The 118,009-nt window shown below is 39.7% G+C and overlaps 2 protein-coding genes across 2 annotated transcripts; one reads left to right on the top strand and one right to left on the bottom strand.

Annotated features, from left to right (window-relative positions):
• Window positions 1-21,211: 21,211 nt before the first annotated feature.
• Window positions 21,212-45,823, bottom strand: AQP9 (aquaporin 9). Its single transcript, XM_009911238.2, has 6 exons — window positions 45,474-45,823; window positions 33,609-33,735; window positions 31,217-31,354; window positions 28,811-28,929; window positions 26,989-27,206; window positions 21,212-22,583 (listed from the first exon to the last, which is right to left on the bottom strand). The coding sequence occupies exons 1-6, from the start codon at window positions 45,573-45,575 to the stop codon at window positions 22,421-22,423; spliced, it is 867 nt and encodes a 288-aa protein (XP_009909540.1). The 5' UTR covers window positions 45,576-45,823; the 3' UTR covers window positions 21,212-22,420.
• A 13,215-nt stretch (window positions 45,824-59,038) lies between these two features.
• Window positions 59,039-113,015, top strand: ALDH1A2 (aldehyde dehydrogenase 1 family member A2). Its single transcript, XM_009911235.2, has 13 exons — window positions 59,039-59,169; window positions 83,082-83,186; window positions 83,380-83,520; window positions 85,106-85,235; window positions 90,151-90,212; window positions 92,922-93,050; window positions 93,184-93,297; window positions 102,146-102,248; window positions 105,014-105,198; window positions 105,909-106,073; window positions 106,453-106,610; window positions 107,394-107,468; window positions 110,753-113,015. The coding sequence occupies exons 1-13, from the start codon at window positions 59,053-59,055 to the stop codon at window positions 110,823-110,825; spliced, it is 1,557 nt and encodes a 518-aa protein (XP_009909537.1). The 5' UTR covers window positions 59,039-59,052; the 3' UTR covers window positions 110,826-113,015.
• Window positions 113,016-118,009: the final 4,994 nt, after the last annotated feature.

The following is a 118,009-nucleotide window of genomic DNA, read 5'->3' as shown; positions in this document are numbered from 1 at the left end:
GAGAGGACACATTTTATGTGGAGGTTAGTGTTTTGTCTACTTCACATGAAATAGAACATTTTCTTAAATGCACAGCATCTAAAACTAAATTTCTAGCTTATGTTGCTGTATTTATATCTATCTTGCATAACCTGCAAGAGGGCTTGATATCCTTCTCTCTTCTGCCAGAGATGCCGCTTGTACAACATACACCCAGCAGGTATACTCTTAATCAGAGTCCCCATCTGCTTCTTGGCTTATGTTCCAGTTATAGTTAGACTTCTTGCACATAGTCACATCTATAATAAAACTGATGGTTACACTATTGGGAAGCAGCATGTGAATGATGGTGCCTTGCACTATTCATGTTTATGCTGAAATGTATCACTCTAATCCAGTTAAATAAAGGAACATAGAGCAGAAAGCTGTTAGACATGCAGTCCTTTTTTTCTTTTTTTTTTCCCCCTAAGCCACACTGTTCATAAAGACAGTTTTCAATCACCTAAAGACCAATAACACTTTAGTACAAGATGTTCTTTCAGGTTTAGAAGGGATTTTATGGGCCAGAACTTCAGCTGACATAAACTGGCATCTGTGCAGCTATAATGTTTTTCACCAGCTGAGGATCCACTCTGTGTTCCTATAATTACCCACTGGCATCTGAAAAAAAAGAAAAAAACCCCAACATTATATGGTTATGCTAATCCATCAGAGGTTACAGAGCAAGAAAATGTTGATGGGGTTGAGGTTTTAATGTGATTTTTAAATCCAGGATTTGTTCTTCATGTTTCCTTTTTTCTGGGAGTTATTTTAGATGAACTTTTGTGTGTGGATTCATGGCCTATGTCAAACATGCAGTGGCTGCACACATATCTGAAACTTCCTTTACAGCAATAGATACCAAGCCATCATACATTTTCTGATATGAAATAAACCCATTAGTTTACATAAGCATAGCCTCATGAAATGAGTATCATCTACAAGGTGCACTTCATAGTCTGTAGCCCCTGATAAGGTAATTGTCTTTCAGGACTCATCACCCGGAGTATTGTTTGACTTTCCATGGACACACAGCTGAGACTAGAAAGAGTATTCTTGAAATCGTAACACATCCTGTATTTCTGTGTCTTTTCATGACTTTTATAATACACTGCATAGTTTGTATTGTAAACAGCTGTAAGAGAAGAGAGGCCAAATACAAATGCCAAACATAAATGTAATTATACAATGCATGGGTCATCTGCTCCTACTTCCACCTTAAAAATAAAAGGTGGGTTTAGCTTGTTTCCATCAGTGTTAACCTAGTGCTTGTATAGCTGCCTTAGAAGAATGCTATTTCTTGATTTGTGTCAGTCTGGTTTCCTCACGGGTACATTGTGTTCATTTTGGGGGTATGTCATTGAAAGCTTAACAAATGAGAATTAAATAGAAGGGAAAAACAAAGCCCAGTAAGTCTGGGCTGCCTATGCTCTTGCATTATGTGTGGAATAGTATGTGCTTGTGGGCTTACTGTAGGCAACATATTTGAAAAGGATACACTTTAAAAGCACTTTAAAGTGTCAGAGTGAAGAAACTTCAGAGACATTAAATGCTGAGCTGGTGACTAACGATGACTCTTAGGAGTTACACCCTCATGAGAGCAGAACCTGTATCTCTTTGGAACTGCTGTCACTGAAATTGAGGCTTTACAAAGGGGGAGGAACACAGATAAAAATACACAGGAGAGATGTAAACAAGTAGATCTGAACAATGAAAAATAAATCTCTTTGACAATTAGGAAATACAATGAGAGATACAAACCTGTTACCTGAGTAAGTAAGAATCTTCACAGCAGAGCCAGACAAATCTGTAGTAGAAAATATTTATAGACACTCATTTCTTCTGTACTTGCTAAATGAATGATTTCAACACCTGTATCTGCAACAAGTGGTTCTGACCAACAGAATGAGGAGGCATTTTCGCAGGTAATAATGAAGTTTAAAATACTGCATTGAAAAATAAAACAAAAAGATAGGATGAGGGAGGACCTTTCCTGGCAACTTCCTGGGTTCCTTCCTCTGTTCCTCTCAACCTAGTTTCACCTTACTCTGTCTTGAGAGCTTGTGTGTTTTGGCTTTCTTTATTGCAACACTCCAGCCATCACTTCTGAGTGTAAAGGACAGGAGGATGAGGAAGTATGAGGGGGAAGCAGATTGTTTGAGATGGTTAATTATCAACCACAAATATTTGGTTTGTTCCAGGGCCTTAAACAGCTCCTGCTACTCTTTGCAGAACTTAGATACTAGATTGCTTCCAATTCCTACATTTCTACAAGATTAGAGAAGATTATAGGTTAGAAAATTGGCTTACTTGGGTGGATAAGGAAGCCTTAAATACTTTGAACATCAGTTAGGATAAACATACATTTTAAATCTTCTCTGAAATTTATGAAAATCCACTCTGAAAAACTGCCTGAAAATATTTTCAGGAGGTCTTGACAAAGAAAAGAACACTAAACCAATATTGCAAGTATTTAACTGGTTTGAACCTTAACATTTCAATTTAGGTTCGTGTTCTGTTTGGCATATACATTTGAACCAACGTGACCAATCTTAATTGATTAGGGACAAGCAATGTGGTCTTTTTAATGGGCATTATATATCAGCAGAGTTTGTAATCAGCTGCCTGCTTGGCAGTTCTGTAGGTGTAATAAGAGCATTTGAAAGCTTTGCCGCCCTCTTACTGCTGTGAGATTACCAGAGTTGTGCTAGTTGCAAGCTTTTCTGGAAAATGCACAAGTTTATGCTTACTTTGTATGCAAGGATCAATGTTTTCTGGTTTATTTCTAAAGGTAGACCTATAAGACTAGCACGGAATTACTTTTTATCCCAAGTTGTGTTCTGCAAATCTGCACCGTTAAGGAAAATGACTGTCACATTGTATCTTCTGATAAGCAGTGTATAATCTGCAGATTATGTTTTAGGCCCCTGAGAGACTGTATAAAAAAAGCTTTTGACAGGTGTAAACTATGAATCATTTGTTTTGTGATTCTACAACACTGAATAATGTCAGACTCGTACTTGAGCATTAGTAAAATCTCACAGGTTAAGCTGGAGGAGGATGGCCTGGCAGTATCTTCCCATATACACCCTGTCAGAATAATCTCAGTCTAATTCAGAAGAAAATAACTAAAAAAAGGCTAAGTCCTTAAACAAAGACTGAAAATGCCCTTCAGATAATGGAAGATGCCTCTAGCTAGTTTCAAGCTAGTCTGTGCAGTCTTGTTGCCTTCCTGTTGCATTCCTGTTTCCTCTCTCCTGGCTACTGGGTTGGGAGATGTTGCTGTCTTCAGTCCCACATTAGAATCAGATTTCTTCTGACAAAAAGAGCTACATACAGAAAATGTATGCCTCATTCTTGGCAGGGAAGAAGGAGGTAGATGTTTTACTGAGTTTGAGAAACAAAGGTTTCCTAGAGACAGCTGTTCTGCTTTGAAGATTTTCCCCTGTAGGTGGTGCTGTGTAAATTTCAGTCCCAAATGATCCATTGCATGTTTCAGTAACAACTGCAGGCTGGAAATTGGCTTGCTCAGGAGATCATTCACGTAATAGGGAAGTTCAGCTGTGGTAGCACAGAATGGTGAAAGACTTTGTTTGCATAAATCATAGCATTTTGTCTGGAAATTAATTAATACTTATTTCACTATTTCTTCTAGTACCGCACATCTTTGATAACAGGATTAACCATAAGATTAAGTACACTGGCATTCTAAATGCCATAGTTGTTGAAATGATTGAGAGCAAGAAATGAGTATTAGATCTGAAGTGACTGTAACCATGTATTAAACCAGCTTCGTAATATTGTCCTGTAAATACTAATGTTCCACAACTGAAATGTGAAATGGGAAATGGGAAGAGCTACTAAAAACTGAATTTAACACAGATGCTTCCTACTATAAAAGGTCAGTAAAACTTCAGTTTTCAGTGGGCCTGCCTTCCCTCTGTGGTTAGGCCAAAAGAGCAGGCATAACACTAAAAATAAACTACAGTTGGGTGTTTGCTCCTGCTCTGTGTGTCTCGTGTTTTTCTAACCACATTCATTCATTTGTATGTGGAAACATTTTAGGTAGAGACAACACAGATAAGACAAAGCTAGTTCTCCATTTGAGATTCTTACTTACTGCAGTCTAGCACCGTGCAAACAAGACCTTGAGCCTATGCTACATACGTAAGTGCTAATTGAGAAAGTATGATCATGTCAGTTTTGTAAGAGCAACATTCTTTGGCAAATGACCAGTTTGCACCACTGGCTTTTAAGTCAATCCAAGAAAGCACTTGAGAAATGCCTTTCCCTTGAAAAGGAAACTGAACAAAGAGTTACGTGCAATTTGGGTGATGGGATAAACTTTGGGTGAGTAACAAGGCCAGTAACCAAGAGAATTGTCACAGACTCACTCAAATAAGATCATGGTTGTAAAGCTCATCTTTCAATAACTTGGTTGGGAGATGAAGTAGGATGATGAAGCAAGCTCAGCACAGGCTGTTCTCATAAAAAGTATTGCAAACAGATACAAAAAATATTATTTAAACAAACTTCTGCAGTTTCTTCCATGCAAATTTATTTAGGTTTGAATGACAGATGTAATTTCTCACACACATACAGATATTGGATAGGTGACATTAAAGACTTGAGTTTTGGGGAATTGCTTAAATTTTTGTTGTTCTAGTTTATTCTATACTTCAGATGAGTCTGCACCAGAAAAGGAAATTCTGTCTACAGGAGTCCATAATGCCTTCTGAGACAGAGTATCTATTACAATATTAAAAGGCAGGGATGTAGTGTTCTATAAAAGTGTCTTCAGAGATCAGAAACTTTCTTTGGCCTACACAGTTATTGAAAAGAATTTTAAAGCCTTGATCAAGAATTACAAGCACCAAGCTAAGAAGTGTATTTCTGATGCTATAATAGTGAGAAGGGAGCAACCTTGCTACCTCTGTTTTGGCTTAAGCACTGAAGAGTCAGACTAGGCTGTTATAATGGCTCAGAATCACAGAATGTTAGGAATGGATCATCTAGAACACAAATCCTCTAGTTTTTCTCATACTGAGCAAGACAACCATTTTTCAGGATGCAGTCACAAAATACATCCCTAAAGAAAGCTGTACATCTCAGCAGTATAACCCTCACAACTTTTAATTTCAGCTGCTAAGTTGAAACCAAAAAAGAATCCTATGGCTGCAGTTCTTGGACTTCATTCAGTCAGCCTTTGAAGAAATAGAATGTGTTTTTGGTATAAATCAAGACCAGACTTAAACACATGGGGAAATTTACATGCTGAGTTTGAATTCGGGATTCAGCATAACAAAGGATATCACAAGGAACTATGGTGGAGTTTAAAAAAAATCAATACAAAGCTAAAGTTTATTGCCACTACTGTTCTTGCAGATCAAAGCTATGCTAATGTGATCTAGAGTTACTTTAATACTTTGCAGCCTCTTATATGTTAAGTATGCATATGACTTGCTCACTTTTATAATAAAATAATATGAAAAAACCTTATGCTTTGTATTGGCCTCCTGAGGTGGTAAGTCCTTACTGAGATGGTAAGTCTCGCATTGCTTGCTGCAGCTTAATTATATATGATGAAAGAAATATCTTGGTCACATCTTGTAATATGCACTACTTTCTAAATAACTGGATTGTTGTAAGGAAGGACGTTTTTTGTTACTTGGATGATGAAATTGTATCCTAATTCATTCCCTTATCTTCCTTCTATAGGAGGCTGGCAACATAATAACAACTGACTGCACAGCATTGAAAAGGAATTTTGTCTTTAGGGATGGGTGAGTGGAATCTTTAGTGTCTTCCTGATGTACTGTGCAGGGATTTTTCCTCTGGGCAGGAAGAGATGTGTGTATTTTCTAAATATAATTATGGACCAGAGTGTAAATGTTAGGCTCCATGACTAAAACCAGACCTATCAATTATATCAGTTGGTGGTTACTGCCAAGATCCAGAGTTGATTGTAGGCCTGTCTAAGTGCACTCATGCAGCCTTGCTACTTGTGTAGCAATACTGATGTGATAGCCTGGCAAAAAAAACCAACCCCCCCCCCCCCAAAAAAAAAAAAAAAAAAAAACCCACCCAAAAAACAACAACCAACCAACCAAAACCACAAAAAACACCAACCCACCAACCACCACCAAACAAAAACGCAAACAAACAAAAACATCTTACTGATTCCAGATTGACTGAAAGATGCTACTTCATACAAAAAATGTTGTCTCTGCTCCATGGCTGTTGGTCTCCTGTCTAAAGTCTTAACTAAATAACCGCTCCACATAACTCTTTATGAAATTACAGTAACAGCTTCATTGGGAACTAATGCATTCATAATTTGCTGACCTAAACTGCTCTTCTATTGCTATGCACTATTAACTGCTGCTGCTTTTCAAACCATGCCTGACTGTATTTCTGTGGCAGAATAAATGGCCTGTGGACAGAGCATGTATATCTCTGGCTTGTTTAAAAGTGTTTGGGACAAATGGTGCTCTATATATAAATGCTGATTTTAGATCCAGACTGTGTAGGCACTAAAGCATGTTCACAACCATTAGCATTTTGTGATGTAGCTGGGTGAAGGCATGAGACTACCTGGGAACAGAGATTGTATACTATGGGTTAGGAAGCTAGTGGCTACTGCTTATCATGAAAAACAAGCATTCACTGACAAACATTGCAGAAGGGGAGGCAAAGGGAGTGGAGATTTACTAGAAACAGGAGGTCCAGTGCTCTGTGGATACCTGTTTCTGTTTCTGTTTAATGAGATTAGCTAGCAGGATGCATTGTTGGTTTGTTTTGTTTTCACCACAGGTAAAATTATTGAGAAGTCTGATAAACTCTTCCAGAAATTGTATGCATGATTTATTAAGGTTCTATATTTTAATTTAATTATTTTGTAGCTTCTTTTTTAAAAAAGTTCATATTCTGCCTGAAAGGTGAGGATGAGTCAACTCTTTTTGACAGGATAAGAGCAGTAGATTCCTAAACCTCTTCTAAGAAACTATGTGTTCTATCCAGCTGTTCATGGTAAACTTGGATATGTTCAGTATCTGTCAGTTGTGTGACTGGTACTACTACATCCTTGTGGGTTCTTTTCTTTCCTAACCTTGAAAAATTTATACCAGTTCATTAGCTGTTTTCTCAAATTTTTATCATGCCTCTATAGTGTTGTTAGAATTTATTCTTACTTCTGTTAGGCTCTATTGGTGCTTTTTTATTTTGTCTCTTATGGAACTGTAGTGAAAGTACAGTTCTATACAAATAGGAAAATGTCAATTTCCATAGTTCATCGCTAAGGGAAAGAACAACAATCAAAATTAAAAAGAAAAGGTTAAAGGGTCTGCTGACCCTAGCATGGTCTCCTAATCCTTGCCAGACTAAACCAAACCAAACCAAAACAGAACAACCCCTCCAGACAAACCAACCAACCAACCATTTATAGAAACTGTAGCATCTTTGAATAGCATGCTATGGATAAAATGGGTTCATTTTAAAACAGACTTTGCTTGCTCTGAGTAAGTGGATGAGCTTTATTGAATTGGCAGACACAACAATAACCAATCATAGCACTTTTCTATGATATGAAGCATGATAGAGCCCTTTTGCACTGTTTAATAGTTACTAGTTTTCTTCTTTCAACATGTTTTAGTTAATCATGCCAAGCACCCATCCATTGATGTTATAACATTATATTAAATATTTTAAATTACATAACAGCTTCAAGATGGTTCCTGAACATTTAGCTCACTCTCATTTTCCATTTTATTACTTCATTTGTCATGTAGAGAACTTTAAAAAAGACCACAGAAATCTGTTAGTTAATTTAAAATATCAAAACAGAGTACATCATGAACAATTCCAGCAGAATAACAGATTCACATCTAGAAAATCAGCATTTCTTTATCCAGATATAAACAGTCCATACCCTTTTCCTTCCTTTCTGCAATAGTCCAATTCATTGATGTTATCATATATTAGAAAACCTATTATAACATAAGTAAAATGTACAGGTCCACAGTTTTCATTCTGATGGGTCCTAGGATGAGTGGATTCTTTGTAACAGGATAAGAACAATAGATTCATAAACCTCTCCTGTGAACAAATTAGTATTTTCACTAATACTCTCATTCAGAAGTGATAAGGGATCTCACACTGATATGAAGCTTTTTTCCTAGCCTCTCTGTAAAAACAGACAAATCATCTTCAACCAGCTTAGTGAAACAGCTTCAGTCTGAACAAAGTTCAGACCACTATGTCCTACTTATTACATACAAAAAAAGTTTGCTTACCCAACTTCGCCTTACTTGATGATATATTCCAAATTGGCATAAACTATTTTATAAACTGGAAATTGAGAAAAGCTGTTCATGAAGATTCCCTCTTTAGAGCTCAGCTCTGTCACATATTTGGACGTCTGGTTTTTCAAAATTTCCATGTTCTTCAAAATATTGCCAAAAAAGATCACTGTGTACCATATTCTTCTGTCAAAATACACAAAATGCCCTTTGTAAGTAAGTCACATATGCATTTAGGCATCCAGGACAGGACCTCAGAATTTTTTTTAACTGTAAAATAACAAGCTTCTTAAGAACTAAATGCTATTCTCCATGTGAGACTACCCAAACTGAGAAGAACTGCTTCTCTCAAATTATTGCAAACTTTCAGAGCCAGAAGAGAAAGACAGAAAGGATTTCTGATGTGGGTTTCAGATCCTGGTAATTTTTAAGTCAAAGTCTGATCTGTCTTTCCCTAAAAAAGACCAGTATTTTGCCTGTGATGAGCAGTTACTTTGAAGCTGGCTTTATGGTTCAGTGAAAGAATAAGGAACTATGTATTAACGAGGTCAGATTTCCTGGTATGACTGAGGATACACAAGCTGGTGTGCACAGTAGTATTCTACATGCTGAATCTTGTGCGGGAAAAGAGGTCATGTAATAAGATACGAATTTTGACAGAAATAGAAATAAAATAAATGGAAGGGACCACAAGGACATCTAGTTCCAACCCCCCTGCCATGGGCAGGGACACCCCACACTAGATCAGCCTGGCCAGAGCCTCATCCAGCCTGGTCTTAAACACCTCCAGGGACGGGGCCCCAACCATCTCCCTGGACAACCCATTCCAGGGCTTCACCACTCTTATAGTGAAGAACTTCCTCCTCACGTCCAGCCTGAATCTCCCCACCTCCAGCTTCATTCGATTCCCCCTAGTCCTATCACTACCTGACATCCTGAGAAGTCCCTCCTCAGCCTTCTTTTAGGCTGGGGATCAGATTCATCTTGATCAGATGGAAGGACAAATACAAAACCACCAGTCAGTGCAAGGTTTATACAATACAGACCAGAAGACTTAGCGCACGAATACCTTGGAAATTGTGATTTTGTGAATGCAAATCAAAGAAGGTTCCAGAAGGAAAGGTTCTACCTATTTTCTTTTTTTTGCTGTCTTCAAGAATACAATGTCACAGCTGTAGTTGGCATAGAATATACAGTGGATGTAATACAGTTCATGTTGAATCAGAAGAATATGGTTCTATGTTTTAATGAGAATTGAACAGATCTATAGACAGATGTATGATATTTTTGCAGCTTAACTATGCAATTACTAAGTTATCATTATAGAAGGTACATTTCATTCCTTACTTCGGGAAATAATCTGTTGGCAGGGAGATGAGGAACCTGCCACACATTTTGGTACTAACTAGAATCTGTAGGTATCTGTGAACTGGTTTTGCTTTGCATTGTAGTTTCTTAGGTGATGTGTGCTTTATTCCTTAGAGATGGCCATTATTCTTTGTTCTCTCCTCACTCCAAGTCACCATCAATGAAAATAATCAATTCCAATGAAATAACTCAACTACTACATATTAATTTTAGATAGCCCCTCAGATACATCATCAAGTTAGGTTTCTATAGATTCACTGTGCACATTAACATTGTTGTAAAGCTCATCTTTATTGTATCTGGACAGTGTGTTTTGTGCAGTAGGAACTCACAGCAATTTTTGACTAAATCTGCAACGAAGATCTGTATAACAATCATTGATCTGATCTCTGGTTGTGACTGGAAATTTTACTCAAAGAAGAATTTAAGAAGAAAGAAAAAGCAAAGAGCAATTGCTACTTTTATTTATAACAGGACATTTTAGTGTGTGCTCAGAAAGGAAAGGGGACAGGCTTTGAAGATGCAGCTTTCCATGTTATTTTAAATTTGAAGCCTTTCTAATGCTCTGTCCCAACCAGGACACAAACTCACTTTTAGCTACAGACTTAGGATCTCACTAACATATTCTCCACCAGTGAGACAATGAATTTGCAGAGCAGAAAATTACTCAAAACATTTAATCTTTTGGTCTGGGGACCAAATTTTGTTTGATTTCCCCAGTACAGGTCAGAAATGGGCCTTACTGGTCTTAGTGGGATGGCTTTAGGTAGTGTTGTAAAATGATAGACTTACTCTTGTTTTGCACTGCAGTGCTGACAACATGTGTGGTAGTATTGGAGCAAAAAGCAACCTTCTCATTATTCTTAGTACGTTCTGCAGCACAGCAGGGCATCCAGGCAAGGAAATCCTTAGAACCATGGCAGGGCTGAAATGAGGTGTGAAGATGAACAAAGACTAATTTCCTTGGTTTAGCTTGAAGAAGATTTTTTTTTGTTCTTTTTAAAGCAGCCAGATAAATTAGAAAGATTTGAGTCTAATGTGAATGATTTCATGTTTCTCCAATTAACAAAACAAACAAACAAACAAGTGTCTGTCTGCTCTGGTACTCATTATACATACATCTGAAGTGGACCCAATGTAAAATATGAATAATTTAATTACTATAGTGGTTAGTATTATTTTTGTAGCATACAAAAATGTGACAATTTAGTAAGGCTGAGACTCGTGAAATGCAATCTTAATTACTAGCAACTAGAATAATCAGCTGAACTGAGGTTTAGAGCTGCTAGATTAGAGCTGCTAGAGTGGAACTAACATCCTAAGAGAGTTAACATAGTCATTACTTCAAAGTGCACAACAACATTTTGGAATAAACCATAAAAGTAATGTAAGATCTCACCATTCTGCATATCTTTGCAATATTCTACAGCCCTTAAAATTTCTCCATTTTATGTTTCTGGCAGCCCCAGAACTTAGTAATAAATCTACACTCCAGCTCTCCTTCATTGTAATGGCTAAGCTGTCATCTTGTGGAAGTGCTGACGAGATGGCCCCCCTGGATAATTGCAAGCATTCTTGTCTCTCCTATGTGTAATTATTAAGGTTGGTTTAAAACTGAGTAAAGTTTCTTGCATCTTGCACTCTCCTTGGAAGAACATTGCCTTGCCTGGTAGAGAAACCTGATATCCCAGGTGTCTCCTACTATTGTTTATGGCTTCTTCTCTGCTCAAGGTTTTAGCCTTCACCCTAAAAGAGCATAACTAAATTTTCCACCCTCACCTTAGAAGAGCATACTCTTTGTACTATCAGAATAAGCAAAGTTCTTGAATATTAATCTCTGACATTTTAATGCTTTCAATACGTAGTTTACAGTATGTTATGTCATATGCTGCTATGATGAATTTATTTAGCTAAATTCACAGGGAAGGCTTTCAGCTTTAATTGCTGCAGTCTTTGAAATCTGAATCTGATTTCTCTTAGCAAAGTGGTCACAGGCCATGAATCATTTAGGACCAGTTTGTTTAGGAAAGCTGATATAGTCTGCTTGAAAAGATCCATCTATTTGTTCATTTTCTTCTTGAATAGGTTTGTCTTCAAAGTAGATTCTGTAGATGCATCATTTACGAATTGATTTATAATCTGTAGGTTGTGTACATTAAAGTCACTTTGTAAAAAAACCTGCACATAAAACTTCTGCTTCACAAGATACACAGTCAGAAATGTTTTTTGGAAGACAATCCTGTGGACAAATCCTCCTCTGATTTCATCTGCCTAAATTCCCCAAAGTCTTCAGTCTACGGTTTCACTAATCTCTGATGTGATGCTGACATCATGAAAGAAAATTTTGGTTATAAGAGGTTTTCTAGTTTGATTTCAGCTTTCTTTAATAATGGTACCAAAATCATGCAAAGCTTTCTGTCTGGCTGTAGGGGAGAATGCTTTTCAATCTGGGTCTGCTGTGCAAGGGTGAACTTTTAGTCCAGGTTCAAAGTCAAAAGCATTAGAAAGCAGAGATATTACACTGAGGATAAAATACATAGAGCTTTTAAACCATAAATGCTGTACTCGACAGCATCTCTGTTACTCACAGCAGGCCAAGTGACACTACTTGGTTTTATTTCTGTGTGCTTCATTCTCTGGTCTCTCATTTCTGACTCATCATATGAACTGAGCAGAAGAATGGGAACTGGTAGCTGAGGCTTTGTGGTTTTTCTTCCAAATTCGCCACATACTTACTCTCATCAGACACGCTGCCGCTGCACACTGTGTTTCCCCGTTCTGTAATTCCATAAGTTGCAACAGAATTGCAAAACAAGCAAACATGTGATTTAGTGGAGCTACAAGTCTGGGCCTAAATTTCAAATATGATAGAAAAATGTAGATGACTTACACTTTCTGAATAAAGGGAGTGACTTAACCTTTGTCACAGTGTTTTAAGAGCTCAGGTTCTGAAACATGAAATAATCATAATCATTAAATTAGGTAAAATATTCATCGGCATCCTCATTTCTTATTGAAAACAATTTAAAACCAAAATAAACGTCTGGAGTTACCGGCCAACGCTGATAAACTCACAGATGGGGAAAAACACCTTAACCAAGTGACATCTAGTGGCTGCACATCGAACTGGCCCAGAGAAGCTGGCCTCATAGCGAAACTCTGCACAGCCTGTGAAGTTTACAGGTGTGGAAATAAACGCAAACATCATGAAATTGTGAAAGGAATGTACACGAAGAAGGCATTTTTGAAACTCCGCTGTTAGCTGGTGCTTGTCTCTTTGACAACAGTGAATCCCTGGAACACAGGGCGAGCCATGTTCCAGCATGAGAAGTTACTGTAATTGCTCTTCAGGAAGAAATTGCCACATGTTAATTCAGGCTGTCACATCAGTCATCTCTTAATAAGCGAGTCACATTTCAATTTATGTTAACTGATACTGAGGCTCAATACTCGAGTTCTCTTAATTTTTGGTGGCATCAGCTCACTTACATGAAAAGCTGAATCCATTGAAGAGATCAATTCAGTAGTTCTCAGGGGTCCTCTGAAACTCTCATTCTACACCATGATGAAGGTAATACGCAGCACAAATGATTGGTATGTTGTTGGTAGGAGCTCTGGCAGCAGCACACACCAGCTTTCTGGTGAGCAACTTGGGTATCAAAAGGCTTTTGCACAGCTTAGCCAGTTGAGTCACTTGACTTCCCAGAAGGCTTACATGATCTGTGCCACCACTGCTATTAAAGTAACCAAAACAGCTGACTGACATAAAAGTTAGATGGCATTTTCCATTGTCGCACCTTTTGTTGTCGCTGTGGAGGAACTCAGAATGAGCAGCTGCTGCTTACCTACTCTTCCTGAGTGCCAGTGCTGCCTCACAGTGTGCTTGTTAGCAGCTGCTGGAATACAGGGAAGGGAGGACCAGCAGATTTACCATGATTTTAAAGTGTGCTGTCATTCCTACACAATGTCTGCCTCGGTTCTTTCTCTTGCCATTGTTAGAGCAGCTTTATGCTAAAATGCTGAATAGTTGATGTGAGGCAAATCCAAACAAACCATCTCATTAGTGATCGCAGTGTTGTAATTGCTGTTGTGGAGAAGTTAATTTTATATTAACTGAGCTGAAGGCTCAGTTTGTGCATTGTGTGTGTGCAGTTTTATTGAAGTGAATGGAGTCATGTGTATGGAACAGATTTTTAGACCACTGTAGCTCTGAATGCCTACAAAAAACCCCTTGATCTCCCACCCTCTGTGTGCATTACAGAACAAACAGGGAGAGCAAAGAAAAGGTACCTTGACTCTTCAAAAAAAAAAAGAAAGTACTTATTTGCAGTAGGAGAAGGTCACCTCCATGTCAGCCATGGGGAAGTAAGTAGCACCTGCCACTGGCTGCACTAACAATCTACAGAAGGCAACACTATATCAGATTTCCTTACTCCATCTCTGTAATTCAAATTGAAACATTTAATTTGAAATGGATAGGAATGTTTCTGTTGATTTCAAGGGTCTTTAAATCAGGAGTTTGTTATGTTATCAAACATGGAAAGAGAATGAACAGATACGGCCATAGCACAAAGACTGAATTGTATTTTAATTTCCTACCAAAAAGTAGTCCTACCACAGTATAATTTTGTCTTTACCTTTATTCTGCAGTAATTTTGTAGTGAGGAATGCTCAACACAGAGCAATGAAAACAATATTTGCAATATTTGAATAGCTTGTGTAGCAGCTGAAAAAGGATGTGTAGGAAAGTTTGTTCTGTTGTCTGTATATGTGCTAAATACTTGCTGGTCCCCACTTTTTCAATATGAAGCATTAAGCATTTAGAAAAATGTGCTTTTTTAATATAGTACATCTCATATTTCATTACACAATGAGGATATACATAAAATGTGAAGATACAACTTAAAATTTATTCTTCACTGGACATTAACTTGGACTTTCTATGAATCCAAGGGCATTGAGAGGTATTTTGACATGCCATGGCTGGCCAGCTGTCTATAATTAGCAAAGAAACTGAGTAACACACCTGGAGTAATGAAAACTATTTCTAGTACTTCTACTAAGCAACTTTAAAGCTGAGCAACTATAAGAATCCTGTAGTTGAAATTTAACTTTCTGCAATGTGGAGTAAACAGGAATGATGAAAACAAGCTGTAGGGTATGATTTAAATGTTGTAGGGTGGGTGAAATGTGTAGCTAATGTACGATCCAAGAAACCAGACCTTTAAATTAAGTTTATGATGAAATTATTTTCTATTAGAATAACTTCTCATGCATTTCCAGAAGGAAGAGGAAACAGTTTGCCTACCTCCCATCATAAAATAAATTCTATAATGGATTATAAATAGAAAATGAACATTTCAGAAATCCTCATGTTAAAAATCTACAGCAATTGTCATTTGATAGGGAACAGAGAGATTCTAATTAGGTTATTTCACAGAGCATTGAAGGTAGACATTATTCAATGGCAGTACTTTTTTCCCTTGAAATGTGCCTATGTGAGCTACATTGAGTAGGTGAGCCTATTTCAAGCCCTGTTCTCTGCTTGTCCTGAATACTCACTGATTTTGATTTCCTGCAGTTGACTTTGTACATGCCTTGCTAGCTCATATTTGTCTGATGATGGCTTTTTGCCTCAAGCAGGTGCCATGGATTGCTGTCCTGTCTGTGCTCTAGTTGCTCACCAAGCAGCCCTTCTCTTACTGCTCTCTGATGATGAATTTAAGAAAGGATATAAAGGTTTCTATAAAAGAACAGGGGATTTTCTAGAAAAGAGAAAAACAAACAAACAAAAACCACAATTGAGTGGAGAAGTATTAGAAAGAATCATGAGCATCTCTGGAAAGCACTCTGTGAGAGCTTGAAGAAAGCATAGGGAAAATTCTTAGAAAAGAGACAGGACATTCCTAGAAAGTACCAGGTGAATTCCTGGGAAGAGTCAGGATTTTAGAGTGTAGATGGGGAAGCTCTAGAAAATGGTTGGGAAATTCTTTGAAGGCAGTGAATGAACTCCTAAAAACCAGGTGATTTCCCATATGAAGGGAAAGATGAATCTCCATAGTGCCCACTTATACCCAACTAGTTGTTCTATCTGCATGAAAATTCATCCCTACCTTTACTGTCCAAAGTCTTTCTGAGAGGAATGGTTCTCACTTTGTTCTTGTGTGATAGCACAACCCCACAGATTGTGTCCCTCTGCCAGGCCATGCTCTTGCTTATGCTCTAACAAGCATGACATTCACCAGCTCAGTTTATTTCTGTGTCTGCTTTCCCTTTTAGTCAGAGCTTCCCAATCACTGGGGATCATTGTAAGATTTGTAAGTGAAAAGCACTGAGCGCTCGATGGCTAAATAAGTAAGGGATACCTTCTTCAGGTATATTCCTCGGGGAACCTAATAACCATATTTTCATAGCAGTGGTTGATGAATGCACCACAGGGATTGATCTGGCTAAAAGTATTTAAAATTTTGGCCATGTTGAATAGTTACAAGCCAACATGAATCTTTTGGGAAGTATTCCTTTTAGATAAGTAACTGGTTTCACTGCTTTAAGCAGAAGACTTTTATTTCAGCCTTTATTGCAAATGCATCTGGTGACTGTTCAATTAAAAAAAAACCAAACCAACCAACAAAAAAAACCCTCAGGAAATCTGTAATTTTCACTATATTTGTTAGTTATGTAAATCTTTGGACTGCATCCATTGCTCCAAAATCAAGTTAATTGGAAACATAAAGCAACAGGCATGAACACAGTCTTAGCAGAGCACTCTGTATCTGCTGCTGAACTGTTAATGTTTATTATTCTTCTAAGGCATTCTCCACATTTCCACCCTGTGAAATCTTCAGATGCCAGATGCAGGTACAGTCTTTATGCTCAATCTCTTTTATTTATTTTTTTCTGAAGACTATTCATCTTGGCTTTCACCAAGCATTTCTCTACTTGACTGAAACGCTTTCAGCTTAATGCAGTCCAACACATTTGTGCAGAAAAACAGCACATCAGCAACAGCAGCTTAACCAGGGGAGAATGTAGGTGCTATCACTTGGCTACTTTTTTTCCCCTGCTATGATAAGTCTGTTTGTGTGGAATAGCTTATAATACTTCAGGTTGCTTTTACCAGCCTAGTTATATTGATTTAAAGTTTAACAAATTGTACAGTACCTGCCAGCATAGTCAGGCAAAGCAAAAGCTGCAATGTACGTGCACCTTAACCACAAATTTAACAACTGTCTGTGTGCTGAGTCTGAGAGTCAATATAATGCATTGCTCAAGTGAAATTTGGACAGAAGAAGAGGCCATTGCAAGTGATGTTTTGGGATTGAGCTCTTCCATGTGTAATGTGCCACTCAACTAGCAGAATTTTCTGACACAACCAAAACTGAAATCTCTTGTGAGGGGCTGCAATAGAGCTGACAGGGCTGGGAATTAATTCAGGAGAGTTACTGCTGTGTTCCCCCCCGCCTTTTTTTTTTTTTTTCTGAGATTTGCCAAGTGTTGCATATGTTCAGCTCTGGTTTTGTTAATTTCTTTCTATTCAGATGCTGACTTTTCAAGTCTTATTGTTTGCTTTGTTCTTTTTCATTCACGGCCTTGTTACTAACTGGAAGGCAGTCAAGGCTTCCTCAGAAGAGCTGTGCAGTGAAACAAAGTACTATTATTCTTCACGGTGTGCCTGATGCTGAGGAAATAATAGTATTAATGTGCCCAAACTGGTTTTAGTGATACAGAAATGCTAGAATTTGGATCAAAGACAGTGTGAATTTTCTGATAGGAGAACCTAAAGACAGTACTCTGATGGTGTTACTTGTACTGTTGTCTCTTTATTTCAGTGTTCCCCAGGAAAATATACACTGTGTTCCAAAGCAAGGAAGCATTTATCAGTCAGGCTTTTTGTTGACCTTTTGCCAAAAGAAATTGCTTTATTTTACCAACTCTTGAAAGGTTCCTTTTTCTTTATTACTGGTTTATTTGTCAGTGCAGCATGTAGCAGGATCCTTATTGTTTGATTTCTGGATGGTTTGAAGTGTGAAAGGAAAGCCTGAGTTCTAATAATTTGAAACAGACTGCTCAGTCCCTGGGCAGGTCTAAGATGGACTGTGTTGCTCTGTCCTTGCATGTCATGGAAAAGGACCTAATTGGGTCATCTGGCCAGAAAGCTTGATCATTGCTGTAATATTCCCCATATTAGTGACACCTTTTCAATGAAGTTATGTTCAGCAGATAGAGAGAAATGCTGCAAATGCATCATGTATAGCTTCATACTATATGCCATTGAAGTGTGCAAATAAGCAGAAAGCCACTAATGCTTACAGTACAATACTGCTAAACAGTTTTTTTAACAAATTGTAAATGCAAAGAAAATCAAATTCTGAACTAAATAATGTGAACAGTGTTTTTAGGTTTTTTTGGTTGGTTTTTTTCCTTTTCTTTTTTGGTGGATCATCTTGTGCTGTTTTGTATTATTGGAAGAGGTAATCTGTTGCACAATAGCAATTACAATAAATAAAAGAAGAGCAGCTGCTACTGGAAGTTACAATTGATTGTTATGTTTTCCACCACAAGGTTATTTTGTGGGAATAGTGTGGGGGGGGGGGAAATGCAAGCAACTGCCAAGAAACAAGCATGTGAGGCGAACATCAATTTGCTCTCATGAGAATATTCTAAGATTGACAAGCAACAGAGAAAAGCATGCTGTATTTAACTCTCTGGAGATGTACTCTATAGAGTACAGCATGTACTATTGTCAGGAAGTTGAAAAGGATATCAGAAAGCCTGATGGGAAGGTAAGAGTCATCAGGATGGATGAAGGAAAATATGCCTGCTGCAACTCAGATGTTGATTTTTTTTTGCCTTTGTGGCTTCTTAAGAAGATTTGAAGATCCTAATATTTTTGTCTCCCCTTCACAACCCCATCCCTCCCCTCCTGATCAGATTTTCAGGTACTTTTAAAATTAAATTAGCAAAGCATGGCCCTGTTACAAATCTGTGGATAACAAGCTTGGGGCATTTTTTTAAGCACTGCAAGCCAAATCTGATGTGAGATATGCATGCCTTAAAAGCAATCTCTGAAGAGGAACTTAAGCAAAGTATCCTACCTAGGTTATTATTAGATCAGTGGGAAAACAGTGGCAGAAAGTGTCCTTAGGCAGACTGCAGACGGGACCAAGAGAAGGGCCAGAAGTGAGGTGTCTGGCCCTCTCATTGTTGCCTTGGTGGCTCCTCACCATCTATTACTGATCTATCAGCATTTCTGTGCTTTGGCACTGCTTCAGACCCACAAAATCTGCCACAGGGTCTATGCTCTGGGAATACAGCTTGTAAGTCAATGTGTTCTTCCAGCACAAGGCTATAAAACATTGTAGGTCATAATAGGCAGCTATTTATTTCTTAATATGTCCTTAGGTGCCAGAGGGGAGATAATTTTTTATAAAAGTAAAAATAGCACTGGAATGCATTTATTATGGATTGACTGCATTTATTTTGAACCACAACACATTCATCCAGATCCACAGTCAAAACTACAAGTACAGTTTCCATTATGTTCCAAGGTCAATTATCTGAGTATTCGTCCTTGCCTGTATTGCCTTCTGCTGTAAATAATTCTACTGGCTTCCATGGAATGACAGCCTTTAACCCAGTACTCTTTGCAGGATCACTCTCCAAATTTCTTCCATACTAAGTTTAGCCCTAAAGAACAAATACATTGCCAAAAAAAAAAACCAAACCCCAAACCAAACACAGACTAAAAGTTGAGCAATGCTCTGAAAATTATTTTTTTTTCAACATCAAAATGATCAAGCCTGATTACTACTAATTCATTAACCAGAAGGTCTTACAGCTGGAAAAACTATTGATTGTTGCCAACCATATTCTATTAATTCACTGAGAATGTGACCACTGAATATCAGCTGATAATAGAAAATTGCATAGTTTATGCAAAGGAAAAATGCTGGTTTTGTTATGCACAAAACAGATCATGATGTCTGTGTAAGACATGTGATTGCTACTGTTGTTCCCACTGTATTATGGAGATACTGGTCATAGTTCTGTAGTTAAGACTCAGCTGAGTTTAGTCCTTAAAGCACATTCATTCTTATAAATCATGTCAAAACTGAGACAGGTGTCTAACTTCTTGTTTGTTTAAAAGTAAGTTATTTAAGCAAGCACAGAACTGTAAACAAGTTGTGAGAATATTTTTTATGTTGCTGTGCTATCGCACTACTACGTCACAGCTTGCAGTGTGCATGCTGAAACTTTGGACAAGTAAATATCATTTGTACAGTAATTCAACACATAGGAATGGCATAAGTAGGAGAATCAAGATTTTGTGTTGATTTACAGGCAGAACCTGTTGTGCACAACTTCATGTATTTTGGCTGATCCACAGATGCACATCAAGTGTCAGCCAATCATTCAGTAGATTCTATAAACAAACCGTCCCTTTTCCATTCCTCACCTGTATTCTACTATTGACTATGCCAAATTCTAGCACAGCAAGTGATAGCCTGCATTTTGGATAAAATTGGTTATTTCTGGTTAATTAGCTGTCTGTTCTTTTATTTTCCACACATGAAATCATGCTAGATATTGGTGTAGGTGGCAAAGTGCCTTTCAGACCTGAGAGCAGACTTCTGACTGTTCCTACTTATGCAATCCCTCTGTAGACACAGATGGTTGGCAACCACCTAGGAGTGCTCCTGCCAAGTGTCACCAAGGGATGGGAGGCAGCACTCATTACAAGGGACAGCAAGACTCAGTCTGTAGTTGCTTTCCCACACCTGTTTGGTTTACATAGTGCAAATTATCACTATATAGGACAGATGAAGTAGTTTGTGCTGCCAATATATGTAAATTCTGCAGCTAGGAATAATTTCTACATTGTACTCTTGATTTTCCTCTGCTCAGATTGTAGACTGATCCTGTAAACCCCACTTTTTGCTATTGCAGTTATCCAGATCATAATATGAGGCAGTCAGATGTGAATGAGCATAGCTACCAAATGAGCATTTTGCAGAGGGTTTATATGGTCTCTGGGCAGCCTGAGTTCATTAGTGCTGTAAGTTTTATTCAAAAACATAATTAAAATTGGAATGTTACTCCCTTGAGTATATAGCATTACCTGCAGCAAGCTAAGCTTTGCTTGACCTGCTTATTCTGTCCCTTTGCTGCCATCAATTCAATATGGCATACCAGGAAGCATAATAAAGACATGCAGTGACATAAGCCTGATCTGCCCAAATGCTGACAGATTCTGACCATGGCATTTTCAAAACTGCTTTTGTGGATGCCTTACCACAGGCAACTACTGGCAACATGAAGGGTTCCCCCCTTCCAGAGTGAAAGCAGAAAAACAGTGTGAAATTCTAGAGTTCAGAGTTTTTAAGAATCCACAGGGAAGGACCTGAGACCCTGAAGTTTTGCCATGAAAATAGCTCAGGAGGATCACTGAGCAGGATGTCTACTTATTCATGATCACCACCAATAACCACATGTGTGTGTGTATACATACATACAAATATATATATGTATGTATATACATGCACATAGTAGAAATTAACTTTGATTTAATCAGATACATTCAATTCACAATGGTTAATCAGAAAAAAACCTTCACTTTTCAAGGATGGACATTTAGGAAGCGATGTATGTCCAACCACTTATATTTTGTGACAGGGAGCCCACACTTCAGCACTGTAAAGTGGAACTGGCCTTCCTTGGGGAATGCAGATCTAGATCTAAGACCAATTTCTAATTTTAATTACTGCTGCCAAAATATGAAATTACTCCCACAAACCAGATTAAAACCCCTCATGTAGATTAGAAGCACAAGGTCACTGTAAACCTTTTACAGACATGGACCTTGTGCTGACTTTGGTACAGCATAAACCTCTGCTGCTGGCCAGTCTTCACAGGAATAAATTTTATCCAGAAAAGTACAAAAACATAGGTTCAGGTTAATATTCTGTGTTAGGCTTTTAATATTGGTTACTATAGAAGTCAGGGAATTAGTTTAAAAGTAATAGGATGCTGTTCTGTGAAGAACCTGTGCAGAAGCAGACCCCTGTCTTTTTTTGGTGTTGATCTTATATGACACAGTTTGTGATCATACCCTTTGTGATCATATCCTCAGTTATTAAACACCATTACTGATGAGTTGATTCCTTGTTGTTCAATTAGTGACTCCAACTTTGTAAGCTTTAAAACTACTTCAATTAACATTTAGACAATTTGGATATTGTTTTTAGTTTTCAAAAATAATTAGTTTTCTTACGTAGTGTTCTTACACATTAATTCAGCATTGAAGCCACTACCTATGCATGAAGTGACAACATCTCATTTATCTTTAGTTAACTAGGCAACACAAATAAGATCATATGCATGGAATTAGCAGGTCAGTGCATCATCTCACTACACTTTTGTCTAGGAGATAACTCAATCTGAAAGCTGCATAAAAAAACCAACTATTTACACTTTCCACCCCCCAAGTTCCCAGTTTTGAATGTGATCAGAATCACAGAATAACAGAATCAACCAGGCTGGAAGAGACCTCCAAGATCATCAAGTCCAACCGATTACCTAACCCTAACTAATCAGCCCAATGGCCAGTTTTGAACTTGTCTTCTATATAGATTTTCTCCTTTGAAATGTGAATTTTAAATTGAGGGTTTATAAAATGGGGCAAATACTCATTTGTGTAAAACCTGCACAATAAAATGAGAGCAAAAAGTCTTCACTTCTTACTCCATATTGGTCAGTTCGTATTTATCATACACATCATTTTCTTCTCCTGGCTCAGTATCTGAGTGATGGATTTCAATAAAAACCATATAGGTCATTGCTCCAAGTACACCTCCCAGCATGGGTGCAACTACAGGGATCCACCACCAACTATTTCCAGCCCTGCAAGACAAAAAAAGAAAAAAAAAAAAAAAAAAGAGAGAGAAAGAACATTAACTATTTTTGTTACTGTAGTGATCACCCTACCTTATCATGGACCGATATGATGGCATGACACTCACAACACTGTAGACCTTTCTATTTTGCCTCATGTTTCTGTGAATGGATGACACTGCCGTCTGTCCTGCCCATATTGCAACTGAAATGCTGAGAGACAACCACCAGACATGTTGGTATATGTGCTGTACTTGCACCTGAGTAAATAAGGCCCCTTTACTGCTTCTGCTTGTCTGTTTTGAGGCAGGGAATAATTTGTGGAAAATGGTCTCAGGCCTGCAATAGCATACAGTGCTCTTCTTGACAGTCCCATAGATTATACTGGATTTTGAGTATATTTGCCTTGAGGAATATCATACAACACAGTGACTGTAAAGTAGATTATACTTGACCAGAGTGGCCAAGTTTCAGAGTTCATGATGTTGTATCCTACCTCTGTTTAAAATATAGGGTCTTTCAGTATGAGGCAAATAGGTGTTTAGACACTTTATACACCTAAAAGTTATTCTTTTATGGAATTATTGTGTTCATTAAGAAAGTCCAGCACATTGTCTCCACTGAAATATTTGTATAATTACTGGGATTTAATTTTTAAATATGTAGATCTATGAATGTTTTTAAAGAAACAAATCCACCATTAGAGAGTATCAAATAACAAATAATGGCCTCTTTATGCAGGAGACTTGGGCTTGTAGAATTGCTCTCCCTTTCCTGGAGATTCACATTCAGACAGTAAAATTTTGAGTATTGTGTTCAGAGCACAAACTTTCTTAACTCTACTGGTGCATGAAGGTGTTTTGTTTTGATAACATGCTGTAATAATTATGTGAGTCTGCAGTAAAAATCCAGCCACTTCAATTTCACGCATACAGAGAAGCAACATTTTTTTTTTCTCTTCCAGAAATACACAGGGATAAATTCATCTGTGAGAGGAACTTTACAGGAAGTTGCCAGGGCAATTTTTAAACTGTAAGGACACCTCTCAGTTTTATAGATTTCTGCATAAATGAACTTGTGGTTAATAGCAACACAAACGTTAATCTTGCAGTGTCCTGTTAATGATAATATTATTTCTTGTTCAGAAATGCCTTGGAAATGCATGTCTTGCCGTCGGAATTATTTATATTTTGCCCTGAGGATATAAAACAACATCTGATAATTTTCTGTTGAGTTCATAGATCTGTTTGTGGCTGAGTCCTTGACTTTCTGGAACAAGCATGGATTAAGGTTTTACTGAATGAATAAGCATGAGAACATTTATATCAAGTACTTGCATGTATTCCTCTGTGTGGGCCCATGTGTGTACGTGAGCATCTAATGAAGGTGTTCCTTGGCAGATTTATCTCAGCTTGCTCCATGAGCTGACATTCACCTCATTGGCTCCTGCGTGATCTTCTCCAAATCATGACCTGTGTTTGCACAGCTGCTGTCAGCTGCAATTTAAACACCCTCTGCTAAGGCAGTTGGTGTAAAGCCTTTGTAGAGGGCAACGCCAAAGCTGAAATAACATCAGGTCACATCAAGTTATGAGTTTCCGTAAGACTCAATCCTCCATCACAGGAGCAAGATACTCTTTGTGACAGCAAAGAGAGCTTCACTGAAGTAACCTTAGTTACACCATAACTTCACCCTAGCTTTCACCTTTGCTGCCAAGTAAGCAGGAAACATCCAGCTCTGCCTTTGTCATCATCAGGTGTTGTGGCTGTTGTGCAGAAGGGAGCTGGCGGTGAAGGAGAGGACTGCTAAATGGCACTTTGGTTAACTGCAAGAATTTCCAAGAAACTACACCATATGAACTACATGGACTAGGACCTTTGGCTCCTGTTAGACTTACAGATATCTTTCTCACCTAGACAGCTGATGTGGGACGATGAGATAACGCTGTTTGCTGTAAGAAATGCCAGGATAATTCCGGCATTCCCCAGTGCGGGAAGTGTCTGCCTGCTGTCTACACTCTGGAGAGAATGCAAAATACTTCAGAGGTCAGGTCGCCGCCCAGATCCATGTGCAGACAAGAGGCAAGTCTCCTGACCCTCACCGAAATGCAGTGTCGTTTATTCCGGACGATGACTCCCCTGCGCGGATCCGACGGCCACGAGGTGTCAGCGTTACCGCGCCGGCGGCGGCCGGGCTGTGCCCACCCCACCTCCCACTCCGCAGCAGCCACCGCTGCACCCCCTGTGCTGCCGCTGCTAGTCAGACCCAGCCTCAGCAAGGCTGCGAGAGAGCCCGCACTAGGCCAGGGGTGGAATAGTCTTCAAATGCTGGCGCGAAACACTGCCCAGTAGGGCCGCTTCTCACTCCTCTATGGGCAGCACTCAAACACTGCTGACCCAGAATGCACATTGTGAGATACTCCATCGTCGCTCCAAAAATCTACTTCCACCCTCACTCCAATGAATCAATTTCCAATTGTTCCGTTTGCACAGCACACACCTCATGTCGCTGTGGAGGTTTCACGCTTAAGTCGCCGTTCCTGGGTGTGCCTTTTACTTAAGCATCTGCCTCGAGGTCGTGAATTCCAGTTAAACTGAGACATCCAAGGTTTAGCTGTCGGGTGTTGATGCATCACTTGTGCATTACATGTGCAAGACAGACTTGGGTCTTGCATGTAGTGCCATCAGAGCATTAGAAGTTTTAGGATCCCACCTACGGTTATTCAGACTTTTCCCATAGTCTGTAACTGATCCAGAGCTTCCACCTACCTAACAAAGCTCAAGTTCTTCCTAAGTCACACAAGGATCTGTGCTGTAAATAAATGAGAACATATTCCTGTTTTATCATTTCCTTCATTTTTGGCTATAGTTGTAGCCTTACAACTGAAGGCAGGGAGAAAGCCTTTCTTTCCTCAATTTATACATACCTGAGACTGCTGTAAATTTATTCTGGCCATGGCCAGCAATGTCACATAGCTCTTTTTTAATTTCTTTCCTTTTTCTTTTCTTTTAATACATTCTCATTTTAAAATTTCTTAGTATGCTCTTTGCATCAAGGATATATTAACCCTCTGTATATAAATCCTAAAACCAGACTGGAGAAGGGCCCATATTAGTACAGTTGTACAGTTTTCCCATAACAGCTTCAATGTAAGTGAGTAAGACCTTACTTTTGGGGAGTAGGGAAGTTCACAGGCATTTTGTGACTAGGCCACAGTACAATCAAGGCTTCCAAACATTTTCAGCAAATATCCAATTTCATAATCTGTTAGAGATTACAGCACAGGACACTGTAATTACCATCATAGTCAACAACTATGTCTAATGGCACAGGGGTAAGAGCTGCTGGAAAGGAAAAGTGTGGAGGTAACTGGGATGGAGAACTAACCTCCCACTAGCAGCTGGCCAGAGCTGTGTTACATCAGAGCTTTGGGCTGGCTTGTGGCACGACTGTGCCTCTTTCTTCCATGGTGTGCCTGGCTTTTTTTTTTTTTCCTGTGAGAAAAGGTTTGCTACTGCTCTTCTCTACTAAGGCACATGATTTATGTAGATGGAAGTCATACTAAATAAATACAGATTATCTGCACATGGTGAAGTAGCGAAAAGGAAGTCTTTGCTAACCAGGGCTCTCTAGTGGTCTGCAATACTTCTGGGGATTCCTACTTGTAAGTAACTGGAAATAACTGGAAAAAACAAACCAAAAAGTCTGTCTCCTGATGACAGATTACTCTTACTTAGATATCCCAGAGTGCCTCTTACACTGGGTATGTGTAAGCTGTGGATCTGATGTGCAAATAATTAGCTGTGCATTCAGCCAGCCAAGAGTGCGTGTGCGTGCATGCGCACACGCATGCACAGGGATTTGAGAGTCTGCTCTGAAATGTGGGAAAATGAAGGGAGCTTTCTTTTATTCACTCCTTTGCTCCCAGGCAGGAAGTCAGGCTTTTAGACTGTTGTGTATTTCTGCAATAACTCAGTGGTAATAATAGGCTAAATCAATCTAATACCTCTCTGTTTTTTACAGCACTCAATAAATACTCCCAACTAACTCTCTCATGATTTGTTGTTTTCCCCCACACTTTTTTGTCTAAAAGCCACAGTACAAGAGAAGAAAGCACTCTTATGTTTTCAGTAACCTCTAAGAATCTCTAATATTTTGGGAAGGGTCTGCCTGAAACAATGATTGATACTAGAGATAATGCATGTTTGATTTGCCCTAGAAGCAGGAAATCCATTTTAAAGCCTAGTTCCTAGAGGATGTCTGGCTTAAAGTGCATGAATAGCTCCTTGTGGTATGCAAGGAATTACCTATATGTATATAAAGTATGATTTGGTACCATGTTGAATCAGGATCTGTCTTTCCAAGAAATCAACTTTAGCCAAGAGCATTTTAGTTCATATCCAGGCATACTTACGTGAATACTTCCATCCCCCATCCTGCAACGGCTGTGAAGAGCCTTGGGCCTAGATCCCTGGCTGGGTTCATGGCACAGCCACTGTTCATTCCCAGGGAGCAAGTAAGAGCAATTATAAGAAGTCCTATTGCAATTGGCTCCAGGCCCTTTGGTACACTGTTATTTCTGTTGTCAAAAACAGCAAATATAACCAGAAGAAGAACAGCTGTTGACATCACCTGGTCAATGCAAAGAAAAGAATATTGAATAAGTATGTGCTGGTTCCTTCCACTAATAAAGAGAGACTATGGCAGCTCTGTGGATTGTGGTGGCTTAGAGCTGGTATTTAGATTTATCTCACTATACAGAACAGCAAAATTGGGAACCAGTGCTTCTACAGAGTAATGAAGAGTTTTGTTGTCTGTGCTGAAACAAAAATACAATAAATGTGCTGAGGACATTTGAAAATTTAAAAACTACAACAACCTGGTGTGGGAAGAATAGAGGATTTAAAGAGCATCTCCTATATGAGGTCTGATGCCTTGTTACTACATCAGTGTAACAGTTCCATTTACTTCATTTGGGGTAATTTTGCTATGCCAACACAATCAGTTACATTGATGTAAGTATTTTATATGACTGTAGCTCAGGCTGATAAATTGGACTATACATGCATCTCTTTATCCAGCTACTGAATAAGGCAAGGAAAAAAAAAAGTGACATCTATAATGTCAAAACTGAGCAGATTAAAAACTAGGAATAACCTAAATTAAGGTTGCAGGTGTAACTTAACAGCTGAGCTGATGAGGGAAATTTTCTTGGAATTACTTTGACAGAAGTACTCATCTGCTTGAATCCAGTGCTTTGTAAATGTCAATTTTATTAATCATTAACTTTGGGGGAACAGCAGGAAAAAGTTTCAGTCATGTCAAAATATTCAATTTCTATACGGATTTAACGACAATTATGTTTGTAGTTTTAAAAAATTATTTTTATTTCTTCTGGTTTTAATTTTGTTTTAAAATATCCATGTGTAAAAAAATGTTATGGAGAAGCTTAAGCCAAAGGATTGTCTTTCTTATAAAATTTCATAACAAGGTTCGGATTGTTTTGAAGTGAGATTGCACAATCTTCAAGCCTTTACATAAGAAATTCCTGTGCTTTAACAGTCTAGTGTTTCATATCTTACAGAGTATTTCTTCCCTGTATGACTGAAGAAGGAGGCAAATTGATTAGAAGTGGGTAGAAGATACAGAACTTCATTTTTTCAGTGTTGGATAAGTGGGATTAGAGGAGAAAGATTGGAAATGGAGATTTTTTTTTTTCCAGATCCATTAATTTGAAAAAGTAACAATGAATACAAATTATTTGTGAAGAGAAGTTGGAGAGGAGATGTACGGTAGCTGAAAACTCAGTAGTTCAAGGTGTGTTAAACTGGCTGCTTAAGCATTACTTAAGGAATAACAGATCCACAAAATGGGATGGATTTTGATGTAAATGGACACAGCTCAAATGAAGTTTATGAAGAAACATTAATTTGTGCTGGGGAAAACCTCTTACATGTATTGCATGAAAGATGTAGGGTGCAATAATTAATATGATGTATGTGAAAATAACAACTTGAAATTGTCTTACTTGTAAAATATGACCAAAGTGTAACCCCCACAAACAGCACCGCATCATCGTTGCTATTGAACACAGTGACATGACCAAAACAGTGAGATGCATCATACCTGCTAGAGATCTGTGTTTTGGTTTGGTTTGTTCTGTTTGGTTTGTTCTGTTTGGTTTTACTGTTTTCAATATGTTTAATTTGTACAACAAAGACAGGGAGTGCACTTACCTGATCTGCAAATCCATTTACGAGGGACAGATAGGGAGCTGGATATGTTGCAAAGATATGTGCTGTTGCATTAGGTCCTGTAACTTCAAATTTTCCATTGCTGTACTCCATAATGGCATCTACAGAAAAAAGTCATTACCTGATTGCACTGCGTTTTCTATGACTAGAATGTAGTAAGTCTGTGCACTTCACATTCCCAAATGGAGCCTATAATTTTTTCTGTGAGCACAGCTAACAGATTGAAGGTGATGTACTTACTAATGAGACCCTTCTGCCTCATCTTTCCTCCTGTGCCTTGTGATGTACTTGTTTGAAGCACTGTATCACCGCATTCAAAATGGGGCCTTTTCCCCCACTATTTATTGCTCCAAAATCAGTGCCAAGGAGCATTTGCTGCTTCTGAGCACAGTTACTTTATTCTCCAAGAGGTGCTGTATTTGGCATAATGCCCCCCCAAATGCATAGTGTCCTGATTGTACTGTTGTGGAATCCCCTATTCCGTTTAGAAGTTGTGCAATGACTTCTGGGAATGAACTCTCCTGAGAGACTTCCTTTTGTGAAGGATTTTGAATTTTGTGCTCTGTGTAGGCTTTAGACCCAACTGCTGTGCTATCCATCCAAGATATGATGGGAGAGCTCAGCCCCAAAACTTCAGTTCTTGCTGTACTTAGTGTATTTCTATGTATATTGTCAATATGTATATTGTAAATACATGTGTATTGATGTTACTATATTTAAATATTTTAAATATGTTTATCACTTCTCTGTCAGAATAATTTGCTGCTTTGATAATATCTGAAATGTTAGAATTAGGAGAACACTGATGAAGACAGACATGAATGAGAAATACTTTGCCTTCATTTCACTAGTGGGTCCAGTGATAAACTCATACTTGTGAGTAAAGAAACAGCTTCCCATCTCCCATTGACATTAGGGTGAGGATTGTTTGTTTCTTCTGAAGACAGATCTTCTCTCTTTGCCTCTGTTTTTTCTAGCTTTGCTTAAGGCCACCACATGGGTGCAGAGAATATTTAGTTATTTACTTTGGTCGGGTGCTCTCATTTGCAGTGTCAGATTATTCCACTACATTTAACTCTTAGGGGGGAAAAATGGATAAGGAAAAGAAAATTTCTCAGCTGTGAGTTACTTTGTGCATCTCTAAAAAGGCCTCACCTTCAGCAGTCTAGCAGATATATTCCCTCACTCTTTCAGGGACATTGCTTAGAAGGAAAGCACCTAGTTCAAATACATGCGTGTGGGGAAGATGGAGACATTGAGCTCCTATATTTGTTTTTCTACTGGTGAATTTTTGCTGGACCTCAATGATTACACAACACACCTGCAAGTTGCAGGAAGGAAAAAGTTCAGGAGAGGTTTGCGAATTGATAGGAACAAGAGGGAGGCAAAAGTACTTTATCAGGGGGAGTGATAGGAAAAAATCCTGCACACATGAATAACAGGAAGACGCCTTCAAATCCAATCCTATGACTAGGTTCCCTATCGTGACTCCCTGTTCTAATGCTGCCCTTTGGCAGAACACATGCATGTTGACATACTGTTGCATCCTAGCTACAGCACTATTCCTTGTTGTCTAGTGTGAGAACTTAGATTCAGGCAGAAATCCTTTTCTGGAATACCAAAGTTTCAAATTCTAAGCTTAAAAAACAACAACAAGCAAACAAAAAAAGCCCAAATGAAACACACACACACACAAAAGCACACTCCCCCGCTCCCCAGCTGGAGTAGGTGAATGAAACAACTGATCAGATTGAGTGGGTTCATCAAATCAGACTCAATTACTGAGGTTTTCCCCCTTTTGTGTCACACCGTGTAAAAGAAACGTGCCTCGAGGGTAGGGGCAATTTTTATTTTCTTTTTTTCCCCTTCTAATATGTGATCCCTTTATCACTCTAGCCAGAGGTCATTCCCTTGGAGAACTACCTCTCTAGGGTGGTCTGAAGTTTAGTCAGGAGGGACTTGATCTCATATCCTGTAACTTCAATGAACGATGTTGATGATACTTGCCTACAGGCACTTGAATCAGGTCTTTCATGTTTCCAATTTGCTTGGAAGATGAATAGCACTATATCCTGGCTATTAAGTAATTTAAAATCCTTACTGAGAAATACATGATCTCAGAGTATCTGATTTCCCATGAATAATTTTTCTAAATTTCAGAACATTTCCTGGAGTATTGGTGTTTCAGAAACATTGTAGGATATCTGGAACGTTTGAGCTTCTTTTTTACTTCAAACTCTTTAAGCTTTTTCCATTCTTCTTTATGGCTTTAGGTTCAGACCTGACATTAGCCCTGTCTGAACACAGTCCTCTGCCTTCCTGGCATTCACTGAAAAATTGGGGCCTGACCTCTAGTTTGTCCTGTGAGCATGGCTAAGGCTTACTCACCATAATAAATCCCAAAGACAGCCGCTGCTCCCATGAATGCTCCCAGGAGTTGTGCTAATATGTAAATTGGTAATTTGGTCCATTTTAATCTTCCAGTCACGCACATGGCTAATGAAACAGCTGGGTTTATGTGACCACCTGAAATATAAATCACAAAATAAGTCTTATGGATGACTCAGATACATGAGAATAGGTGAAGGATTTGTAAAAATGTGGCCACTTTTCAGCATAAGACTAGTACATGCTTTTCTAGATGTTATTTTGCAATTAAATGCTGACTGTAATTAAATTGAAACAAGTTGGATGAAATTAGAAGGGGAGGGGGAAAGCTACCAAGATCTGGCTTCCCTTTTGCTGTTTGCAGACTGCTATTTATGAGACTGTTGTCCTGCAGTATGTATCTATAGATCTATAGAAAGCTTTTCTAGAAAAAGCCTAAATCTGCCCTATTGGTTGTGATGGGAGGGTCCATCATTCCCCTCAAGGTCTTTGGCTTTTTATTTTTAAGGGAGAACTGAGGCAACAGAACATTCGTTCAGTGTAGCAAGCACGTATTAAGATTAAGAAATATTATTGGCTTGATCATGTATCTTGAGGCAGATCTGGAGTACCCTGCATTTAAGTCATGTTTAAATCCCCCTCTTCAACCTGGGATTGCCTAGACACTCCTTTTTCATGAACATAAAATAATATTATATTAGGGCTATCCAACATCATGCTGCCTATTGGTGAGCTATGCCTAGATGGGATCTGTGAACAGCAGTGCTTAGTTTTTCATCACATGTTTTCATCAAGCTCTTACGCCTTCCAGAAAGGTCCGTGATAAGGAAACTGATAAAGCAACTGAGCTGAAACAGAGTTCTATTTCCTGTGGAATTTCCTTCCTTTGTATTTAGCAGTAGCTACACCTAAGCTCACATGGAAAAGATTTCAGGAACACTGAAATTCTCTGTGACAATTTCAATTGTTAAAACATATTTAAGTCACATGCTAGTCACTTCTTTCAACATCTTTTAAAAAGTGCTGAATACTTTTGGAAAACTTCATGTTTTGCAATTATGTAATACTTAAGAACTACAAAATTGCCAAGTAAACAGATTAAAAAGCTTTGCAAGGACATAGCAGATCCATTGCTTACTTTCTAGGTAAAGACTCATTTCAGCTGTATGGTTACCAGGAAAAAAATGGAATTTGTTTTTTAATAAAATAACTTTTTAATAAAATAACTACAAGAGCATGACCTTTGTCTGTCAAAAGCTAGTGATGAAGAAAGGGCCTCTATGTACAGTTTCTGTGTTTGTTTGCACTTAGGTCAGTGAGTCATTACCTCATGAAATCCAGGCACCTTTGATACATAATGAACTGACAAACACAGATAACAACCTGGATAGAAACCTTCTTTGTATCACTTCCAAAATGCTGACCTAGTAGCACCAGTCTTGAATTAATTTTGAATTCCTTGCTGAAGGATTCAAATTCTTTGGTACAGAGCAAATAGATGGATGGCACCTGATTTAACAGCCCTTCATCTGAATTTTGATAAATTGTTATCTTGTCTTTTGTTCTTTACTCTGACTGGAATGAATAATTTTCCTTTCTTTCAACACTTGATACTGTTCTCCACCTGTATGTAATACTGGGCAATTATGATGGCCAGGACAAATCTGAATAATATTAAAGATGTGTGATTAACGTTAAATTCGGAAAGGAAAACTCAGCCCTCATGCTGACAATAGAGGGGTTAAAAGGTTTTTGGTTCTTGTACCACTGGTAGTATAGTGGTTTTTTTAAAAAAAGTCTGTTTTGGACAGTATGTTCCCCACTCTTTTGTGGCTGAATTGATCACACTCATGAGTTTGTGTGAAATTATTTCGACGTTGAGGAAAATTAGGTGGAAAAAAATCAAAATAGGACTTTTTATAAATAAAAACATCTCAAATTCACCAAGTGTGCAGACTATATATTTTATGCTAACATGTATTTAGGATTTCACAAAGAATTGATGCAAAATATTTCAGCATGGCCAAAGAGCCATACAATTTACTAACATTCTACATAGGAACTAATATTCTAAAGTAGTAATCATATGTTGGATTGTCACAGCCTACTGAAATATCTGTTCCTCTTCTTTAACAGAGAAAATGCACTGCATGCAGAATCCTTCATTGAGAGAAAAACACATTGCATCATCTGCAACTGCTCTGCCCTACTGGGATTGAACTGTAATCTTGCATATAATGGAGATGAGTACCCCTTAAAGAAGCAAATGCAGAACAGGTTAGTGGTGCTTGCTATAGCTAGATACATAATTTATACCATGAAATGGAAGTAATTTAATATGATAGCCTGAAAACCATGGCAATAAATGTTATATGTAAAAGAATTCACTTACCAGAAACCCCTCCAGATACATAAACTGCTATGGTGACTGCCATTGCAAATCCAATGCTTATTGTCACGGTCCCACCATGGACTCCTCGGCTGAGGACAGCCTGTCCTACACACCCCAATCCAAGCGCCTGTATTTTGAAAGAGGAAAAGTAAAACTGTGAGTATGTCTATAAAATGTTATTGGTTAGTTTGAAACACCTGCTACTGTCCAGGTATACCTGAAAATGTTGTTAAATACTCTAACAATGATAGAATTTGAGATTAGCAGCATGTGTTGCTGGTGTTGCCTTTGCTGCAACGAACATTTGTGCTTTAGCTCTGTGACCAGAAAGGATGTCTGCTAACAAGGACCTCTCTCTCTCTCTCAAACAGTTTTTGAGTACAATGATGCAATACACATCAGAACTTAAAGCCTAAACAAAATCTCACAGCCTTTACAAAAAATTTCTGTATCTGAAGGTGAAGAGTGAATTAATTCATAGAGTCATCCAGACTGGAAAGGATCTCCGAGATCATCAACGCTAGCCATTAATTCTGTGGTAAGTTTTAAGTTCCAGATTCTTGTTATAAGCCATTAAAAAGTTACTATAAATATTATGAAATATACTTCAACTTCTTTTACTGTATAATGATGGAACTCTGGAATGAGACAACTGTCTGAAGGTTAAAGTGTTTGTTACTGTTACACAGCCTTGATATCACATATTGCTCTATCAAAATATTTCACTGTCTCTGCAGCTAAAACAAGTACTGAAGTGAGGATACCTGAATAATTCACACTGGAGTATTCTCAATGGATTTAAGCTAGCTTCCATTTCATGTTGGCCCCCCTCAGAATGAAGTTCAGCAACATATTTAAGTATATGGTTTAGATCATTCACTTCTAAAGCTTCTCTTTGGATTCAGGCATGTATTTAGGTCCTATTAAACTTGGTAAGAAAGCTGAGTCTTCGAAATCTTATTCAGCAAAACACTTAGGCATGCAGTTAAAAAGAACACAACAGTCTGTGGAAGACATCCGTTTGATAATATCTATGGTCTGGAAAGTTTTGCGTCTCTGCAACTGTAAGCGATCTGAATCATACCATTTCTGGGATGTGACTAGATTTATCTTGAGCCACCTTAATTACTTTGACGTTGAATTGGATATATGTTATATACCCACTCCTCCTTTGATGGTACATGGGAATATGATTTTTTGTCTTCTTCCTATAAAATCATTTACTTTTAGCCAATGCCATTGGTTAATGTCCTTGCTTCACTTTAGTTCTGCCATTACTGTTTGTCACTAATGACTGTATTGCAAATATTTGTCCCAACTATGCATATTTGAATACATGAAATTTAGTTATTTTAGCAATGCTTATGTTCAGTTGCAAGGCAGTTGCATTCAGAAACTGCAAAATAAAGGGAAAATCTCTCCTGCCTTAGAAATAGGCTGTGCCAAAGATTTGGTGACAGAGGTTTAACAAGCAAGTCCTGCTAGAATAGATGCAATTTAAACAGGCAAAATCATACTTTTGTTTCCATTATTTCCCCAAGGGTCTTAACTAGTACCAAAATATGATAGGAAAGCTGTCAATAAAATTATACTTTTAACCTCTTTGCAATGCTGACAGAGTTTGTGTTACGAAAGTGCCCTGAGACTATGTCATATACCAAGGTGCAGTTCTTGCCTTGAGGCTACAATCATGCAAGCAAAGAAAACGCTGACTGGTGCTATGAGGTTACGTAAGGGTAGGGTGGTGTTAGATAGCTGTAGTTTATTGAACTGTGTAATTCAAAGACACAAGACATACTCCAAGCTGCAGAGGATGACGTAAGCTTACGTTAGGCATTCTCTCATTGCACAAGTGCACACAGAGATACAAAACCAAAATATGCTTTAGTCGTTTGCAGATTAAATTACATGGATTTTTTAAAACTTCATATGAGATAATTCTCATCATGTATTTGTATGTTTAATATGGAAGGTATGGGCATGCTGGAATTTCTGCAAGTTTAAGATTTGGGCACAAGTGTAGAAGAGATGGATTTAGCATGCTGTAGCCTTCATGTTCCAGCCTTCTCAAAGGGATTATTCAAGAAATTGCATCTTGCTCAGACAAGGAGCAAGTTCAGAAGGTTGGTGTGGGACCCTGTGTACACTGGTGTGCAGTTTGCATTCAGACAACCAGTTAGAGCTAAAATTATGCACTTGTGTTCTGAAGTGGCACAGGCAGTTTTGCAGATTCACAGAAAAGGCCATTCTTTAGAAAATATTACCCCTTTCTTTAAGAAGGATGAAAAAAAGAGAACAGGAGTTGGAGATGAGTATAGAAAAGGATAAGATACAGTGAGCACATCTGTGTATATCAATGACAAATTCAGAAGAGGAAAGGAAAGAACAACAGGAGGTTGTTCCCTGATTACTAGAACGGAATAGAGTCCTACAAAAATAGCTGGGTGGTAGTCCTCTTTCATAATAGCTTCTGCTCTACATGTCATAGGGAGGTGTGCAACTCCAGACACTCAGATTTTGTTATCTAGTCTCAGAAAACTCTGTCTACAAATAAGAAGACAAACAAGCCAGCCTGAATACAGCTCCACTGGTATCTTGCTTGGTGGACTGGTTAAATGACTACCTGTACTCATGTACACTCAATGAACACCACTGCAGGCACAAGTCAGTGTGTGCCCATTCTGGGATGGGGAAACTGGGAACTGAACCTGCAGTTGTGAACTATGACATGGTAATATTTTCTTCATCTGCTGTCATCTTAAAAAAGAGAGAAAAAAAGATTTCTCATACCTACTAGAGCTGGGGTCACATAACTGGAAACTATCACCTAATCATGTAATTACATGAGCAGCAATTTAATACCCTGTGAATCTTTTTTCGGCTGAGCTAAGACCAACTAGATCATCAGCTTGTAACTAAATATTCTAAGTTTCTAGGCCAAGCTCAACTATCAGCTGCACCCACACAAGCTCATTGATTAAAACAGGAGGAGTTGATAGGAGTTTAATTTGCAGTAGAATACAGCCAGATCTCTTTATCTTGTCTTATCTTATGTTACCAGGTTTTCATCATAGCAGTTGTCTATAGCCTGATCTGCTTAAATTTACTGGAGTGGCTTCAGTACTGACTTTTTTTTTCCACAAAGTAATTAGATTACTGTGTAAATAACACTTTCAGCTGTGGAATAGCTGTCTGTGTGCTCTCTGCCAAAGAACTTCCTTCATAGACATGAGATCCTTCTCTTTGTCTTGGCTAACAAAGTTAAAGTTAGGAAAGGAAAATGACTGGCCTCCAATGAGCATAATGTCTTGTTACTCCTGCAAAACTTTTCATGAGAAAGCCTGGTGACCGCTTTGCCTCTATCTTTTGCAAATGATTGTAATGGAAGTTTTCAGTGTAAATAGGATTTCCTGTAAGATCTGAATGCAGAATTTAGGGAATCTACTTTTTTTTTTTACATGGCCTGTAAAGCTTTAGACATCTTAAAGCAGAAGGGTTATATTAAAAAAGTCCCCTTCCTACTGCATTCACAGACATACACTCTTGCGGCAACACGAAAGGTTCGGCCAAGTGTCCTGCTTTTCGTGAGTGTGGAGACAATGACACCTGGTTTGTTGTATCTTATATATCACCAGCTGCCAAGCTGTGGTGAGTTACATACCTACAGTGAGTATCACAGATGTCCCTGTGGGCACTGAGTATGGCCTCAATGGCCACACAACTGATGATGCTCTACAAAAATCCAAAATTTCAGTGTGCTGCAAGGAATACAGTGACAGCAGTTTTAAAAAAAAACAAAACTAAACTTTCAATCAGCAAACACTAGAAAAACATTTAGAAAGTTCTAGTTTAGTCAGTTTTCAGGACAGAACCATACCTGAACAACCACAGCTAATTATGAATAATCTCCAAGGATCCCTCCGCTGATTCACAATTTTCTGCGTGAATGCCTGTTTAGGTAAGACAGCAACCCTGCCCCTTTCCCACACCATTCACCCACCTATGTTCTTCTGTCATTCTCCTGAGAGGCATTTCCTGCTAGACCAAAGTTTGTCTGCTCCCCTTTTCTACACTGGACTGCTCTGGATTCTGCTGCACACCTGTGCAGTGCTCTGAAGAGGACAGGCTCTTAGGAGCCAGTATGTTATCCTCAAGCTATGTGCTTACCATGAATGTCCTGCTGTCCTAAATTTATCTGTTCTTAGTCTAGAGAAGCAGAGCGATATTGCTGGGACACTCAAGCACATGAGAGCAAGCTCTGGTATTTCACTTCTTAAAACCTCCATGCCTTCTCCAAGCAGTCAGACTTAGCACTGCATATTTGTTAGGCCCTTAAAACCGGGGATACAGGCAGGAAGTACTTTGGGGGTTGGGAGAAGTGACTGCATTTTACCCGTCACTGCAAATAGGAATCTTTTCGACCAAAATTGCTTATGAAAACCTGAGAGGGTTGTTTGTGGTTTACTGTAGTCTTGTGCAGTCCTTCCTGCCCCCTATTAATATTTCTATATATGGTAAGAGTGTTGCTTATAAAAAAAAAGTAAAAAATAATTAAAAAAAACCCTTTTCATATATGAGGCTGATTAGTAAATCGGTGCCCTTCCAAAGGTCTTTAATGTGGACTATATTTTAGAACTCAGTTTCATTTCCAATCTCTATTTACAACACAAGACTTGCTTAAGAATTTGTCTATTGCATTGCATAACAGGGTGTTTTATAATGGATTAGAAACCCCTTCCATGCAGAGTTTATTTTTGCTCTGTTTGTGTCTTATGTAGGACTTTAATTCAGGCAGGGCTCCTGAGCACGCTTTCAACAGGGACAGCAAAGTGAATAGTAACCAAGCCAGATGTGTTAGATCTACTAAAATTCAGGGCATTACCTCTACAAGAATTCAAGTTGCAGGGAAATCCTGTTCTTCCAGGAGAGAGTAATCTTCATCTAATTTAGTTTTTAATATTTGCCATTTTTCTTTTTTTTTTTCTTCTTCTTTTCTTGAATCAGGTACTACTTAAAGTTTTTAATGTGAGATAAAAATATAGCTTACCAGTAAAGTAATTTTTAAATACTTTACAAGCACATGGCTCTTTTTAATTAAATATTCTGGTGGGGAGGATTTCTGTACAATACAATTTAATCAAACTTGGAGTAACAAAGAAATCACTATATCCGTTCTCATGATGATCTCCTGGGACACAACCAATATCCTCTGGGGTTCAAATGGATTTCCCTTTCCCTTTTTTTTTCTCCCCCCAGACTTCCTATCTAATAAAATAAAGCTTTAGGGAGTCAAAAACCACACCCTTCTCATTTAATTAAATAGCAGTGGCATAAGCCTTAAAATGGTTGCCATTTTGAAACCATTGTTGCATTACTACTTGGAGACATGAATGTAAATTTAATAAAGCCTTGGATAAATTGTGTATATTGATCTTTTAAGACATATGAAGAGCTGGTTCAAATTGCTCTGTGGGGAAAAACACTGAAAATATTGAGGGGAAGACTGTGCTGCGTTATATAAACTGATGCTTTACCTTTTTTTATTATTGTTTTTGCACACATAAAATTAAAAGCTTGAACTCACCTAGAGAGAATGCAAAATCTACATTCTCTCATATTTTATTATGATTAATATTGCACTCTTCACCCTAAATGGAAAATGCTTTTCTTTCCTGAACTCTATAGGGTAACTGGCTTAAATCAGTTTCTTCAGTGAAGATTATTTTTATTTTCTTGGAATGAAAGGAAGTGAAACATTTCATATCCAGATACAAACTTTCAGGAGTGAAACATGGCTCCTTGCAAAGGGGCAAGGAAATAAAGCTAGGCAAGGGAAGAAAATTTTATCTAGTAGCTTCTGGAGGAGAAAAAAAGAGCTTGTATAGGTGCTGCTTCCCTCCCAGGTTACTCATTTATTCTTGAGTTGAGATGCACTTCTCTGCTTTGCTTTCTACACCAACTGAAGCAATTGAAATATTTCTAGACTCTTAAAATGTGTTTAGTGGTGCTCAAAGAATCATACAATCCAGAGAGAGCATAGGAGTAGGCACTGCAGTTTCTGAGAAAGGAGGTATTCTGTACTCTTAGGAGTGAGTATAAGGGTGAATGTATCTTTTCCTTTACTCTTTGCTTTTGGGTGCAGGAACACGGTGGCTGGATCTTCGTTGTGCCCTCATAGTTGGAGGTTATATGTTATTACACATGTAATTAAAGTCTGAGTATGTTCTTTTCACGAGCTGTTTTCTGTTGGGGTGGGGGGAGGGGGAAGGACAAAAGGAATGCATTTAGAAGTAAAGCAACTTTTAAGGAATGGGTCAGAGGAACTGAGCTGAGTTTGCCTTTAAACCAGACCATGGCTTGGAGAGCTGACTAGACTTCACTTTTAGCCAGAAGTGAATTTTTGAGTGAAGAAGAGAATTATTGAAGTGTTGAGCTCACAAAGATATAAACTCACTGTATGGCATGAACTACATTCATTATTCTTTTATTCCATTCTTCAACTGTTTGTGACAATCAAAAATAGTTATTACTTTTATTAGCTTTATTTAGTGAAACTTTTGGAAAAACATCCTGTCAATCTCTGTCTTTAAAACACAAACTAAGTAAGTTTTACACTTGCAGTTGAATGTTGGGTGGATGCAACTCTTCTGTGAGGCTCAGGGAGAGTGCCTACATTTCAGTCCTACAGATATAAACTTCCTGGAAACGAGTGTAGCTACAAGTCTTGGAAAATTAAGTTCAGCTTACTGGAACCTTTTGGTTAAATGAGTTATGGGGTGGGGCTGATGTTGCAAGGATGAAGATTAACTCTCTTTTTCATGAAACAGAACATCTGAGTCACCTGAAAGTCTAAAATGTCATATACCGGAAAACTTCATTTTGTATTGAAAACAAAAGATTTCCTGTGACTTTTCAGATTTATGGGGTTTTTTATGTATAAACATTTTGGTGTACAAGAACAATTGGATAACCTTCCTTTCAATTATTTCACAGTGCTAAGTATTCACCCAAATTAAAGAATGACCTCAGGGAAACAGAAGTGTTGTCTAGAAAAATAAGTAAATTGATTTTGATAACAATAAATTTATAGAAATTATACCAGTGTGCAAGAACACCTCCTTAACCTCAGCACAACTAAAGGTCTTTGTTACCATTCTGACTTCCATTTGCAGTGCTGATTTAATACAGTATCAAGAAAGAGGAAGAGTTTGCACATCTTCAGCAAAAATCATTAGCAAAGTTTCAAGCTGTCAAAACATCTGCAACTGCTCCAATTATAGAAACAGAAAGAACTTTGGGTTGGTCATGACAGGGAAAAGAAGCATGTTAGTCCCAGAAAATGAAGAGGTTGGGCCTGGAAGTGTAGGATTAAATTCTATGACAGTAGATTAATGAGTGACTCTTATTTATTGATTGTACTTTAGTATTGCTGTTAAAGGCCTTAATGTATGATCTCTTGTGATAGGAGTGCTTTTCAGAATGCAAGCATTGCATGGAAATTGTATATAATAATTAAAAAGCTGTCAAGTGATAAAAATAATATGTTTTATAACCTTTTTTTATCTAACTTTGAAAAACTTAAGTTCATTGTCTAAGAGCTGATTACTCAAGATACTGTACATGAGCCAGCAGTGTGCCCAGGTGGCCAAGAAGGCCAGTGGCATCCTGGCCTGCATCAAGAATAGTGTGGCCAGCAGGAGCAGGGAAGTCATTCTGCCCTGCACTCAGCACTGGTTAGGCCACACCTTGAGTACTGTGTCCAGTTCTGGGCCCCTCATTTTAAGAAGGACATTGAGACTCTTGAATGTGTCCAGAGAAGGAACAACGAGGCTGGTGAGAGGCCTCGATGATAAGCCCTATGAGGAGAGGCTGAGGGAGCTGGGATTGTTTAGCCTGGAGAAGAGGAGGCTCAGGGGAGACCTTATTGCTGTCTACAACTACCTGAAGGGTGGTTGTAGCTAGGTGGGCGTTGGTCTCTTCTCCCAGGCAACCAGCACCAGAACAAGAGGACATAGTCTCAAACTGTGCCAGGGGAGGTTTAGGCTGGAGGTGAGGAGAAAGTTCTTCCCAGAGAGTTGTTGGCCATTGGAATGTGCTGCTCAGGGAGGTGGTGGACTCACCGTCCCTGGAGGTGTTCAAAAAAGGGATGGGATGTGGCACTTGAAGCCATGGTTTAGTAGTCATGAGGCGTTGGGTGATAGGTTGGACTTGATGATCTTTGAGGTCTTTTCCAACCTTATTGATTCTATGATTCTATGTACCTCAGGAAATACTTGTAAGCAATTTCACCATATCCAGTCTCCCTTTCACAAAAATCTAGAATGTGGAATTTAGTTTTGTTATAAATTTCTAAGTAGCAATTAAACACTTAAGGAGTAAATGATCAAAAGCTGCATTTACTTTTAAGCAATAATATCATGTCACAAAGATTCTAATGCATGCTTAGAACAAGGTATATATATTAGTGTAGTGTACTGTAATTAATATGCACTGGGATGGAAGGCCACAAAGAGAAAGATATGGAAATTTTGTTTAAATTTTAGCTTTCTGACCCGAGCGGATAGATGCAATATCATACTTAAATATTTTTCATGCAGGGCTAAACTTCACAACAAAGCAGGAGTGATAATGTGAATAATGAAGTGGTCAGAATATGAAAGCAATACAAATTTTTTTTTGATGAGCAAAAGAGAACTAGCCTTCCTTGGGATGGGTTGGATGTTTTGCAGTGTGGGCTGTCCTGAATTCAACTCATGCTCACGAGCTGCATCCTCTATGCACAAACAGACATTTGCTTCAGTTTTGCAAGGGGTGCCCCACCTCCAGGTGGAGACCAAGCTTTGGGTACTATGCATCACTCTGTTTTCTAAAAAATCACCGAAGAGTTAAAGTGCAACGTTTTCTCAGCTGGGTGGAACCTTGCAAAGAGAATGCTGTGTAGATCAAGACAGTAACCAAAAGGTCACCATAACCAAAATCACAGGCAATTTGGATTTGGTTATGGACTGTACATTTTGGTTCTTCTGCCCCAATTCTTGTCACACAGCATAATTAGAGAAATTGTGCTATGCTTTGGAGAAGTCAAGGCTTGATACTGAAAGAAATCTGTGTTTCCCTGGCAGAATACATCTGAGTAAAATATTGCCTATTTACCAGAAGGATTACCCAGAGAGGTGATAATGGCAGCTGCTCTGTATACCGTTGGACCCACCTACACAGCAGGGTGCTTTCAGGTTCCTTGAGGATTCAGTGAGAAACGCTGAATACTGAAGTTGAAATTGCTGCTTTGATAAGTGGAGAGAGGGACTCATACAAGTTCTGTCTGCATTACCAAATCATACAGGGCAAGTAGATGGTTTAGAGAGCCAGAATATGGACATATCAGGAAAAGTATCTCCAGTCTGACCATTAATTAGCACATCTGTTGTAGTTCTGGAGCTCACCTTTCACTTCAGTTTCATCTGAAAATAATTGTTTACATGATCTGAGAACATGCATCAAGGCAAATCACAGCATATTAAGTAGGGATGACCAAGAGGTGTTGTCCAAACTGCATGCCTAGTGAATTTCCAAGGCCTATTGTCTCAAATCTATTCAACATCACAGGCAGAACCCTTCTGATCCCAGGTGAAGGCTTAGTTTTCGCCTGATATGCAATTTCACTTTATACATTTTCCAGTTTGGCAAATAATGTTACAAGACGTGAGATGGTAGTTTAAGCTTTTAATAATAGGGAGTTCGTGATGCTGTTCTTGAGAAAAAATAGAAAGAGGTGATTTGGAAGGACACAATTTCACCCAACTAACTGCCAGAGGTGCTAGGCTGGTTGCAGATTAAGGTTCAGTCAGTTAGCTTTGACTTCCAGACTGAGCCTGTGAGCAACAGAAACATTTATCTTTGCCTTGCTCCCTTGTTCAGGTGCTCCTCATAAGCTGTAAAACCCATCATGCTGACATAAAATGTCTTTCAGCAAAGATCTGGATCAACTGTAATGTACGTGGTGAACTCTCATCTCACTTTCACTTCGTAAAAGGATTAAGGCATAGGTATTTTTCAGGTCACTTCCAATCTAAACCATTCTATGAACCTATGAATCTATGACTCTGAATAGGATAGTGGAAGAAAGCTATTGCTGCTTTCACATACATGGTGTCTGTTTTACAAGTGTTCTGCCCTCTGATCTACCAGGGTGCCCCTCTCATTAGCTCACATTTAAGTTAGGGGTGTAATGTTTGTCTGTTCTTAAAGAGAAACTACTTACTAGCTGACATAGCCTAAATGCAATAGCAATAAATAACATCAGAAAAGTCAGTTTCTTCATAGTAAACACTACAGATACACTGAAGTATCCAAACAGTGAGAAAGACACAGTTTAATCCATGTGAAGCTCTTCTCTAAGATTATCAACAAATTTGTAGCTTCATTTTCTACTGCATTCATTATGGTGAGTGTAATAGAAAATGGGCTTTGGGTTTGCATTTCCTTCTGGTCTTGTGCCATAGGACATTAAATAATGGCATTTGTGGTCTAATCTGCCCTTTAATACATTTTCTTCACTTGCTTAATTGTATTAATGGAAAGAGGAGGATGATCGTCTGGTGAGGACAGAGTACTGGAAGTCAGGTGATCTGGGTCATGTTCAGAGTTCTGCTACGGGCTTCCATTGCCATCTACTGTAATCAGGTTTGCTAATATATAAAATGAAGATAATGACATTTCCCCTCTTACCAGGGTGTTGTGACACTTAATTAATGTTTGTAAAGTGCTTTGTGCTTCTTGCTTCTAAATGTGCTCCTTATTGTAATAATGTCTTATGGATGGTATTAAATTTGAGAATAATGTTACTTTAGTGCCTGTGCACTTCAGTTAGCTGAAGTGTGGCAAAGACCATTATTTTCATGTATTTTATGAGCTACTGGAATTTTTAGGTTACTTACTTGAAATTTAGCTAATACAGTTAGGGTTATAAAATATACCATCTCAGTACTAGCCCTGCTTCTTATTTTTTTCTGTTATTTCACAATGATGAATTATCTAGCAATGAGCAAGCCTGTCTTATTCAGACTAAAAGGAGGAAAAAAAGAGTTTGGCATAAATACTGCAGCTGCTTAACTTCCAGCTCTGCTACTGAGCCTGCTCTCTACCCTGGTAAATCACAGGGCAGTGCTCTGTGTCGCAGTGAGTGCAAAATGCACGGAAAAACTGAGCAAGAAATTAAGGGAAAAAAATCTGGGGATATAGGAAAATAGGAAGTTTTGCTATTTATCTAAACTGTAGCAGTACCACAGGACCAAGAGCTATGTAATTCATGCAGTATAGTTAAAAACAAAAACTAGTTAACTTACAAAATCTCGGAAGGCTAGGCAATGCAACTCCCCCAAAATTCAGCACAGATCACAGCTAAATTACTATACTGCACAGAAATAACTCAGCTGAAATTCTCTTAATATGCAGTACAGTATGTTTGTTAAAACAAATGAAAGTTGTTCATAGAAATCAAAGCACAATAAACTGCTGATCTTTAAAAAAAAAAAAGAAAAAGAAAAAGCATTATTAATGTTCATTGTGCATACATGGATTTTTCAGAATGTGGTAGTTCTCTAAAATTCTGCTCCTACATGAAATCATTATCAGAAAATTGTAACACATGAAGCTATCTCTTTTTAATAGCCAGTGATAATTGCATTAAGTGAAGAAAGGAATTGCAAACTTACCCGAAATAGAAGTTTTTCATTCAAGGCTGTGCAGTGTTTGTCAGGCAGTAACCACATTGCTGGTACAGTGCAAGAAAAAGCATATGTGTTGCCTTACAAGCACTGTCCAACATTAGATCAGTAGGAAAAAAGGAAAGTAGCTGACACTTACTATCAATATAAAAGTTCCCAGGAATTCTGAGAGGGCTTCTTTAATCAAGCTGTTCTTCAAGACAAATTTCTCCTTTAAGCTCCTTTTGCTTTTCCGGCTCATTTTGGCTTCCTCTGTTGCTCGGGTGCCGTAGTTAGAAATACACACAAAATTTGTTCTGTATTTGTCCCTGCTCCAGCTGAACTTTGACACTTTTACTCATACATTGAAATATGAGATTTCATCTTGTGCAGCCAGTGAAATCATCTGACTGCAGGCATTGACAGAACTAACTCAACATGCCCTAACAATTCATCCTGAGTTTTCCATCCTGTGTCTTCTCTGAGTTCACTTCTATTTACACTGGTTAGACAATACCAGTAAGTTCACTATCAGAACCCTTCTTTTTTTTCTTTCTTGGAGAATGGATTAATCATTACCTTTCCTGTTGTGTTACCTTTGTTTGTTTGTTTATTTTCCTCTGGTAAAAATAATAAAATGTTGTTCCTGTCACGTTGATTAAAAAGAAAGGAAACAAAAAAAAATAAAAGACACCACAAAGTAAGGAAACAAAATATGGTTGAAAAGTTCTCACTGACCTAGATTGGGATTAAAACGATGCTGCTATTGGCTGGCCAAAAACTTTTCAAGGGGAGATTGTAAAAGAGAGTGAATACTTGGGAGAATGCCGTGCTCTGCCCTGTAAATAAAAGCTCCTGTCAATTCTGAGGGATTTCAGCAAATAATGAGGAATCCTACCTCGGTGTAGCGTGGCGAATTTGCATATTCACCCACAATCCTCTTTTTGGATTAAATTCCTTGCTCTCTAGTGATCCACCCCGTTTACAAAAGAGTGCTGAGGCAGAATAAATTAGGAACATTTAATGAAATCTGCTTTGGTCCAGTGGCTCCCTATATAGAGAGTATATAGGGCACAGGCAAGTGAAGTATTGAGTGGCTGTATGTTTCCAATATGTTTAGCTTAAAAGGGCATAGGTGCTGCACATATGGAGCATTATGCTAGGAGTTGGGTCTCCTATAGAAAAATACTGAACTCTTCATCTCTTGAGTGTCACAGAATCACAGAATTATTGAGGCCGGAATAGACCTCTGAGATCATCAAGTCCACCCTATGACCTAACACCACCACACTGACTAGACCAAGTCACTAAGTGCCACATCGAATCTTTCCTTCCAACCTATTCTATTCTATTCTATTCTATTCTATTCTATTCTATTCTATTCTATTCTAGGACAGCAACTCCACTATCTCCCTGGGCAGTCCATTCCAACCTAAACCCCCTCTGGCACAGCTTCAGGCCATGCCTTCTTGTCTTGTCACAGGTTGCCTGGGAGAAGAGCCCGACCCCCACCTTACTACAACATCCGTTCAGGTAGTTGTAGAGTGTGATAAGGTCCCCCCTGAGTCTCCCCTAGGCTAAACAACCCCAGCTCTCTCAGCCTCTCCCCATAAGTGTTCCCTCCAGTCCCTTCACCATTCTTACTGCTCTCCTCTGGACTCCAGCACCTCAATATCTTCCTTGAAGTAAGGGGCCCAGAACTGTACACAGTGCTCCAGGTGAGGCCTCACCAGTGGCGAATACAGGGGCAGAATTACATCCCTAATCCTGCTGGCCATACTGTTCCTGATACAGGCCAGGATGCCATTGGCCTTCCGTGCCACCTGGGGCACACTGCTGGCTCATGTTCAGTCAGTTGTCACCCAGCACCCAGGTCCCTCTCTTCCAGGCCACTCTACAGCCACTCATCCCCAAGTCTATAGTGCTGCATGGGGTAATTTTGGCCAAAGTGTAGGACCCTGCACTTGCCCTTGTTAAACCTCATACTGTTGGCCTGAGCCCATCACCCCAGCCTGTTCAGGTCTCTCTGAAGTCTCTTCCTAACTTGGTGTCATCTGCAAATTGACTAATGGTAGACTCAATCACCTCATCCAAGTCAGCAATTAAGATGTTGTATGGTTTTATCATACGTGATTCTGTTGTCTAACCATCTAGTTAACTTACCAAAAACTTCTGTCATTGACTTGACACCATAGCCTTAGTTCAATTCTGGTAGATTATTTTGGCATGTGTTGTAGATGCTCAGTGCCTTGGATTGTATATGTACTCAACATTTTTCACCTTGGTGGTAAATATGTTTAGGTCTGTCAGTACTGTAGTCTGCTGCAAACAGGACAGGAGTGGGCAAACTGGCCACTTCTTTTATCTGATCAGTGCTCTTCCTTGCTTCACGATAGGACTGGATGCATGTTCCCAGCAGATGTAGTCTCTTTACCACCACCAGTTTCATCCCTTAACCACCCAGTTCACCCCTATTCTTAATTGTATTTCTGTGTCCTTTTACTCACCTTTCTCTACCTTTGCTTTCAAATACTACTCTGCCTTTAGCTCTTTCAGAAAACGTTGGCCTGTGTACATATGGGCGTGTAGCTAACAAATTATGAGATGACTGCTAATGTACCGGTGCTGCATGAGTGAGGGTGAGCACTTGTGTGGGCACACTCTTGTGTTATGAGTACTACTGGTCCTGTAGTGCAGGTCCACACTTGCACAGGCAGCTGAGAGCTGCCCCTGAGAAGCTCCGGAAAACAGCTTGTGTACAGCAGTTTGAAGACCTTTACCCTACACCACTGCAAAACAAAGATATTATTCAGGACCTTAATTATCACAGCATGCTTAAGTATATGTTTATTGTGTCTGTGAGAGAAGTCTTTCAGAATTATGTATACAGTGGAACAGAGAGCATTCTAGGGAAGTCATTCATTACAGCAGGAATGAGATAAACCACTTCCTTTCTTCCAGGAAAAAAATAAATACATTTATGAAAGCAATTTTTTATTGCTTGGCCATAGCAATTCTTTCTTTTATACAGATGCAGGTCTCCCTCACAAAGTAGTATGCAGATATTTCTTAGTTTAGTCTCATAATGGATGTGAAGGCATTAATAATATTTTTCAACTAAGAAGAGGGCAATAACAAGTCAGAGACAGAAACCCCTCTACTCATTTGTCCAGACCATGTGGCCTTACTCATAACAATTTCCTGTTTTTACAGGATGGAGAACTTACACAAATGTGTATATTTTGCCTTTTTTTTTTTTTTCTTCAAGACTTTGTAAGAGTCATATGATTTAACACGATGATCTTGAAGGTCTCTTCCAACCTGGTTTCTTCTATTCTATTCTATTCTATTCTATTCTATTCTATTCTATTCTATTCTATTCTATTCTAAACTGAGTTACTATTATCTGTGGTGTTAAGTTAGACCAAAGGTCCTCTTCACCTCCATAACAAGATTTAAGTAGATGCTCTAAGAAAATATAGAAGAGAGTACCTGGGGAATGATTGCTCCCTTGGTAAATCCTTCCAGCTTCTGACAACTGTGCTACACTTTGGAACAATTATCAAATAGAAAAGGAGGCAGCACAGAAAATTTGAGTCATGTTTCTCCTTTTATTATAGTCAGAAAGCGGGTCTAAAGAGCTTTCCCAAAGCTAACAAATATGTATGCAGCATTATAAGAAAGACAAGTAACGTGAAGATAAACACCATGAAAACTTTGACCATAATTACTAACTCATGTGATTCATGCTTCATGTTATTTGCCTTTTAATCATGAGCAAGGGCTTGCCTGGTTGAACAATGGAAAGAAAAATACACTGCGATTACTGTTTTCTACTTATCTCCTTCACCTGGGCCCTGCTCCCAGAGTCATAATGGTAAGGATACTGGCAGTGCCACCCATAAATATCAACAGCTGTGTTGCCTGAGGGAACAAACTTCAGACATCTTTCCAAAATGGAAGTTGTATACAAGCAAAGAGCATAGAAGGAGAGTAAATGCTGCTGTCATATTAAATGTAGAACCACAATGGAGTTGACCAAAAAGATTTTAAGATTTTTGCCAAGAATGAAGAAGTCATTATATAAATGTTTTTAAATTCCATCACCAGAGGAGTTGCTGAGCCAAATCCTGCCACCAGCACAATAAAACACAGGAAACACACCTCTGATCCACTGGCATTTCAAGAGTCCTTCAAGGGTGATCATAGCAACTGCAAAACTGTTGATGTGACTTCTATGCCAGGAAAATTAGATGGACTGTTATAAGAAATAAAATCAATAGACACAGAGATAAAGTTGCTGCGCTGTAGAGTATGGCCTAAATGGCTTCTTTTAAGGGATGTTGTGCCTCAAAAATCTATTGACGTTATTCAAAGACATCAAAAAAGCATGTTGCTATTACTGTTCATGAACATGTGATCAGTGTAACCTTAGACTTCAAGACTAAGACCCTTGAGACCTTTAGCCCAAGGCCAAACTACTTCTTCATTTCACCTGGATTCAAGCAGAGCAGAAATTCACACAGTGTGTATAACCGAAGCACTTTTATAGTAATCTTCACTCCTACAGAAATAGCAAAGTAGAGAATAATATACCTAGCTCCCACAGTTTAAATCCCATGGGTAACAGTATATACTGTACTGAATTTTTTAATAGCACATTATTGAGAGTATCACATAAATTGTTATTACTGATGTAATAAAACCTTAAGCAACACAGATGGAGAGAGATCAAGGCTATAAATATACCATACCTTTTTCTTTTTCTGGTATTGTATTAATATGGGCCAAATTATTTTTTAAGTCTAAATCTGATGATTTTAATTGAACTGGGCAAAATCTGAATGTGTACCTCTACTATAATTCATGTCCCTGGTCAAATTCATTTACCTAATTTGTATTTATGTTTTCATACAAAAGATGCTGCAAGGCCTTAAAGGACATTCTCTGGCGTATGGATTGATCCTGCTGCTGAGGATCTCAAAGGAGAAAAAAATCAGGTGAGAATGATCTGAACACACTGTAATTCAGCATTCAAAGCTTTTTGAGAGCACAAACACCCTATTTCTTTAGTTCTTGTCTTTTTGTACAATCCTTCTGTCTCTGCTGTGGTCCCTACTCAAAAGGTGCTCATGGGGGCAAACATCTGCAATGTGCAGCTCAGGTCTAGCTGAGCCCAGCTTGGAGAAAGGACAGGGCGCATAAGGTGACCTAGAAATTTTCTTTACTTTTTCTTCTCTATTTCTGTGATCTCCATGTCCAGATAAAACATTTTGGTCCAGATCATGTCTATGAGATCAAAACCACACCACATATCTGCATTTTAAACTTTTTGCCAGTAGTCTTTAACTCCAATTCAAAGGCTGTTGAAGTCCACTGTTGCTGAAACTGATTTCAGGAAGAATGAAACTGGAGTTTCTCTAAAGCACGACCTCAGGCTTCTCTTTGTTCTCAATCAACAGGGTGTGCCATTAGGCCTCAGTACATAATTGACGTTACTACACACAGAACTATATTATATATAGTTATTTGATTGACAGCAGTACATTTTTTAACTGTTGTGCAGACAAGTCTGGATGTAACATACAAAGGTCCTGAGAGTTTCCAAGCCAGTTTAATCTCTGTGATAGCTAGCATAAAGGGCCATAGATAACATTCCACAGCCAATCCTCTGTGACAGGACTGTCAGTGCAGGCAAAATGTAGAAGTGTTAGGGCAATGCTGTACAGATGGTTACATGTACCAGCATTATCTGCTGCACTAGCAGTGCTTCCTTCTGAATGTGCTGGATGCGGTTCTGCTGCAAGTTATCTGGAAGGTACAGTATGGACAGGGCTGACTTTCTGAAATGCCTTAGAAAAAGACTTTCTGTAAAAGAAGAACTTTACTTTTAAAGTAAATAGTACAGACAAATGCCTTGTGGCAGCCAATTCCCTGCTCTCCTTTTCTGCATATTCCCTTTTTTGAACATTAATGTACACAAGAAATAAATGTAAGGGAAGATTATTGACAGCATGCTCTTTTCAAGCTAACTGATTTTCCAAATTCTTTATAAAAAGCCCTTGAAATAGAGATAAAAATTTTAAATCCAGTTTTCCTATTAAAAAGATACCTTGGTAATGCATTTATGCAGCATGAAGAAAACCTCAGAGCATACCCAATGAGTTTTGCAGTCATCTAAACTCTATTCTTTCTTAACCTGAATGGGATACATTGTCAAAACCATCTTTCTACAGGGAACTGATTTCTCATAGCAAATGACACCTTGAGACTTATTATGGCTACCTGTAGTGTTGTGAAGAGCAGGTGATCTGAGCTTACCTAATTAATACAAGAGATTTAACATGAAAGCCAAAGATAATGACAGATTTGATTCCACTGATGCACAAAACTCAAGTAGCATGTTTGGCAAACAGATGTAGCTAAATAAGAAGGTCAATTAATGGCTCTGAAACCTAATTACTGTCAGAAAAGTGAGAGTGTTTCCTGCATCTGTCTCACCAACCCACCTACTTTCAGCTGTTTCCCACTCAACATGGCCTCTCAAGTTTGCCATTCAGCCATGTTTTGATTCTCTGCTGGAGAAGTATTTTCTGTAAGAGCTGCAGTTCCTGGTGCTTTGTCCCCTCTCTCCCACATTTAGGAGTGTTTGTTTGGTTTGACTCCATGCTCCATTCATCCTTTGTCTTGTAGTAGGTGAAGTGCCGATCATAGAGTCAGAGAATCATAGAATCAATAAAGTTGGAAAAGACCTCAAGGATCAAGTCCAACCTGTCACCACAGACCTCATGACTACTAAACCATTGCTTCAAGTGCCACATCCCATCCCCTCTTGAACACCTCCAGGGATGGTGAGTCCACCACCTCCCTGAGCAGCACATTCCAATGGCCAACAACTCTCTGGGAAGAACTTTCTCCTCACCTCCAGCCTAAACCTCCCCTGGCACAGTTTGAGAATGTGTCTTCTTGTTCTGGTGCTGGTTGCCTGGGAGAAGAGACCAACACCCACCTGGCTACAACCTCCCTTCAGGTAGTTGTAGACAGCAATAAGGTCTCCCCTGAGCCTCCTCTTCTCCAGGCTAAACAATCCCAGCTCCCTCAGCCTCTCCTCATAGGGCTTGTGCTTGAGGCCTCTCACCAGCCTCGTTGTTCCTTCTCTGGACACATTCAAGAGTCTCAATGTCCTTCTTAAATTGAGGGGCCCAGAACTGGACACAGTACTCAAGGTGTGGCCTAACCAGTGCTGAGTGCAGGGCAGAATGACTTCCCTGCTCCTGCTGGCCACACTATTCTTGATGCAGGCCAGGGATGCCATTGGCTTTCTTGGCCACCTGGGCACACTACTGGTTCATGTTTAGCCAGCTGTCAATCAGTACCCCCAAGTCCCTTTCTGTTTGGTTGCTCTCCAGCCACTCCAACCCCAGCCTGTAGCACTGCATGGGGTTGTTGTGGCCAAAGCGGAGCACCCAGCAGTTGGATTTATTGAAGGTCATCATGTTGGACTCCGCCCATCTGTCCAGCCTGTCAGGGTCCCTCTGGAGAGCCCTTCTACTCTCTGACAGATCAACACCTGCTCCCAGCTTGGTGTCATCTGCAAATTTACTGATGACTGACTCAATCCCCTCATCCACATCAGCAATAAAAATATTGAACAGGATGGGGCCAACACTGATCCCTGGGGGACGCCACTGGTGACTGGCCTCAAGCTGGTTGTGGCATCATTCACCACCACTCTCTGGGCACTGCCCTCCAGCCAGTTCCTAACCCAGTGCAGAGTGCTGCTGTCCAGACCACAAGCTGACAGCTTGGCCAGGAGTTTGCTGTAGGGAATGGTGTCAAAGACCTTGCTGAAGTGCAGGTGGACTACATCAATAACATTCCCCGCATCCACCAGGCAGGTCACCTGATCATAGAAGGAGATCAGGTTGGTGAGGCAGGACCTGCCCTTCCTAAATCCATGCTGGCTGGACCTGATCCCTTGGCCATCCTTCAGGTGCACAGTGATTGCCCCCAAGATGATCTGCTCCAAAATTTTCCCTGCCACTGAGGTCAGGCTGACAGGCCTGTAGTTTCCAGGTTCCTCCATTCGGCCCTTCTTGCGGATGGGCATCACATTGGCCAGTTTCCAGTCATCTGGGACCTCTACAGTGAGCCAGGACTGGTAGAAAATGATGGAGAGAGGTTTGGCCAGCTCATCTGCCAGCTCGCTCAGCACCCTGGGATAGATCCCATCCAGTCCAATGGACTTGTGAGTGTCCAAGTGGCTCAGCAAGTCCCAAACTAATTCCTCGTGGATTTCAGGGGTACTACACTGCTCCCTGACCCCATCAACCAGTTCAGGAGGCCAGTTATCCTGGAGTCCTCCTGCCTTACTGTTGAAAATTGAGGCAAAGAAGGTATTTAGAACCTCAGCCTTTTCCTCGTCTTTAGTTACAATGTTACCCTCCAGGTCCAATAAGGAGTGCAGGTGCTTCTTGCCCTTCTTTTTAGCATTAATACATTTTATTACCTTTCACAGAGGTGGCCATCTTAAGTTCTAATTGGGCTTTTGCCTCTCTAATTTTTCTCTGAGATGATCTAACAACATCCTTAAACATATCACGAGTTGCCTCCCCCCCTTTCCACAGGTGATACACCCTCTTTTTTCCCCTTAATTCCTTCAAGAGCTGCTTGCTCATCCAGGCTGGTTGCCTTCCCTGACGGCTCATCTTTCGGCACGTGGGAACTGCCAGTTCCTGTGCCTTCAAGAGCTCCTGTTTGAAGTAGGTCCAACTGTCCTGGACCCCTTGGTACTTAAGGGCTGCTACCCAAATAGGAATATTGGATTGCCAGGCCCAGTTCCTTCAAACTCCCCAGTCGAGATTTTTTCAATAAAAAAAAGCTGTCATAGATGACACTTTAGAGGGTGCACTTAGGAGCAGACTCAGGCAGCAATCTTCTGTTACTTCTGTGCAGTATCTATATTCATTAAGGTAATGAAGCTATTAATTGAATATGTAAGTTCAGGTAATTAAATATAAGACTTATTTCTTCAGTTTAAAGGGTAATAATAAAAAATTTAAACTTGCAAACTAGATCATACATTTAGTGATGATAAATGTGATCTGGAAAGTGCAATATTCCAATATGAATTAGTTAATTGCATCCATTCATTAGGTGATATACATTAGCAGAAGGTCATTCCATTTGAGGCACAATGTGTTTTACAAATAATAAATTCAAACAGGTAAATCAAACAGAAATTCAGAATAGAGAAGTTTTTATATATTTAAAGTCAAAATAGAATCCCTACAATCAAGTGCCCATTGCCTTTAACTTCACAGTTAACAACATGCATTCTTTACAGCACTCTCACACAGCACGGCCACTCACTGTACAGGTGCCACTGGGCAGAGACTGGGCTAAACCACCCCCGTGGCTGTGTGTTGCTCTGTGTTACTATGCACAGGGTGGTGACCAGCCAAGGAGCAGGCGTGAGCTGGATGGTCGCAGAAAGCCTTCAGACTAAGGGGTTGGCAGGGTCAGTCCACACATGGCAAAACCAGCCCCCTGCACAATAGTCTAGTGAGGGCCATGTTACATTGCAACTGCCAGCTTAAATAATAATTCTAAATTTTGAACTGATCCAATTATAACATGAGCCAAACACTGACAGTCTGAGCATATTCTGCTTTGACACTGTTGCTGAATTATTTGTGGCTTGCTTTAATCCAAGTCTCATCTTACGACTGAATTTACCATAGCAGCAATTAACAGTTCTACTGAGTATAAAATGCCCAATATCGTATGTAAGAAAACTGATCTGATTTACTGATTTTTGGTAACAATTATATTATATCAAGTTTTGTGCAGTAATAGATTTCCTTTTGTTGTTTTGTTTATTTTAGAACTTAAAATACATCCAGACTCAGTTGTTAATAAGACTCATAATATTAAGGCAATTCACTGGGATAACTGAAACATTTCTGAAATAATATTTGGTAGGATAATTACAGTATTGGGGGTGTTGCTTTACAGCTAATATGGCTTATGCATATAACAATGCTTTTACCTTATATATATGAAATACCTTTGTCTGGAGCAAGGACTGGTATCACCCTGCAAACAATTCAAGGGCCATAATTCTTAATAGATTTCAAACAGTGAGCCTCTTTCAAATGATCAGGCTTAGAGACATTTAGAGAATTGATTCAATTAACCTAGAGGAAAAAAAAAGTGCTATAATGTGTGATTTATGTTTGCAGATAAATTAAAATACAAGTATCTCTTGAAGAGCGTTTGCTACCATCATGGTCAGTAATGAAAATAGCAGGCAATTAAAATAAGACACATAAGGCCGAAGTTTTTGCGCTCTCTCTCTCTGTATGTTAGAAAATTAAGTTCACACGTCATAAGTGGAAATCTTAGCTGAAAAAGAGAGTAGTCAAAGTTTCTTTTTGGTCTCTTTTTCTGCAGGAACTGTGGCTGGTCATTTCCTGTCAGGAAGAGTGACAGCACCACATCCACCATGTCCTTCTGGTGGGCCCTGTGAGGCTGGCTGTAGATGCTTGCAGTGTGGTAAGTGCAGTGCCATTCTTCACTTGGGGATTGCCAACAAGGCATAGGTAGCAGGTAGTCTGAAGGTGGTGGGCTCTGACTGCTTTTACTTTTGCTCTTAGGTGTGAGAGCAGTGTGGTTTGTACAAGTAGTTGATGGAGGTTGCTTAAGCAGCAACCTCCAACAATCATGTGGGTTTGAAGTGCATGTTCATGTGCACTGGAATCCCTTCTCATCAAGTTTCTTGAACTTTATTGACTTGATTTAATAATAAAAACTGTTACACAGTTTCCTCCTTCCTGAAACTTGTTTAAATGCAGTCTCTTTTTCAAAGAGCACTTCCTCACTCTGATTTATTTTAAAACAGCTCTTAGAAGGTGTCATCCTTGTGATGAAGTGTTAGGTCTGTGTTGCCAGTGTGCCATTGAAAATTGAATTTCTGACGTTTAAAAGTCTCACTCATCCCAAGTGTCACATTTTGACAGATCTGCATGTCACATTACAGCACAGTATTATGGATCCATTTCCTCTGTCAGGAAAAAAAAAAAAAAGAAAAAAAAAGATGAGAAATGAGAGAAAGCAGAATCTCCAGTCTCTTCATTATTGAGCTAGAAATTTACAGAAATATGCACATCATCCCTGAAATTACTTAAGTGGCACTGTGTCTTGTGATATCTGTACTGAAGCAGTCTTTGTCCCAGGCTCCTATATAAAACACTGAGAGAATGCTGGGATGGTATTTTCAAAGGTCTTCAAATTTGGCAAACAGAGCAAGGAATCAAACAGGAATTGTAACAAAATCAAGACATGGACAGATCCCGTTGTGTAATCTTGAATAGCTGAATATAAAGGGCATGTGTAATATTTCTTGCTGCTTTGATTTACCAGTTTTAGACAGATGTAAGCCTTTGTGTCCTTTCTGTTTACCTATCTTCAACATGGTAATCTCATAACATGACATCTGATAGGCTTCAACATGTTGGGAGCGTTTGCATCAGTAAGCACAACTTTATTCATTTTGCCTAAAGTAACAAAAATGCACTGGACAATTTGGCCAGAGAGAATGTAGGGCTTTGACAATAAATATCTTATGTCCACCAGCCCAGTCAGAGTGCAAACTCAAGACATTTGTTGTTTCATCCTGCAAATTAATACAGATGTCAACCACATGTCTGCTGCTTGCTGAGCGTGAGATGAGTTTGAGACGGTGAGTAGTGGATCTGGCTCTATTTGGCTGCTGATGTCCCAGTAACCCACTGTATGGCATGCCCAAGCTCTTGCATGATGTGGCCTTCCACTAAGAGGGCTCCCCCCTAAAAATAATAGCTGGGAACAGGTTGCTGTTGGTTGAACAAATTGTTCCACTCCTTAGGCTTCTTCCTTTTGCTGGAGAAAAGAGAAAATCACAGCTGGGCTGCAGTACTTGCCCTTACAGCTAGCACCTGTTTCTCCTGATAGTTTTCTTTCCCGAGAGGAATTTGGAAGCAGAGGTGCACCTGGGTGCCCTTGCTGCACGAGTCCCAAGCCCCTGGGCTTCCACACAGGTTGTCCATGCCTTTAGCAGCTGCAGTAGCACTGTAAGATGGGAGGAAAGGCAGCATTGCACAGTCCCCAGCCAAAGAGAGAAGGGCAAAGTGTTGGCCTTTGCAATGGGAAGTGAGGAAAGGTGCAGAGTTCTTTTCCATGCAGGGAGAGAAGGGCAAGCAAGAATCCCACCCTGTGAGGACTGCTTCCACAGATCAAAGGTAAGGGTGCTCCCAGCTCAAAGGCAGCACAGGCCTGAGGGAAGCAGGACAAGAAGCACACCCAACAATGCCTGCCTGGAGGAGGTCAGGACCTTGAAGCCCCATGAGGACTGAACTCGGAAATGCTGCCCAGCTCGGAGCCCCGTGTGGACATGCAGTAGCCAGGTCGTGGGAGAGACGCTGTGGGACGTGAGGACTGAGGTGAGGGGACACGTGGCAGACAGCCTCGGCATGGCGTGGGGTGGGCGGGAGGCGAGGGAAGCCCCGCGGGCTGACATGGCGCGCGGCGGGGGAACACTGCGACCGGCATGGTGCGCTGCGTGGCGCGAAGCGGCCGCGAGGCGAGGGCGGCCGGGGCCCCGTGTCGTAGCTACGGGCGGTGGCGTGGCCGGCAGAGGGCAGCAGGCGGCCGGGGATGGCTCCGCGGGTCGGGCCGGCGCGGGGGCTGTTTTCCGCGCAGCCGTTACTGTCACCGGGCGCGCGCGGCCACTGTCACGCCAGCTACCGCAAAAATAAAAGCGAGGCGGTCCGGGGCGCATCGGGCGCGCTGCGGGCAAAGCTCACAAGGGACTGGCGGCTGCGAGGGAGCGCGCGTCCGGTGGGTGGGAGCAGGGGAGAGCAGCAGCGCCAGGTGTTGCGCGGAGGCCCTGGCCAGGACAGCGGGCAACGCAGCGGAGGTAGCGGGCGGCGCTAGAGGCCGGGGAGCGCCGACAGACGAGCGGCGCCAGCCACGGAGGTTTCGTCTTGCCGGTTCGGCGTCAGCGCTGCGGGACGGCCCTGCGCCCTCAACCGCGCCTCGGCCAGGGCTCCTTGAAGAGTTCCTGCCTTGCGCTGTTTGGCCGTCGCCGGCTGCGCGCTAGCTCCTGCGGGTCGCAGCCGTGCTGCAAGGCAATGCCGTTAGCGAGTCACCGTCACGCGGGCCCCTCCCTGCTCCGGCTGCCTGAGTGCCTCCCGGCGCTGCCCCCTGCCGCGGCCGGGACTGTCGGGGTTCCCTACAGGATGCCCCGGGAGGGGCTACGCGAGGCCATGCTCCTCGAACGTGAGCTAGGCACTCGCGCCTAGGAGCTCTGTCCGCCCGTGGGCTGCCAGGGGAATCCCTGGCGCTCGGGACGGGACGGGGGCGGAGAGGGGGGTAGTGTGTGTGAGGAGGGTGTGAGGGGGGGCGGCGGAGGACAGCGGGGAGCCGCGGCTGCGCCGCGTGAGTGAGCGGGGCTGTGCCGCTCTCGCCCTAGGTAGGATGGACCTGCCCCCCTGCTTCTGCCCCCATGTCCAATAAGAAGAGACCCGGCTTGACACCTGCCTATATACAGAGGACGAGAGCAACGTCTTCGGCGCTGGTCTTTGGAGGGGGGGGGGGGGGTGGGGGACACACACATACCAACCCAAAACACAACATAAGATCAGGCCAGAGCGGGGGGCTCGGTGGTACTATAAACCGCCCCCCCCTCCCCCAAGACTATGACTTCCAGTAAAATTGAGATGCCAGGGGAGGTGAAGGCAGATCCTGCAGCTCTGATGGCATCTCTGCATCTGCTGCCTTCTCCCACTCTCAACCTTGAAATCAAATACACCAAGGTAAGTTGTGTTCATTTGTTCTGACAGGGAAAATCATGGCTTTCCCTCCAAAGGAGGAATTTTGCTTAAATCAATTTAATTCTTCCCTAACCAATTTGAGTGTTGAGATGTTAAGAAAAAGAAAAGGAAAAGAACAAACCCAAAACAAAAAGCCCCAAACAACTTACGAAAAGGCTGCTTGGAATCTGTAATACGGGAAACAGATTTTTACCTTGTATTGAAAAACCACAGGATAATTGAAAAGCAAATTAGATCTGTTGGGACTGGCTTTGCCACTTCTCTTCAAACACATTTTCTACAGAGCTGTTTGGGTTTATTTTCAGTGCAAAATCAGTAGTTCTTGAATAAGTTTAATCTGCTTTTGATGTACTTCAGAGAAAGTTACTATACATACCAGTCTATCTCAATCAGAAAGTAAAAATGTTTTCTTTCTTGAATTACCCTGGGTACCCAAGGGACTCTTTTACAATTCCTGGAGGACTCTTAATACTACCAGGTTGTTACAGCCCTGGAACAGGTCTCTCTACTAACTTCTGTGATGCTTGAATACACCCTTGAACAATATTGCAAGAAGACATACTCTTTCCTATTAACCTTTAAGACTGATTTCCATAAAGAGACTTAAGAACAAACCCATTGGGGCAATTTAGAAAAAAATACGCTGTTTTTCCATGGTGTGTTAAGTGACTAAATAATTTTTGTCTCTTAGAATGTACTTTAATAACAGTCATTTGTTCATAAATGCAATTTGATTTTTTAAAATTCTTTGCTATCTTTTGAATCTTTTTGCATCTTTAGTATCCTCAGTTAAAGAATGTTTTAATTGCTGTTGGAGGAGTTTCAAATGTATAAACAGATTACAATGTGTCAGACTTTGTTTCTAATTACTGGGTAACTTAATAGGACAGTAAGCACATCAGCACTGGAAAAAGGTGATAATGTTTTTATCTGCTGGAAATACAACTTCAGAAGCTTTAAAGCTGATAGGAAACTCACTTTGGCCAATGTAGTGAATTCCCCCCTCTCCCCCCCCCCCCCATCACTTTAAAAGCTTTTCATCTTTTCTCTCTTTTTTTTTTTTTTTTTAAAGTGGGTGCCCAAACTAATTTGTCCTCTAATTTGTTACAACAATTCCATGTTCTAGAAGAATGCCCCAGAGGAAAGCCAAGAATTTTAGATTTCCTTACATTTTAAGGCAAACCGCAATATGAAAATTAAAAGGTGCATATGTTTTCAAGCATGTCATTTCTTTGAAAATAGTTTAAATAAGCAATGTAGTTATTTGATGTTGTGTGGTGTTATGCTTTGGGAGCAATCATACTGTGCAAATGGTATTCAGTGTGAATTCTGTTTATTGCTGGTTTCAGTGTAAAAATGCTTCTTGAGCGTTCAGAGGGTAATACTTGAGAGTAGTGTCGCAGTCAGTTTGCGTAGTAAGTGTACTTGTGCTTCTCTATTCTGAAACTAAAGAATTAGTTCTGGAAAATATAAAAGACAGCGATCACCAGCAATCACATCTTCTTATCTGTGAGACTTTAAGCTGGATAGTAACCTTTAATAATTCAGAATAGTGCTATCATCTTGGGAATATGCAAGCTGTCACACATTTTGTACTCATGGAACAAATAAAACAAAGTTATTTCGCTTCACTGTTAAGCTGACAACAATAGCAACATGTTTCTTGTAAGCTTGGTTTTGGGCTATCAGGTTGCTTTTGCGAGAAATTTAAGTTTAGGACAGGTATCAAATATTTCACTTAGCATATCTTCTGTCTCTTTCTGCCTGTCTTGCTCTCCCCTCCTTTTTCGCTTCCTCTGCAGGGAAGAGAAGTGATTTATAGATAATTGGAGTCTTCAGCTTGGAGTCTTGTCTTGGGCAGAACTTTTATCCAGGATCCACTTTCCCACCTATTACAAAGAAAAACAATCAAAATTGCAATAATGGATTGTAACTTGATTCTTTCTTCTGAGGGAGTGGTCACTTCATGTCTTAAATGACAAACAACTTCCATAAACAATAAATAACATTAGACTGAAGCACTTTAGGGGAAAGAAAGAAAGAAAGGAAGAAACAACAACCCCAAACCTTGTAAAATCAGACATCTGTAAGCATTCCTAGCAGCCTTGCTCCTGCTAGTTAGCTGAGAATGTTAAATACACAACCAGGACACAGAATTCTTGAACCCTTTATTACAGCTGTCTCTTTATATGAAATCCTAACCATTTGGGAGTTAATTCTTTGTGAAAAATAGAGGTACCTGTGAACATTTAAACTAAGTGAAGTAATTTTACCATATGTTTTGCCAATTAAACCCTATTTCTGGGATTCTAACATTGGGAAATAGTTGTATTAGGATAGAACATGTTGATATTCCAGGGATCCCTAGCAAGATTTGTTGAAGACTTGTATTAGGTACCAGAAAAAAAGTAGAGTTATCATTCATTAGTGTTTAAAACACTACCTTGCTGTTAGAATTATGATGAAAGCTCCTTCCAAGAACACAGATAAAGGAAGTACTCCCTATGTAATTTTCATGCATTCAGTTATTTCTCAGAATTGTTGAAACTTGTGATGTATTCCTCTGGCAGGTTTGCTGGAGTAAGCAGAGAGCTGTGCATTCAGTCCTGATCTGTACACCTGATGTAGCACCGAGCGTTTTCTATTGGTCAGAAATAATACATATAAGGATGAAAGTTACACAATGCCATGTTTTTATGTAAGATGACTTCTTATAAGGAGTCAGGCTATGCTTCTCTGAAATAAAACAGCCATTGGAAATACTCTTCCTAGATTTTTAATACTTTAGCTTGGCCTCTGTGAAAAAATAACATAGTTTAAAAGTGTGTAGTGAGAACTGATGAATAGGATCCAGACTAAGCATGAAGATGAGTGTTAGGCACAGTGGGTAAATTTTTTCTGCAAGTACTAAATCTGCTACATGCAAGATTATCTTTTCATTGTTATGACCCTTTAGTTCTCTACTTGCTAACATTTGGGGAGGGGTTGCATCTGCACAACAGGGGATCTTCCAGTGTTGCTTGGAATTAGGTTATTCTGTAGGTCTGTGGCACAGCAAGCCCTCCTCAGAGTTTCTGTCAGGAGAATGTTGATAGTGTTATACTCTGTAAGTAAGAGAGCATATAGGTAGAAAGGGGGAATTCAGCCCTCTCCCTGACAACAGGTCATACTTCTACAAATGTCAGCTGCATGTCAGAAACTCTTACAGAATCAGCAGGTCCAGAAATATAATATGCATGAGATAAGCCATAGCATGATGTCTAGTAAAGACATGTTATTAGTATGCTTTGTACAGGAAGCATACCTCTGAGTTGATGGCTCTGAGAACCTGATAGTTTCTGAGGGTGATCAGAGGGTTCTCAGATTATTATATTAAGGCCACCCGCTTTCATGCTCTTATAGAACTCCATTTTCCCTCCGGAGACCTGAGCATCTCCCTAGTATCTGACAGTAGATGTGGAATCATCCCAGTGGATTGAGTCCTCTGCAGCATTTTCTTCCCGCTGCCTCTGTTTGAGGGGCTTAAAGTGTTTCTACAGGATGTGGCTATCCTTCTTGTATTATGACATAATCACACTCAGCTTTACAAAGTATTTTTCATTGTGGTTTTAATAAGTCATGTTGTCTTTAAAAGCCAGCTTGGTATAAAATGAGGACCCTAGAGTTCTGTCCTGTCCTACCTCTGTCACTAATTCAAATACTGAGTTTGCATTCAAATTCTCAGTTTGCATCATGTTTGGGACACTAAACAGGTGGATGTTTCACCTTTTGTTTCTTGGTTGCCGACTGATTTAAACCTGAGCATGAGGAAAAGCTGAAGAATTCTGAGAGCTTTTTATAAAGAGGTGCTCTAAAGCAATGAAGTTATGATGCTGTGGCAGTGAAGAGGCACAAAAATGTTACTGTACCAATAGCTTGTGAATTGGCTGAGTACCATGTGGTTTTGTCCTGTGTACAAGAGTTTGCCTGCACTCTTAACACTGCAGGGTAACATCAGGTCAGTTGCTGCCTGATGTTAGCAGATCAGGTAAACTACACAGCAGTGCAGCAGAAAACTGTATGCAGCACTTTGTATTAAGTGTAGGCAAGCTGCTCCTGGGAAGACAAGAACTAACAAATATATTTCAAATTCCTGTCATAACCATTTGGGTTTGAAGCGTTTTGTTACTGAGTTTCTGTATTTTCATTCCCATTGGGCGTTCTTGGCATTGCCCAGAAATGAATGCTGCAGAACACTATTACAAATTCTTTCCACCAAAATTTCTGGCATGTGTTTTACAGATAAACTTTTAGACTGACATTAAGATAGGAGGCAGAAAAATCTGTTTCATTTAGAATAATATGCAGAATCTTTGTAATTTTTTGATCTAAAGGCGAGCTTTGGCAAAGCTTGGCTAAGCGGTAAATACACGCTGTTCCCCACCTGAGCAAGCTCACTCTTTTAACGCCTTTTGAAGTCAGAGTCGGTGACTGACACTTGAAATCAGCTAGCTTTTTGGGTCAGCTCCGTGAGCACTGTCCATTTAGAAGAGATTGATCACAGAAAATTAGAGATGTTTGCATGAAGAGTAGACAAATAGAACACCTACTTTAACGCTTTGTGGAACACTTCAGCATCTGATGCTGACACTTGGTGCCATCATATACTAAGTTTCAAGGTATATATTTAGATGCTTAAATCTGAAATTTGAATTCTCTTCTAGTGTGTGCATACTTTGTGGTTAGCATTACCATCCATCAATGCATATAGCAATTGCAATTTATGCACTTCTTTCAAATTAACAGCCTGAATATAGGATTCTTTCTGTCCCTCCAAGCCTTTAAGGTCTTCTGCACAAACCCAGTTTGCCCAGGTTTTGCATGAGGGATCAAGGAACAATTGTAGTCTTATGCATATCCAGACCCCTCCTTTTCTACTCCAATACAGCTGCTGCAACCATGTTAATTTAAAAGCGTTAAAAATACAGAAAGTACCAGCCTGAAACTCGCAACAACTAGAAAAACTGCTGCAGACAACCACTACTATTGCTACAGGTAACTGTTGCAACAGTGACCTGTTACTGTGTGGAATGTTTAGAGAAAAAAAATGAATCTTTAGGGAAAATGCAAACTGGTTTAATGCATCAAGCTGCACAATGCTATATTGCTGGCTAGGGGGAAGTTTTCTTCCCTTTGCCCAGTCTGCAAGGACAGATGATACCTGGAAGGACAAGAGCTATGCAGTTAGTGGTTTTTCTCATCTTTACAAAAATGTGTATGATTCTAAGTATTCAGCTACACAAGATGCATATATTTATTGGCATGCCAAACCCCAGAAGGTCAGTAATAATCAGTGCATGAGTGGAAGCACAGACAAATTCATTTCCCTGCTCTGAAGCAGAAAAGAAGAGAGCAGAAACTTGAGTATGGATCCCTACAAACACACACCTGACAAAAATAAATCCCTTTTTAACTCTGCATTCCATTCTGTCCTTTGGAAGCATTTCCCACTGAAGTTCACCAATCCTGCTACGGTGCCATATTAAATTTCTGTCTTGATGTATCCATGTTTTCTGATAAATCCCAACAATCCAAAAACTCTTGATGACATCTGCTCAGCTTGTCCATGCAAAATTGTTCCCCACAGACCTTAGTGGGCATTCCTAGTCTGAAGTTATTTGCTGACATAAACTGCTTTGGTTTTGGGAGTACCACACAAAGGAGCTACTCTGTCCATTTGCTGTCCCTTAAATTCACGTTAGCAGTTACATTCAGTAAGCTCTTCACAGATACTGCAAGTCACTGGGCAAGCAATCTTACTGCTGTATTGGTGAGGCCCCACCTTGAGTACTGTGTTCAGTTTTGGGTCCCTCACTACAAGGACAATGAGATGTTGGAGTTCGTCCAGAAAAGAGCAACAAGGCCAGTGATGCGTCTTGAATACAGGTCCTGTGAGGAGCTGAGGGAGCTGGGGTTGTTCAGGCCCTAGAGAAGAGGAGGCTGAGGGGAGACCTCATCACTCTTTACAACTTACTTGCAAAGGAGTTTTTAGTGAGGTGGGTGCCAGCCTCTTCTTCCAGGTAAGAAGTGATGGGATGAAAGGAAATGGCCTCAAGTTGCACGAGGAGAGGTTTGGATAGGATATTAGGAAAAATTTCATCAAAAAGGGTCATCAGGTACTGGAAAAGGCTGCCCACCGTCCCTGGAGGTGTTTAAAAGATGTTTGCATGAGGTGCTTAGGGACATGATCTAACAGTTGTGTGCAGGCAGATGTTAGGTTATGGTTGGACTCAATGACCTTAAGGTCTTTTCCAACTAGGCAATTCTGTGATTTGGAACATACTGGCATCTAAACGTAATCTGAAGCCTTCCTTCCAACAGGCTTTGCTTTGCATTTAGTACTTTTGGAAAATTTCATCTACCTTTGAGTTGCCCAAATGCTTTTTAACTTCAGCCCTAGTGCTGTTTTCTTCAGTAATCTGATTAGTCTGAATATTTTTATCTGCAAACTATGTATCTTACTATTATTGATCTGTAAAAGCAGGTGAACCAAGGTATTGATTGCTAGTCACAGTAATGGAGGGGCACCTTGCTATTAACCTCTTTCCAGGGAGAATTATCCATTTATTTCCAGACTTTTTATCTTATCTCTTAACCACTTTTTAATCCATGGCAGGACTTTATCTTTCACCATATGGTTACTAACTTTCCTTAATAGCCTCTTGCTAAGGACTTTATCATCAAAAGCCTTTTTAAAGTCTAAATAAATTATATCCACTGATTCATCTCAGCTCCTCATTTGCCTAACTATCTTCCAAGAAATCTCACAGGTTTACCAAGATAAATGGCAAAAGAGGAGTTCAGTGGTCAATATCATAAATTCTTCCTGCATAAAGTACATTTCTTCTTTTACAGTTTTGCAACGGTCTTTCCTAAACTGAACTGTAAACATTTTGCTGCTTATTTTGTGGAAGTTGTTTAATTCTGACCACTTCTAAAAAGCCCACAACTTTTAGTCCGTTTGTTGTGTTAAGGAGTAGAACTTAAGTCTCTGAAACAAGCAACCGAAGCTGAAAGAAATGAGAGACAAACAATGCATTTATACAGAGACAACTTTGTGAGGAAGCTGTGTAAATAGAATACCAGCACAGATGCTTTAAAGTCTAAAAGAATCTTCCGGAAGTTGCAGTTCTGTGCAGTCCTTGAGTGAGGAATCCTCCGACAAGTGCTGGCATCCCTACTCAGGCACAAGTGCGTGCATAAATAGCTATGTGAAGACTTACTACTAAGTATTATACGGAGAAAGATGAAGTATGAAAAAAAGGTATTGCCATCTAAGGGCCCAAATATGCATTACTTTTGTGCTTACCCAGATGAAGAGAGGAATGCCTGTTCAGACTGCATACACCTAATAGGGTTTTTTCCTCCAAAACACAAGTTCCATGTTTCAGATTTTGTCTAAATACATTTCTACTGACCAGCATTTTCTGTCACTTCTAATAGCAGTCTACTTTTGTGAGGTGAGTGCAACACATCAGTTTTAAGTTATGCAGTGTAACTAAGCTTAGGAGTACTTAATTACTGAAAGTATGATATGTGAAGCCACGTCAAAGTGTTGCTGCTAGAGCATTGCTGAAATAGTCTCCAACCAACAAAAGAAAAGGTGGCCTTCATTCTTGGACACTCAAAGTCTGTTCCTTTCTCTGAGAACCTAGTGAACTAGATTTTTACCCTATGACTTGAAACATAATTCTTTCCAGTGTTGTTGGGAAAATAGTGGGAAAATACTTCAGACCAGAGTCCCATCCACATCAAATTCTGTGACCCAAATGAAAATGTTTAACGTCAACTCAATCTCAGTTGACCTCACCTGGAGGTAAAAAAAACAAGGCACATGCTGACCACTAGAGTGTATTGACCTTAATTTGCCAGGGATTCATAGGTAATGAAGACTTTGAATTGAAATCAAGAATCTAAAAGGGGGACAGCTGTGGAGGGGCCTACAGCATTTGTTTGGGTTACACAAAGGATCCATGTTGCTAGTGTCCATGTGGATTTCCAAATCTGTTTGGAAAGTCATAAAGATGTAGAAATTTTTGCAAAGGAGAACAGATTGCAAGCTCTTTGCTGTTCTCAGATGGCAAGAGGATGCCAGGGAGGCACTGTTCTCTTACCACACTCTGGTGATCTAGCAATGATTACAAAAGTCTCTCCATTTTGAATCAGAAACTATCAAAAAGTGCCTTTCCCTACAGGAATTTCAAATGCACATTTGCACAGACTTTGCTCTAAAGTGAAACTGATTTATGTTCAAAGGAGACATATTTACTATTTCAGATAAATACAGGTATTATTTAGCTGTAATATAAAAGCTGATCTTGTGAACAGGTCAACTTGCTTTAAATTTGGCCTCAAATGACTAGAGCTGGCAGAACCTTGAGTTTACACTTCATCTAAATTGGGTCTCTCCAATTGGTGCTTCCAGGTCTGTACTGTGGCATTGTTCTCTCATGCTTCAGTGGGAAAAACACCAATTAATACATCATCTTCATCACCTCCCACACCACTCTAGTATATGCTTACTAGTTTTTGTGCAATTCCTGAGGCCTCAGCTTTTGAAAACTAAGAATTGTGAAGCATGTGGGATTTATGTCAGAAACTTTATTTGAACTCTGGCAGCACAGCTGGGACTGAAGAACCCTTGTCTTGGACCTGGCCTTTAAATGATCTTTGGTGTATGAATGGTGTTAGATTATTAATAAAGATGATTCCTGAGAACAAGTATTTTACCTGTCATATTCTAGCATTCAAACCTTTTTTTTTTAATGTTGTTGTTTTTTGTCCCCCCCCTTTTGCCCTACAATACCTATTAAATTTTGACCACAAATATAATCTACTTTGGTGTAGCCAATAAAGATCACTCCAAGTGAGCAGCCACTTCTGGAATTACCTTCAGTCTCCCTTTTATACCTTTCAGAGCTAGGTTGTTTTCAGAATCCAGTGACTCTCCCACAGCCTGTATTTACTTGTTTATTTAACTTAGGCTTCTCTTGGCTGTTTAATATGTGTTACCTTTTGGGTATTTTCCTTCAGAATACTGAGAAGCCATTTTTAATTTTTATCTTGTGTTTTGCAGCCTTTTAAATTTAGGAATTTGTTTCTTATCACTATGTTTTTGGTGTGTATTTCATCTTGTATCCTACTGCTTAGCCACCCCATTTATTTTCTTGCTTGTGCTTCCCGTTTTTAGCCTTGGGAATGCAAATCTTCTTTTACTCTTTCACATTCTTAAGCCTCCATGCTGATTCTGTGGATTTTAATTTCCTAGCTTCAAGCAGGGAGTTTCTAAGTTACTTCCTCTTTAAAAAAAAAATTGTTTCTTGAAGTTTAGTATCCCAGAGAGTACAGCTTCTTCATGTGTTCCTCTCCTGCAATGAAGCTGAAATTATTTATGTGGTAACCATTTCTCAGGGGTTCAGACACAATTTTTAGTCCTTGACGGGACTATGTCAAACGTTGTTTAGATTAGGATACAGAAGATTCTATGTTCTCCGGACACTTCACCAATGCAGCTGTCACTGAACTAAAATACAGTTACTTTTGCACCAATCTTACTGCCTTCATATTCTTTTTCCACTTCAGTTGCTCTTACCAGAAGTCACTCCTACTATTACCCTTCGCTGCCTCCATATCTGTGGGTTTGCGTTATGTTGTCTCTCTTCCAAGAAATATCCATGCAATTCCTTGTACACAGAGCTACTCCTCCCTCTCTGCAGCCTGACTTGTCATCCCTACGTAGGTCATACTTAGAAATCGTGGTGTGCCTATGATAATTCTCACCCCCTTAAGCTCACAAATGCTAGGGTTTTTTCCTCTCTGTGATACAGTCCAAACCACCCATTTTTACACCTAGGTTTCTATGCCTGTTTGTAGGCACTTGCACTTTTCTAACTACAAGATGACCTAGATGAAAATTGTAATCTAGTTAGCTGAAAAACCATGCAGAGTCTTTTCAGCTCAACCAGTAAAGCACTTCCTGTGACACCACAACTCACTCTTATTTATCACTCTGCTAGTATAAGAAGTCTTTAAAGTAGAAATTAGTTTTAAACTGCCTTTGATACTTCTTTACTGTTGAGTTTGTTTGAGAAGGCATTTATGTAAGTGCCAGTTGGCTACATCGTTGGTTTTCTTTAAAAGAGCTGCTTCATTTTGTTGTTTGAAACTTATTTGGAGTTTATTTCAAATGTTCTTTGCACCCAGGCAAATCCAGATTCCACTAGGTATTTTCAATACTTTCTAGTACCATATACATTTTCTTGTGTGCTTTTTTTCCCAGCTGTAACAGAAATAATTTAAGTTTACTCTTGAGTGGTTAGAACCTACCAAGAAATTACCACCTGCCTTTCAAAATTGTGGGGTTTATTTCATTGCCTCTAGTTTCTTCAGTTGTCATGTATGGTTATAGCAGTCCTTTACCAGAGAAACAAGTATATGCAATTTTCTGGACATCTGGTTAAGCCTTCACCCCCTGTTCCATCAGTGCTTGATATTTTGTTTCTCTTCCTCTATTTGTCCTTATCACCCTTTCTTTACCATAGCTGTTTATGGCCTCTTCTGTCTTTGTAATGTCTGTGGGATGCTCTTTTCCTGAGAGGTGAGAATACAGTTGTGCTTTTTCACTTGACCATCCAAAATTGTACGAGACCAGGTTAGCTGTGCTGCTGCTGACCTAGTCTTGGTGGTTCAGCCCTTTGATAGTGGTTTCAAAATTCATTTGTTACATTACTGAAGATATTTTTAGCTTGCATCACTCAACTGCAAGTGTTAATATTCTGCTCCTTCCATCAAAGCTTTTAGAAAGCATTAATTGATTCAGTCTCACTGTAAAACTGGTGACAAGGCTCCTTCACAGATGGGGGGATTTAAATTTGTGGGAGTGTAACCATGACTAATTCAGACAGTAGGTCAGTGTCAGAGGCAGGATCTCTTGCTAAACCAGCCAGGCTACTAGAAGATAAACCCTCTTTTTCTGTGCATGCTATTCTGGGAAAGAGAAATTCAGATGAATTTCAGAGCCAGCTTTTACACATGAATGCATGACTACAGTCCTATATGGTCTTAATTGCACACTTCTTTGTGTGCTCACCTCTACATGCACCTACAGTATAGATGAAAAGACCCCTTCCTTTGTGCTCTTTACTCTCTTTCTGTGTCACTTTATCAGCAGTTGTCCCTGTTACTCCCTTGAACATTGTCTGGGAGGCAGTGCCCTCTTTGCTGGAAGATACAAAGCTGGTGTTTTCAGTATTGCACCCTTCTGTACTTTTCTGTTAGGAGGAGTGTTGCCATCCGTGTGGTGTAGTGACAGTACTGGAAGCCCAGATGTTTGTCTCTGGTATTGTTTCAATTGGCTTTTCAAAGGTTTTGTTTTAGTAAGCTGCTCCAACATGGAGGGAGAAGGAAGGCCCTGCTATTTAGATAACAGCCAGAAGCCCAGTGCAGCTCATGTCCTGTGACTAGTTCTTCTGTTTGGATTCTAGCTGAAACACAAATGTATTCATGCTCTTGCTTTCTGTCTCAGTGAATTTCTCTCCTTGAGGCAGCAAGAGGACAAATCCTTCATAACTTACTGCCTGCTTAGAATCCTTTACCTGCTTTCCTAGAATGATTCCCTGTGAGTGGGAACCTTTGTAGTCAGCTCTTCCAGCTGTTTGCCTAAATGGTCTTTGGGGAGACTAAAGGCAGTGAACCTGGAATAACAACATTTGACTTCAGCTCAGTCCCATGAGAATTTAGTTATTACTTAATGGATTGAATTGGCGACATACCTTATACCAGATAACTGCCAAAGGTTGCCTGAAATTAACCTTCGCAAAAGGTGAGTTACTGGTATGCTCCTTGCAGAGTGCCAGGCATTGGGTAACATATGTTTGCTGCAGTTAATACTGCTTTTCATACCTTTATGTGCCAATAGCATCTGCAATTTTGGGGTGAAAAAATTCTCAGATTAAAATTTTTATAGTGATTTTAGCCACTTAGTGATCATGTATCATTGTGTTCACTACACTGAGCATAAATCCTGTCTTGTAAACTGCAGGGAGACTAATGAGGTATGCCCACACTCTGTTATCATTACAAGGGGTTCCAGCAGAGAAAAAGGGAATTTGGTTAGAAAAGGGAAAAAAACATGAATTTTAAAGGAAATGGGGGGTGGAGGTGGAATCTCAGTTCTACATATATGAACATTTGCTTTTAAGGAAGGATTTTTATTGACAGGACTTAAAATCTATTTTGCTCATTTAAGGAGATTTTTGTATAGTTATGTTTTTGGTTTGCCTTAATGCATATTTTTAATGCTGCATGTTTGGCAAAATGTGAGGGTCATGTTTTTAATTTACACACTTAAAAGATGTTAATCTGCTTCTATTTAAAAGTAAACAGAAGAGCTCATTTTCCACCCAGGCCTACATATATCTCTATACAGAACAGCTTGCCAGTCATATATAAAAATGCTAAACTCTATTAAATGTGGACATTACTTTGCTGTACCCTGAAGTGGTTTATTTGCTTGGGATTATAATCAGCTCTTACAAGAGTGCTTCACATCCAATTTTAGTCTTAGCACCATAGTGTACTTTGGGGTGTAAATTTGTGAGGTATCCAAGAATATCAGGATGGCTTCTTTGACAGTTTAAGCCCAGTTCTCCCCAGTCAGCCTTATGAATGAGAAGTAGAATGACCTATTCCAGTTTCGTATATGTAAAGTCAATATCTTTCCAAAACAAAGAACTGGAGAAGAAATTAGAACTGAACTCTGAGGAGAGGAATCTAGCTAAAGGTTTCTTCTCTTCAGAAGAATATTGCAAGTACATGAATTTCCCAATACTTTTTATTAGGAAGAATTTACAGCCTGAGAGATTTCATTGCAGCAGTCAGTAAGAGGACAGGTGTTAGATTCCTTTGTATTTTCTTGAAGAGCAGAAAGGATTTCTAAGTCAGACTTCTGGGAATTGTTATCTCACAGCTTTTTCTAACAAACACAACAATTTGTTTTAAAGGCTTTCACCAAAGATGGCATAAGAGGTAATCCCTATGTTGTAAGTGGGTACTTAATGTGATTTAGCTTAATGCTGACGATGCAAAGCTATTTTTTCCCCTAGCCCATTAAGAACATCCAATTTTCTGGTAGACTAACGCTCCTGCTGACTACCGTAGAGATAAGTGACTGTTTAACCAGGACAATGAGGAATAGTTTCAAACCAAGGCTGCAAAAGTGGCCACAAAACTGGTCTTTGTGAAAGTTCAGTTTGGGAATGCAAATGTCACAAGCTGGAATAGTTTTATGATTATTTTAGTTGTAGTTTGAATTTCCATATGTACAAACAGGTACATACAGGCACTTTAAATCTCCCTAATGAATGTACTAGTGCGTATCATTATTTCTGATGCTAGGAAGTGTGGACTAGGTAGAAAAGGGTGAGTACAAGGCATTTATGTACATGAAACAAAGACACTGGTAAATACAAAGTTATGTTTCATGTTGCTCCAAGGTTATCCAAGATAATGCTTCTCATACTGTGTGCTGATTATTTTGTTTGACTTTTTGTGGATTGTGTACATGCAAAATGACATGAAAGGAAAAGTCAATTTAGCATCAATTTAGCAAAAACTTGCTAACAGTAATGTTTGAAAATATTCAGGATGAAAAGTAGAAGTGAAGGCAAACTTTCCAGGAGCTTAAAGGCTGCTCACTTGGGTCTAATATAGAGTTAGCACTTTGCAGGTCAGTGGCTCTGCTATTTGTCTCTGACCTAACAGATCTGGAGTTCTTCACATCAAAACCAAGTCTTGCTGAGCTGAGATCAAACGTGTTAAGGTAAGGATCTTGCCAGTGATTTATCGTGCCAGGGAGGGTGATCAGGCCAAAAGGGGCCACTGCAAATGAAGTTGACATTCCAGCAATTTCTCATGTGTAGTTATAAGGTAGTTTTCTCAGCCAGAGCTTTTAAGTCAAAACAAATTTGCCCATTGCATTTTTCTGTGTTGTCTATAGTCTAAAATCCTCCTAGAAGTATTTGTCTATGCAGCATAACCAATTTCTAAGGGAGTACTTACTCTTTGGTGATGAACATTTAAAATGGCAGTTACCATCAAGTGATGATCTGCTGGATTCTTTGAAATGGCAGAAAGTGTTTCCCATGTGCAAATAAATAGATTGTGCTGGTTTACGTCACAGGTAATGAACATACAAGACTTGCAATGCACAAATGATGCAAAGCATAGGAAAACAATGCAGTCTTGTTTGTACAAACCTCTCCTCATTTCCACCATTATAGATGAGTGCTTGTGGAAGAGTTTCCAGGATCAAGTTCTTGATAGCCACAACTTCACTGAAGCCCAGTGACAGCCCAGTAAATGATTCTGTTAATAACCATTCCCATCTCTCCACCACTGGTTTAATTATCTTTCACTATTTCATTTGTTCAGTAGCAGTAAGTGACATCAAGGATCATACTCCACAAAAAGTGCTGCCATCCTTACCCAAACCACTCAGCAATGGCTTTTTTTTTTTTTCCAATTACTGGAACTATAGAGCATACTTAATGTTTTTGTCATTCTGGCTTCAGAAACAATGTTTTCTGATGCAGTTAAGCAAGACAGTAAATGTTTTTCTTCAGCAATTAAAGAGAGCCCCACAAGTGAAAGGATCAGTAAAGCTTAGGAGCTTAATTTCTTAGGAATACATGAAATATTACCTGAGCTATGGGAAAGTGTTATTGCACCTGTATTGTGCTCCTCATAGCAGATAAAGTCTTCATTAACTGGAGGGAAGAAAAAAAAAAGAAAGAAGAAAATGAAGTACTTTGGGGAAAGCCTTTACATGTTGTAAGTAAAATTTCTTCCCACAGGTTTAATAAGGCAGCCAGAAGAAGTAAAATGTTTGTGGTGGGTATAGTTCCACAGACAATACAATCTGGACTTTCTTCTCTTTAGATTAATTTTCTTGAACAACCAGGCACAAAACAGTCCCCATAATGAGACTGAATTGAAATAACGGATGCTATGCCAGCATGTGGCACAGTGAGAAACTAATGTAGAAAAGAGTATCATCACAGTTCGGCAGTCTGGGGTTTTGTGCAGGAAATACTTGGGGGGTAGGAGGAAAGTAAGCATGCTACTGCATGTTGTTAAGACTTATTTAATCTTCTTAACTAATTACTCACACTTCCTAATTCAAAATCATACAAACAAAAACGTTTAGATAATATGGGAGTTTTTTTCAAATGGGTGCCCCCTACAGCTTAGAAAATAAACAGGACAGGTTTCCCCTGTCTGATGTGCCATCATTTGCAAAAGAACAGACCCAGCTCCCAGAAGGACAGAAGACTAATTAAGACAGGAAGACAGGCAGGTCAAACATTTGGTGTGAAGGATTTGGGACATAGGGGAGAAAAAAATCATGTTACATTCCACTTTCACAGCAGACTGACAGGAGGCTTCAAGCCTTCTCTCCAGATTCCATTTGCTGCTCAGAGACCCAAATTCCTCCAGTTTCTTTTCTTAGTCACGCCTATTTCCTACGTACCATTTCTCAAACCTACACTAACTGTGAGCTAGCCCAGCAAGGGACTTGACCACCTCGACAAGATGTCTAGATCAGTGGGCCAGTGCAACAGCGTTGAAGAGACAGGGACAGAAGAGTGGTGGTATTGCCTGGAGGAAGTGCCTCTTGCTCTCCTCCCATCCCACAGACGATGTAAAGAAACTGAGCTGCTGCATAAGATGCCACCATTAGGCGCTCAATCGTATGCATCCTCTTCCAGCTTATGTCTGCTGAAGTCTGACTTCAGTTATGCACGCTTTAAATACTTGGCTTGAGATCCAAAGTCCACTGATGTCAAGGACTGTTTTTGATTTCAGTAGGCTTGGCTCAGAACTTGCTGCTTGGAAGTTATATCAAGAAAAGCCAATTACTCTACACTTCTCATCCAGACATGCACCTTGGCACAGAACTTGGGGCATAAATGTAATTCTACTGGATGTGGATGTGCTGCTGTGCTGACAGACTCATTCACTTGAGCATTTTATTTCCGAGTCAAGGTTCTTGATCCTCCTGTCGTAGTATGTTTTTAAATGTTTAAAGTTCTCCAACCCCCTCAGTACACTCTTAAGTTTGGACTCTAGATTTCTTGTGTGAAATTCCAAGCTTGAGTTTATGAAGGAAACCTCCATTTATGTTAGACCATGTCTAAAGGTCATGACAATATCCTTCTGGCTCTGAGGTCCAAATAAGTTTCTAAAAAGCCTGAACAACCCAGAACACACACAGCTTCAGAAAACAGCTCATCTTCTTTACAAATATGGGGTTTGGGTTTGGCGTGGTTTGGTTTTGGCTTTTTTAATGGAGAGGGTGTGAGGTAAGGAGAAGGAGGGAGCCAAGACAACACAGTAGTCAAGAAAAATAAAAATCAACATGTTCTGGTTTTGTTTGACTTTTGCAGACCTCACAGGCTCTAGAGCAAGTATCAAGTTTCCACTGAAACAGCTTTGTCTCCCACTATAGAAATCCCTCTGGAGGCTGCTTTCTTTTCATCAGCTGGGACCTGATTCAGCTCCCACAGAAACCAGTTGGACTTTTCTTTTTGTTTTACTGTGGGTGGGATTGGACCTCTAGTGGCTGAAAACCAGCTATGTCCACAGCAGCTTGCTTGCCATAATGAAGTTAGGTGCAAAGTTCAGTGTTACTCATGTACAGTTCACAGTTACTCTTCTTAAGGCAATTACGGCTCCTCCACATTTGAAAGCCATCTCATTGCAAGAAACAAAACTGGGTAGCTTCTGCAGGACTAATACTGCTCTGTGGTAACTGTAATGAACAACACGATAATCTTTGCTGTGGTGTGCTCAAGCAGGCCTGCCTGCCTTGGTTTATGTAGGCTTATCTTTTGAAAGTGACACAGTCATTGGCACTGCCCAATGAACATCTCATTTGTGGAGTGCTTTGAGAAACATTTGGAAAGGTTGGCCTCAAAGTCTGTTCATTATTAGTGAACTGCCGGTAAGGAGCAGTGACTCTTGCTGTTCACCTGAACAATCCTATTCTCAAAAATACAAGAAAATGGCACCGCTGGTCAGTCGCTGGCCAGGCGGCAATCAGTCTGTTGGGGTTGGATTTTGCTTTCCTAGTGCCTACTTATAAACCAGGTTTTTGCCAATTCCATAGGCAGCTGTTGATTTCCAGTCACTCCCAGGGGTGTCCCAGCTAGAATGTAAGAGATTTGTTGTATCAAGACAGCCATAAAATTGAAGGAAAACAAAGCTTGAAAAAATAAACAAGCTGCACCTCTGATTGGCAGTCCCCTTCATTCTCTTACAATTGCACTAATCGTTAGGACTCTTGAAATGTTTCCAAAGGAGAGGAAATGAAGTTGCTGAGATGGGAAAGGATATGAAATTTCCTGACCAGACTGAGGCACAGGTGACCAGTATCTGTGATGTTGTGCAGTATTTACCAAGGGAAATGCTGCTGCTGGATTTTTTGCGTGCCTCTAAAATTGTATGTCCCTCCCCACCAAAAAAAAAAAAGTGAAAAAAAAAGTGCCATTATGTATTTCTTAATGCCTCTAGCTATGAGAAGATGCTGAGGGCCAAACAGCTGTGATTCTTTTGTAAAGTACTTCGGCATCTGATGCCCCCTCCCCCATCCGTGCAGATTTAATGTCAAAAGCTCTCCAAGGAGAAAGTCACATATGAAAAAAATATCTTTGATGGAATGAAACCATAACCAGCTACTAAATCAATTGAGTTAGGAAATTCCCATTCCTTCCTCCATTCATCCAGAACCATTTCTCCTGTGGGAAGCCATTATTATTTGGATGTTAAAATCCTCTTCCTGTACCAAAAAAACATTTCTGGATCTGCAAGAGCACAAAAACATTGTTTATTAAATCCATGGGAAAATAATTCCATTTCCAAAGAGTTGAATGCTAGCCCACTGTCTGTCCACTGGCTGAAATTCTTATTGTACAGCTGGGGAGCCTGAAGAAAATGTCTGATGACATCATCACAAAGCAGTATCTAATTAAGAATGTGGCTCATCATTTCACTCGCACATCATTTAAGAACATTTCAAGAAAGGAAATGAAAAGTTATATTGTTGCCACCTGTGTTGATTACTCTTATGAATTAAAGGAACCCAAATTACTTTTTTTTATGTGTGTTTTAAAGCAAGACAATACAAAAGAGAGGCAGTGAACGTGCAGGAATCTCCAGTGAATTTAAAAATCGGTTCCCTTTTCCAAATCCAGGGCTAGCCCCTGGGTGAACATCAGAGGGAATCTATGGTGCCATGAAACCAAATCTCATTCAGCTAAGAGCTGCAAGGGAGGTATTAGATCTGTGCTGCATTTTAAGCAATTATATTTACATTTATACACACACCCATAAAGAGAGTTGTTAGTACCTCCTCAGTGGTAAATAGTGATGAAAACAGGAAATCCTATCCATTTTCTCCCTGCTCTAAATTTTGCTGCTACTGCATTGCAGATCAGATTGTTCAGCCCGGTTTTATGCACATCCCTTCCTCTTTGAATACTATCAGTTCAGTTACCTGCGTGGTTTGAAATGAACATTAAGTGGCTACTTATTAGTGAGCCAACAGGGCCAGATGACTACCTAAACAAGGTATTGTAGTTATTTATTTGCAAAGCTTAATTTGCTTTGACTTATGGTGAAAACATTTACTCTTGGCTTGATTTCAAAACTGATGAGCATCCAAAAATGCTGTTGAACTAACTGTATCATGCTTCTGAAATGCAGGTCTTCTGTAAAATATAGCATATGGTTTCCTTCCAGCTACTGGCCATCAGAGTCTGAAAGTAACTTGAATGTTTACATGATAACATTGAATTTTACTTTTTATTTTAATAGTTTTTTTGTATGATATGGAATCTCAAAGTGCCCTGTAGGATAGGTCAGATTGCTTCCTTGATTAGTCCTATGGATCTCTGTCAACAGTAGTTGTATGCAACTAACCGCTGACAGCATTTGAACCTGGAAAACATGTGGTAGGACAAGTATCTTAGAAAGTTCTATCAGGTATATGAGAACATGTGTGTGTGTGTGTGTGATTGTAAATACCAGGGGGGATGTGCCTGTTCTTTTAGGAAAAATGCTATGCCCTCTCCATCTTTCATTTGGGAAGGAAAAGAAATTATCAAGAGACCTTTAGGATGAGAACTCATGAGAATGAGGACACTTGAAGGTCACATTCACATGGACAACTGGGAGCTTCCAACTGTCTCTATTACACTGTAAGGCCCGTTCAAAACTTCCCCATCCCCTCACCCCTCTGCTACCTCAGTTCCTGCCCTGTTCTGCATGTCACATTGCTGCTTAACAAACAGTGTTTAGTGTTCTCCTTAGCCCACTGTACACCAACTGTAACCAGATTCCTCACTACAAGAGGCATTGTCCATTCTGCCAGTTGGATTTGTTCTTGGCCAAATCACTGTACTGACAGGGACACCCAAGTAAGACACAAAGGTTTGCCTTTTCCCTTCCTGCTCTGACACTGTTGGAGATATTTGCTCTGCTGAGAGTGGATGGCAAACTAAATGTTCACGTGTTCCAGAATTTTCAAGTGTGTCCTTCTTGCTTTTGCATTTTGGCACAGTTTTGTTGATAGCACCCAACAGCCCACATTACTTAACTAGTCACAGTATCACACAGCAAATATACCATATACTTTGCCTTACTGCAAATCACAAAAGGTAACACTCAAACAAAAACAAATTACCTCAGTAACTCCTAGAAAACTCAAGTGGTTAATCAGTTACCTTTTATTTACATATATAGGCTTAATGCTGAATTAAGTTGTAAAAACCAAAGGCTGATTTATAGCCCCAGTCAGCCTTAATTAACATTGATTCCAGAGGAATAATAAACGTGAATAGCCTTCACAATTGAGGTTGAATAATGAACTCACTGGGTGTTGTCCAATTTGTAGCATGATTTACATGGAAGCAAGCCCTTCTTTTTCTCTAGGGTTACCTCTTTTTCATCTGGTATTTAGGATGGGTTATATATAATCCATAGATAGGAACATTTGCTGTCAAATATTCTCCCTGATTTAGAGTCAGCCTTTACCATGGTCACTATAAATAAGGCAGAAAGAAAAAAAACACCAACAATTTGAGGCTTTGCAGGGATTCCTTGTTCTTGCCATGTGTCATCGCTTGTCCATTTCATGGCATTTTTACGAAGTGGCCATAATGAAAGTCAGATTAAATGTACAGGATATATACGTTTAATCAACAGCCATTGGAGTCAGTAGTGCTGGAAGAGTTATAAAAGCCCCCGTGAATGCAAATTTATTGCAAAAGAATCTGTGTCTTGGTGGTAGGGGATATCTGCTGAATGGTACTACCTGACACAGAACACCTAAAACTTTCAAAAGTGAATTATTTAAGTGTAAGGTTTTGCTTGTAAAGCCGCCAGCTGCTGGATTTCAAGACTTGAAACTGTTCCAAAACGTGGGACTAGGTACTTTATTTGTGCACTAGAGTAAATACTCTGATTTTACTGCCAATTTAAATGTGCTCAGTTTACAGTAATGAGCTTGTATAGGCAATACCTTGTTTATAGAAAGTGGAACAGGAAGAAACTAACATTAACCATTAACAGTAGCAATTTCTCTTGCCTTCAGCTCTAACTTTATGCCAAATAGATTCTTCCCATGCTCTGTCTGAAATATCTATTCCTGCTTTTTTTTTTTTTTCTAAATCTGTGGGATAAATGGAGCAGTCAATAAAATAATACACCTTATAGGTCCAGCCAGCTTGGACTGCAACACTCTTTTGTAATTCCAAGGCATTTCTTCTTATTCCTATGGTGAAATGCATTTTAAGAACAAATGTGTGTCCTGTGTACCAACAAACCTGATGATTGGTGTTTGTCCCAGCAGAATGTAGTTAGCATTTTAAAAAACTTTTTAAAAGTAACAGATGATTTCTACAAGGGAAGAGTACTGAATTGTGGGTGTCACCACTTCTCACGTTCTTGTACTCAACCCAACTGTTTTATTCTTTCAAGACTGATTACACGAGGAACTTACGTGTTTATGTATGTACTGTAACCTTAAACAAACATCCTTACATCTCCTTTTGGCCATCTGCTCCTGAAGCTGAAAGCTTTTCTCCCTTTCCCTCACTCCTCAGCACACACCACACACACTGGTCAGGGAGTTAACTCTGCTGAACTCCATGGAAAGGATGATAGTAAAATGCTTCTTCCACACAGGTCACAGATCTCAATATTTCTTTGTTTCACTTACAGTCTGAAAAGTGACAATGATACACTGGAGGTTTTCAGCTTATGGTGTTAGTCACCAGAGATCACAGTGGTGATTCTTTCATTATCTTATTTTGGCTGTGTTAGCTCCACAATGCCCTAATGGGGACCGGGACTTCAGTTTGTAAAGCAGTGTAATCACTGAGTGGGGAGACACCCCCAGTTGTCTGAGGAGCTTACAGACCAAAGACATGAACAGGTTTGAGGTAAATTCAGTTTGCAAAGAAAGCAATAGATGGGTAATGGTGCAGTAGGAAAGTAAAAAAAAAAGGGGGGGGGGCACTCTGAAATGGATGGAAGGGCATGCAGTGAAGTGGCTGAGGCTAGAGGCACTGGGAAGATGAGGAAACACAATGGAAGCAGAAGGACGTGTAAGTGTTGGTTTCTGTGCACAGTTGTTAATTGCCAGAGTCTTTTCCAGGCAGGCTCAGGTTATGTCTGCCCGTGTCCTCCAAACCAGAAGCTATGTCACTGCAGTTAGTGTGGCACTGAGCCTGAGCTAATCAGCCCCGTTTGGAGAACAGGCTGAGCAAGCTCATGTTTGATAACAGATGCATCTTTGCCTTCGTGTGCAAACAGCAGCACGCAGTTTATTTTAACTGCAGAGGCACACCAGTGTTCTCACCATGTTCTTTTTTTTTACAAACACTTTATGCCCTTTGGGGTTGCAACTGTTCATCTTGAGCATTATGACTGTATTTTCTCCTGGATGTTCTTTTTTTTGCTAGAATAGTGTTTGGATTTTTTCTCCCAGATCAGTTTCTCCTCATCAATTTTTGGCTACCTCCCTATTTGCTTCCTTTCTTCATTACAAATCTGTTAAAACTCTGGTGATCCTCTTTGCTTAAACACCCAGTGTTTTGATGATCTTTTTTTTTTTTCTTTTTTGCCATCAGACGAGTTGCAACATGCAAACCAGAGTAAAATTTTGACTATTTGGATGGCAGGCTGGTGTGGCTATCCTCACTGCATGATTTAAAAAAAACACCCAGCAGCTGATCTGTAATTCTGTCATACTCTTCCTTGACTAGAAAAGGCAGGTCTTACATTTCCTTCATTTCTACTCAAAACACAGCAATCTTTTTTTGTCCCGGTTTTGCCACATCAAACTTTGGTGTAAAGAAAACAAGCCAAAAAAGGTACCAACAACCTAACACCATATAAGCAAAGTCCTTACCTATGAACTGTCTTCCATTGTCTCCCAGAGCGCTCCTGGCTGACTTGAGCCATGTACCAGCGCAAAGGTAACAGCTTCCTTACTGCATGGTAGCTAGGCAGCAGAAAGTGCAAGAATTAAGAGATGGCAAAGTACTACTTAGGACAAGTTGTTTGTGATGTTTAGTCTGCCTAATCTGTGTGAAATTTTTGTCCTAGTGTCTAGGTAGTTCTGTGAGGAAGCTGGACTGATATTTAATATATCAACCTAAATTATAGGCCACTTTCTACTATGTGACTAGAACTGAGCCTCCTGAATCTTTCAAAGAATCCCTTGGCTTCCTGCTCTTCCACAGCGATAGTAGTATCTGTATGGAGTATGGAGCTTTGCTTTAACTGGAGGTCCCTGTCTGTATAAAGACAACTTAACCCCACATGCGAAAAAAAGGATAAAAACATTCTAGGCATGAACTCCTGTCACCACTGAAGTCATTGGTAAAATTTCCATTGATTTCAGTGATGCCAAAACCTCCCCTTACAAATTTAAAGTTATATCTCATGCAATACAATGAAAGAACATTGGTACTTGAACTTCAGTGAACCCATATAGTGCATGGATGTTTTGAAAACTTTCATTCTTAGATTGCAAGGACAGGAAGAGTCTGAATACCTGGAAAACTTTATATTCAGTAATTTTCCTAGAGTGACTTCCCTATTTGCTGAAAAAAACCCCACGGCATTCTGTTCTTGAAAGTCATTCAGTAGAAAAGAACTGGCAGGTATGCAACTATCAGTAAAAATCTGCTTTAAAAAAACTCAAGACAGTTGTCAACATCATTAAAGTTCAGATTTGAGTTGTCTGTGACAATTAAAATGATGTCAACACTGAGAGAACTGAACAATTTCCATTGTTCCAAGCAGACAGGCAAGTTAATTCTGTGCTGCAAGACATCACTGAAGCCATAATCAACTGGCTGTGTATTGAAGAGCTGTGATGTTTGAGATTATTCAGCCTTGACTGGATTGTATCAGTGACCAAATGTTTACTTACCGAACTGAATGATTACTCAAATCCTTGTCTTGTTTCTAGCAGTTTCAAGGCTTTTTCTCTGATACAGGCATTTATTAGATATTTTTTAATTATCTTTTTATTGTTTGCTACAGTCTGTGAGCAAAATTTGAATGTCAAACAAGTTATTTAGAGTTTGATGTTGCTTCTGTAGTGACACTGTCAGAGAAAGACATCAGGGGCAGACCCTTAGCCTTAACTCCTAAAACCTGTCATCTTCACAGGCTTAACTAAGCTTCTGCTCTTTTGTATTAGAATCTGCAGCCTTTCCCAGGAGTCTGTGGTTGTATACTTTAGTTTGCTCATGCAGGACTGATGAGTTTTCTTCCTTTTATAGATTTTCATCAATAATGAGTGGCAAAACTCTGAATGTGGGAGGATATTCCCAGTATATAATCCAGCAACAGGAGAGCAGATATGTGAGATCCAGGAAGCTGACAAGGTAATACATCCCGTGACTGGGTAGTAACGTATAAACAGATCAAAACAAGTTCCGAATAGCATGGCTGGACAGTTATTTTACTAACCACAGTTCCAAAACCCATCGTGTCACTAAGGTTGTACAACAGCAATTTCCTAAGCCTGGTGATTTATTTAACTCAGTGCCTTTGATTTTTTTATTTCCTTTTGGACAGGTTGATACAGACAAAGCAGTGAGGGCAGCTCGCCTTGCTTTTTCTCTGGGTTCAGTTTGGAGGAGAATGGATGCATCAGAAAGAGGCCACCTTTTGGACAAGCTCGCAGACTTGGTTGAAAGAGACAGGGCAATTCTTGCTGTAAGTGGTGCATGAAAGTCAACACTCAAATCACCTGTCAGTTTTACATTCCCAGAGCAAATTGGTTCCTAAATGTGTTAATACCAATTATATTTGAAAACTACACTCAGCCTGATGGCTAAGATGGCTGATTGTCTACTTAAGACCTACTCCAGAGCTCACAGAAGTGAACAGAAGTCTTCCAACTGACTCAGAAACGAGCTTTACATTGGACATCAGACAAGCGCAGGGGTGTGCACACACAAGTATGCCTATTATGCACACTTGTAACTTTTCTAAACTGAAAAATGGAAGACTGAGTGATTTGTGCCGAGATCAGTGAAATGGCAGGTGACATGCTGGCTGCCTCTCAGCTGGTAACATGAATTTTGGGTACTGCACTATTTCACTCACGTGTGAAGCCATCCAAGCGGTGGCATTGTTAATGTTGTTTTCCGCATGTCAAGTGCTTTGAACTAAGCTGATGAACATCTTAATTCCAGCTTTGTCAACACTTAAATCATCTTACCACCAGCATATACTGTAAAATCGCCACAGGGAGAAGGAAGTGCACAGCAAATCAAGTTTACTCTGCCTGTCATTTGATTTGTATTTCTAGAGCCAAGTTCTTTACTGAATTGCACTGCAGGCAATGCCATTAATTGCTCCTGGGGATATAAGTCAGTGCAGAATTAGGCCTCCATTCTTCTCTATAGAAACTCATTTGATAGTTGGTGTGTTACACATGGGCGTATTTTGCCCATTCTTAGTGATTTCTATTAGACAGCTATTGAGAAGGAGTTAAGCTGCTCAACATCTTATGATATTTTATTGGATTCTTTTTGCTAAATGATCTTAGGAGCTCCTAAGAGGATAGCTTATAAGATACTTTAAAAAGTAGGAATATTAACCTAAAAATAAGAACATTAGCTTGTTAATTTATGAGCTTCCCTAGAGGAGAGTTTGTTTATTTGATGGCAATAAATAAACTGGCTGTACAGTACAGATATCTCAGACCTCAGCAGGAGTCTTGGCAGCCGTATAGAGAAATTTTTATATTCACATCAATTATATAAAGAGGGATATGTCCATTCTTCTCTTTATGGATTCAGATCATTAATATGGGGTTACAAGGAGCCCCTTCTCAGCTGTTATCGTTAACATAACAGAACCTAGTTTGACAGGCATTTTTTCCTTGGCTCCTGATTAAAGCAATTTAGCATTTATATATCTGGACCAAACACAGAGGCTATTAGGTCCAAAATAGACACAGGCGTGTGTACATGCATGTGGATACACACACAAACCCACTAGAGAGAGATACACACATGCAACACACGTGCATGCACGTTCTTAAAAGCAGTCACCCCAGAATGCTCCATAGAGCATTTTTTTTAAGGAAAATGCTTTTTGGGTCACATTCTCAGAAAAGAAGCAACAAAGGGGATCAGATGGTTGTCCTGAACTTTCTGGGTTAAGACTGTGCCAAGGCATAACCAGTTGTTCATTAAAATCTTTGTCATGACTGAAGAGCTGTTAAGACAGTGAATACTGAGGTACAAAATGCTGCTATGCTTATATCTCTTAACTTTTTCTTGTCCTCTAGACTATGGAATCACTGAACAGTGGCAAACCCTTCTTGCAAGCTTTCTATGTAGATCTTCAGGGAGTTATAAAAACCCTGAGGTATTATGCTGGCTGGGCAGACAAAATCCATGGAATGACCATTCCTGTAGGTAAGGGGGATTAAAGCAGAGGTATGCTCCTAAAACTTCTTTCTTGTGGCCAAATGGCCTAATAGATTGCAGCTCTGTGAAAGGCAGAAAGAAAACCTTCGTTTGGTCTTCTAATGTGTAGTATGTGGCTGAAGCAGCTGTTTAAAAGTCAGCAAGGGCTAGATGACCTACTATTGCTCTGCCCTACATCCATATCCAAAAGAGTGTTTTGTTTCTTTTGCATGTGTCCATTTGAGAAGGAGAAAGCTCGATACTTACATTTAAATATTGTTAAATGGATGTGGTATAAGCCTGACAAATACCTTGAAACACATGAAAATAGTGTTAGCTGCCTGTTTAAGAAATGGTATGCTTACATACATATAACTTTTTTATTTATGTCTTCTTAATGCCTATGCAAATCATTTTACTTGGGAGTAACACTGGATCTAAATTAATTTTACTGTGAGAGAATTTGTAATGTTACTATAGCGAACTGTACATACATATCAGATATCTCTTTTCTTATATATGCTTCTTCAAATTATGAGTGGGATGAGTTTTATCCTGTATGTATGAGAGAAATCTTTGAGTGCTAGGAAACTATTCTGCTTTTATTTTATCCTAAGGAGTTAAAAACCAAAAAATCTTTACCTCCCACTCTTCCTTCCCAGCTGTTCAACAAATACAGGTGCCTTTTCCATTGTACACATAGTAATTTGCAGTCTTGGCTAGATGTGCCAACTGCTGTAATGATGCCAAGTGTCATGTGATAGCAAAGAATGATTTTACACAGGTGCAGTCGGTAAGATAAATCTATTCATCTTTCACCTGTGTAAAATAAAGCTTTGGAAAAGCAGTAAGGAAACCCAACATCTATTCTGTGGACTCTCCTGGTTTTGTGATGCACACTGTTCACTGTACATGCACTCTTTATTTATTACACTTTTTTTTACACTTTACTTTTATTACACTTTACTGAAGGAGACCAGGAAGGCACATAAAATTGCATTATGTAACATGGTATCTGCAGTATACTAGCTTGCCTCTGTACAGCAAAGCATCAGGCAAGCAATGTAGGCAAGCAGAGAAATTGACAGTGTGGCCATAAAGTTTTCAGGAGGAAAATTGATCACATAACTGTTATTGTTTTGGCTTATTAAAATTGCAGTATGTCCTGGTTGATGTCTGTCATGACTAGTGTATCTTCACCAAAGAAATAACAATGTTAATGCTTCAAGTGTAGACTCTCCTGTAAGAACACTTGAAGATTTCCACAGCCATTTAGGCTGAGATTCATAAATTCTGGTTTTGCTGCTTGCATTTCACATGTAAACATGCAAAAGTGCAGAGCACACCATAAAATCATATAGTCAACAAATTTCCTGTTCTCTAATCTCTTTCTCCCTGGTCTCGCTTGTTAGCCCTGCAGATACACAGAATTTAGGTCGGTCACCAAAAGGCATTGCCAGGTTAAGGAGAATAAATATTCTCTGCTTATTCTTGTCCTCCTATCAGATGAAAACTGATTTTTTTCAGTGTGTTGGTCTGTGCTGGTGGAAATGAAGGCACATTTTCAGCATGCTTTCCTAAATGCAAACTTCAGTGGTAACACACAGAGTTCTCAGTAGTGTAGAATTGTAACTATAGTTACAGGTTTTTTCAGGGTATCAATTATTTTTCCTTTTGGTTTAATGCTCCTCTGTAGTCTTTAGTTTCACACAATAAATACATCATTCTCATAAAGCTATTTTAGAGCAAGGCCAGTGTTAAACAATGGTTCACTTACTGTCAGTTCATCAAAGGAAGCCAAATTTGAAGGAAAAAACCCAAAGACTAAAAAATCCCAAACAACCCACAACCACCCACCAACCTAAAAAAACCCAACTCTATTAAATCTTCTCTTTCTGTTCACTGTGCTACTAAATCTGAAGCTTCCCAAATTTTCTTCTGTTTCTGTTGAGGTTTTCTTTTCTAAAATAATTTTACAATAAAAATAGGCAAATGATAGACAAGTAGAAGAAGAACAGTGTATTTTACAGTCACATTCCTTTTGGTCTCAGAGCTGCTAAAACCTTCATATTGCCGTTTCACTTTCTCCCATGTGTAAAGCCTTGATGATTTAAATTAAAACAGAATGAGGCTAGACTCACAACTGTTAAACTAATAAACTGAATGCAAGCAAAAACATATCTTTACATCAATATATGATATAATATAGCTTAAAGAACCAGCTCAGCTCTCCTTACCCTCTTGTTTGCTGTGTCCTGCTATATGAGGCATGTGACTGTATTAACGGTTGTTATGCAAATAAAATGTCCTGGATGGGAGCTCCTGATGGAAATCTGAGCATCCACATCTGTGGAAGGTATTGCTGTCCCAAAGTGAGATCTGTGGGTAAATGGGGCTTGCTGTCTTTCTGATTAAAAATATAAAAATAATTGGGCCAGGTGCTAAGCAGCTGCAAATTGATGTAGCTCTATTAATAGTAGTGAGGACTGAAGAACGAAAATTTACATCAGCTGAGACGATTAAAAAACCCCAACTTAAAAGGCAAATTTGTAGGTTGGATGTGGGATCAGACTGTCACATTCCTCTGACGGGCAGTGCCCTCTCAGGCAATGTTCTTCTGGCTGCTAGCTGGTAGAGGGATAAAAAGTAACAATCATCAGCAATAGCATGTGTCATTGGCATGATTTCTATAAACTAATCATAAAACTCTAACACGTTTTATAAGTCTCCTATTTAATTTCTGAGCACAGGGGAGCTTTGTGTACTCACCGTTCAGAAAAGGTGATTCACTTCCTCAAAAATCCCATTTTGACAGTAAGTCTGTGGATGATGAACTTTGGAAGTAGGTGTCATGAAAGGGCAGCTGTCTAGAGTCTAGTGGAAGAAAGCAGGACAAGCAGCTCTGCATGGGAGGTATTGCTCTGTAGAAAGAACATTCTGCCCACATTTGGTAGAATTAACCACCATTTGCCTGACTTGGCAAGCAGGTTCAGGTTATCTATAACTTTATGTTGTGAATCATGCATCATGACATGTGGCAGTGATTATGCAGTGACAATCTAAAGTCAGACAGTACTAATGTAACTGTGTTACTGTTATGTTGTCACCATCCTTCTGGTTGAGAATCCACCTCTCACTACTACCAAGTACAAGCTGGTATTTTTAGCTGACTCCTTTATATGCCTCTTGAGCACTTTAGACAGTTTTGCCTGTATATACTTCCTGTATTTTGACTTCTACTTTACTTCTGTCTGGTCTGATACTTCCTGTATTTTGACTTCTATTTTACTTTACTTCCTATGGTCTGTGAACCACTGATAGCATCTGTCACAGATAACCTAGAAAATCAAACTGATCATCTCAGTTTGTGAAACAAGTAGTCTCATCCCCACTGGAAAGCTGTTAAACATCTAGAGAGTGACATTTTTTCAGTGCAGCACAAACCAACTGATCAACTATTTTCTTCCTCCTCTTCCTCAGTTAAGCCTCTTTTCTCTCTCTCCCTCCCTTATTTCCTCTATTCTGTCTCTTGCCTTGGTTGCAAACTGTTGTTACCTTTCTCATATTTATTCTGTATCTAGCTCCCAGCTGATGTGTCAGCTTCTCTGTCTCAGGTTTCTACGTTGCAAACCCCATAAAGTAGATGTACAGAAATAAGCATGTTTAAAAACAAGTTATTTCTAATCAAATTGAAGCTGAAGTCATTACTTGAACTCAAGGGGCTTTATGGATTAACTAATTTATTGTTACCAGATGTATAGTGAAGGACATTGCAGTAGGTTCCCCAAAGGTACTCTCTGTAGTGAACTTAAGTCTTTCCCCTATACTGAACAAGGCTGGCTGCAGCTCTCACAGTGTGAAGGAAAGCACGTACCCCTGTGTTGGACAGGGACAATGGGAGCAAAAGCACTACAATCTCTCCTCCTCTTATTCTGTTTCGCTGTCTGACCATTCCTGATAAATCATCTTCTGTAGCTGAGCCCAGGTCATCTTCTCAGCATTCTCACACTCGCAATTGAAGTGATATTTCGCAGTACAAAGATTCAAGCTTTTCTAGATCACCAAGCACAGCAGGGCCAAGGGGCACGTTCAGCTCATGCCTTTAGTGTAGTCCTTTGCTCAGCCGGGGCCTCACTAAAAAATATTTTACCTAAATTCAGAGGTGGTTTGAACCTGGGCTAGTTTATACAGCTACAAGATTCAAGTTAGGTACAAAAGTGCCGTAAATCTACTTTGCACAGATGCAGGCTGAGCACACTAACAAAATCGATGGTTAGACAATACCTTAACCAGTCCCCACAAAAAGCAGGTCATTTTTCTGCTCTTTATCAATTGGGAAGAACCTACATCATATCACAGCATGTCTAACCTCAGCGTGTACTCCCAGACCACAGGCAAGTGCTGAAGCAGCAACAACCATACAGATTTGTTGAAGAGCGTGCACTCCATCAGCACCCCCATGACAGTCACTTATACCAACTGTGCGAAATGAGCCAGCACAGAGACCTGCTGCTCTGAGTAGGCTGGGCTATATGAAAGATTCCAACAGACCACAGGTCTGACCCCAAATCACAGATCTGTTTGTTTCAGGACCTGCCTCACACTGCCCTGAGCTCAACAGTGCTTTACTTAAAGTCTGCAGATATAGCACAGCACTCACTTTAACTAATTATACCTCTCACCACTGGAGTTTTTGCCATTTCTGTCATCAGGACCTTAAAAATAATTATCAAATCAAAAAGTTAATTGAATAATTCCCTTTAGCATCATACCATCCACATCTGATGTTTGTGAATATGCAGTCTGCTTTCCTTTATTGCCATCAAAGGCTGATTCTTAGAGCTGCCCCCCCAGCCCCCCTCTTTTTTTTTTTGTTCTGCCAAGTCAAACTACACTTGAGAGTAACAGTGCTCATCTGTTTCAGATGGAGATTATTTTACGTTTACAAGACATGAACCCATTGGAGTGTGTGGACAGATCATCCCTGTGAGTATCTCTACTAGCGCTATTTATTTTCATTTGAACCAGCTCTCTTTAAAGATACATAAAACATGGTCTTCAGCTATGTGTGTTTTCCATTACAAAAAAAGCTGAGCTCATATTGTTGACATATCTTTAACAGCCTCCCTGCAAATGCTTATTTGAACATGCTAATAGGGTTTAGGCTCTGTTATTAGGAGTTAAGGTCTCAAGTCATAGAATTCTCATGATTAAAACAAGCAAAGCAAAACACAGTGTTAATATGCTGTCAGTGGTTATGGATGTTCACACAACTTATGGAAAATTGATGCTTTGCTGTGGTAGTCTTTTTATTTATTTAGTTTTTACTGTGATTTAACAGGCTCCTCAGTTCCTGGGAGAATGTGATGCATTTTAATTCCATTCTTTCCTGCTATTTCTTTTACAAGGCTGGAGGAGAAAAGGGAACTCCAGGAGACATATCATTACAATTAACATTGTGTAGCTAATAAAAGACATGAAATGTTTGTTTTATTTGTTATGAGAGAGAAGCACAGCATTTCATCAAATTTAATACTCCCCCTACATCCCAATATACATCCTTAATGTAGTCTTGCTGAGCACTGCATGGGAATTATACTGAGAAGCAAACTTTTTCACAAGAACCAGTTAACCAGATTTGGCAGAAGTTGCAACGGGAGGCTCACACACAGCTATTGAAATACTGTGTGGAAGCTTTTTTTCCTTGACAAAGCATTGGGGAACTAATCAGGACATTCTCTGAAACGTTTGTTGATTTATTTTTTTTTTAATTCTGTTCATGTTAACCACAAAGCCACTGAACAGCAACATGCAGCAATTCCATTAAAAGAGAAGCAGCCAGAAAAGATTGCTTTAACATTGTTTAGATTTGTTGTTATCTCATGTCTTTGTTAAGGGGTGGCTATTGTGTTTGGTGCTTCATAGAAACTCTGAGAAATGTGCAAACACTCGGCAGTGGCTACATACGCCTCCTGCAAACACTTAGGCACTTTCCTAACTTGACTCTGGAGTAGTGCTTGTGAATGAATGATTCTAGGCTCTGGCCTTATTCTCCAGCCAAGCACGTGGCTAAGCACTTGCAAAACAACACCCCCAACATCGAACCCCAGAGTTGCTGGATGTCTCCTGTTCTTGTCTCATTGAGCTTAACTGACAGGTCTGCTAAAGAAACTTGGCCACTTGCTGAAGATCATGCCAAAAGCAGGATGTATTTAGTTTAGATTTGTGAAACTCTTTGTTCAGGGTACCCAGTCATCCCCATACTAACTGATTATTCCCCTCAAGTTTGTCATCCAAAACTTCAGCATGACCGTTGTGTGCATCTATTCTAACAGTGCTGTAAACCTGTTAGGTATTTCCTCCACAGCTACCAGGCACAGAATACAGACCCTGGGCCACTGCATGCACTCAACCATTACACTAGCAAATGTGTTATTACAAAAATAAAATTAAACAGCAAGCCTAACACTAAACTCCTCATCCTCTCTCACATCCTACCTTCCATCAAAATATATGCTCTTTGGCAGCTTTGTAGCATAAACAAGGCTACAGACTGGCCTATAAAACTCATTAGAGCTGTCCTTGCAATACCATTAGAAGTGCAGGCTGTCAGCACGCTGTTGGCCCTATAGCTCCCCTCCCAGGTTTATATACTGAAGATGGAATTAAAACATCACTTTGTCTCTGGAGTTTATAAACAACTGAGAGAGTAAAAAATTGGGTGTTCGGTGACAGAAAGACAGTTGTGTATTTTTCAACCTAGCCAGGGGCTAGAGAGATGTCTGTGAGAGTGGCAGCTGATATGCATCACAATAACATGTTCTAGCCAGTGGCTGACTCTTTGTGACTGATATTTTCTATTTTCTTTCCAAAGGAGATTATTATATGCATTTGTACAAGTGACTGTGCAAAAGCAGTTATTTTATTGCTCTGGCATTCCCACTGAAATCAGCGGGACTATCCACCTAAGCTGGTGGGATCAGGCCTTGTAGAAAGTCTTGTTATTCTTATCTTTATCCACAACTTCTTTGTACACGAAACTAATATTCACTACACCTTCTGCTGCCAGTAAATGAAGTTGAAATTAACGATGATACACAATTTTGTACCAGCAAAGAGTGGTGTTTACTGTTCTTTGAATGTTTTCCATATAAACTACTCAACAAGAAGTTTTCAAGAAAATGAAATACTTTGATCAAGCACTAACATTTATGGGGGTTTAATAGCAATTGAGGCAATTAAGTATTATCTAATTTTGAATATAATTTTTTAATCTTAAAATGTATTCAGGGATAGGAATTTTACATCCAGAAACGGTTCAGCATGAACAAATAGCTTTTTTCCAAACGCAGCAGAAGCGAGGACTATTTGTCATGGGGAATTAAAAGTGCCAATTGCAAAACAGTAAATTAAATTAAAAGTTGTGACTGAAAAAATTAATGGATAACAGAAGACTCTTTTACAAAGGCTGTGGATGCAGCTGTATTTCTTTGAACAGGAGAGAAAAGAGCTAAAAGGTCACTGTTGTCACTTTCTTAATGGCAGTAACTAAAAAAAAATCCTTGCTTTGTGCTGAGAAAGATTTATGCCAAGAATCAACCTGAGAAATAAGTGAGGTAGCAGCTTGACATCTTAAAAAAACTGAAACACCACTGCAATATTTTTCCATCTATCAACTTCTGTTTTTTCCTACAGTGGAACTTCCCCCTGCTGATGTTTGCGTGGAAGATTGCTCCAGCTCTGTGCTGTGGCAATACAGTAGTTATTAAACCAGCAGAACAAACACCACTCAGCGCTCTCTATATGGGAGCCCTCATCAAGGAGGTAAGAATAATTGACATGAACAATGTCTCTGTCTCTCCATCTGGGGAAAGAACTACCAGCACATGTCTGATTTAATGCGCTGTGTCAGTTTTCGTTAAGTCATGCTACCTGTCATTCATTCCTATTTTGACAGGCTGGCTTTCCACCAGGAGTTGTCAATATTTTGCCAGGATTTGGTCCAATTGTTGGTGCAGCCATAGCAGCTCATGTTGGCATTGATAAGATTGCTTTTACTGGATCCACTGAGGTAAGAGTTTTCATGGATATGTGAATAAATAATTAGGGAGATAGTATTAAGTCCTTGTGCTACATTTCTCACTGTCCCTGAGTAAAAGAGCTATATGTAAATAATGGCAGTCTGTCCTTGCCAGCTAAACGTATGTGCTGCGGTACATCCAAAGCAGAAATGGTTCCTTTCCTCCAGCCCCTGCTGTGCTCGGCACCTCAGCACAGGAGATATGCCTGGAAAAATATTGCTGGGATTTCCTGTGGGCTTATGAGGATGTGAATCACATGCAAGTAGGCAGAACATCCCATGTATATTGCAGCACACATAAATGCTGCTTTAGCATATATAATTTGCGTATCTTGGCCTACTTGAGAAAAGGAAGGGGGCAGACTGGGTCAAATGTACTTCAGCTTTGATGCTGCACTCAAGTATACTGAGGATGAAGAGGAGGTCTAAAAATGGAAGGAGTGCTGGAAGAAAAGGAGATTGTCCAAGGCCAAAAATGTACTGCTATGAGTCTATGATAGAATCATAGAATTGTTTAGGTTGGAAAAGATCTTTAAGATCATTGTGTTCAACCATTAACCCAGCACTGACAAATTCACCACTAAACCATATTCCTAGGTGCTACAGATCTCTTAAATCCCTCCAGGGATGATGACTCCACCATGTCCCTGTTCCAGGGCTTGACAACGTTTTTGGTGGTGAAGTTTTTCCTAATATCCAACCTAGACCTCTTCTGGTATAATTTAAGCCCATTTCCTCTTGCCCTATTGCTTGTCATTTGGGAGAAGGGACCAACACTCATCTTACAACAATCTCCTTGCTGCAGAGAGCTGTAAGATCTCCCCTGAGCCTGCTTTTCTCCAGGTTAAACAACCCCAGTTCTCTCAACTGCTCCTCACCAGACTTGTGCTTTAGACCCTTCACCAGCTTCATTGCCCTTCTCTGGACACACTCCAGCACCTTATTCTGTTCTTGCGGTGAGGGGTCCAAAACTGAACCCACATTCAGCACTCACCAGTGCCACGTACAGGGTCATTTCTCTAGTCCTGCTGGCCACACTATTTCTAATAAAAGCCAGGATGCTGTTGGCTTTCTTGGTCACCTGAGAACACTGCTGGCTCACACACAGCTGGCTGTTGACCAGCACCCCACATCCTTTTCTGCCAGGCAGCTTTCCAGCCACACTTCCCCGAGTCTGTAGCATTGCATGGGGTTGTTGTGTCTCAAGTGCAGGATCCAGCACTTAGAATCGTTGAACCTGATGGTGCAGATGTTACGGAGGAGGTTCAGTGTGAAGACAAAGGCAGTAATCTACAGAAAGAGTAATGAATCCCTCAAAACTCAGATCATGTCTTGCTCTCAAATATGTGCAAAGCTGGCTGTTATCAGGGTTGGGGTGGGGATGATAGAGGTACTCCAGACTGAAGTCACAGGAGAAGGGGCCTTATCTCATCGTCTGAAGGCAGACAGAAAGGAATCTCAGTGGGAGTTTCAAGGCTGGTTATATTTAAAGAGTGCTAAACCCAGCCCTTTTCAATTCAAAATCTGACTAACTATTGTATGGAAGGAGCTAAACCCCAGAGATCCAGGCTATCTTTGATATGTTTGACTCCCACTTGTGGCAGTGGGAGGCTTTATGGATCACAGGGATACTGCTCTTCACAGTGAGTCAATTTATTTTTGATTTGAGCTGATAAATTCACTTGACCAAGCAGTCCTACTAGATATGTGTGGGTGGAATTATCCTGTAATTGAGTTTGGAAGTCACCATGCAGGAGCCTAAATTACCAGTAAAATGTAGCTGCAGTCATACACCTAATTTTCACACACACAGTTGTTTTGCTATTATTACATACCTGTACAGGATTGTAAAGACAATTTTAGTTTAGAATATACAAGTTACATTCTATGTCTATGGCAACATCAGATTTCAGATAATTCTATGTAATTACTTTATGCATTATGTCTCCGATAACCAATTTATATTAGCATCCTGGAATACTGAAAACTTTAATATAAGCTGAGTACCCCCCATAAATTAAGTTGAAACAATTGTTTTCATAAAGATATGTGATCTCTGTTTAAGATAAATATTCTATTATACAGGATGTTGCAGTGTTTGGAGGAGGAAAAATACAGATGGGTTAGGTTTCAAAGTTGTCTTTTGTAGCCAAAATAAATTTTTATTGTAGTTCCAGACAGCTTTAGTTTTAATAGGCATTTAAACTCAAAAGCTGTGGGTTTTGTACTAACTCAGTGCCTACCTTTAAAAGCCTTACTAATAGGAAGTGAAAAGCATTACAGAGATGAAAAAGCAATTCTCTAAGAACCTAAAGCAAGAACAGATGGAACATTTTAATTCAGATTTAGTGTAAACTATTCCATATTGTTTCTGATTTCCTGTAACACTGAAATTTTTTATCAGCAAGTCAACATTGTAACATTTTAAGCACAATGCTGTACTGTACAGTCTTTGACTTTTCCAAAACAGATATCAATTCCTAATTGAATAATAATGAAAATATTTTTTCTCTCTGGTCTAGTCTGAGGCATGTCAACTTTACAATTCAGTGATGTGCATGTCTGATAACCATCAGATATACAAACACCATGATATTAACTTCCATTTCCCCATTTCATCCAGGTGCCAGTTAAGTCAGGGAATACTTTCAAGTTGAGCAAGTTAATGATAAAACCTATCAATGCAAAAGCAAGGTTCTTCAAGTTGAGATACCTAAAGCATAGTTTTTTTTTCTCAAGTTTTCACCATGAGGTTCTTTTGGGAAAAAAAAGACAGACTCTTAACCTGTGAAGTATATACTGCCCATTTGCCTGTAAATATTACAAAACCCAGACTATAATTATCTGTTTCCTGCAAGGGTTTTTTTTAAAGGCAGAAAACAGGTTTCTCTTCCTACAAAACATGTAATGTTAATGTTTTCCAAAATGTGTAGAATTCTATCCATAGAAATATGAACCAAAAGGCCAGGTTCTCAACCTCAATTCAATAAAGCCTGACATAGGAACACCAAAGATCCATCCAACCTAGCACCTTATCTTGCAATATGACCAGTAACAGATGATTATAGAAGAAGAGAGCAAGTGTAGAGTGATCCTTTCCTTGCTGTAGCCTCACAACTAACTTCTGGTAATCAACCATTTAAAAACTTCCTGAGCCAGAAAGTCCTGGCCTTGTCATCCATGCATTAGTCCAGTACCTCTTGAACCTCCTGACTATTGTGAGGCCTCAAACCCATGCCTCTGCAATGATCACACATAAGTGACTTCTAATATATGATATTGATTTCTAATCTATGATGCTGGTCCACTTTGGACTCTCCATTTCATATGTTCCATAGTGCTTTGAAAATTGTTTTTAGTAGTACTATTTACTTTTCACACACTCCCCTTCAAATAGCATGTGAAAAATCATAGAGCTCTTTCTGTGGTACATCACTGCTTGATTTCACTTCTCTCCCCCTCTCCTTCTGACCCCTTCTTCTATAGGTTAGCTTATGCACATAAAAAGAGTAGTCTGCCAGCTCTTTAATCCCATAGCCTGCCTGCTCTTTATGAAACACCCTCCCCTCCCAGTCCCCTAATGTATGGCTCTCAAAATCCTTCCCTTACAGCTCACCAAGAATTGTTCTGCAGACACTCGGCAGGCTACAAGTTTCACTTTGACAACTGTCACACTGAAAACAAAAATCATACCAAGTACGAAAGCAAGCCTAAAAATACTGTGCCACCTTAGATTCCAGCAGCCCCCTTGCTTTCTCTGCTTGCTCTGGTTCATGCTCTTCAGCAGCTTCTTTGATATGGGCATTTTTACAAACCTGTTTGGTTTTGCTGCCTTGGTTTTAGTGAATCGGGGGTAATCCACGATCCTCCTTAATTACAACAATCTCCTCAGGCTTCGCTGACATAGTTTTTAACCTGATCTTCCACAATCAGATGAAACCTAAACTGCCAAGACCAATCCTTCTTCCAGCCAATCTGACCATATCAACACTTGCTCCTATCCCTTTCCTACCTTCCCTTGAAAGCCCATAATTGATTTAAATATCTCATTATGTCTTCTTGTATTTTGCTTGATCTTTCTAGTCCCTACCTGTAGGGTGAAATTCTCATTCATCAGGACCATGGGAGTGGTTCTGTAAAGCTCCCCACACTATCCCAGTTGTTCACTATACATGTCTTTCCCTTTTACTCTGCCCCTCACTACCTCAGTTTCTTCACTGTTCCATGTATTCCTGTCTATTTGAGTTCCTCATAAAAAAATTCTAGCAACAACTCAGTTAAAATAGAATTCAGTTATTTATATTTTCTGAGCTTAAGAACAGATCCAAACTCAAGATATCTGGCGTTATATTGGGCTGCAGAGCTCAGAAGTACAGGAGAGGTTATATGAGTCTCTTCCCCAGTTAAGACAAGTTCTGATGAGGGGATAATTTTTACACCTATCAGAAATGCAGAGAGGGTCTTCATATTGCTTTCTTATTTTTTGAAAGAGCTTTTGTTAAGGAGCAACAGTGAGATGCCTTCAAAAGCAGAGAAAAACAGCCATCAAAAGGTGCTTTACGCTTCATTTGCCTTTACTCAAATCTGTGAATTCAGTTACAGGCTTTGGAAATACAGCTGTTTTGACTGCTGTGAGCTGTCTGGCTAGGGCTCTGTGTGTGCTGCTTTTGAATGGGAACTGAATACCCCTAAGTTCTTGGTGCACATGGAATAGTTGGGTGCAGTATGTTCCGGGCTTAAGATCAGAGATGACTATGGACAGCAAGAAGTAATACATTTTAAAATAGATGCATGTTAAGCACTGGCTGGATCGAAAATTGTATTTTGCTTGTTGCAAAAGTTTAATGAGTTCTAATAACTTCTGTTCAGAATCAAATGTGCTATGTCAAAATCAGAGCAGCTTACAACTCCAGTTATTAAACACTCTCAAGATGAGAATTATAGATAGCACACAAAACATTTGAAGCCCTGGCCAAGAAGAAATGTATCCTAAGTGGATGGTTTCCACTTTGTTCAAACTATCACCCATTAAAATGCAGACAGATTAAAGATAGGATTCAAGTCTGTGTTCATGAAGTTCTGTAGAGTAACCCAAATAAATATCCAACAAATTGGTTTGGATGCCTGTGTAAACAAAAGATCTGTAAACAACTGCAATAAACCCCAGTAAAAGAGTCTGCATTTTACTTGGCAGAATGTTTTTTCTTATGCACTTAGATTAACAAACCATGATCTCATCATTAGTCAACAAGATACTAGAGAGACCATCAAAGCAGACTACAGGAGCGTGGAGGCTGATTCATGCCAAACAAATGTTTGTAGCTAACAGCTGTACTACCACTGATTCTAATTTACTCAGCAGGATTCTCCTTTCATTTCTGAAGTGAGATGAATGACACAATACATGATGTAGACAGAATGTCTACCTACTGCATGAGTGATGAGTTGTGCCAGCTCTTCTGGATCACACAATCTCTTGCTGGTTTTAGATATCATGAAGAATTACATCCTGGCATTTTCTACTTTAGTAATAAGAATTCTAAAGGTGATTTGACCTGTTCTGAGAGGTGTGTTAGTTTACCATGCTACACACTTGCCCTGTTCAATGTAAGGAGTTTTTAGGGAGGCTACATTGTCATTTATTCCTGCTTCTGCTTTTATCTTTTCCATCATATCTTGGGCAGCTTGTGCCTCCTGAATTAAAAGTAGCTGTTTCCCTTTTATTTCCTTGATGGGTTTGGTAAAGCTTAGGGAGCTGTTCTTGGACAACTGTTGTGTCTTTTGTAGGCAAAGGCCTATAAAAGATGGATGTCAAAAGGATTCATCTTCTTAAAATTGAAACAAATAGGGTGTTGTATCACCCCTGACAAAGTTCACAGTATAGCTCTGGGCTCCCACAGGGAGTCCCAGGATTTAACCTAAGGAACAAATGTGCAATTTATAGCTTAGGAGTCTCTCCAGGAATTTCTGTAAGGGATTGTCTTTTCACTTGTGCTGCACTATTTACTATGCTCTTTTTCAGGGCTGCTTCTCACACAGGGCATTACACTGTCAAATAAAGCTGCTCTTCTTCATGTCAGTATTTCAAAATTCACTTGTCTTTGCTGAAGACACCCCCTGAACATGCCATGCAGCCCTAAAACGTTTCTGAGAAAGATTCTGCATGCAAGCTGGAATTTAAAAAACAAACCAAAACAACAACAACAAAGTAAGCTGCAGAATAGGTTTGAAGGTTTTGTCAAAGCACTGACACCCAATGCCTCAATGGCTGGACAATGAAAACTGCAATTCCAGAAAACAGAAAATTTCTGTCTGATCGTGCCATCTCCTCAAAACTTAATCTCTTGTAACTTAAACCACTTACTGTTCTTCAGCTATTCTAGCAGTATCCCAAGAAAGGTGTAACAGTTGGACCAGAGCAGCCCAGCTACTTAAAAAGCCTATGTAACTGAAGATGTATGCCTTCTCTGTCAATTTTTGCACTGTTTGTGGAATATTTTCATCTGTATAGCTTCCTGTGCAGCCTTACCTTCACAGTCTGTAGCAGCATGCAAGAAAAATACCTGTTGTTCAGCTGGACTAGTGTTCCCCTACATTCAGGTGTTCCCTGGTGACTTTAATGTGCAATCAAAGACTTAGAGCAAGGAGAAGACAGATATTCTGACACAGCTGCAGAGAAAGTATCACAAAACCTGGGGGTTTGCTTTTGACTTGTGAGACTTGTGGTGCTTTAACAGTAACAGGCCAACCCACCTGTACCACTTAGAAAGATTGATTTCTGTCTGAAACCAGAAAATCAGGAGAACACAAAAGGCAACAGACTGTTTTGAATTTCTGCACAGAGTATTTAAAATGTGCCTGTGTAAATCCTTGAAAGAGGACATTAAACTTCCAAACACAGAAGGCATAAAGAGGCAACAATCAAACGTTTTGTATCATGATACACTCTCAGTGCCTGATGTCATACAGTTGAGAGTCCAGGACTATTCATCAAATAATTGTTTGGATTTGGTGGGGTTTTTTTGTACAGGGGTGCCACAAAATGATTCTTTATTCTTGTTGTTGTTATTGTGAATAACAAATTGTTTTCTTTGAAATGGGCCAAATTACATCTGCCTCACCCTCCGTGCTGCTTACAAGGTTAGGGCACTTCACAAGCTATCCAGGGATACTCCTGATATCAATCTTGAAGCCTATTCAAAACACGGATGGGGAGTCAGGGCTTTCTCTGCCAACATTCCTGCTGAATAATCGCACAGCTCCATTATCAGTGGGGGAGTCCTCTCTTCCAGTGCTCCTCACAAGGCTGTGTTGCCTGTTGGGAGCTCACAGATATAGCTGAGACTCAGCAGGAAGCATGTACTGAAGACCATGCAGATTGCAACACTATCACTTATCCCTTTCATGCTGTCTTTCTCCATAAAGAGAGGGTCAGTCACAAAAGGCTGCCTTTGTCACTAAATAATCACAGCACTGGTGCCTTCGCTTAGACTTTTCTCAATCTATGAGTGCATAGGGACAATAGGAGCACAGTGAGCAAAAGTTCTGAACAGCATGAGCCCTGCCATCCTGAGGTCTACACTGATTCCTAACTGGAAGGACACAGTGAAGCTGTCTGTTAAGTTTATACATGGAAACTTGACAACAGCCTCCCTGTATTAACAATATTCTGCACCATACTTTTCCAAATGAAGCCCGTTGTTTCGGAGCCCTGTGGACATTAATATTTGCCATACAGGGCATCTTTGGGCTTGCATATTTGCCAATCATTTGTTTGCAAAGAATCCTTTCAAAATCTTTACTTAGACAAGATTTTTGGCATTGAAGTGGTAGAATGGAAGGTGGAGAGATGGTGAGCTAGACACATAGCTTGGGCTTCTTGGGCTGTTATGCTCTTTATGAATTTTTGAAGGGAAAGAGGTGGTGGTTGCTCCTTGGAAGAGGGAGGTTCAAGGTAGTGAAGGTGTAAATGGTGTTGGCTGGCACTGGCACTCTCACTGGTTTCCAGTGTACTTTTTCAGCACAGTTTGAGAGACTGGAATTTTCAGATGACATGCTCAGTTTATGTGGTGGGGGTGGAGGGCAGATAGAGTCCTTTTTCATGTTCACTCCTGGCTCTCAGTCAAATATAGCAATAAAATCGGCTCCAATTAAGGGGAAATGCAAGGAATTTTGTGATAATGTCGACACTCCATTCCATCAAAACACAGGTTTGTTTTAAAGAAATAACCTCAGTCATGCTCAACTGTAGTATCACCAGTACAAAGGTACAGTAAGTGGTTGACAATTCTTTCATTATCCTGTGGGGGTTTGATTTGTTTTGGATTATTTTTTTTTCTGTGGGAGCCCTGGTTTCTGTTTCATTTGCTTGTTGATTACTCCAGTGGTAACTTAACTTTCTCCAACAGATTGCCTTCAGTTCTCGAAGATGTTCAGCTTCTCATCCATTAACCCCTTACTGCAAGGAATCTCACTCACCTGACCTTAGAACAAGAAAACTGATATAGAGGCTAGAGTACTGCGTGGATAAAAACAGTCTGAGCTCACTGTCATCTCACTTCACATATAATTTTCTTTGCAGCCTTAAAATATGTCCTAGTTAAAAGAAAGCACTTAGCCAGGTTATCAGGGTCTCAGCATAGATACAAATGGGTGAAGGGTACAAGCACTTCTTCATTTCTAGAAAACCTAGGAAGCTGTCCACTGATGATGGGAAGCTGTTTGGCTTGAAGAACCTGCTGGATTATTTAAAGCTCTGTTCTAGTGACAGCCAACACTGGCTGTTGAAGTGAACTGTATGACTACATTGCCTGTAAAACGTGTCTCCATTTCCTTTCAGGTTGGAAAGCTGATCCAAGAAGCAGCTGGAAGGAGTAATTTGAAGAGAGTTACACTGGAGCTGGGTGGGAAAAGCCCAAACATTATTTTTGCAGATGCAGACTGTAAGTCAGCACTTCCGTATTTTCCTTAAAAGCATATTCAAGTGATGTCTATTTTATTTTATTTATTTATTTCCATTTTAGGACATATATTCTACACAAAGTGACATTGTCCAATGTAGCTGTATCTAATTGCACTTTGTAATCTCACAGCAGCAGCCTAAGGTGTGATATTTATTATGAAAATACACCATTTGAACCCACAGATCCACAGACATCAAGAAAACTGACAAAGTTACAACCAAGCACATAGAAACGGTGTTACTCATAGTCATGGTCATACATTTGTCATCCTAAACTCTGCAGGAAGGTGGTTTAGTGCTTTAAATCTAGAAATTCTGTAAATTTTTTTGCTTCACAACAATTCTGAAAGGGGAGGGCTTTAATTTACATGTGAGTTGCTAATCTAGTCAGTGCAGTATACCTTTATTAATCTGTTTTGATAGTGGCTATAAGCTAAGATTATTCCTTTAAGAAAAAAATGTCACAGTGAAGAACTGGGTATTGAAATATCCTCATTGCCACCGTCAGCAGGGAGCTGAAGGTTTTGCCAGCTGAATGACGTTATGCAGCTGAGATTTTTGGCACCTGAGAAGGTACAGGACAGCCACTTAGGACAGCATAAAACCACAAACTGTGTGTTTCTGTTTAAGTGTTCAGCAATTAAATAGTTAAAAATGTTGACATCTAAGTTGTCATCAGGAGGATTTAAGGTTAACACCCCATTAAGATCAATGGGACAGTTCACACTTTGGTTTGAGCTATTGTTTCAGGCTGTGTGCAGGCACCCTGTACCCAGTGTATTTTCTGAGAACTTTGTAACCTAAATACATAGACATATAAAGATGTGGTCTTTGAATTTCAAGGGAGAAAATTAATAAAGCAATGATTCTGAATAGCATGAATTACAATACTTGGTTAGAATCCTGTATTTATTTTCAACTTACCTGTGTCTGAAAGATTGGGGAAAGTGGTAGAACTTTCAGCAGCTTTTCTACATAGAAATGCTTTTCCAGGCTGGGGGCATTACAGTCACAGCCATCCTGGTAAGCTCAAAAGGCTCCTGTCAGCTGCAGACAGACTCAGATGTTACAGCCATCTACCTCACCTACTCATCTCCATCTCCCACCAGAAATCACCGTATCTCTAATGTTCCTAATCTACTAACTCAGACTGGATCACCTGAACACTTCTAGCAGACTGATATATGCTGAGGGCAGGTCTGTGTTACGGTTTTCCACAGTGGAAGGACAATCGCTCCAAGCTGCCACACAGAGCTGTGTATCTGTGACCTGCCATATCTGCCAAATAAGTTTGAGGACCCAGGGAGATGTTGTAGGCAACAAGGGGATTACCAGGACACAGAGGAGAGCATAGTCTCCTTCAGGACTGTCTGTTCCACAGTATATCATACTAAAGCTCTCTGGCCCTTTCATAATTACAAGCAGCAGCACTTGACCTGAGATTCAGACTTTGAAGCTCTGATTATTTAAGAACAGCAGACAATCTGATTACCATTCCAAAAGAGCTATTTGTTCTGTTTGAGGAATGCCGTGTGCCAAAAGTTAGTGGAAAGCATGACAGAGCTGATGAAAGTTCATAGCACCAAAATACCCAGAGAAGAATGGTTAGACCCTTTCATGGTGAAAACTGCATTAACAATAGAGGAAGAAGCATCAGTTAATCAGTTCTATCCACTAGTGTTTTCAGTCTCTATGGAGATGCCTGGGAAAATTTGAATGTGGTCCAAGGAACACCCAAAATAAATAGATTTCAAGACCATGCTGAGGGCAGAATAAGATGTTTCTGTTAGATGAAGTTGTCTAAAATGTGCTGCAAGAAAACCACTGTTGCTCTGTTCATTCCATAAAAGATTATACTTTAAACAGTGTTCCAAAGTGCAACAGCTGATTACAGTGCTGCAGGGTATCCCTAATTAAAGATGAATTCAGCATTCTTGACTAGCCAGCTATTGCACCCAGATCTGAATGTGTAAGTGGATCCTCTCTCCTTGGATAGTGGATATTTCAGCTGATAATTTAGATATACATAGAATACATACATAGAATAAACCAGGTTGGAAGAGACCTTCAAGATCATCGCGTCCAACCCATCAACCAATCCAACACCGCCCAAGCAACTAACCCACGGCACCAAGCACCCCGTCAAGTCTTCTCCTAAAAACCTCCAGTGATGGCGACTCCACCACCTCCCCAGGCAGCCCATTCCAATGTGCAATCACTCTTTCTGTATAGAACTTTTTTCTAACATCCAGCCTGAACCTCCCCTGGCGCAGCCTGAGACTGTGTCCTCTATTGCTACTGCTGAAGTTGTTCTTGCATATCCCAATCCTATAGACTGCTAAAGCATTGTCTTGATTTAATTTTTGCAGTTGGTTATTAAGCAATATTTTGTGGCTTGTGTTATGAGATGGCATGTGGAATTTATTACCTGTGGACCCTCCTTCACCTAACAATGCCTGAAGTGCCAAGTGGTCCCTTGCAGTCTAGTGTTTCTGAAACAGCTGTAATGCTCCTAAGATTCCTCTAGCATTACTGTGCCTAGGGTGGAATAAATGGGGGGCTGGGAAACAACTCTAAGTACATTTAAGCCCTCCATGTTTTCACAGGGATTATGACACAAAATTAAATTAGTCATTATGACCCAACACCCAATAGTATGTTTTGATTTGCTCACTACACATGACACTGTGCATAGCAAATGTGTCTATGAAGTTTCACAGCAACATATGCTGTCTTGGTTTTTAGTGGACTATGCTGTGGAACAAGCTCACCAAGGGGTCTTCTTCAATCAAGGTCAATGCTGTACTGCAGGCTCACGGATTTATGTGGAAGAATCCATCTATGAAGAGTTTGTTAGAAGAAGTGTAGAGCGTGCAAAGAGGAGAGTTGTGGGAAGTCCTTTTGACCCAACTACAGAACAAGGCCCACAGGTAAAGGAATAAAGCTTCTACTCTGCAGCCCAAAAGGTATCTGCAAACATTTAAACTCTACTATGACAGAGGTCAGTTATGGCATACTCATTCACGGTTCATGGTAGCTGACATGAAAAACATTTTAAAGATTAAAATTCTAATGGAGTGCAGCTTGGAAGTGTTTCAAGTTAACTAAAAACTCTCATCTTAAATATCACCAAGTTAGTCTCCCAGCTTTAACAACAAGATTCTGGTCTTCAGCCCTGAAGATACAGCTGTAAACTGTGAGAAGCTCTCAGTCTCTGTGGGCACTTAATTTTAAGGATTGTCTACAATTGCAATTGTGCTTGCAGACCACTAGAGAGACAGGAATTCTAAGCAAAAGATGGGCAGAATTGGAAACTGTTTCTGCCATTAATAAACATCTGGGTTTATACCATGTTCAGGAAGTTAACATGGGACAAAAAATAATCTGCTTTGTTTGTGCGTATGGATTTCTTAGCAAGAATGTGGGTTGAGCCATATACATCAGGAAGCATGCCCGTAAGGCAACTGACTCCTAGGTTACAGTCAGCAGCTATTTATAGATCTTTGGGATCTCCAGCTCAAAGAGTAGTGAATATAAACATAAGTCTACTTGCTGGGACATAACTTGCCTAAAAGAGCAAATTTTGACGTGATTGTCAAACGCACAGGATGCAAGTCAAATGATTTCTTTTTTCTTTTAGATTGATAAAAAACAATACAACAAGATCTTGGAACTGATTCAAAGTGGCATTACTGAAGGAGCAAAACTTGAATGTGGGGGTAAAGGGCTGGGAAGAAAGGGCTTCTTCATTGAACCTACGGTGTTTTCCAACGTAACAGATGACATGCGGATTGCCAAGGAGGAGGTATGCACACACATGGGCAACATCATTTTATAATGTCCTAAGTAGGACCTTTTTTCCCTTTGGTTTACAGTGAAAATTACCACTAGATTTAAAAAAAAAAAAAGAAAGAATGGAAAAGAAAAAAGCAACTTATGACATCTGTTGGGTGAAGAAGCTAATATTTTTCCATTGACTATAAAGTCTCAGACCTCACCATTGAGTCAACTGCTTTGAGAAATTCATAGTTTTACAGACAACTGTTATCACTATTAAATGTTGCTGTGGGAATTCATAAAGACTACCACAGGAGAGAAAAGACAGTTTGAAAAGCAGAACAAAACATGAACTACATGGTTCTGAGTGGAGTGGTTTATTAATTAATGATTAATCTTTGTTGTAGATTTTTGGACCTGTTCAAGAAATACTGAGATTTAAAACCATGGATGAAGTTATAGAGAGAGCCAACAATTCTGATTTTGGATTGGTAGCTGCTGTCTTTACAAATGACATAAACAAGGCCCTGACAGTCTCTTCAGCAATGCAGGCTGGGACAGTCTGGTAAGGCAAAAGTTATCACACTTCAGCTCTTGGAGATAGAAAGTTTGACTCACTATCATTAAGACACCTCAGTTTTGTACTCTTGTCTGAGCAGTGTTTATCTAGACCATCCTAGTGGTAAATCACTAGCCAAGATATGGAACAGCTGTAGGGAACTGTTGTGACTGCTCCCTGAAGGAGAATACTATTGGAAATTGGAAAGCACCTGGCTTGCCATTAGCATGGCAGTCACACTGCTGAATGGCATTACTGAAAACAAACAAAACAGATTATAAACAATCCTTTCTGTGGAGCAGAGGAATCCTGTGAGGTTTATGCTGAAGTCACAATGAATCGTGTACTTTCTACAACAGTTCCTTAACTGAGTGGACACCTCTCTAGTCCTTAGAAATAGGTAATGCCACTTACAGAGTTTAATAGTTTGCAATTTGGTATGTCAAGCCTGGGTAAACTAAAGATTCTTGAGAAATCAGGGAGAAAAAGGACAAATTCTAATCTAATAGCTCTGACACAGAGGGTTGTCAGCAGATTAAGAGTTCAATACTGAAGCTGGTCCAAGTGTTTGGTGCCCTCCTCCAGTCCTCACATGCAAAATCACATTCTCCTTGTAAGAAGCAGATTGTTGGGTTTGTGTCATAACTCCCTCATTTCTTTTTAACATGACGTGTTTGTTATTACTAAGAGGTATAGTGTCTTTAGCTTCACAAGTTTCAGCTTCTCCCTGAGTTGTCCAAATGTCTGTTTGACATCACAGTTGGGACTTAATGCCTCTTCCTGTTACAGGATCAATTGCTACAATGCCTTAAATGCCCAAAGTCCTTTTGGAGGATTCAAAATGTCTGGCAATGGGAGAGAGATGTAAGTATTACACTGCTGTGTTCTAAACTTTTTTCAGCTCTACAACATAAGAAACAGTGAACCATTCCATACAAATTAAGATCAGGAAATATTCCCATCTAAGGATCAGGGCATAATGTAATATGACTGATAGGCATCACCCTTTCTAAATGCAATTGATTTACATGGTAAGATTCTCCTTTTTTGTACTGCTGTGTGCTTGTTGACTGTTTTGGTGTACCTGTTTGAGAGCTGTTCTGCTATATATTTTGCCTCTTTTGTTATTTTTTCCTTATTTTCCTTTTTCCTAGTTTTATTAATATTAGGTGCATCTGAATTTTATTGAAATCTTATCTATCTCTGCCAGGTTTATAAACTATTTTAAATAAAATCAGGCTTAGAGAAGGACAGACAAGTGTGTTTACATTCCTTTCAAAAATTCACCTTCCATTACAAAGCTTTCTGTATTCTCTTATTCCACTTAGAACAAAGTGCCAAATATTTTGAAATGGAGCTCCATGCTCAAATACTGTCCCATGTACCTAATTTAAAATCTTAGCAGTTTTTAATTCTCCTTACAATCACAAGGAAGTTTAGCAATTGCATCAGCCCCAGACTGGTTACTCATACAAAGGATTCTATTAATTTCTGTGCAGGAGGCATGTATACCAGATATGCCTCACCTAAGCTTTCAAAATAGCCCATGGCTAATGGCAAACTCAGCAGTAAAACTGAAGGAAAGTCAAACTCTTTAAAAGTTTAAATATGTTGAAGTATACAACTTGATCTATAAAATACGCTCTATGTAGTCTGAAATATTTTTCCTCATTAGGGAGTACTTTGAATAACACATTCATACTATTCTTCACATTCATGAGTTATGAGGTGATCTCACACTGGCCATAAATATGTCAGCTCATCTAACTCTTATCATTGTGAAAATATTCTAAAACTACTAAGCTCGATAGAGCACATGAGTAACTTGACACCCAAGAATGACCCCATTGACTTCAGGGAGGTTGACTGCAACCAAAATATTCACATATTGGTATTGTAGAGCTTTTTGAAAGTGGGGAGAAAGCAGGCACCACCCCAATTTCTATAGAAAAACCTAGGGTAGTTGTATGCTTTGATTCCCCTCTACAGCTTTTAAAATATTCATCATAAACAATAAATGTTTGGAGTGGCAGTAATCTCTCAAAGATGCCTGAAAACCTACTTAGGACTAATTATTTTACTCCTTTCAGAACCTCTTTGATCAGATATCACCTTCTAATTCCTCTTCTTCCCTGCATTAATATCTGCGTACTTTTAATTAGAATGGTACAGTTTCTTAGATCCCTGTTTTAAGGGATCCATTTTACACATAAGTAATGTTGTCAGGCAGTTAAAGAACAAAGGAAAAAAGAGACAAGAAAGTGTCTATATATGTGTGTCATTGCTAAGCCAGATCATAACTGTGACACTGTGCTGTCTGTGCTAGCACTGTACTATCTGGGACTTGTTTTGTTCCTGCCTTTAAATTCACAGATTTTTATCACACATGGGGAAAAATGGACACAGAAAGCTGAGATCTGCTATACTTATTTTACACTCCCACAAAATGTAGCAGGGTATATGTGCATGCCAGTAGAGAACTAGAACTCATACATACAAAACAACTTTATTTACATTGAGGTTACTTAAAATATTCTTGTGTTGATTAGAGAGTCAAAAAGAGGTGGGTTTTTCCACATTCACACTTTTAAAAAACTTATCACTACTTGAGTGGGTAAAATGTAACTCCTGTAACTGAAAAGCAGGTGACTCATCCCAGATAGCCACATGTGGCCATTCTAGTGTCTCTCCAAAAATCTTCAAAGGAAGGAGGTACTGTTCTATTTCAGAACCATCCTCTAATGTCATAGGAATTACTGTTGTCTGGGTAGCTCTGAGACAGAGCAGTGCCAGCAGGAGAATGGCTTGGAGTTATAATTCTTTTTCTTGTTTTTTTCCCATCTTGGACTGAAGGAGGAAAGACAGTATGTAATATTTCTTTCTAAAGATCAATTTGTTCCCCTTCCTCATACCTACACAACCAGGGGGAAGAGCATCACACAAACCTGACCTGTGGGCTCCTTCGTTTTCACAAGCTCTTGTTCTCACCCTGATATCCAGCTGTAATCCAAGACGACCCAAAATGCTCACAGAACAGGAAGTTATTGCTCCCTAATTCCCTCTATTAGGCTGTGGGGACAAGTGAGTCCTCTAATTGAGCACACACACACTGACTCTTCTGCTCTCAATGTCTGGAATAAAAAAACTGCCCTTGTTGAGTAAGAAGATGAGTTAACTTTTGAAAAACGCTTGCATTAGAATTCATCAGAGCTGTCCACTTTCAAACTTTTGGCCAGAAAACAAATGTGTAAGAAACAAAAGCTTTGAGCTGGAGAAACAGACAATAAATACATCGAATTTTGTTTGCCAGACCAAGACAAGAAACTAAAGGGCAGTTGGAACATACCTAAAGGCACTGGCTACTCTAGGCTAGGTTGACTTGCAAAAATGTGTCCAACAGGTGTCTGGAGCCACGCTGCGGCCCTATGGAAACAAGCAGGAACTTTCACACAAACAGGCTTACTAGCATTAGTTATTGGGCTCCAAGTGGCCCCCGGTGACAGCTTCCACTGAGCCAATGGAATGGTTCTTTGGACCATCTGAGTCTTGGTCATTCTTTGGAAACAAATCTACTACTGAAAGCTGTGGGTGGGTGCTCCATATCAATGGGAACCTTTCACATGTCAAAAAAATCTTTACTAATACATTTCCCCACATGTACTTAGACTCTGGTAAATCTTAAAATGCCTATCATCAGTCTGAGTCAAACATCAACCATTCTATCACATATAAGGCTCACCAAGCCAACACACACACCAGAACATTTTCAAAACTGCAGGTGGAATGTAATGGTGGTAAATACTGATACATCTGCCCAAATGAATTAACTTTCCAAGGAAGGTTACAGGAGCTCCTCCCCCCATTTTGTTATACAACACCAAGGGCATACAGAGGGGGTTGATTGCTTTGAGCAGCAGTCCATCCACTGCATTCTGAAAGCAACAGTCATTAGAAGAAGGTTCTGAGGAATTCCCCAGAAATATTCTGTATGCCGTTGGCATTAAATTCTGCACAGGGCCATTGAAAGGGAGAATCTTCAAGGAGAATTTTAGGTTATATCTGAACTTTATCAAGGAATCACTTTGCAGACTTCTGCTTAATAACAAATTAAGGTCTGGTTTAAGATGATGCTACTATTTGTTTTTTAGGGGTGAATGCGGATTGAGAGAATATTCTGAAGTTAAAACTGTGACAATAAAGATCCCTCAGAAGAACTCCTAAAATGATGAAGGACCACAGTGTGCAGAAGAGCACATGATACCACCCTCTATTCCTTATGGAGACCAGCACTCAGGAATGAAAAGTGTTACACAATATATATTTAAGAAATTAGGTTGCAACATATATACTGGGCACATAACTGTGTAGGTAATGCAAACCAACTCTGCATGTTTTCATAAAACTCTCTGGAGAATCATTACATCTTTATAAAACTAATGGTACAAGAGATAACATTGCTGTTGGCCATAATTTAATAATGGTTCTAGCTGTAAAACTGTTAAATGCAAATGCATGCACACACACCTTTATCCCTTCTTCAAATAAACAAAGTAATTCTTACTCCTTTCAGACTGCCTTCTCAAACAGACCTGCATTGTACTAACATTCTAGTTTCAATCAGAACTTTTTAAGCCAGATTTTACCCAAAATGCTAGCAGTGAACCACATAAAGAAGTATCATTGATGTTCTTAAAGAAATAAAAGACTCTGAACTTTAACAAGCCAAAAAAATGGTGCACTGGCAACTTTCCTATTAGCATGCTCACACAAAGAGGTCAAGCTAGGGAGGGAATCAAACCACTATATGGACAATGAAATGCAAATACTTAGTAGAGAGATTTGGCTTCCAGGACCCACAGCAATTTGGTTTTCAGAGTTTATTTTCATAATTACCTTATGTCTTGCTGTAAGGAAAAATCGTCCCTCTCTTACTTGAACTTGAAAGGTTTTACCTGCCTGCCAAAAGAGCATGGCCAGATAGGGTGGGAGGGTGTTAAGAAGAACAGGAACAGATCCTGAGGCTTCACGGGCTATTTCAGCTTTCACTGCTTGTCTAGTTTTGTTGTCGTTACTGTTGTTGCTCTCACTTTTTAAAAAGCAAGTACATGCACACACAGACTCCATTTATTTGTCTACTATTAAACTGTCAGTGATTACACCGGGAATTACTAAGTAGGAAGAACTCAGCAAAAGGCCACCTGACAAGAAGTAGGCTTGACTATTTTCTTGCTGAATGATGGCTTGCTGTCCTCACTGTGCTTGTGAGCCTCAGGTGAGCTTACTGGGTAGTACTGACTTTTCAGTTATGTCTTTTTTATTTTTTTTCTTTTGGCCCAGGGCGAAAATATGAGCAAGTTCTTTTAGAAGTGAGGTGTTTAAAACCTGCCACATTATTACCTGCTGCCTACAGAGTCTCTTCCGACTTGTGACTAACAAACTGAACACTATCTCTTTCTTCTTTCCAGCTGCAAGGCTCATTGATTCCCCAGTCTTCTTTTAAAGAGGTTTCATTTTATTTTTTAACTTAGAATTATGGAAATTTAAAGTACAGTGAATAATCTACAATGTGTAGGTACACTATTTGGGGTTGAAGAACATAATTATGGCCTCAGGTGTAACAGTTTTTCTAGCTGCAGAGTCTATACAACGAGCTGCTGAAAACTCCAGGCCTGATCAGCAAATCATTTCTGCACGTTCTTAACTTCCTTTACTCTCCAAGGAATTCTTCTTAGATGTGAAGTTGTGTGTGTCCTTAAACATACTGCTGGATCAGAACAAGAGTATCCAGCACTTTCTAGTGTGGTGGTCCTCAATATTTTGTATTTTGACATTCTAACTCCTGTCCGACTGTGTATGTGTTTTTAGAGCAATAGGTATACATGATGTTACTCAGAAATGACAGTACCTTCACAAACATGGAAAGGAATCAAAATATTCCTGAGTTGTTAAATGCAAATGCCATGTATTTCTTCTGTAGTTTGCCAGAGTGAAGAAAGAACCAAATACAGAAAATAAGAGATTAGTTATGTTTTAAACAACAATATAAAATGTGAAAAAGGAGAATTTACTTATTTTCTCCTATTTACTTAAAAGAGAAACTTCCTGTGCTAACAGCATTTACACCGTGTATTCTTTTGTATTCCCTTTGTGTATTTTGTATGTCTGTGCTGTACTCCCAGTACATTCAGGAAAGTAATGTAGAGTTGCCATTTTATTCAACCCCGTCACTCACTGCAGCTCCATTTGATGTACATGGATTTGTGAAATCCTTTTTTAAATGCACCATCTGCATGGATCCAACACACCATTCTTCCAGTCCCTGCAGCTTTTTGTTACAGTTTTTAATCATGTATATAGTTATATGTTATTAAAAAAGTAAAAGGATATTTTCTATGAAGTTTTTTCCATTAAAAAGGTTTAGAGAAAGACTTTAGACTGTGAGACTCCTTTATTGTTGACAGAGCTATAAAAATATTTAAAACAATATTTTCTTAGCAAAAGATCTGCTCTCACAGTAGCTTTATTTTCATTTGCAAAAGTGAATGAAGTAAAAGGCCAATTACATTTTCTGGAATATTATTGCAGCTGTATGAAAAACACTTGTGAACTGCAGATCTAGGTCATAGCCAAAGTTCATCCTCACCCTCATGGTCATTAAAGTTTAGCTATGGGGGAAAGTCTGAAATCATCAGAACCAGTGGGGTACCCTTGCAAACTGCTGCATCACAGCTTGAGTTTCGGATAATGTTTAAAAAAAACCCATGATGCCTTTTCTTTCTGTAGTAGATGAGTCACAGAGATGATGACATTAACACTCCAGTCTTTTAGAGAGTGATATTCTACTCGTCTTTAATTTCAAAATGCTAAAACAGGAGAATGACAGACTGAATATTATTTGACAGCCTGTAAAAATTCACATGGTCAGGTACTCTATATAACTCTCCCCCAAGCAATCCTTTTATTTCAGGGTTACTTCCACTTCCAGAAACAGCATGCCTCTTTGAAATGGTGCCTAGGCACCAGGAGTTAACAGGGCCAAGAAACTTCATTGTGCAGCAAGCAATGGTTATACCTCAGTGTCCCAGAATACTACTGTTGGTTTAATCAGCACTCTACAGGTAATCACGATAAAGTAATTTGACTAAAATAGATGGGATAAAAGAGAATAAAACTTAGTAACAGGAGTGAAATTGCATTCTCAAAAAGGAGTATTGTTCCTGAAAGTCTGGGATACCAGGAATATATTTAGCAGTTTAATTTCTATTTAACTAGTGGCAGGGACAACACTCTTGTCATTGGACTGTGAGTGGACAATTAGCACTTAACCATATGCCCTGTCTCTCTCTGACCTGTCTGCAACCTATCTCACCACTCCAAGCAGTCACGTAGGCACTAGCAATGGAGTCCTTTCCTGAAAGCAAAATGAAGGAAGGTAGGTTGTTTCGGAACCCGTGAAAACAAGGACAGCAAATTTAAGTCCATAGTAAATAAGCAGTCTGTGGAACACCAGTCATTAAAAGTAAATTGATGGATAAATGAATTTCTCCTGAGGAAAAAAAAAGATGGGAAGAAAGGCTAAAGGTATTTCAGTTCTGTGCCCTTCAGGCAAAGCGATAGATACTGATACCACCTGAGCAGCATGCAAACACCACTGTTTCCCTTCCTTCCCACAGAGGCATTGTGTTACACTTTCCTCTCATTTCTCAGTTCTGTCTTGGGAAAAACAGAACCCATAATAACTGAATTCAGGGCACCAGTTTAGCTAGAGAGGAAGTCAAAAACAAGCAATACATTGTACTGTTTACTCATGTCTGCATGGTTGCATCTACAGCTCTGGAGAGGCCATATACAACCACCTTACGTTTGCATCCATACATTGCTCTTTCACTGCATGCTAAGTCCATCAACACAGGAAGTTATTTTTCTCATAACAACTTCATACCACAATGACTGATATTCACAGTGCTCTATCAGGAAGCGCCTCTGTGCCATCAGCATTCCCAACCCATTCAAAACAGACCTTTCTCAGCACATTACACTACAGCTGCATAAAACACATTTTTCTTCCTCATCCTCATTTAAACACATAGTTCAGTAATTCTTCTGTGTCCACTGACAGCACACAGGTATCAGGGAACTATGTGTGGCCCTGCCAGGAACCTCTAAATCAAAGCGGGGGACTTCATGCTAAAGTTGGGCTGCTTAACAGGCTAGATTCGACTACTGTGAGAGTAGTGGTATAATTTCATGTGACTAAAGTGTGGCTTGAATATGCTACTACTAGGGCTTGGCATCCCACTTTCCTCTTCCACACAGCACAATCTGGAGTGCTGGGATGCTGGTTTCAATAAGCACTTGCCTAATTTTTCTCAGAGGACCAGAACTGACACACTGGAATTCAAGGTTAACGCAAGCAACAGATTATTACAGCTGGCTGTAGTGCAGGTTCAGTCATGTTAGTGGTGAAGAGCTGCTACACTGGGGTGGTGCTTAGCGCCGAGTGCTCCAATATCTAAGATGGAGGCCTCAACATTGCACACACATACATATGACTATCTGTCCCAAAGATAGTGAGTAGCAGCACAAGGGTGACTTCCCTCTTGGTACAACTGGGATAGGTCACTACAGCTGTTGCATAATGTGCCCAATCCACTGAGTTTCCTGTTAGAGGAGGGAGAAAAAGCCCATCTACTGGATAGTAAGAATTGTTAATTCTAAAACAGTTCAGCCAGCTGAACCCTCGCTAAAACTGAACTCCTCCCCCTAGCACAGGTAGTGCAGAGCCCCATTGCATTATAAAGAACACAGCTATTTTTTTCTGATATCAACAGATTTAAATTCACACAAGCCACACAAGCACCCATGATCCACTGCTTCTCTGTGGTGAGCACTACTACTTTTCATTAGTTCAAGGGATGAGTTGCATCAAAGAGCAGAGGCCATCCTGTACTGTACATGGCACATACATTTTTGGCTGTGTCTCCAGTGCCAGGAAGCACTCTAGGGAACGTTGTTTCACTTGATTTTAGATGACATTTATGAAAAAAGTATGGAGGGCCCTTGTCATCAGCTGTAATGTCCCAAAGTCTCCAATGCCCAGGATGGCTGGAACATCTGGCAGGACAAATTGCCTTAAGGATCAATCAGTTCTGCATTACTGATATGTTTCCCAGTGCATTACTGTAACCATTCCTTGTATTGTCATTTAATCCTAGTACCTAACATCAAATCCTACAATTCCAGGCTAGTTTCTAAGTGTTTTTATTTGCCTGGAATTTCTCTCTGAGACCTGCTAAACAAACCTGGATTGTGCAACCACAACATCAACAGATTGTAAGAAAAGCTCCAGCTGCAGAAGTGGCCAAGGAGGCTGTGCACACACAGCAGGCTGAAGGAACCCAAAAGGGTGCTTGTGAAATGTTTGTGCTGCTGGCAGGCAGCACATTGCCAGGACAGATCACACATCATGCATTTGCACATCAAATGAAGCTGCACTGGTCTGAGAGCATGGGAAAGGCCTGTCTTGAACGGCATGTGTCCTACTTCCTAAACATGTATATTTTACACTTTACACTTGGTTTTTGGCCAGATTGAAAGTACCGCAAGTTCCCCAAAGCTTGCCTTTGAAGTAGAACCGTTCGGATAATGTTTCCTTTGGCAATTTGTCTCTGTAATGAAGCAGGAACTTAGCTGCACTGGCCTCTCAACAATCCACCACTAGAAGTATTCAAACATTTGTGTATATGAACTCATACACAATTTGATCCTTTTTCATGACTTTGCTTAGCCCCAATCCCTCTCCCTTTGGTTCCTCATTATGAGGTTGGTGTAACTTGTGCTAATATTAACTCGCATATTTTTGGGGGGTTTTCCTGCTCTGTATGCCTGTCCGAGTTCCCAATTCCTACAGCAGCTTAATTAGCAAGAAATTTGGGTGCAGCTCACTCCTGCTGCTGATCAAAAAGAAAATGTGTTTGCATTGCTTTCCTTGGCAAAAAGGCTCCAGCTCATGGTGCACTGGTCTTCTCAGATTTTCCTGGGACCACAAGATGGGACACAGAGCAGGCTCTCTTGTGAAGTTTCTGCTGTTTCCTGCTTCCTATTTGTTCAAAACCTCCCTCAGTCTTTGGCACCTGACATCCAATCTCAAAGCAGTCAGTTCCTACAAAAAAGGCCTCCTTTTAGTTTTTAATTTTGAACTTCACAAACATTCAGGTTTCTGGGAAAGATGCTGAATGGAAAGGTATGCCTTGTTCCCACCAAGAAACTGCAGATTAGCATGACAGCTAAAGCATTCCACTTGCATCTGATGGTCCTGCCGCTAGTCAGAACTTCCCATTTATTCATTTACCATGAGAATGTGACTCTCACTCACTCAGAGCTGGCTACTGGGATGCCCCATCCCCAGGCTGTACAGCTATGGGGACTAAGCAGACAAATCAAGCATTACAAAAAGTCCGGAAAAGTCTCCGGATGTTCTTTAGCCTTATTCTACTTGGCTGTGAAATTAAGGAGAAAATTACATTACCTCCAAAGAAATGGGCATTCTTAGAGCTACCACTCTGTGGTTTCTGAGTGGCCTGTAGCTTCTGAGAAGTACAAGGAAAACTTCTACACTGTGATATTCTACTGCACCAGGATTGCCTTATCACAGAGGCTGCCACATCCAGTATAGGGGAGGAGGCAAGTCTAGTGAGGCTGTTGAGACCACTGTGCCCTTTCTGTCCTCATATGAAACTAAACTGAAGCAATGGACTCTTCTGAGAATCTGTGGAGAAACAAGTTTCTCCACACTGCATACTAGACAAGTTGAGCCACAGGATGCCATTACTAGAGATCTTCTGGGGACTGACTGACCTCTGATCAGATCAATATACACAGAACCACTTACTCCCATAACTGAAAGTGCAGCAAAACCCAGAGTAATTACTGTCCTGTCTTTGCTGCAGCCTGACTTCTCCATCAGTCTTCCTCTTGCAGTATTTGCCTCCCAAGGACAAGTGTACTTGCTGGTACAACAGACTTTTACAAGTTTCTTTAGGGAATGCAGAACATTTGACTCCCTCCACAATTCCCATTAGATTTCCCTTTGTGAACCTTTCTGGTGCCACCATTTCAGATTGCTCCAGTGGGAAAATGTCAGTAGATGCCAGCTGCCCAGTGCCTTTCAGGAAGTCAGAGCCAAGGCTCTGGGACAAACGTTTTGAAATAATTTCTTATTCCATTATAAAAGACATTAAAAAATACAACAACAAAATCTCTGCAGATACTGTTTCTCACTTCTTCAAATCACCTTGCAGTTCTTTCCTATGAGAATGTCAAACCTGTTTTCTTCCCTGTAGTAAGATGTACATATATTGTAGAATGGCTATTGCACAGCCCTGCTAAAATACAGGGCTGCTGGT

Source organism: Dryobates pubescens, chromosome 17, assembly GCF_014839835.1.
Source record: "Dryobates pubescens isolate bDryPub1 chromosome 17, bDryPub1.pri, whole genome shotgun sequence".
Lineage (NCBI taxonomy): Eukaryota > Metazoa > Chordata > Aves > Piciformes > Picidae > Dryobates > Dryobates pubescens.
This window is presented reverse-complemented; position numbering and strand designations above follow the sequence as displayed.

Coding starts and splice junctions, on each gene's coding strand:
- AQP9 (XM_009911238.2), bottom strand. CDS start 45,575: ATGAGCCGGAAAAGCAAAAGGAGCTTAAAGGAGAAATTTGTCTTGAAG. Junction 33,736..45,473: donor TGGGAACTTTTATATTGATA/GTAAGTGTCAGC, acceptor TTCAAAATACAG/GCGCTTGGATTGGGGTGTGT. Junction 27,207..28,810: donor TAAATGGATTTGCAGATCAG/GTAAGTGCACTC, acceptor TGCATTGACCAG/GTGATGTCAACAGCTGTTCT.
- ALDH1A2 (XM_009911235.2), top strand. CDS start 59,053: ATGACTTCCAGTAAAATTGAGATGCCAGGGGAGGTGAAGGCAGATCCT. Junction 83,521..85,105: donor GAGACAGGGCAATTCTTGCT/GTAAGTGGTGCA, acceptor CTTGTCCTCTAG/ACTATGGAATCACTGAACAG. Junction 85,236..90,150: donor TGGAATGACCATTCCTGTAG/GTAAGGGGGATT, acceptor CATCTGTTTCAG/ATGGAGATTATTTTACGTTT.